This window comes from Pollachius pollachius (genome assembly GCF_949987615.1).
Source record: "Pollachius pollachius genome assembly, chromosome: 6".
NCBI classification, from domain to species: domain Eukaryota; kingdom Metazoa; phylum Chordata; class Actinopteri; order Gadiformes; family Gadidae; genus Pollachius; species Pollachius pollachius.
The window spans coordinates 27,318,493-27,440,178 of NC_136939.1; the positions used below are offsets into that span (position 1 = coordinate 27,318,493).

Sequence of the window (121,686 nt, forward strand, 5' to 3'; positions counted from 1 at the left end):
TTACGAAGACGCCGAGGATTTCCCTGAAGTTGTTGGCGTGAATCATTGCGGAGCTGATTGAGTCGTGTCTCTGTGATCAGGTGACGCCTGTGTTGGAGTTTATTAATGGTGTAGTTCTCTCTCCTGAAGAGTAGTTCAGGGTTTATTGAACATGTGCAGTGCTGTGATTGGGTGAAGACTGTAGTTGCAGTGCTTTGATTGGGGGAAGCCTGGCTTGTAGTTTATTAATGGTGTAGTTCTTTCTCAAAGTGGTCCGAACAGGTGCAGTGCTGTGATTGGGTGAAGCCTGTGTTGTAGTTTATTAAACGGCGGTTGTAGTTCTTTCTCCTGAAGAGTAGCTCAGGGTTTATTGAACAGGGGCAGTGCTGTGATTGGTCGACCTTTAGGAATCGATGGAACAGCTTTTCAAACACAAGAGACTGTTGCTCACCTCATGTCATCACCTCATGTCTTCACCCTGTCCTCACCTCATGTCCTATGCTACGCTGCTAGCTACGATACGAGCTATGCTAAGTGCTACCCTACGAGCTACGCTACAAACACAGCGTATTGGATCCTCTGCGAGCTACGGTACGAGCTACACTCCCGCTATTACCTACGCTACAAGCTACGGTACGAGCTACGCTCCCGCTATTACCTACGCTACGAGCTACAGTACCAGCTACGCTCCCGCTATTACCTACGCTACAAGCTACGGTACGAGCTACGCTCCCGCTATTACCTACGCTACGAGCTACAGTACCAGCTACGCTCCCGCTATTACCTACGCTACGAGCTACGGTACGAGCTACGCTCACGCTATTACCTACGCTACGAGCTACGGTACCAGCTACACTCCCGATATAACCTACGCTACAAGCTACGGTAGGAGCTACGGTACGAGCTACGCTCACGCTATGACCTACGGTACGAGCTACGCTACGAGCTACGGTACGAGCTACGCTCCCACTATGACATACGCTACAAGCTAAGCTACGAGCCACATGCTCCTCTATGAGCTACGTTACGAGCTACGCTCCCGCTATGACCTACACTACGAGCTACGCTACGAGTTATGACCTATGCTACGAGCTACGCTCCCGCTATGACCTACGCTACGAGCTACGCTCTTGCTATGAGCTACGTGCTATGCTACGAGCTAAGCTCCCGTTACGAGCTACATGCTCCTCTACAAGCTACATGCTTCTCTACGAGCTATGCTACAAGCTACGGCAGGAGCTACCGTATGAGCTACGCTCCCGCTACAAGCTACATGCTCCTCTACGAGCTACACTATGAGCTACGGTCCAAACACAGCGTCTTGGATCCTCTACGAGCTACGCTACGAGCTACACTCCCACTATGACCTACAGTACGAGCTACATGCTCCTCTACGAGCTACGCTACGTGCTACGCTATGAGCTACGCTACGAGCTACGCTCCCGCTATGACCTACGCTACGAGCTACGGTACAAGCTACGCCCCCGCTACGAGCTACACTCCTGCTACGAGCTACATGCTCCTCTACGAGCTACACTACAAGCTACGGCAGGAGCTACGGTCCAAACACAGCGTCTTGGATCCTCTACGAGCTACGGTTCAAACACAGCGTCTTGGTTCTTGAGGACCAGCGTCACCGAGGGCTGAACAAAGAGCCATGGTGACGTCTAGACTTCAAAGCACTGCGTGGAGACAATGAGCTGAAGACTCAGGAGAAGATGAGCCTCTCATGGTGCTCCTCAACCATATTCAGATCTCTCTCTCTCTCTCTCTCTCTCACACACTCACACGCACACACACTTTGTTTACGTATACACATAATATATATATGTATAAACAAACATGTATAGCTCGTGATTGTGTGTTGTGCAGGCGGAACAGAGGCATGCAAATACTCTCTCTCTCTCTCTCTCTCTCTCTCTCTCTCTCTCTCTCTCTCTCTCTCTCTCTCTCTCTCTCTCTCTCTCTCTCTCTCTCTCTCTCTCTCTCTCTCTCTCTCTCTCTCTCTCTCTCTCTCTCTCTCTCTCTCTCTCTCTCTCTCTCTCTCTCTCATCAAAGAGCAGAATTAACACTTCAATACCGCTGAAGAGATCCTGTCTCTGTGTTTGTTTATATTGGTTATGTAACAGCGGGCTCCCAGTGCATTTATCCCCACCATAACAGGAGAGAGAGAGAGAGAGAGAGAGAGAGAGAGAGAATGCCTCTGTTCCGCCCACACAACACCCAGCCATTACGACCTATACATCATGTTTGTTGATACATATATATTATGTGTATACGTAAACACAGTGTGTGTGTGTGTGTGTGTGTGTGTTGACACACCATCACTCATGACGCTCCTCTTTAGCCAGTGTTCAAGCTTCAAAACAAGCATCACAAAATTCCCCTCCCCTCTTCAAACTCTCAGCCCAAAACTAAATTAACAAGTTCTATGATGCTGACCTCAGACAAGAGCTTCTCTCACACTTACGTTAAGTTTGATTAACATTCCAACGACAGTCTGTTCAATAAAGACTCTCCCCATGTGATACAACCTCTAACCCCAGAGGAGGATATGAGCTTTTCTGTTCGGTTCACACAGTTCTCCTCTCTCCCTAGAGTTCTACTCTAAAACATCAGGCCAGAGGATCGCAGATCAGCAAATACCAACGATAGTCTTCTGGTTGTGCAGAATCCGACCAATCAAGACGTTACTACCGACCCCGACACCAGCTGACAACAGTTAGCTTATTAGCACCAGAGCCATCGTTAAACAAACTGTCTTCTTGTAAACTGGGCTCGTTTCAACTCTGAACATTTTTACTCTCTTTTACTCTGTTTGCTCTCATAACATTTGAGATGTCTACAAAACAGACACGATGGAAACAACATGCAGTCTGCAGTAATGACAACACAGCAACACACAACCCCCCTCCATTATTCATCCCTAACTATTATCACACTATTGAAGGTTAGGAGTGTCAGGTTGTAGATCACTATTATCAAACTATTGAAGGTTAGGAGTGTCAGGTTGTAGATCATTATTATCACACTATAGGAGGTAAGAGTGTCAGGTTGTGCATCTTGGGGTATTTGAGGAAAGTCTTTCCTCAAGTACTAGGACTAGGCCACACCAACATACGTGGACATAGAGCGGGTTGGGTGCTAACCTGGAGGTTGCTAGTTGGATCCCGGCTCCTCCTAGCTGAGTGTGGAGGTGTCTCTGAGCGAGACGCCTCACCCTGACTGCTCCTGACCAGCTGGCTGTCGTCCAGAAGGGGCTTGACTCCATGTGTGCATGAATGTGGTTGGGAATGTGTGCATGAATGTGTGTATGAATGGGTGAATGTGTGGATGTGTGTGTGAATGTGTGTATGAATGGGTGAATGTGTTTGTGAATGTGTGTGTGAATGTGTGGATGTGTGCGTGTAAATGTGTGTATGAATGGGTGAATGTGTGTCTGAATGTGTGGATGTGTTTGTGAATGTGTGTATGAATGTGTGAATGTGTGTCTGAATGGGGGAATGTGTTCATGAACCACTGTGAGTCACTTTGGATGAAAGTAACTGCTAAACGCCCTGAATGTAAATGTATTGCAGTTTTGGCGTCATTTCTCTCATTTCTTTTTCCACACTTGCCTATCACACAACAACTAGACTATAGTTGTTGTGTGAGGTGGCGCCCCTCTGGGATCTGGGTTCATTCGGAGTCATGGGCGATGGAACCAGTTCCTGTAGATTCACCAACCGCACCTTTAGAATTGAAGGTGCAGCTCCAGTTCTAAATGCGCACGAATTGTATTGCAATGTGGGGACGTATCAGACCATCGAGAAACCAGCCATGATGCTGGAGGCTGAGACTCTGATGTAATACGACCCTGCAAGGAGGGGTCCCCTTGAACCAGTGGATGGACCATGAGGGGAGGGTCATGTACATGGTCTGGGAATATGGTACCAGTCAAGACAAGGCTACATTAGTAAGCCATTATTAACATGAGTGAATGCAGTCAGTGTTATTATCTTGCATTAGCAGAAGGGTTAGGGAACCCTATCAAATGATGTGTAAGGTAATACATTAGTTAACGTGAACACCATTAACTTAGTAAACAGCACCATTAGTAAATTATTACTAGACTATTAGTTGTCTGCAGTGGTCGAGTTGTAAAAAAAAGCCAGGGGGCATGGTGGATTTTAACTTTTAGGGACCGATAATTTGTGCTGATGACAGCGCATATGGTGGGAGACCAACAGTGTGATGATCATTATTATTATTATTATTATTATTATTATTATTATTATTATTATTATTACTACTACTATTATTACTATATATTTTATCCCCAAAAACGCAGCTGTTCGGACGCAATCACACGATTCGGAGGCATGCATCACATTTAAGGATATTAAAAACTGATTCTTATTCTATTTTTTCAAAAATGCATTCGGCAGAGAAGGGAGACTAGCGTTGCTCGAGGGTTGGAATGAAAGGGAGAAAAGGGGACAGAGTTGCCTGCGGAAACGATGTCTGAGATGCAGAGACAGCTTCGCGCTGCCAGTGTCTGTCTCGTACGGTGTGGAATGAGAGCTCGTGAAGGTACTATTGCACAAGTACGCAGGCGCGCAGCAAGCGTGCCTGCATGCTTGCGCAATAGCATACTGCCCGAGAATGCAGTATCACTGTCAAATCTGTCCCTGCGCCGAATTGTAAAAGGAAACCGCTATAATGAAATAGCGGTAATATTTCCACATTAATTGATAACATAACAGGGGATGGGAAGGGGGGATGGCTGTTTCAGAAGGGGGATGATTTTGATCATTTTAATTCCAAAGGGGGGTGACATCCCCCCTCATCCCCCCTCAACTCGAGTGCTGGTTGTCTGTTAATTAACTGCTAGCTAATGTTTATCACTGCATTAACCATCAACAAAGATAGCTAGGGTAAGACGTTACACACTGTTAACTACTACTTCTAAGTGCCAGGACGTGCAAACATACAATAAGTGTGTACATTAAGTACCAGGACATACAACATACATTAAGTATAAACATTAAGTAGCACGACGTACAACGTTCAATGAGTGCGTACCTTAAGAACCACTCATAATACAAAAATAAACCATAAGTAAAACTAGATCAAGTCAAACCAAGATAACGACGACAGGGCAGACCACAGCCTCTGCATGAGGAAACGTAACATGCTGCGGTTGGCTTTGAGCTTAAAACACAGTTTGATGTTAAACGAGATAGCAGAGTGCCACACATGCATGCACCTCATGTTAACCTTTAGCTCAGAAGCCTTCGATTCTGCCGCTTGCCTTTGATTGCGTGGGCTCTTGGTGCAAACATCTGACCAGTTAACATTAAAAACATGTTATATCACAGACAAACTGACCTGGATGAGACGTTATCTACTGTTAACTATCGGGGTCAAGCATCCTACCCTAGCTATCTTTGTTGTATACGGGAAAGGGGTTAACCTAGTGATGGTTAGTGCTTGGCACTTGGTTCTATCAACACTGTACCCACAGAGATATAGTGTTGTTTCTCTTTCTTCTGACAAACTGACTTATTGTAAGTCACTCTGGGTAAGAGTGTCTGCTTAGCGCCCTGAGTGTAGATGTACATTTAAGAGTGCATGGAAATGAGTTTGTTAACTAGCAGTCTGCCATTCTGCTCCTTAAGTAGGGCTATTTCTGACTGGGGTTTGGTTAATGTTTAGTCAACCTGAGTGCAGAAAGCAGCAACAACGACCTGCCCTGATCTGAGCCATCAGACCAGCACAGCGTGCTCCTTTGAGCTGCAGGATCTGCTGCAGAGCGAGAGAGAGAGCAAAATTCTGGAGATGGTCTCTACTACAAAAGGATGGCACGACATCGCTCTCTGGGTTCCATTCCTGAGTCCGAAATAACGCTTTTATCCAAAGCCACTTACAGTAAGTCAATTTGTCAGAAGAAAGAGAAACAACAATACATCTCTGTCGGAACAGTAAGGATGTTCATAGAACCAAGTGCCAAGCACTAACCATCACTAGGTTAACCCATTCCCCGTATACAACACAGATGGTCCCGGCTCCTCCTAGCTGAGTGTGGAGGTGTCTCTGAGCGAGACGCCTCTCCCTGACTGCTCCTGACCAGCTGGCTGTCGTCCTGAAGGGTCAACTCCGCCGTCGGGGTGGGAATGTGTTCATGATTAGCTGAATGTGTTTATGAATGGGTGAATGTGTGCATAAATGGGTGACTATGTGTATGAATGGGTGGCATGTTAGGCAATAATTAAAAATAAAGCGCTTTGAGTGGCCACTGGTTAGAAAAGCGGGGAATAAACGCCGCCCGTATACCATCTACTGCGAATAGAAGAGCAGCATATTTCTGAACTGTTATGATTGGCTGTCCCCTCAGAGAGCTCAGCTGCAGTGTTCTGATTGGCTATCCCCTCAGAGAGCTCAGGTTCTGATTGGCTACTGGTAGGAGCCTCCAGTCCACTGGGTCTACTGGGAGGAGCCTCCAGTCCACTGGGTCTACTGGGAGGAGCCTCCAGTCCAATGGGTCTACTGGGAGGTCAGCCTCCGGTCCCACTGGGTCTACTGGGAGGTCAGCCTCCGGTCCCACTGGGTCTACTTGGAGGTCAGCCTTCTGGTCCAGTGGATCTACTGGGAGCTCAGCTTTCCGGTAGACTGGGAGGGTACACATCTATAGGTCTGAGTAGGTCTGAGTAGGCCTCGTCTATAGGTCTGAGTAGGTCTGAGTAGGCCTCGTCTATAGGTCTGAGTAGGTCTGAGTAGGCCTCGTCTATAGGTCTGAGTAGGTCTGAGTAGGCCTCATCTATAGGTCCGAGTAGGCCTCGTCCATAGGTCCGAGTAGGCCTCGTCCATAGGTCCGAGTAGGCCTCGTCTATAGGTCCGAGTAGGTCTGAGTAGGCCTCATCTATAGGTCTGAGTAGGCCTTGTCTATAGGTCTGAGTAGGCCTCGTCTATAGGTCTGAGTAGGCCTCGTCTATAGGTCTGAGTAGGCCTCCTCTAGAGGTCTGAGTAGGCCTCGTCTATAGGTCCGAGTAGGCCTCGTCTGAGTAGGCCTCGTCTACAGGTCTGAGTAGGCCTCATCTATAGGTCTGAGTAGGCCTCGTCTATAGGTCTGAGTAGGCCTTGTCTATACTTCTGAGTAGGTCTGAGTAGGCCTTGTCTATAGGTCTGAGGAGGCCTTATCTATAGGTTTGAGTAGGCCTCATCTATAGGTCTGAGTAGGCCTCATCTATAGGCCTGAGTAGGCCGCAGTGTTTCCCCCAGCACTGTATGGTCAGGGCGGCCGCCTTAACAACATTAGGGCCCCTCCTTGACTACCAATGTATCAAAAAATAAAAATAAAAAAATAAAAAAAAATATATATATATACACATACATACATACTTTTGTTAATGCATAATAATAATAATAATAATAATAATAAAAAAATATTTTACATATATATTTTAATTTTTTTATTTTTTTATTATTATTATTATGCATTAACAAAAGTACAAAACTCTGTATGGAAAGAAAACATAGTTCCTTCAGGTACAAAAAATAAAGATAAATAATGCATCGGTGATAATGTTCAAAACAATAGTCGGACAAAGACACTCTCTGGTTGTGTCCATCGCGGGTTTTGTCACTCTCTGGTTGTGTTACTCTCGGTTGTGTCACTCTCCGGTTGTGTCACTCTCCGGTTGTGTCACTCTCCGGTTGTGTTACTCTCGGTTGTGTTACTCTCCGGTTGTGTTACTCTCCGGTTATGTTACTCTCCGGTTGTGTTACTCTCCGGTTGTGTTACGGCGTCATGGCAGACTCACCAGTGTCGGGTGGTGGGACTATTAATAACCAGTGTCTCAACATCATGTTATGATGACAGGGTGGTTCACCAGCACACTGCTACCACACACACACACACAAGCATGGATACACACACACACGGCTTGAATCATTTGAAAGACACACACACACACACACAGGAGAGAGAGACACACCAACACGCACACACACACACACACACACACACACACACACACACAGGAGAGAGAGACACAACTCCCCCCCCCACACACACACACCAACACGCACACACACACACACAGGAGAGAGAGACACAACTCCCCCCCCCACACACACACACACACACACCGTGTTTAGATGACATCCAGACTCCAGCAGACACTCTGGGTAAACAGGATCACACCTCCTCTCCTCTCTCCTCTCTCCTCTCTACCCTCTACCCTGAATCGGAGCTCCTCTGCTGGGCTGCTGAACACAGCAGAGGCCTCAAACACCCAGAGACCGGACAGACGCACGGACGCCCAGACAGACTGAGAGGTATCTGAAGAATACTTCACACACTAAAGTTAACATTTAGCTGACGCTTTTGCTTAAAGCGACTTACAATAAGTCCATTTGTCAAAAGAAGGAGCAACAAAAATATATCTCTGTGGGTACAGTAAGGACGTTCATAGAACCAAGTGTCAAGCACTAACCATCACTAGGTTAACCCATTCCCCGTAGACAATAAAGACAGCTAGGATAAGATGCTACTCCATGCTAAGTACTGTTTTTAAATGCCAGGACGTACAAACATACAATAAGTGTGTACATTAAGTGCCAGGAAGTACAAACACACAATAAGTGCGTACATTAAGTGCCAGGACGTACAAACACACAATAAGTGTGTACATTAACTGCCAGGATGTACCACATACAATGAGTGTGTACATTAAGTGCCAAAATACACTGTTGTATCGTTTCTGCTCACGATTCCCTGGTTGGCTCAAACAGCACCGCACTGCGTCGATGGAACTACTGCCATGTCTATATCTATGATTACTGATATAGTAATAGGTATAGATGGATGTTTATATGTGTGTGAATGTGTGTGTGTTAGTCTTTGCAACTCACAGAAACACGCTCAAACAGCTCCGACACAACCAAGTCAGCGCACAACACAACTCTGAGCTACTCAGAACGCACACACACACACACACAAACACACACACACACACACAGACACAAACACACAACTCTGAACTACTCAGAACACACACACAGACACAAACACACAACTCTGAACTACTCAGAACACACTGTACAATATCAACACAACTCTGAACAATACTCGCACACTACACAACTCTGAACTACTCAGAACACACACACACACACACAACGCTGAACTGCTCAGAAAACACACAGACAGACACACAACTCTGACTTACTCAGAACACACACACTAGTCAGAACACACAGAAACACAACACACCTCTGAACATACTCACACTAAACACAACACAACCCAGTACATACTCAGAACACACACACACACACACACACAACACAACTCTGAACATACTCACACTAGGCAGGACCCCAGCAGTAACGCGTGTTTAGTTTCTCTAGTACCGCGGTTACACTCGCTCAAAACGTCAAACACTACACTGGCAGGGGAAAGAAAAAACATTAGAGAGGGAGGAAGAGAGAGAGAGAGAGGGGAGGAGAGAGAGAGAGAGATCGACATAGGGGGTGTGGTTAGAGAGTCAGAGAGAGAGCACGGATATAGAGAGAGAGGGGAGATGGTTAGAGAGAGGGGGAGTAGAGAAAGCACGGAAATAGAGACAGAGAGAGAGAGAGAGATGGGGGTATGGTTTGAGATAGAGGAAAGAGAGAGAGAGGGGAGGGTGAGCGACATAGGGGGTGTGTTATACGAGAGAGCGAGAGGGGAAGAGAGGTAGAGAGAGAAACAGACACAGACCAGTAGGCCAGTGAGAGAGAGAGAGAGAACGAGAGCGAGAGCGAGAGAGAGAGATAGATAGATAGATAGATGCACACACACACACACACCATTTAGAAAGCGGGTTGCAAGAGTAGAAGAGGGATGTGCCACTTTGCCAATCCATTTACTATCGGAAATTAAAGAAGCAATCACACACACACCACACACACACACACACACCACACACACACACCCCACATTGAACGAATCACACAACAGAATAGTGCATCCTCGCTAAATGCATGTGTGCATCGCACAGTTCTCATATTGTGCGTTCGCTGAGCTACCAGGAAACGGAGCGCTTCAGTCGTCACGGTTACATCCTGTGGCTCAGAGTCAAAGGTCGGCTGATGTTACTGACTGCTGCGGGTTGACACAACGGACAGACATCAGACCGCGTAGCTCACACACACACACACACACACACACATACACATACAGAGGAGGGAGAGAGGCCAACATAGGCGGTGTTGTTAAAGAGAGAGGGGAGAGAGAGAGGGGAGAGAGAGAGAGAGAGAGAGAGAGAGAGAGAGAGAGAGAGAGAGAGAGAGAGAGAGAGAGAGAGAGACAGAGGCAGAGACAGACAGAGACAGAGCGAGAGAGACAGAGACAGAGAGAGACAGAGAGAGAGAGAGAGGCAGAGAGAGAGAGAGACAGAGAGAAAGAGACAGACAGACAGAGACAGAGAGAAGGAGAGAGGCAGAGAGACAGAGAGAATCTTAAACTTTCAAATGCACGTTCAGTACTTTTTTTTTTTCAATATAACACCGACACATGCACACAGCCACAGAGATTCCCAACCAGTGGGATAACACCCACTTTGAGCACGTGCCAAACCTTAACCCTTAGAAAGCTGCCTGTGACTCAACGTTACAGTGTTGATTCATGTGTCCATCGCTCACCACTTCACTCAGAGGAGCCCTGGGGCATGAACCCTTGGTTCACTCCGTGATTCGGACAGTACATGAGGAGCTCTTGATTACTGCCATATATCGGTTCATACACATTTTACTTTTGGCGGAATGACTTAATGGCTTAACGACTTCATGACTTAACGACCACTTGATCGAGGAAACCCCTCAAAGGAGAGATTTGGACAGGGGAGGCCTGATCTAAGACTTGTCGGCCGTTAGTACTTCAAAGTACTGTGGCGAGCAGCACGGGAAGGATGAGACGGGAGCCCAAGTTCAACCAATTATGCAGTTCCGTGCCCCATACACCGCACGACTACGGACTGCCTTTATTAACGACCACCGAACATTACAGAACACGGCACACCTGAACAACACACACACAACACTCTCACTAATGGTCGCGATCACACAACAATGCAACTAAACACAACCAATAAAGACCCCAAACCCGTTAACCCAACTTATCCAAACAACTACCAAAAGGACGACAAAGCCCCTTTGGTCAACATGCCATCTGGATACCCAGAATCCCCAATACGACCCCGTAGGAGTCGCCAGTACGAACTTCCCGGAAGAGGGTCCCCCCTCTTCCGAGACCTCCACTGGCTCCCTGTGATAGCTCGCATCAGATTCAAGATGATGGTACTGGCATACAAATCAGTCGATGGAACTGCCCCTGCCTACCTCCAAGCATTAGTAAAGCCACACACCCCAGCTCGATCCCTCCGCTCAACTACCTCAGCTGGACGTCTGGTACCGCCATCGCTAAGAGCAAGCAAAGGTCGATCAACGAAGTCACAACTTTTCTCTGTTTTGGGACCTCAGTGGTGGAACGAGCTCCCTACAGATGTCAGGATCGCAGAGTCGCTCACCAGCTTCCGCAAAAGACTCAAAACTCACCTGTTCAGAGTTCACCTCGACTCTGCATAGAAACCAATGCACAGCCACCATTGAATGTTGTACGTCCTGGCACTTGTACATTGCACTTATTCAAGGTACTTAATTGTGTAGCATCTACAGTAGCTGCTATCGTTGCTTTACACGGGGAATGGGTTAGCCTAGCGATTGTAATACTTGCACTTGGTTCTATGAACATCTTTACTGCACCGACAGCGATATATTGTTTCACTTCTTGTGACAAATGTACTTATTGTAACAAATGCACTTATTGTAAGTCGCTTTGGATAAAAGCGTCTGCTAAATGCCCTAAATGTAAATGTAAATGTAAATGAACTTCGTTCGCTCTCTCTCTCTCTCTCTCTCTCTCATATATATATAGGGGGTAACTATATATAATATAGTTACCCCCTATGAAGTGGATCACCATCAACATGCATTCAGTACACTACGCTTCTGTTACGAGAGTAGCGTGTGTGTGCGAGAATGACTGTGTGTTTGTGAGTTACGCCAGCGACTGAGTGGACGAGCGAGGAGAGCGTGCGGTTGCAGGTGTCAGTTTAATACATGTATGTATATCTCTTTGGTAGTACTTTAAGTCATGCTAAAAAGGGTTCTTGTTTTCTCAGGCTTTAAAGGCCATGGTGAAGGAACGCTACCACCAAGGCAAAAGGGAGGCCAAGGCCCTTGTTCAGCAGGCTACTTCAGTCAGTCTTACATCTGATATGTGGACATCCATGAATATGGAGGCCTACCTTGCAGTCACCTGCCACTTTATTGCAGATGGGGTGCGGAATACCACACTGCTTGGGGTTCAGTATTTCCCACAGAGCCATACAGCCCATAACTTGGCTGAAGCTAAGGGTGCCATTATGAAGGAGTGGGGCATCAGGCACAAGGCGGCTTGTCTTGTTACTGATGCAGCTTCGAACATGCTTGCATGTGGCAGGGAGCTGCATTTAAAACGAGCTGTCTGCATGGCTCATGCCATCAACCTGATGGTAAAGAAATCTTTGGATGACACCCCTGGGCTTGAGCATCTGCGTACAAGTGCCAGAAGAATTGCAACACTCTTTCGGTCTAGTACCACTGCTAAGGTGTTATGGCTTGTGCTGCATATTCTTTGTTTGGAACATCACTTCTCTTTGCTATATCATTATCCTGTTGTGAATGTTTTAGCACTGTCCAACTAATATTTTATGTTATTTTCTGTGTAAAGGAAAGTCTAGCCCAGATGCAGCAACGCATGGGAAGACCGCTGCGTAAGCTGTGGAGGTTTAGACAAGGTGGAACAGCACCTATATAATGTTGGCGAGGCTGCATTCAGAGAGAAGCTGTAAGTGCAGCTATGGCTTCTCTCCTTCTGAAGTCACCATGTTGACTCCAATGGAGTTTACCATAATTAAGATTAATAATTAAAGAGTGCCTTGGTGTGCTTGACCCATTTAATGAGGCTACAATTGAATTGTCAGAGGAAAAGAGGGTGTCAGCCTCTAAGATTCTTCCATTATGGAAAATGGTCTCAATAACCCTCGGTGAACAGCTTGGATCCATCCACACTGACATGGCCAAACAACTCACCAAATCAATACAACTGAAGTTAATGGAGTCCCTTAACCGCTACCAAAAGACCAGTATCCTGACCCTCCCTACTCTCCTGGACCTACGTTTCAAAACTCTCTGCTTCCTCACTCCATCCACGGCTGATGAAGCTGTGAAAAGGCTCACCACTGAGTGTAGTCAAGTGATAAGTGAAATACCGGTACAATCATCTCCACTTGCATCAGCAGCGATCCATGAGGATGAAGTCCCTTCCACCTCCTCTGGTAAATTCATAGAGAAATTTTGATTTTGTTGTGTTTATTTTGTTATGATATTTAATCAATTTTTCTGTCCATTTTCCCAGGGTCAACTGCGGTGTCATTTGGATGCAACTGTGCAGAGGATCAGACAAAGTCCTAGTGCCACAGCCGATGCCAGGTCCATGAGGTCCAGCGCTATTTAAGAGAACCTCACATCAACAGAAATGATGATCCACTCCAATACTGGGAAACACACATACTACTATTTCCACACCTCTACATTTTGTCACTGAAATTTTTGTGTACCCCTGCATCCGCTGTTTTCCAAAGGCAGGAGAGGTTGTCTCAAAAAAGAGAAACTGGCTAAGCCCAAAGGTTTTGGACCAAATCCTGTTTCTAAATAAAATAATTTGCCAAACCCTGTTTCTGAAAAAAATCATTAGTGCCCCCCCCTCCCCTCCAAAGTTACACAAAACACTGTCCATCTCAACCACATTCCCCCTTTTACAAAATCAGTTGTACTATGATGGTGATAAAAAATGTTCAATAACCAAAGCACTTTCACTGTCCTGCTGCCTAAACACATCATTTACAAAAAGAAGACACTACCCAACTTTAATGGCTATTCAATTAATCACACTCATTTTCAGCCATCATGCAGTGTGATACTGCTTTAATCTATCAATCACTTTGAGTATTATTGGGATAACAATATTGCGTTTATAAAAGTTCCTTGCAGCGCCGTCCGGCAGCCTGAGCTGTGCGCCCGCAACCTCTTACTCACTCAACAGACGCAACACTCACAAACTGTCAACATCACAACCAGGTCGATTTTGTCTAGAGGGGAGTAACTGAGCGGCCCCTCCCGAAGTGGTACAGCCCAGGTGGGCCTTGAACTGCGATTGGTCAGAAAGACGTAACAGCTAATGACAACATTGAACTCTCGTGCAGGCTCGAACAGAGTGACACACAAACACACTTTTAAGGAGGTTTTCACCCGCTCCGTATCCATGCTTACCCCAACAATTTTGTGCGGCGTGCTTGTTGTTTTGTTTCCGGTGTAGCTAGATCCGGTATGGTGTTGTCGTTTTTCTAACGTGACTAGTTATTGCTGGACAGCAGGTGAAAAAACTACAACATTTGCCAAAAGAGCGTTAATCGCGTGATAAAATTGGTTTGTGTTAACGCAGTTAATAACATGTTAAACTGACAGCACTACTTTAATCTGATTAAGCTGTGCATGTAAACGTACTGTGTTAGTGTTTTCCTAAGGAGATCCAGTGTGAAACCAGTTACAGTGCGACCCCCAGTCCCTCCCTGGTCTATTTATAGACCCCAGGGTCATCACAGCTCCAGTAAAGAGACAGAATCAACAGAATAGTGTCTGTTCTGTGGCTGACAGCAGAATACCTCACCGCTGTACCGCATAACTGACCACACACACAACCAAACGCACCCACACACACACACACACACAAACTGAATGTACAACTGAGTGCACAACTGAGTGCACAACTGAAGGCACACACAACCAAACACAGACACACACACGCACGCACAACTGAATGCACAACTGAACACACACAGGGTTTATAACCTTGATACATAGCGATGTGAACCCCTGCTGTCATACAGGGTTAGGGAGCGACACACAAACACACAAAATAAAAGACTTACACACAAAAAAAGACACACACAGACACAGATAGAGAGAGAGACACACACATGAGTTATCTCCAAAAGCAAAGACAAAGTTTGCATAGCTCCTGGCATTTCCGTGTCTCTATTCAGGGATTGTGTGTGTGTGTGTGTGTGTGTGTGTGTGTGTGTGTGTGTGTGTGTGTGTGTGTGTGTGTGTGTGAACATTGGATTAAAATTGCAAACCAGCCTGATCCTACATCAACATGATTCGAGAGGCTGTTCTCTGCATCAGTCGTGTTGTAAGTTTTCATCCTGTTTAATTTTTTAAAAACAAACACATATTCGAACGTGCATTTGCCTTTTTAAGGGAAAAATCAGTCAAATTAACGTATCACTTCATCTACGGGTTAAACAGCGGGGCCGTTTTACCGTACGGTGGCGCCATCTTGTGGTCAAAGTCGGTCGTTACATATTTTTTCTAGCAGTAGGATTTAAGAAACTTAAATGAACACTACGAACAAATAATGGACGTATGCAGACCTGAAAATACTGACGTGAACGAGAAAGAAACACCGAGGCCCAGGGATGGACTTTCCGGAGTACTTGAACGCATCACCGACCGACTTACCTCTTGGAGAACAGCGTCAGACCTCCAAAGTTCCTCAACGACCGCGTCCGCCTGTCCTTCCTGTCCCAGACGTAGTAGGACAGGGAGGCGGGCGACGTCAGGTCCGGGGAAGAGCTGTCAGAGCGGGAGGGCGTGGCGTCGGAGCGGGGGGGCGTGGCGTCGGATAGAGTGGAGGCGGAGCTTGTCTCTCCTTCTTCTTCGCACCCATCGTCGCCGCGGGGGACCAGGGTCTCAATGTAGCGGTCGGACTCTGTGTCGACCGAGACCCCCGGACCGGAAGTGGGGTCCGGACCGGAAGTGGGGTCCGGACTGGGGTCCATGATCTGATCCGTGAGTCTCTGGGAAGCGTCACGAGTCACGAAAAGAGCTTAATGTCTCACATTCCTAACGTGTTCCGAACTATTTAACTTTTCCCGAAATATCGAACTTTTTCCGAACAATTTAACTTATTCCAAACAATCTCACATATTCCGAACTATTTAACTCATTCCAAACAATCTAACTTATTCCAAAAAATCGAACAATCACAACAACTTGTGTTTCAGATTGGTCTCTCTTTCGGGTCCAACTAAATATTCCAACGCAAACGGATATTAAACTTGAGGAAATTAGGTCTTAATATCTGTCATAATTCTTCTTACAGACATCATTGTCTGAGTAGACTTTAAGAACTCCTCCTCAGCCCTCTTGCCAATCAGAAACTCACTGAAATCGCCTAATTGGTCAATTCAATTGGACCTTTTTATCAGTAAAAACTATAGCAGGGTGTGCGGTTGCATTACTTTACAACGATAGATGTTGTAGAGGCACAACTGAGGCACCACTGAGAACATCTAGACACACACTAGTTGTGTTACCAGGCCTCAAACTGCAGACATATTCAGACTTATTATGAACCCTGTAACTTCTGACCCGCCCCAAAAAAGGTAATTTCCGGTCTGACGCCTCCACACCCACACACAGATAGGGAGGGACACACACACTACAGCACTAAACTGGTCCCCCTCTGGCCGTCAGACCCAAGTGGGTGTGTGAATAGGGGGGGGGGGGGGGGGGGGGGGGGGGAATTAGGTCTCTTGCTAATCCGGTCCCACCGTGAGTCCACTTCCGGCTGCGGGTCTATGGTCCCTCCTCCACCCTGATGGCTTCCGGTGTCTTCTTGGCGAACTACCCCGACCCAAGGTCCGAAGTCGTGAATCAGAAATCTTCTTATTCCGGCATTCTGGGTCTCTCTGAGTGACAGTCAGGTTCTCTGAGTGACAGGTCGGTCCTTTGAGTGACCGGTCGGCAGTCTCTTGCGTTAACAATTCCGTTTCCGGTATGTAAGTTGATATTCGGTGCCAGAAGACGTTCGAACTCGAATTGGGACCCCGCGCGGACCTATGTGTGCGCTCTTAGGCACGGCACATGCACTGTTACGCACGTCACATGCACTCTTACGCACAGAGCGCCCCTCGAAACCAAGCCGCTTCAACCAGGAAGTGAAGTATCACAACAAGCAGGACCCCGCGGGCAGTTGCCCGGGAAGGTGCCCGCTCCAAACTCCCGGACTGAGCGAATCATACTAGTTTAATAAAGTTTAAGTTGAATAATATGTTTTATGTGGATAAAACTATAAACAACTATGTAAAATATATATATACATTTATTTTTATAAGCATAGTACAGCAAAAGCTAATTTACTTGATCACACTTACAAATCCCACTTAAAAAAACGAATAATTATGATAATAAGTTATATAATATATTAATATTATTCGTATTATTAATGTTTAATATTATAATATTATTAATGTTTATGAATGTTATTAATGTTGCATGTTCAACAATCACACCGTCCCCTGGTGGCTAAACGACCACACCTGCGCCATAAAAATGTAATAAAGTTTAAGTTAAAGAATATTTTTCTTTGTTGGATAAGGGAGTGAAAAATTATATAAATTATATATAAATTTAAAACTAAATATATATACATATATATATATGTATATATATATATATATATATATATATATATATATATATATATATATATATATATATATATATATATATATATATATTTATTTTTTATAAGCATAGTACAGGTTAATCTACCTGTCTCACAAATCACAGAAATTGAACATTACTTATTATTTTTGTTATTAATATGATTAATTAATATTGGGGGGCTAGCAGGGTGTTGAACCGGGCGTTTCAAAGCAGTGGCCAGCCTGTGTTATGGAGCTGTCTGAGAGCCCCGTCACTCACAAGCTGAGTCATTCTGCTCCAGCATGGAGCTAGCCCTCAGATTTTAGAATCTCCACCCAATAAAGAGTGGAAGTAGCCCTCTTAGATCGATCCAGTGCCCACTTAGAGGCTATATATGTGATGTGGAAAAGTTCCAACTTTTTTAACATTATGTAACTAGCGTTTTTAAGTTCTTTTGTCGCTAAGAGCTGAAATATCGTTAACATATTGATATATATGCAATATATAAACACACACATATATATATATATGTAATATGAATTGAGTTTTTGTGCTTTTGTAGCTTTGAACAGAAATATCCAAACACTGTGTGTGTGTGTGTGTGTGTGTGTGTGCGCGTGTGTGTGTGTGTGTGTGTGTGTGTGTGTGTGTGTGTGTGTGCGTGCGTGCGTGCATACACACACACAAACACACACACATGAATACACACACACACACACACACACACACAAAATAACAATAATATTAATCATGGAGACTTAAGTAAAGTTTTCTGCTTGGACATCGTTCTTGCGTTTGGGCAGTGAAGTAAGAGGTTAAAGGTCAGATGGAGGCTTCCTAAATCTATCTGAAGTGGAACTCTATCTAAATACCAAAGAGCAGACCCAGGTTGGAGGAGGAAAGGGTGGATTCATATTATCTCTGGTTGATATCATATCAGTGTTATATTACAGAGAGAGAAAGGGGGGGAGAGGGAGGAGGGGCAGAGAGAGAGAGAGAGAGAGAGAGAGAGAGAGAGAGCGGGAGGAGGGGCAGAGAGAGAGAGAAAGGGGGGGAGAGGGAGGAGGGGAGGAGAGAGAGAGAGAGAGAGAGAGAGAGGGAGGAGGGGCAGAGAGAGAGAGAGAGAGAGAGAGAGAGAGAGAGAGCGGGAGGAGGGGCAGAGAGAGAGAGAAAGGGGGGGAGAGGGAGGAGGGGAGGAGAGAGAGAGAGAGAGAGAGAGAGAGGGAGGAGGGGCAGAGAGAGAGAGACAGAGACAGAGGGACAGAGAGAGGGGGGAGAGAGAGAGAGGGGGAGAGAGAGAGAGAGAGAGAATAACTCTTCACCACAAACACCACCCGTTACACCAGCCGTTACACCACCCACCCACACAACGCACACTCATGCTGTCGCCGTTATATAACTCATGCAGTGAGTCAGGAGAATCGACATCCCTCAGTGTTACCCACACACACCCACACACACACAAACGCACACACACACGCATGCACACACGCACACACACACACATATACACACACACACACACGCACACACACACAATCCAATCTGGGGTGAAATAGAATTAGGATGAGATTACGCAGCTTCCTGTCTACATCTGTGTGTGTGTGTGTGTGTGTGTGTGTGTGTGTGTGTGTGTGGGTGTGTGTGTGTGGGTGTGTGTGTGTGTGTGTGTGTGTGTGTGTGTTAAAGCTGTCCTTGGCACCGTGTGTGTGCGCATGGGTATTGATACTCCCGTTTTCAGATTTGATTTGGTAAACGGTTTTGCGTTGCGTGATGATATATAATAGTTGTGAATGGTAAATGGAATGTGTTTCTACAGCGCTTTTCTAACCAGTGGCCACTCAAAGCACTTTACAAAATGGCCTGACATTCACCCGTTCATGCACACATTCACCCATTCATGCACACATTCAACCAATCTGTATGAAGCAAATTTCATAGCTGATTCCGCACACGACAACAGGAATGATGATTTCACAGGTTAAATAATCTGTAGCTTGAAAATAATATTGATATTAATAGCTTTACTTATGAAGGGATTATTCCACAGGGTGACTAGAATGCAGCCTTAAAAAATATAGATAACAAATATTCATAACTTAATTTCCGTTTTGGCCAGTGTTGCGTACTAGTGCGAGACTCGAGGTGGAGTGTGTGGGTCGTCCCAGTCGGTAGACTGGTCCTAAACCAGTAAGAGGGGTAGCTCAGAGACACCTCAACACTCAGCTGGGAGGAGCCGGGGATCGGACCAGCGGCCTTCAGGTTACCAGCCGACCTGCGCTACCTCCTGAGACACATGCTGCCGAATCGAGTTTGGAGTGTGTGGGTGGGTGGTTCCAGTAGGTAGACTGGTCCTAAACCAGTAAGGGGTGTAGAACAGGCATTGTGGGAGGCAGAAGCAGGAGGAGATATTTATAGTTGTTCTGCATGTTTGTTAAAAGACTTGCAGCCGTTCTGAATAAATGGAGCTTTTGTACCTCAGTGTAAAGAGGATAACTGGAGTCCACCTGAGAGAGGCTGGAGCCTGGTTCAGCCCTGTGTCTTTAGGAGGCGAGGTCCCCCCGCCGTTTTGGTACACTTGTTAATAAGCTGGGACAGACACTACCGTTCAAAAGTCAGGGGTCCCTTAGAAATGTCATTTTTTTCGATAGAAATAACATGACATGAATCAGAAATACATTATGGACATTGTTAATGTGGTGAATGACTATTATAGCTGGAAACGGCAAATTGAACGGCAGACGGCAATAGAGATAGCTAGGGTAAGATGCTAAACCATGCTACACTGTTTTTAAGTGCCAGGTCATACAAACACACAATAAGTGCAAACACACAATACGTGCGTACATTAAGTGCCAGGACATACAACATACAATAAGTGTGTTCATTAAGTGTCAGGACGTACAACATACAATAAGTGTGACATTAAGTGTTAGGATGTACAAACACACAATAAGTGTGTACATCAAGTGCCAGGACGTACAACATACAATAAGTTTGTACATTAAGTGCTAGGAAGTACAACATATGTAAAATAAGTGTGTACATTAAGTGCCAGAACGTACAACATACATAAAATAAGTGTGTACATTAAGTGCCAGGACTTACAACATACAATAAGTTCATACATTAAGTGTTGGGATGTACAAACACACAATAAGTGTGTACATTAAGTGAAAGGACGTACAACATACAATTAAGTGTGTACATTAAGTGCCAGGAAGTACAACATACAATTAAGTGTGTACATTAAGTGCCAGGACTTACAAACATGCAATAAGTGTGTACATTAAGTGCCAGGACGTACAAACACACAATAAGTGTGTACATTAAGTGCCAGGACGTACAACATACAATAAGTGTGTACATTAAGTGCCAGAAAGTACAACATATGTAAAATAAGTGTGTTCATTAAGTGCCAGGACGTACAACATATGTAAAATAAGTGTGTACATTAAGTGCCAGGAGTTACAAAATACAATAAGTGCGTACATTAAGTGCCAGGACGTACAACGTACAATAAGTGTGTACATTAAGTGCAAACCTACAGTAAGTGAGTACATTAAGTGCCAGGACGTTCAACATACAATAAGTGTGTACATTAAGTGCCAGGACGTAAAACACACAATAAGTGCATCAGAAGGGTGGCTATGTACAGGTGAACTCTGACCATCCTGCCCTACTGGAACAACAGGTGATTCTGACTCCATGAACCCACAGGGTCATGGGGTCACTCCCCTCCACTGCTCTGAAGGGATCAGAGGGAAAAGGATTAATGGCTGACGACCGATCACCCTCTGGGCCAAAGATTAAAGCCCTGGTAACGCCGTAACCCTGGTCATCACTTTCTGTCCATACTGTTCATCAGACACTGGACTAGAGACTGGAGCTAGAGCTATAGTTAGAGCTATACTAGAGCTAGACCTGCTAGACCTGACCTAGAGCTAGAACTAGAACTACACCTTGAGCGAGAGCTAAAGCTAGAGCTAGACTAGAGCTAGAGCTACAGAGCTAGAGCTAGAGCTATAGAGCTAGAGCTAGACTAGAGCTAGAGCTATAGAGCTAGAGCTAGACTAGAGCTAGAGCTATAGAGCTAGAGCTAGACCTAGAGCAACACCTAGAGCTGACCTTGTGCTAGACTAGAGATAGACTAGAGATAGACTAGAGATAGACAATTCAACACACAGAGGGTCGGACCCCTTCTAGAGTGGGATTAAAGCCTTTGCGAGTGGGGGAAGTAAAGCTAGGTAGAAGAAGCACTTCCAAATTTCCGGAACAATCTCGCAAAAGAGAACAACAAGCAGAGAGTGGATGGAGGGGCACTGAACCCAACGCAGGCTGTTCTCATGCCAGGATTAGTTTGCCTTCCAGGCGGACAAAACCAAGGATTGACTGACCCACATCGGTCTAGAACCCATTCCAGGATCGGTTAGAAGGCGTTCCCCAGGGAGGAACAGAACACAATGAGAACAAACAGCTCTGCTTTAAAGGGGGCATATTACACCACCAGGTGTGAGTGTGATATGTCGCTACAAGCTGTTTGGAAAATCTGCCTCTTCTGACATCCCAAGTGGGTGTGTCCACCTAGATGTATGACAGATAGATTAGCACGATGGCTACGGTCCACTGGATAGGATGGTAGACTGATCAATCCAGCGTACGTCTATGTGGACATGCCCTATTGTGACGTCAGAAGAGGCTTAACAAACTCACACCAGTTTCTTGGGTTTCTCATAGTCGGATTAAGACCCCTAGATTATTATATTGATAGTTTAATTAATCGTGCATGTATACGTTCAGTTGGATTGGGATCGGATTTCGAGTTCTGCGCATGCTTGAGATTTTTTTCCGGGGCGGTGGGCCGGAAGTAGAAGGAGACGATAGTCGTGCTGTTGTTGCTGTCGAAAATAGCAAACAACGCGATGGAGAGGTCAAGGAGCAAGACGCACCTTTGGTCAGCTGGTGGCTCTATAACCACTAGTTGAAATGGGTACAGCGCCACCTATCGTACCGGGGCATGACATACTTCGGCCAATTAATCAATTTTCTCACCGCCATGTATACTCGGACAATTGCAGTTGTCCAATTAAGGAGCATAGTCCAACTATGGCTGTAATCAGATTAAGCTGTGCATGCAAACGTACTGAGTGTGTCCGTGTGTGTCAACGCTCCTACCTGTAGGAGACTTCTAAGAGTGTGTGTCAACGCTCCTACCTGTAGGACACTTCTAAGAGTGTGTTTCTACACTACTACCTGTAGGACACTTCTAAGAGTGTGTGTCAACGCTCCTACCTGTAGGACACTTCTAAGAGTGTGTTTCTACGCTCCTACCTGTAGGACACTTCTAAGAGTGTGTTTCTACGCTCCTACCTGTAGGACACTTCTAAGAGTGTGTTTCTATACTCCTACCTGTAGGACACTTCTAAGAGTGTGTTTCTACACTCCTACCTGTAGGAGACCTGCTTCCGGATGGTGAGCTGGAGGAACTCTGACTCCATGTGGGAAATGGAGAGATGGGATGGAACCTGGAACTCTGGAACCTGCATCACCTGAACGGACCAATCAGAGAGGGGGATAAAGACACACGAGCTGCATCACCTGAACGGACCAATCAGAGAGGGGGATAAAGACACATGAGCTGCATCACCTGAACGGACCAATCAGAGAGGGGGATAAAGACACAGGCTTTTGAGGTTTAATAAAGATCAGCTTTTGTTATTTTGTTTGTGAAGAAAGATCTTTTGTTTCTGACCAACCGGGTTTAAATGAGGCTAATTTTAAGGGAGATGATCTTGGACTTTAATGTCCTCCACAACACGCTATGATACGGTCAGGTATGATACCACGAGGTCAGGGTGCTGTAGTGATAAAGGTGTTGAACTCTGAACCGGAAGGCCCCTAGCCCTGGAGGGACCATAACCACGTCCTACCTTTATTAATTGTTAGTTTTAAATGACGTGTTTTTAAAACGTTCCTGTCAGTCTCTTTGGATAAAAGCCTCTGTGCTGTAAAACATATTGGCGTAACATTTGACAGCTTTGGAAGAAAATAAGTGTTTAACAGTATTAATCAAATATCTAAATGATGCAGCCAGTTGTAAAGGTCGACTCCAGCAGTAGTCCAATGTGGAAGAGGGGCCGTTTATGCAAAATGGATACTTAAAACGTTAAGATAAGATAAGGCTTTTTTTTATTTTCCCGAAAGGAAATTGGTCTGGGACACATTCAGTCTCTGCTGGTAAAAACCTAACAACAGATTGCATGGATACAGGTCACACAAACACACACATGCACACACACACACACACACACACATACAAACACACACACACACACACACACACACACACATACACACACATACAAACACACACAGTGTCTCTCTAGCTCTCTCTCTCTCTTTCTCTCTCTCTGTCTCTCCCTCACAAACACACACTCACACACACACACACACACAAACACAGTGTCTCTATATCACCCTCTTTCTGTCTCTCTCTCACACACACACACACACGCACGCTGTCTGTCTATCCCTCTCTATCTATCTCTCTCTCTGTCTCTCTCTCTCTCACACACACGCATACACACACACACACACACACACACTCTCTCTCTCTCTCTCTCTCTCTCTCTCTCTCTCTCTCTCTCTCTCTCTCTCTCTCTCTCTCTAAGCCTCTCATAACAAAGTCAACAGCAGGCCTGGCAAGGATCAGGGAGGAGTAATCATTATTAATCTACTGTTGCATTCTGGGGGATGGGTCGGGAGAGAGACAGAGAGAGAGAGAGAGAGAGAGAGAGAGAGAGAGAGAGAGAGATAGAGAGAGGGAGAAAGACAGAGAGAGAGAGAGAAAGAGAGAGAGAGGGAGAGACAGAGAGAGAGAGAAAGAGGGAGAAAGACAGAGAGAGCGAGAGAGGGAGAGACAGAGAGAAAGAGGGAGAAAGACAGAGAGAGAGACAGAGACAGACAGACAGACAGACAGACAGACAGACAGAGAGAGAGAGAGAGAGAGAGAGAGAGAGAGAGAGAGAGACTTCATGGGGATGAACGGAAGTCACATCACGACCGCTAACGGAATCAGCGCGTGATTCCGATCGCATCCCATATCGTTAGCGGGTACTGGATACCTTGTACCGGGAGAGAAACGAACCGGCGAGCCTACCTCACAGCGCCGGGTCAGGGACACCTCCTCCTCCTCCTCCTCCTTCTCCTCGTTCAGATCCCCCAGTCCGGCCGGCTTCAGGTGGTCGGTCATGATGAGGAGTGTGTGTGTGTGTGTGTGTGTGTGTGTGTGTGTGTGTGTGTGTGTGTGTGTGTGTGTGTGCCTGTGGGCGCCAGTGGGCGGGGGGGGTCTCTCCTCCCGCGGTGGTGATGGAGAAAGGAACGTAAAGTTAACCGTAAAGCTTTTGCATCCTGGGTCTGGGGAGCGGGCGCGTTTCCGTGGCCGAGGCGAGGCGCGCTCCCGTCCCCGGAATAGAAGCGAACGATCGATTCCGTGGGAGCGAGTTCGCGAGTGCCTGCGCGTCCAGGCGAAGCGCGTTCCCGTCTCTCTCTCTCTCTCTCTCTCTCTCTCTCTCTCTCTCTCTCTCTCTCTCTCTCTCTCTCTCTCTGTCTGTCTCTTGCTTTCTCTGTCTTAATATGGGATTAAATAAATTGATGTAGGATTAAATAAATCAATGTGTCATTATTAAATAAAAGTCCACTGAAATAAGTAAATGTGGAATTAAATAAATGGATGAGGCATTATGAATTAAATGTATGATTAATGATCCACCTTAGTCCCCGACAATAAAGGCGCGTTCATCGTCCTGGTGATAACGAGACGGCTCGCCAGGGATGACGCTCACGCTTGAGGTGCGTTCACACCAAACGCGACATTTGTCGCCCGTTAGCGTTGTCGCCGAAGTTTTTTCGCGTCACAAATCATAATCTGTCGCTGTGCAAGTTTTGTCAGGCAAATTTGTCGCGCCACAACTTTTGGGTGCCAACTGTGCTTCATTCCAATTCATTGTCAACCATGGCCGAGATAACCGACATTGCATGTCTTTACCTGTTGTGGAAGAGGGAGATACGTCGGAGAATAATAGTCTATTCATAATATTGTAATGACCCCGGAAGAGGCAGGGAATGAATTATTGATTAGACAACGATTTATTAGATAGGCCTACCTAATAAACCGTTGGAACACACGAGACCGGTAACCATAGCAACGCCGGTAAACAAACCCCTCGAAGCCCAATCTCTACGAGAGCTCCACGCACTACGGCCATCCGGAGGCTCACTGAGCTTTAGGCCATGATATTATATATACAATTATATTATATTATATACTATTATATATAGAGCTCCGGGAGTCGCAAACGGCAACAATCACTTTCTCCTCCATGCTGCGGTTCACCCCGGACCGCACTGCTGGGAACGGTTGGCCGGTTGAACGCTGGTTGGCTGTCATCACGCGAAAGTCGAGTCAAAGTTGAAATATTTCGACTTGAGCGAATTTGTCACGCCACAAATCCTCGTGAACGCGCTCGCCTGTGCAGGGCAAAAGTGTGGCGCGACAAATCAAAACTTAGCCGGTTTTCTCTAGCGAATAATTTGACCGGTACGGGTCTCTACGTTCACTTTGTATGGGATCTTGTCGCCCCTTCGCGTTTGGTATGAACGCACTACGCGTGTTCTCGACAGCGACCGTTTATGTGCACTGCGTTGGGAATCTAAATCTAAATCCAATCTTCACAGCAGTATTTTATTATCTGATAAAAAAAAGTCAGAACTTAATAAAACTTAGAAGGATCAGTTTCAAGCTTGCATGCCTTTATTTCCTTGATGCCTATCACCTACTATCCTTTTGCTTTTATTTATGTGTAACCGGGTGGTACAGTCATATAGGATGTACTGTAGTATTTGGGAATGGGATTGCGGTTGGTTTGCAACGGGAAGTGTGGCCGTCTGGTCGCAGGGTGGCAGTATTGAGTCCGACTATATAATGCCGCGGCCGGTGCATTCCTGGCTTTTTCTTCTGGTTGTTAGCGTTCTTGACAGTGTTGGTATTTGCTGAGAAGACGAGGTGTGTCTCCATTGTGGGCTAACGGAGTGGCCTATGGACACATGCTGGCGGTTGCTGCGGTATAGAGCATTTGGCTGGCGATAACAGTGAGTATTTGTGGTGGATGGCCGTGTTTGCGTTCGATGTCTGGGGATTTTCGGCGCCGGTCGCCAACATGGACGTCCGCTTGCATTAAGATGTGTGGCACCGCGCGGTGGGCTTGTGAATCGCAGTGCCGTTGAACAATGTTTAATCTTTTAGGGAAATAAGTCCGCTGGAAACGTCAGGAGGGGTTTGCCTGGGTTCAAGTTTGCTGAAATGTAAGTGTTATAAGTCAATGTGTATATTATGTGTGAAGTCAGTCATTTAATGTTTGCATTGTTGATTGGCCTGTTAATGTCTATAGTGGTGAAATGTGTATGTAACCAGTGTTATTTTGCATTTCCTGTTTAAAGTCAGGCCACTGCCGTATTTTCTGAACTATAGTCTAAGCTGTTATTTAACTATCTTTCTATTAGGCATTTTCTTTTATTTGTTTTATTCCTCTTTATTATTCGAGCTGATGTAGATTGAAGTGCAACTGTTGAGCACAGTAGAAATAATCTGTTCAAAGAGTATATAACACTCTGACTCAAAAAATCGTTGTGTTCCAAAATAAATTAATGCTACAAGAAACCCCGAAAGTCATTGTGTCCTGTGTGGTATCCAATTCCACGGGCTACATATGAGAAGCACATACAGTATTGCCACTGTATGGAAGGCAACACTTGCCCTTATCTAGAGCTGGGTTACCAGTACACAACGTTTAAAACTGAGCAAAGTCGATGCCAACAGACGGTTACAAAGTCAATCAATAGTAAATTATGTGATATGATGGTTGATTCTTTGATATTGAGTAAAACGTTCCACCATGTTCATGCACGTCACTAGCAAACCATATGTCACCAACTGGGCAACTCTGTTATCTAATGGCGCGTTCACGTCACTGGAAATTATGGGGAAAACATTTTCGCGACGTCAGAAAGTTTGCGTGAACGACACCTCATGACGCTGTTATGATTCTACTTCCATTCGGCAACTCAGGACAAATTTTGATAACAGAGTTGCCCAGTTGGTGATGGATGCTTTACTAGTGACGCGCATGAACATATATCATATAATCAGAAGAGTGTCATGAGGGGCCTCTACGAATTCTCTTTTTTGCATAGGAAATTTCCAATCCTATGGAGATTAAGTGCTTGGAGGAAAGGTGGTTTCAATTCTAAAAATGTTTATAGGAAAGGAGCCTTGATGCTTCCTTTAACCCTAATTTAGCATAGGTTACTTCTGAGCAACCTTTGCGAAAGGAAAGGAGATAGTGGAATCCCATAATCCTTTACGGCGGCAATATTTAAAGCAACATGCCACCGACGAAGTTTACCGACTCTACGTGAAGACGCATGAGAGACACATAAAATAGACCATGAGAAAAGAAAATGCCAACTTGACATTTAACTACTATTACTTGGAGCAGTTAATTTCAACATCAACATAAGTTTAGACTCTTTTTTATCACATGTGAATTGGTGGCCTAAAATATTCCCGTTGGCCAAGTCCAACCTAAGTGATTCTCACTGTTGGCGATAACCTGATTGAAATCAATACGACAAGAATGCATAGATCAAAGAGCGCTTGTTGTACTCCATCTTCGGAAAATTGTAGTTTCACACTAAAGACGCTAGAGGTCGGCAATACCCGCCGTCGCGCAATGACGTCGGTTAGGAAAAGTGGAGTCGAATTCATTTTAAACAGTGCTGTCTTTTCCTATGTTCGAAAGGAAGCACCTTTTCATCTCTCCTTGACCCGTTGACGTTTTCCACAAAGATGTCGTTCACGAGAACTTTCCGACGTCGCGAAAAAATGTTCCCCCATCAGAGCAGCGTGGAGCGGGTTGGTTTCTGCATTGTGCGTTTTTTCTTGTAACGTTGACTAAATAGCAGAGGTTACCGAGTTTAAGATCATAGAAGACATACTAAGACTGAAAGAGATAAGTGTTTATATTAGTGACAAGAATAGATACTATAATGACAAAGAATTAGCAGTGCCAATCAACTCCTATTTATAGCGGCCTACTTTTATAAATAACGAGTATATATTTAAAGTTATGACAACTCATATTAAGTAAAAAGTAGTCATCAGATAGTGACTTGAGGAAGAGTAACAAAGTACCGTGAATGAACGTGAATAGCAAAATATTAAATTGTATATGCTTGTCTAACAGACATTAACAACATCAAAAATAGCATGTATCCCTTCAAATAAAAGACACAATAACACATCAAATCTTTACAAAATGACATGAATAAAGTCAAAAACAGCCACAAGAAATCAAGTTTCTTATAGGAAGTATGTTACGTTAAAACTACTCTAACATGTAATTTATTCAAAAAGTTACTGAAGTAAATGAAACATAACGTGTGTGTGTTGTATGGTGTGTGTGGTGTGCTGTGTCTGTGTGCGCACAAGCACGTCCTTCTGTGTGTGTGTTTTTTCTTTCTACAACCGACAGAGACACTGAGTTACCCTCCTCATACACCTCCAACCCACCTTTCAGTCCACCAAGGTGGACTGAAAGGTGTGGAGGTGTGTCAGTGTGTCTGAGGACCCTCCTCCACCTGGGGACACTCTGTAGAAGGACAGAGAGCCAGCAGGCCGGTCCAGATACACTCCTACTCTGGTGGAGCCAGCGGGGGGAGAGGGGGGTATGGCTGTTCTACTACCGTTGTATTGGGCAATGTAACGATCGTCATGACAATAAAGACTTGTTGTTCCCTCCAAGCCAGCTGTCATGACCTCCTCCTCTCCATTTACATTTAGGGCATTTAGCAGACGCTTTTATCCAAAGCGACTTACAATAAGTGCATTTGTTACAATAAGTACATTTGTCATAAGAAGTGAAACAATATATCGCTGTCGGTACAGTAAAGATGTTCATAGAACCAAGTGCAAGCATTACAATCGCTAGGCTAACCAATTCCCCGTGTAAAGCAACGATAGCAGCTACTGTAGATGCTACACAATTAAGTACCTTGAATAAGTGCAATGGGCAAGTGCCAGGACGTACAACATTCAATGGTGGCTGTGCATTGGTTTCCATGCAGATTCGAGGTGAACTCTGAACAGGTGAGTTTTGAGTCTTTTGCGGAAGCTGGTGAGCGACTCTGCGGTCCTGACATCGGTAGGGAGCTCGTTCCACCACTGAGGTCCCCTCTCCTTGTGATTCCTCTGTATTTCACTCCTATATCAACATTTTCTTCCCAATCTACCTCCCAGTACCAGCGGCCAGTCAGAGCCTCTCTACCCAACACCTGGCCCCAGGGCCACAATCTCTCTAGCTGATCCGTATATGACTGGTCCCCTCCAACCGTCACCATTCTGTTGTCCTCAGACAGAGAGTCGTCTGTGCGCTGTGTTTGGGTCCAGTGTGAGTTCACAGGCATCTGACGGACAACAAGACAAGATTAGCTGCTGAACCATTCTTCATCATCATCATCATCATCATCACCAGTACTGCTCTCTTGCTTTCTTATTTTTATTAGTTTTGTTGCTACTGCAAGCAAACTGTTATTCTTAAAGGGGACAAATTATAGCACCAGGTGTGAATGGGATTAGCCATTACAAGCCGTTTTGAAAATGTGAAGCTTCTGGAAATCACAGGTGGACGTGTCCACCTAGATGTGTGCTGGTTAGATCAGTCTACCAGCCTATCCAGTGGACTGTAGAAAACGTTGCTCATCTATCTATCATGCATCTAGGTGGACACGCCAATCTCTAATGTCAGAAGAGGTAGATTTTAAAAACGGCTTGTAATGGCTAATCACACTCAAACCTGGTGGTATAATATGTCCCCTTTAAGTTTTCTTTATTGCCTTTGCCTATTTTCTGTGCAGTTAATTGCTCCTGCATACTTTCAGCTACAGAAACCATCCAACTATCAAAACGTCCATCTCTTTAACGAAATGATGGTTATCTCTCTGCGTTTTTCAACTCTTTCAACTTTTTAAACTTTTTTTTTCCACCATGTAAGTCAATGAGCCTCCTCTGACACTTCAACTACATCGTAACTTGGTCAATTTTCAACGTTATCCTTTGCTCAAACCATTTAACAAATAACACACTTGAATCTTCAATAATCTGGAATCAAATTTCGATTACCTTTATACTTTTTTCAGAATCACAGTTTAATGGAGACATATTATGGTGTTTTCAGACCAAGTATGCATAGTATTTGAGTTCCAGATTCTCTGTTTCAGTCCCATCAGAATGCGCTGTTTCTGGTGTCTGTAGCTTTAATGCAAATGAGCTGCTGCCCATTGACCAATGAGCTGTCAGACTGAATCACAGCATGGAGGAGAAGGGATTGTTGCCGTTTTTTGGACTCCTGGAGCTCTATATCTATACAATATAATAATAATAATATTATTATTACATATGCTTGCCAGTCCGGGAGCTGAACAGCCGCCGAAGCTTTCCGGCTGCTCCAGCGGGTGTGCTCCGGGAGCTGAAAAGTCCGGAGGGGGTAGCTCGGCGGCAGTCCGGCAGCTCAGCTCCAGGAGTACAATCCCTTTCAACTCCATGCCTCCTTCGCCGGACTGCCGCCACTCCGGCGGGAGGAGCTCGGCAGCAGTTCGGCAGAGAACGGATTGTACTCCCGGAGCTGAGCTGCCGCCGAGTTCCCCCCGTCGGAGTTTCTCGTCCACTGGTCCACAAATTCTTAGCTGTGCCCTGATTGGAGGGGAGTGGGGAAGTGGGAGGTAATATTCAACTGTGCCCCCTTCCTAAGTAGGAAGGGGGCACGTTTCGTCCTTAAGACGAAGCGCATTTTACTTCTCTTTCAGACTACTTTATTGGTCGCTCTCCTCTTCCAACAGTAACATAGATAAACAAAAAAACGATCATATGATAGGTGCTAAAGTGAATTCATGTGTTATAAATTTTCTAAGCAAGTGTCTGTCCCAATCAAAACATTGAAATCAAGAAAAATGTATGAAGCACATTTACTCCCTCAATATTTACACTATATACACACATTACACATCAAAATGTTTACATGATGAACTAAATACTCACATGAAATATGCACGTATACATAAGTACACACATATATATATATATATATGTGTATGTATATGTGTGTATGTATATATATATATATAGCGGAGGCTTCTCCACTGAGGAGAGGGAGGAAGATCCTCAACATTTTTGAGAATAAAAAATGCAGATTACTTTATTGAATTAATGCCCTTAAATAGGACTACTTTAATGCCTTTGAATATATGATGTCCGTTTCCCTGGGTAAAGGGACATTAGCGTCCCCTATCGCCTATTGACAATTACTTCAGGGAGGAGGTTCCTCCCTCAGCCTCCGTTGACTCCCATTCATTTCCCCGAAAGTGTAGGCGGCCGGTGAATAACATTGGGTTCAATGGAAGAGAGGAGGAAAGTCCTCTGGGTGGGTGTGACTAGCTAAGGGATCTGGATCCCGCCTACGTCTATTGACGAATAGGCTGAAGCCCTGGTTGCGCTATGAACCAATAAGCAGGAGTTCTGGCTGTGGAGCAGCCAGGAGGGAGGGATTATCTCCTCAAGTCTATGTTACAAGAACCAACAAACCCGCTCACAGACGAATGCCTTGTTTCCACCGAGTGGTGCGCTACTGTTCGTTGCGGTACAGTGCGGCTCTGTTGGCTTATATTGACGTTTCACGCAAGGAGGGTTGACTTGATCGATAAATGAAGTCCCTCAATCTTAATTGGCTTAACACCATGACCAACATTCTGAATTGCCATTAACATCCACATTTGCCTGAAACAATGTTAGGCTTACAGCCCATGTAATAGTTGTGAATTAATGTTCTTGTTCTTTTAATTGTTTGTTACTCTGACCGTTCTGTTTGATATTGTGGAAAGGATGTTAGTGAATGATTCAGAGCATGATGCATTTTAAATGGCATCACTTTTGGTATTGTTTCTTTATTTTTCTTAAAACAATTGTAGCTGAAAATAGCCAAATTACAACGAATAGCTTGTCATTGAGGACAAAAATAGGCCAAACGATAGGCCCAGATTTTTTTATTTGGTTTTGCAAATCAAGGGTAGGCTTGATTTGACTCATTGGCTTTGCATCCTTTCCTTCTGCCGTTGTAGTCCAAGACATGCTGCCCACATGCTTTCAAAGTACAATGCTGCCACTGGTGGATTTTTATCAATTCACATAATTATCCCATCCTGCTATTTTGTAGTTCACCAAAACACCCTATAACAAGTGTGTGCCAAATACTTATGCCACCATAGGCCACTATCAGTGCAAGCAGGCCAATGGCAACCAAGCGCGCAGTCCTTCCTCCCTCACTTTAAAAACCACCAGCCGCCACTGATATATATATATATATATTTGTGTCTTTGTATATGTGTGTGTATGTGTGTATATAATGTTATGAATACGTCAACCACCAACATCTCTTCTTGGATCCAGATCCTGCCAAAGACAAGCAGCTCAGCAGTTTGATTGGCCGTGCCAGCGCTGTTGCTCGCCATGCAGCAGACCGTGTTCATGCTATACCCCACCCCTCTGACGAAGAGGAAGCCCCTCTCCACCCAGGCCCCTGATTGGTCGTCTGTGCCGTCCCTCTCCAGGGGCCTGCCGTTGTGGAGCCACTCTACTGTGGGCTCCGGCGTGGCAGGTATAGCGGGCCGTTTGCATGCAGCATCAGACACTCCCTTCACTCTGTCCTAACCCCTGTCCACTAGAGGGCGACCCAGGGGATTCACCCCCAGTATTCTCACCTGCCTTTTCATACATGAATGAATATCACAGCAGTGTCTACAAAGATTTCCCAGGGAGGACGCAAAACTCTTAATGATCTCACATTAAAACTAGTGCAAACAAACCCAGAAAGGGTTGCCCCTTGTAAAACATGACCTTAGTAGACCACAATAGAGACATGACCTTAGTAGACCACAATAGAAACCTTACCTTAGTAGACCTAAACACATCCAACAACCTTTCAACTCTTAAAGAGTGTATTTACTGTATCTACGGCACAGAGAACAGAAAGGAGGAACCGTTCTCCACTCATGAACACAAACAAAGTCTGCGGACCCTCTTTGTTCAGCTCAGCCTCCAGATGATCCAGGTCTACGCTCTTCTCACAGATCCAGTGGTGCAGTCTGTAACATGGTTCTTCGGACCAGCCGTCCTCCCCTGCCACGACACAGTCTCTTGCTCCGCCGTCATCGCGTGGTTTGACGTGTCTCCAACTGAGAACCACGAGGATGAGACAGAGGAGGTCACTCTGTGACTCTCAGAGAAAAGATGCTGCTGAATAGAGTCTTCAGCCTTACCTTGACGTCATGGGGGTACCATCCACCCACTTGAAGGTCCCCTCTGTCTCTCGATCACTCAGTCCAATCCAGGAAGGAACCAATCAATCTGCTGACAAACCCCTGTTTCCAACAGTAATTGCATCTGTTGTCATGACAACACAGCTGACTGAAAGAAATATGGACCACACACACACACCTGTTCTTCTCTGCTGTTGATAACCGCCAGGTCTGCGTTTCTCTGCAGACAGTCTTCTCTACTGTCCGTCCAGCTTTTCTCAGTAGTAGAAATAAGGTAGAAACTCTGGTCGTAAAACATCCAGCCCTTATGTGTCAATTCATCTGTTGAATGTAAAAGGAAATCCTTAACAAACACAGAACTGCTTATCACACTGTCGTCATTACTGACACAAAACCCTGAGACATGACCTTAGTAGACCACAATAGAAAAATGACCTTAGCAGACCAAAATAGCAACATGACCTCAGTAGACCACAATAGAAACATGACCTTAGTAGACTGCCATAGAAACATGTTAGTAGTCATAATGAAAAGAGGATGTTCAAACATAAATCCCAAAAGCAGAGCGAATCTTTGAAAGAAGGATTGAAAAACGTGATTTATTTAATAACTTTGATAAAACCCTCAACGAGTTCATCCAGTAAGTGCTCTCTCCCCTCCCTCCAAGGTGACGGTGAGTCTAGGACAGGACAGAGGAGTACAGAAGAAATTATCTCTAAAACAGAACGACATCGTCTCTAACCATCACAGGACCGGCAGCCAACCAAACAGCGTCCAACCCCCCTGAATGAAAACATGATATTATTATTAGTATTAATACTAGACTCACTGAAGCGCAGGCAGATGGGGAGAATACTCAGCAGTTCAACGCCCACAGGGACAGTGATGTGAAACCAGAAAGCTGTTCAGGAGTAGGACACACGCACGCACGCACACACACATATAGACAGAGTAATGTACACACATATATTAGCATTCTTGTTATTATTCCCTCATTATTGTCATATACTCACAAACACATTTATTGTTGATTAAATAAACCATTGTCACTCTATAGTCACATTGCACTACCACTAATAATAGGTTAAAGAAAATACTAAACTTGTGTTCCGCTCCCTAAAGCGACTGTGCACTCTGTCTGGCGGTTCACCGTCTTAACAAACATATCATTAAACAACTACTTGAGATGCCTAGCAATAGTCCGTAACTCATGGGCGTAGTCACAGGTCGTTTGGTCTGCAGACGTTAATGTGTGCTGTTTGTAGAACACCCACATGTTCTATTTAGTTATATATATATATATATATATATATATATATATATATATATATGGTATATTTAGGAGAATAAATCTGTCTATGCGGTCGCTGGTTTATCAGGTCAGTCACTATGGATAAAAACATTTGCTAAAGGTCAATCTTAAATGTATGCAGATGAAAACATATTGTTGACTGGATTATTTATTTTAACATCTCTAAAAAGGGCACCTTCCAAATCTTCTCCTCCCGGTCCAAAGACATGTCCTCAGGTTCCTCAGAGAGTCCAGGGTCCGGTTCAGAGATGGTGTTCATGATTCCTCTCTGACAGCTTCAACTCTCAGGGGAACGATGTCACAGGTTTTATTTCTGACCAATCATCAGCTTGCAATCTGATAGCATCAGTGTTTTGTTTGTTTGTCAAGCACGCACACACACAAGATTGTTTTTAATTTCATGTAAAACATATAGAGCTGTTATTGTACTGGACATATAGAGATTCACTAGAGATTTCTGTTTATATTTATACAATTTAAATCATCACAGTATTGGAACAGCAGAATTAGTGTGTTTTGCTGACGTTGTCTATGTGTGTGTGTGTTTGTGTGTGTGTGTGTGTGTGTGTGCATGTTCTAAAAGCAGCATAGGTTGTTCCACTAGTTGATGTCAACTGATGCGTATCATGTCTGTTCAGACTATCTGTTCTTCTAACATGGAATTTACGTCGACACAAACCACTTTTATGTTGAACCTCAATCATTCATCTTTACAATATTTAGATCTTTCTTTTATTGGTTCTCCATACCTGTACTTGTATTTATTTTGCTAAAATAAACCCCCTTTTGTCCAAACTCTGTGCTGCTGTTCTTTGAGGCCGGTGAGGATGCACACCTGTGGTGCATCGACCAATCAGCTCACAGGTTAAACCAGCCGTCACCACACACACTCAGAGAGCTCTGACGAGCTGGTACTGAGTCCGGTGAGTCAGGCGTCAGGAATAGTGTTCCCGTCCAGGACACCGTTTCAGTGCCTCGTTTATTCCTCAGAGGGAATTATTTTTCCACTGCAAAGTTCTCCTTTTTCGTTGAAAGAAAAGCTACGTTACACTTTAATAAAACTCATGAATGAATGATTGTACATCTGAATTCTGCGTTTTGCATTCAAAAACAACATGAAGAATTATTACGATTGTAGAATGACGCATTTTTACTGTGGAAGGTAAATGTACTTATCCGAAGGACAAGGCCGAAAAATGTTAATGTTGAAGACACGTACAGACACACACACACACACACCATTGCTGATGTGCAAGCTGTGATGGACACTTGCAGACCAACACCATTCTCAGTTCAGTCAGACAAATTTTATGTCAAGTCAAATATTCATAAGCCAGGGCAACATGTTTGTGTTTGGCTGTATGGCTCTGATGGGGGAACTGGATTAGATCTCACCGAACCAGATCTATTCAACAAGCTATTTTGTTTTGCAAGATAATGTCTTCAAACTTGTATAATTTCCCGATATAATGAGGCTGATATAGTTATGGAAACGAATAATAAATAATAAAGCTATTGAGAACTCTTCTATTAAAGTGATACTTCACCCATTCAGAAGGCGTTCTATCATAAAATTGCTATTGTATTATAAAAAGTACGTTTTTTTTTTCCCTCAGTCTAACCCAGTCTTCCCTTGGCCCAGCTTTCCTTATGAACTTTGCTTGCCTGCTAGAAGGGCCGAGGACTACAAACCACTGGTTCCGCAAATTTGTGAGCCCACCAATAAGGAATGAGGGGGGGCGGGAGCTCGCGTACGAGATGTAAACACAATGTCCGCCATGTTTCTTCACTGCTTGGCTAGAGAACTCATTTGCAATGTGAAACAGCCGAAGTGGATTTTGAAAATCTATTGTTGGATTTGGACATTCAGGGCTATTAGTACGAGTCAGAATGACGCCAGGAAGAATTCACATAAATAGAGGAGGAGGCTGCTGCGGCTGAACAAGCCTTAGCTGTTGCCGAGGAGCGCGCCGGTTTGCTCTGTTCGCCTAAAGACTAACACAGAGTCCCTGCGCTGCAGCGAATTTCAGCGATGCCAGTTTCTTCTAGAATAAATGGCTGAATCTGGCGAGGACGGGGCCATGTGTGTAACCTCTCACCCAGGCTTTACGCCTCATCTGAACAGTTGGGTATTGGATGCATAATTCCGGACACAGGAAGTGAACTGGAAACGCCGGCCAAAGCTCGCCGGGAGAAACAGACGTCTGAGCATAGAGTAAGTGTTTGTTTTTTTGCTGACACACTGGCTACAATAGTTTTGAGTCCCGGGGAACGTGACAATGTATCCGAAAGTAGCCGATCTTATTGGCAGAGCATAGGCTACGTTACGTTAGCTTGAAGTCCGTGTAATGCTGTATAGGCTACTAAAGGCATAATTTTTCTTGCTTTGCTAATGTTGTTCTCTTTCTTTCTTAGACAGTATCGGCTTCCTGTGTTGTCCAGGCCATCAGAGCTAATTACCCAGCACAAGATGGGCAGTACCGTGGCTACCAGAAGACAGTAGATGCTCAAGATGAGCTGTGACTATTTTGACTCTAGCAAACGCACACTACACGTTTTATTTTTGTAAATAGTTCACATTTTTTCATGAATAAAACGTCAAATTCATGTTGGTTTTTGTGATTTGTTTACTAACCCAAGTGCTGTTATACTAAAGTAGGCCTACTGTATAAGATAAACACTTATTTCAACTGGGGAGAAAAGGTTGAGTACAAATAGGCTACTTGATATGCTGAGCTACTGTAATTAGCTAATGTTCTTATGCTGTACAGTAATGTACAAATGATGCGGTTGAAAAAACGAGGGCAGAAGTCTAAACCAGTCAACGTATCACGGGGATATGTTTACACAAAGTTTGCTCGCGCTAACACTCGCGTTTGGACCATGGGTCCTTCCCCCTCCAAACGGAAACAGGCGGGCGGTGCAGGGAGCGCAACGCACTGTGGGAGTTGGAGGATTTCTTACCTTTGAGCCAGAGAGACACTTTCTGCCTTTTCTCAGGCTAGGATGAACCGATTTCAAAATTGTTTGCACATTTATAATACATAGAATTATTTACTTCATTAAACCTTCATATCTCCACCGGTGAAGTATCCCTTTAAACCTTCATTACCCTTTATAATTAGTCTGATACAGTTATAGGAACAAACAAAGTGATTTATCTTCTGATCGTTTCCTCCTTACCGCTGCGTCTCCAGATAGGTAGAGCTACAGGACACTACACCCTGACTCTGTTATCTGTGGTGTGTGTGTGTGTGTGTGTGTGCGCGCGCGTGTTTAGTTTAGTTCATTTAATTATAGTTGTGTACAGTCCCCTTTGATTAACTGTATAGTAAAAGTAGAAGCTTTAGCCTATTTGGCTAATTTCCAGCTGTAGTCCCGGGCCAGTTGTCAATAGGCAACCTAAAATACAATAAAAATAAAATATATAACATTAGATTTATAATTACAGCAGGCCTAAGCAAAAGGGGAGAAAGACAAACAATTGCACAAACATATTGCACACAATTGGAGCAAGAACAAACAAACACGAACAGATGATGGCAAAGACATCAAGGCATTTCAAGCAACAAAACCAATACACAGGAGACAGGGAAAAGAGGTCACAGAGGTCACCTTGAAAACAGAACATGCAGGCAGGTAGCAGAGATGGAGCGGCGGCAACAATGACTGTCACATCAAACAGGCACATCACCTCTGACAGAGATTCATATGTGCAGTAGTTGACGGACAGCCCTGTTTTAAGGTGTGCTGTTAAAGGGGAGTATGTATGTGTATCTTTGATAGTGGTAGGCAGTGAATTCCCATTTTGTATTGCTCTAACAGAAAATGATTGTTGACCAAATGTGCTTTTCCTAAATGGGATTAGAAGGTGACCTTGTGTGGTGCTTCATGTCTGATTCTGATCTGATTGTTGATGTTTGTTATGTTGTGTGAGTGTGTGTGATATTATTATTAATATTAATACTAGACTCACTGACGCGCAGGCAGATGGGGAGAATACTCAGCAGTCCAACACTCACAGGGACAGTGATGTGAAACCAGAAAGCTGTTCAGGAATAGGACACACACACACAACAGAGAGACAGCAAGTCAGAGAGACAGACGGACAGAGAAATCACGAATAATAATAGAAAAAAACACAAACATTAGTTAATTGTTAGTTACAAAATGTACGATTTCTGTTGCATGCGGAGGTATTAAGGTTTCCTCCCATTGTTTGGTGTTCGACTGCGGAACTAGTCGGGGACTCTTGGGGGACGTTACCGGGGTGGTAAAACAAGCAGTAAACACCTTTAAATCAACCTGTGTCTTCCTTTTATCAAGACACCTCCCATTAATACAACATATATAGCATGCTCATGTGTTTTATTTGCACACACATAACGTGTGTGCGTTTTAAACCTGTTTTAATCCAGTTTTGCGTGCGGTCCCGTCCCTCGCCACTAGACATCGCTGTTCAGTCGATTCACATTTTACATTACACCTACCGTATAGTCACTGTTCATATAAAACATATATTAGCCAATTACAAGCAGTCGCTGACTTCTTGTTAGATCATTCATGTGAATTGTGAGAAACTTCAAAGATACTATAAATACATTCATATTTACGAATGTAATTATAACTAGCCCGGTTTATAACTATACATATAAATACATTTATAGCTATAATTAGTCCTGTTCATAACTATAAATACATTTATAACTATAACTAGCCCTGTTTATAACTACACATACTATAAATACATTTATAGCTATAAATAGCCCTGTTTATAACTATAAATACCTTTTTAACTATAACTAGCCCTGTTCATAACTATAAATACATATATAACTATAACTAGCCCTGTTTATAACTACAAATACTGTAAATGCATGTATAACTAGAACAAGATTTGTATAACTATAAATACAGTTATAACTGGAACTAAGTTTAAAGAATTTAGAGTTATTTATAAAACTATAAATAAAGTTATAATTGGATCCAAGCTGCAGTGCATCAGGCAGCCAGTGCATCAGGCAGCCAGCAGGGGGAGGTGAGAAGCTGCTTCTTGCGCAGCGGTACTTTAAATTAAAAAAGAAGAAGACGCGACGCTGACGCCTTCTTCCGTCCGTATCTGAGCATGTTTATGATGTTTATTGACGTCCTGTCTATCGCCTAACATTTAACAATCGATAATAACGACGGGACCATGGAGATCGCGTTGTATTTGATCGTCGCCGCGGTCCTCTTCGTGCTGATCGTCCTCACGGCCGGAGTGCGCAGACGCGCTGAACCCGGTGAGGAGCGCTTCTTGTGTCTTATTTAACGTGTTGTTTTATTCTTCAAAACGTGTTCATCGTGAGGTTGTCGCGGTTTGTTTGTCGCACTTTATGGTGCGTTCACATCGCTGGAAATTATGTTGAAAACATTTTCGCGACGTCGGAAAGTTCGCGTGAACGCCACCTCATGACGCTGTTATGATTCTACTTCCGTTCGTCAACTCGGGCCAAATTTTGTTAACAGAGTTGCCTAGTTGGTGTATGGTTTACTAGTGACGCGCATGAACATGGCGGAACATGAACGTTTTACTCAAAATAAAAGAACCAACCATCATATCACATACTTTACTATTGATTGACGTTGTAACGTCCTTAGCATGACTAACGTTTAAATGTTTTAAACGTTATGTACTGGTAAACCAGCTCTAGATAAAAGCAAGTGTTGCCTTCCATACAGTGGCAATACTGTATGTGTTTCTCATAAATAAAAGCAAAAGGATAGCAGGTGATAGGCATCAAGGAATTAAAGGCATGCAAACCTAAAACTGATCCTACTAAGTTCTGTTTAGTTCTGACTGTTTTTTATCGGATAAAAAAAACATGCTGTAAAAAACTTTTAGATTCCCAACCGGCTACTTCCCAAGTGCGCATGAACGGTCGCTGTCGGGAACATGCGTAAACGTGAGCGTCATCACTGGTGAGCCGTCTCGTTATCACCAGGAGAGTGAACGCGCCTTCTGGTGCGTACACATTGCTGGAAATAGTGGCGAAGTCACGCCCGTTCCGGTAGAGCCCATGGGACATATGAGATCGAAAAATATGAATGGGTTTCAATGGAGAGAAAGTAATTATTTTCTGGTCCCAGTCTTTATAAGCCCCAGATTACACATATGTTGTCTGTGGATTTAAATGATAATTTTTCATGTCAAGAGTTTGACGGTTTATTGTGCAATTGTGCAGTGAAAGGCTGTGACGTCACGCTCCCTGCGACTGGCGTGGACATGACCGACATTCTCCCCATCGGCATAACTGAAACTCTCCACATGCCCCGACTTATAATGGTTTTCACCTCTTTCGATGCTGTTATCCTCTCTTTGGAAAAAAGCGGTGAAGTGGAGCAGAGAGATCGCCATGTCTGTACCGGAGTTCCAAGTGCGGGAGGTGACGTATATCATTGGCGTTGAGAACAGCGAAGAGCTGTAGTTCACAAAGCGGCCTCACACAAAACCTAACATTATCAAACTTCTTCGCGAATTTTTTTAGTTTTCTTTGCATGAAAAATTATCATTTAAATCCACAAACAACATATGTGTAATTGCTTTCTCTCCATTGAAACCAATTCATATTTTTCGATCTCATATGTCCCATGGGCTCTACCGGAAAGGGCGTGACTTAGCCACTGATGGGAAAAACATTTTCGCGACGTCGGAAAGTTCGCGTGAACGCCACCTCATGACGCTGTTATGATTCTACTTCCGTTCGGCAACTCGGGCCGAATTATGTTAACAGAGTTGCCCAGTTGGTGAAATATGGTTTACTAGTGACGGGCATGAACATGGAGGAACATAATCGTCTTACTAAATATAAAAGAATCAAACATCATATCACATACTTTACTATTAATTGACGTTATAACGTCTGTTGGCATGACTTTGCTCAGTTGTGAACGTTGTGTACTGGTAAACCAGCTCTAGATAAGGGCAAGTGTTGCCTTCGATACAGTGGCAATACTGTATGTGTATGTGAATACTTCTCATGAATATAAGCAAAAGGATAGTAGGGGATGTAGGCATCAAGGAAGGAAATAAAGGCATGCAAACTTGAAACTGATCCTACTAAGTTCTGTTTAGTGCTGACTGTTTTTTATCGGATAAAAAACCCTGCTGTGAAGAACTTTAAGATTCCCATCCGGCTGTTTCCCAAGTGCACATGAACGGTCGCTGTTGGGAACACGCGTAAGCGTCATCACTGGCGATCTGTCTCGTTATCACCAGGAGAGTGAACGCACCTTTCATATGGACTGTCACAATGTGGATGACGACATTGGTGTTCTCGCAATAGATATGTTTACTTAGAGTGGGGGCCTCTACGAATTCCCTTTTTTTGCATAGGAAATCTCCTTTCCTATGGAGATGACCCGGAAGTGCTTGAAGGAAAGGTGGTTTGAATTCTAAAAATGCTTAGTAAAGGAGCCTCGATGCTTCCTTTAACCCTCCTTTAGCATAGGTTACTCCTGAGCTTCCTTTGCAAAGGAAAGGAGATAGTGGAATCCCATAAACCTTTACGGCGGCAATATTTAAAGCAACAAGCCACCGTCGAAGTTTACCGACTCTATGCGAAGACACATGAGAGACGCGGCAAAGCAGAACAATAGAGGAGAAGAAAATACTATTGATAATAATGGATACCAATTCCAGAAACATAATTATTTGAATATATATTAATTCATTTATTGCTGGTAAGTAAGCACATAAAATAGACCATAAGAAAAGAAAATGCTAACTTGACATTTAAGAAAGACTACTAGGGGCAGTTAATTTCAACATCAACATAAATTCAGCCTCTTTTTTTGAACATGTGAATTGGAATTCGAGTGGCCTAAAACATTCCAGTTTGCCAAGTCCGACCTAAGTGATTCTCGCTGTTGGCGATAACCTGATTGAAATCAATACGACAGGAACGCAAAGAGCGCTTGTTGTAGTTAATCTTCGGAAAATTGTAGTTCCACACTAGAGACGCTAGAGGTCGGCAATACCCGCCGTCGCGCAATGACGTCGGTTAGGAAGAGTGGAGTCAAATTCATTTTAAACAGTGATGTCTTTTTCTATGTTCGAAAGGAAGCACCTTTTCATCTCTCCTTGATCCGATGACGTTTTCCACAAAGGTTAAGGAAAGGAGGCATAAAGGTTAGGAGATTTGACTATTGGTAGAGGCCCCAGGGACCTCTTGTTCTCGCTATAGTTACACGTTCATGGGATATGGGAACACGTGTTCTCGCGATAGTTGTACGTTCAGCTGGGATAAATAAGCATAAGAAAGAATAAATGTGATAAAATAGGATAAACTAAATGAGGATAAAATAAACTCATTTAATAATACGTATACAAGTAAAAATATCAAAAATAAAATGATAGAATAGGATCAAATAAAATCATTTAATAAGATAATACAAAACTAAAACGGGTCGTTGTAAAAGTGTAAGGGGGGGGGAGGGCGGTAGCTATGAGGTCAGAGGTCACAGCCATCGCCCTCTGACCCCGTGTGACCCTGTGTGTCTCCCCAGTGGACAGTGATGAGGCCTTAATGTCGGAGGGGGGCGGAGCCAGGGCCCCGCCCCCGCGAGCTGAGGAGCGGGCCGCCGGAGCGCCGCGCCGCCGCCGCCGCGACCTCAACGCCCGCGTGGCGGCACAGCGCCGTGCCCAGAGAGAGCCCTCCGACAACGGTATGTCAGAGGTCAACCCGGAGGTCAGAGGTCAGTCGGGAGGTTGAACGCTCCCCTCAAAGCTAAAGGGCCACACCCCCTCTCTAGGGGGTGGCTGGTGTTTACCTTTACATCCCCTAGTCAGCTGGTTACCCTGTAGTTAGCTGGTTATCCTGTAGTTAGCTGGTTACCCCGTAATTAGCTGGTTATCCTGTAGTTAGCTGGTCACCCCGTAGTAAGCTGGTTATCCTGTAGTTAGCTGGTTACCCCGTAGTTAGCTGGTTACCCTGTAGTTAGCTGGTTACTCCATAGTTGGCTGGTTACCCAGTAGTTGGCTGGTTACCCCGTAGTTAGCTGGTTATCCCATAGTTAGCTGGTTATCCTGTAGTTAGCTGGTTACCCCGTAGTTAGCTGGTTATCCCATAGTTAGCTGGTTATCCTGTAGTTAGCTGGTTACCCTGTAGTTAGCTGGTTACCCCGTAGTTAACTGGTTATCCCGTAGTTAGCTGGTTACCCCATAGTTAGCTGGTTATCCTGTAGTTAGCTGTTTACCCCGTAGTTAGCTGGTTACCCCGTAGTTAGCTGGTTATCCCATAGTTAGCTGGTTAGCCTGTAGTTAACTGGTTACCCCTTAGTTAGGTAGTTATTTTACTTTTTACATTCAGGGCGTTTAGCAGACGCTTTTAACCAAAGCCAAGTCCATTTGTCTTTAGAAAGAGAAACAACAATATATCTCTGAGTACAGTAAGGATGTTCATAGTACCAAGGGCGCAGCACTAACAATCACTAGGTTAACCTATTCCCCGTACACAACAATGATAGCTCGGGTAAGATGCTTGACCATGCTTAGTACTGTGAGTAAGTGCCAGAACGTACAAACACAATAGGCCTCTGGCTCCTTATTTGATGGATTAGCAGGCGTGTGACCTTTGTTTAAGTTGGATCCCTCTTCTGATTGGTCAGAGGAGGACCCTGAAGGAGGGGGAGGAGCCATCGGGGGGGGGGAGAGTGACCTGGAGGAGGAGCAGCAGAACCTCCAAGCCACCGGGAAAGTGGGAGCCAAGAAGCAACGCAAACTGGAGGAGAAGCAAGCAAAGAGAGCCCAGAGAGAGGTGGGCCAATCAGAGACACGCCCAGAGAAAGGTGGGCCAATCAGAGACAGGCCCAGACAGAGGTGGGCCAATCAGAGACAGGCCCAGAGAGAGGTGGGCCAATCATAGACAGGCTCAGAGAGAGCAGGGCCAATCAGAGACAGGCCCAGAGAGAGGTGGGCCAATCAGAGACAGGCTCAGAGAGGTAGGCCAATCAGAGAGAGGCCCAGAGAGAGGTGGGCCAATCACAGACAGGCCCAGAGAGAGGTGGGCCAATCAGAGACAGGCCCAGAGAGAGGTGGGCCAATCACAGACAGGCCCAGAGAGAGGTGGGCCAATCACAGACAGGCCCAGAGAGAGGTGGGCCAATCAGAGAGAGGCCCAGAGAGAGGTGGGCCAATCAGAGAGAGGCCCAGAGAGAGGTGGGCCAATCAGAGAGAGGCCCAGAGAGAGGTGGGCCAATCAGAGACTGGAGGCCAAGAGAGAGGTGGGCCAATCAGAGAGAGGCCCAGAGAATTGTATGCCAATCAGAGACTAGAGGCCAAGAGAGAGGTGGGCCAATCAGAGAGAGGCCCAGAGAGAAGTAGGCCAATCAGAGAGAGGCCCAGAGAGAGGTGGGCCAATCAGAGAGGCCCAAAGAGAGGTAGGCCAATCAGAGAGAGGCCCAGAGAGAGGTAGGCCAATCGGCGACAGGCTCAGAGAGGTGGGCCAATGAGAGAGAGGCTCAGAGAGAGAGGTAGGCCAATCAGAGACTAGAGGCCCAGAGAGAGGTAGGGCAATCAGAGAGAGGTGGGCCAATCAGAGAGAGGCTCAGAGAGAGGTGGGCCAATCAGAGCGCTGATCTCCTCCTCTGGTTCCAGGCCGAGCTGGGGGAGCGGGAGGAGAGGAGGAAGCTGCAGGAGCTGAGAGACCAGGAGCGACGCAAGGAGGAGGAGCGGGAGCGACTGTCGGAGCAGAAGGAGGTAAAGGAGGAGGAGGAGGAGTTAAAGGAGGAGGAGGAGGAGTTAAAGGAGGAGGAGGAGTTAAAGGAGGAGGAGGGGTTAAAGGAGTAGGAGGAGGAGTTAAAGGAGGAGGAGGAGTTAAAGGAGGAGGAGGAGTTAAAGGAGGAGGAGGAGTTAAAGGAGGTGGAGGAGTTAAAGGAGGAGGAGGAGGAGTTAAAGGAGGAGGAGTAGGAGGAGGAGTTAAAGGAGGAGGAGGAGTTAAAGGAGGTGGAGGAGAAGGTAAAGGAGGAGGAGTTAAAGGAGGAGGAGTTAAAGGAGGAGGAGGAGGAGAAGGTAAAGGAGGAGGAGTAGTTAAAGGAGGAGGAGGAGGAGTTAAAGGAGGAGGAGAAGGTAAAGGAGGAGGAGGAGTTAAAGGAGGAGGAGGAGCGACTGTCAGAGCAGAAGGAGGTAAAGGAGGAGGAGGTAGAGGAGGAGGAGAAAGTAAGGGAGGAGTAGAAGGTGGTTAAGGAGGAGGTAAAGGTGGAGGAGGTAGCATAGGAGGAGGAGAAGGAGGTAAAGGAGGAGAAGGAGTGACTGACGGAGCAGAAGGAGGTAAAGGAGGATGAGAAGGAGAAGAAGTGCCACTCAAGTTTGAACTCACCCTTCGTCTTCTCATCAGGAGGAAGAGGAACACCGTCTGAGGGAGGAGGAGCGGAAGAGGGAGGAGGAGGAGTACCTCAAGCTGAAGGCCTCCTTCATCGTGGAGGAGCAAGGGGAGGCGGAGCCTCTCAGCGAGGACCAGGTACGACTCCGGTTCAGAACACAGAATCCACTGAAACTTTAACCAAGCCAAACGTGGTTTGGTCGAACCTGGTTTGTGTAAACCTGGTTTGGCTAAACGTGGTTTGGTCGAACGTTGTTTGGCAGTAGCTCAACGTGGTTTGTTCGAACGTGGTTTGGCTGAACATGGTTTGGCCGAACCACGATTGGTTGAACCACATTTGGTCGAACCTGGTTTTGTTAAAGTGGTTCACACACGTATTGGGGTGTGAACGCGTCGGGGATCAGCATCCACGTGACGATGTTTGGTTTCTCTGTTTCAGTCACGCAACCTGCTGCAAGAGTTCATCCAGTATATAGAGGTGAGCTCACACACACACAAACACACACACACACACACACACACACACACACACACACACACACACACACACACACACACACAGCTTCAAACACCCACAAAAATTGACTTCACTTCAAACACATTTCTACACAGGAAACTATTCAACAGAGCCTGCCAGTCTGCCCCTTCCGCTAGACCCCCATGGGACCTCTGGGTTCGGGAAATTAGAATGGGAGTCAATGGAAAGAAATTCATTATTTTCTGATCCCAGTCATTAAATGCCTTGGATTACACATGTTTGATGTGCATTTAAATTATAATTTTTCATGCAAAGAAAACTACAATTTATCGCGAGGAAGTTTGGTACTGTTAGGTTTTGTGTGAGGCCTCTTTGTGAATTACAGCTCTTCGCTGCTCTTGACGCGAATGATATACGTCCAGGGGCGGTTCTAGACAAATTTTCATGGGGGGGCCAGGCTGGGGCCAGTTGTTTTGTTGGAGGGGCACACTGAACCCGGGACGCAAAATATTTAGTTTAGTACTAAGTAACGGCATTCAAAAACACAATATACAATAATTGGCTTTTTCCCGTTACAGCATTTATTTCAGTAGCATAGTATTAAGTGTTTCCTTCAGTTACAGCCTTTGTCAATATTATACATTTGAAATGTTTCATTAGTTAAAGCAATTGACAATATTACAACCTTTTGGGTTTCCTTCACTGACATCAAACCACTCAGTATCATACATCACCAGCAGCAATAAAGTAAGTATCATATATTATAAATCTCAAGTTCCAGCTTGTGCGTCAGTGCCACACCATTGCAAGCAATCGACCCCCGTCCGGACGGAGGGAAAAAGAAAACGTTTGAAGGAGGGGCCATTGGGGCGTACGAGCTCAGTTTTATGGGGGCACTGGCCCCTGCTGGCCTGCCCCCAGAACTGCCCCTGCATACGTCACCACCACTCTGGTACAGACATGGCAATCGCTCTGCTCCACCTCACCGCTTTTATCCAAGGGGAGGATAACAGCATCGAAAGAGTCGGGGCATGTGGAGAGTTTCAGTTATGCCGATGGGGAGATTGTCGGGGTTTGGACCATAAACGATTGCACCATAAATGGTCAAACTCTTGACATGTTTTGACTTTTATTTGTCTACGATAACAATTCTGTGGGGATGACATCGCTCAGTTTGAGGAGATGATTTAGAAACCGTTTTTTGGATTTAGTTTCTAACGTGAACGTGGTTTGGTCGAACGTGATTTGGTCGAACGTGATTTGGCCTCAGCTCGCTTTTTTCCCGGCAGGACTCCAAGGTGGTTCTCCTTGAAGACCTGGCGTCACACTTCGGGATGCGAACCCAGGACGCCATCGCCAGACTGCAGGACCTCCTCGCTGATGGCTCCCTCACAGGTGTGTTAAAGCTCCGCCTACTTCCTGTGTTTTAGTGACATCACAAGTGGGCGTGTCTGTCTGTCTCTCGATTTTAATTAATTCAAAGGGCTGATATCGTGGCACCAGGTGAGTGAGTGAGGGATTGAAACTAGGGTCCCTACACATAAAAAGATGCACCAACAACTTAGTTTGCAAACCCGGAGTTGATTTAAAAAGACAAGCATGTTTTACAAGCATTACTAGTAGGTCCGTGTTTACAGGAAGTCCACTCAAGTCGATTACCGAATGCGCCGGAGTTCAGTTCAAGGAGGAAAGTTCTGGAATTTATAATTTATATTTATAAATAATATATAAAGTGTTGACACTTAAATTCAAGGACTTGCATATGTAAGTTACAGTTGCAAAATATTTGTTCGCTACAATCGAGCATGGCACGTTGTTGACAGAAGACGCACTGCACACTTGATGAAGGACAGTTCAAGCACTGGAGAAGACGACCTATCTACAGCTTCAAGTCAAGAGAGAGAGATGGTTCGTGTTTGTGTTTTCCCCGGCTGCGGAAAAAAAATGAAAAGTTACACCCCAGAAACTTCCCATAGACTGCCATCGCGGTACAATGACCGATCTCTGGTAGACCAGTGGCTTATTGTTTTGAATATGGACATTGAGACTATATGACCACAATTGTTAAACGTTTGGATAACTCTTTATTCTACACGGTTTACACAGAAAACGATTGAAGTGGTCCGAAAATTCCCCCCACAACTCCTTATACACAATACATCGAGGTTAGCCTACATGGACAACTCACAAGATCCTCTTTCACTTTCTCGAATGAAGTTAGGGCTTCAAGGACTTATTACTTTGTTTCGTGATGCATCCTTCCCTACACCAATTGTGAACAATCACATATAACACAGCAAATAAGCAAACAACTTTACCTAAAGTCTATCTGTAGCCGCTTGCTGCACTCGTGGAATAGCATCTTTCCTCAATGGCACTTTCTTTAGGTTCTTTGGGTCAGCAGCTCTTTTAGGAATGATGAAGTTATCGAAATGAGGTGATCCTTCTGCATCAGCATCTCGATTGGCGTCTCAATGTCCATATTCAAACAATAAGCCACTGGTCTACCAGAGATCGGTCATTGTACCGCGATGGCAGTCTATGGGAAGCTTCTGGGGTGTAACTTTTCATTTTTTTTCCGCAGCCGGGGAAAACACAAACACGAACCATCTCTCTCTCCTGACTTGAAGCTGTAGATAGGTCGTCTTCTCTGGTGCTTGAGCCGTCCTTCACTCTATGAGTCAATCACGTGTGCTGTCAACAACGTGCCATGCTTGATTGTAGCGAACAAATGTTTTGTAACTGTATGTATGTAACATATGCAAGTCCTTTAATTTACGTGTAAAAACTTGCTATATATTATATATATATCAGTGGAGGCTTCTCCATTGAGGAGAGGGAGGAAGATCCTCCCTAACATTGTTGAGAATAAAAAATGTAGATTGCCCAGACTACTGTAATGAATTAATGCCCTTAAATAGGACAACTTTAATGCCTTTGTATATATTATGTTTGTTTCCCTTGGTAAAGGGACAGTAGCACCCCCATCGCCTATTGACAATTACTTCAGGGAGGAAGGTCCTCCCTCAGCCTCCGTTGACTCCCATTAATTTCCCCGAAAGTACTGGCGGCCGGTGAATAACATGGGGTTCAATGGGAGAGAGGAGGAAAGTCCTCCTCTGAGTGGGTGTGACCTTAAGGCGTCTGATTCGCGCAAAAATCTATTCGCGCTGCGCTATGAACCAATAAGCAGGATCCCTGGCTGGTGAGCAGTGTTGCCAGATTGGGCAGATTTCCCACCCAATTGGGCTACTTTTAACCACGTTAGGCTGGGAAAATTATCATTGGGCGGGAAATCTGCCCAATCTGGCAACACTGTCGATAACAAACCCGCTCTGCCTGCATTGCCGCTCAGTCTAAGAGACGCAAAGCAGGTGAAATCATCTGAAGGATAACGAGATTCTAACATTTGCGAATAAAGTGTACAATAGAAACAGAGGACATTGTTCATGTTTAATTACACAAAGCATTCCATTCATTGAGTTACAGTGCTAAGTTAGCGACCAAACAAAAAGGTAGACCACTTCGCAAAATCAAGATCACCAAAAGTAATGGCAACGTCAGTGTTGTGGGCGCTACATGGTTTGCTAGGTACTCATGGCTTACTGGTAACATTACTTGCAATCGACTGTATTGCTGGCCCTGTTTGCTAATGAATAATGGCAAAGCTCCAATGTGGGCTGTTCATGGTTTCACTGATGTGAAAAATCTTGATAGGGCAACCAAACGCCACGACAAGTGTCAAGTTCGCGTTGGTGCTGCTATCCGACTTTCCTTGCTAGGCACCATGCCTATAGATCAGGTTGTTTGAAATAATGTTCTCGTTCTTTTACTAGTTTGTTACTCTGACCGTTCTGTTTGATATTGTGGAAAGGGTGAATGATTCAGAGCATGATGCATTTTAAATGGCATCACTTTTGATCTGAGTCTTTTCTTAAAACAATAACTGAAAATAAACATAGCTAAATTACAACCAATAACTTCAGTCATTGAGGGCAAAAATAGGTCCAGATTTTTTTATTTACTTTTACAAATCAAGAGTAGGCCTGATTTGACTAATGGGCTTTGCATCCTTTCCTTCTGCCCTTACAGTACATTTCAAAGACATGCTGCCCACCAGCTTTCAAATTACAGTGATGCCACTGGTGGCTTTGTATCAATTTTATTCACATAATTATCCCTCCCTACTATTTTGTAGTTCACCAAATTGTAAATTCCAAAACTTTGATCCTTGAACTGAACTCCGGCGCATTCGGCAATCGGCTTTTGTGGTCTTCCTGTAAAAACGGACCTACCGGTAATGCTGGGTTTGCAAACTAAGTTGTTGGTGCTTAGTTTTATGTGCAGGGACCCTAGTCATCCGAGTCTTGGTGCTATTTTTAGCGATATCAGTGGTTCAAAAATGACGATTTGGAAGAGAAACTCACTGCCCCAAGCCAATAACATGGAAGCCAAACATTGCGCCGGGCAAACTCTAATGCTAGAATTTCAATGAAAAATAGAAAGTATCTGGAGGGCTTATTTGATGGGTTCGCATGCCAAAACAAAATGTCCCTGCCCCCCAGGTGTGATTGACGACCGGGGGAAGTTCATCTCCATCAGCCCGGAGGAGCTGAGTGCAGTGGCGCGCTTCATCCAGCAGAGGGGGCGCGTCTCCATCGCCGAGCTTGCCCAGGCCAGCAACTCCCTCATCAACCTCACGCCCGTGCTCCGCCACCAGGCCTGACCGCCGTGGTCACAATATGGCCGCCGGCCATCGGTCGCTAATTCGCAAGATAGAGGCGACTGCTTCGTCACTCTTGTGATTAAGGGCTAGGAGGAAACGGCCATTTTGTGAGGAAGTGGCCATCTTGTGTGGTCGCTTCCTGACTCACAAGATGGCCGCCTCATAGCTCGCTGACAAGATGTCCGTCTCCTCACAAAATGGCCACCTCCTAGCTTACTCACAAAATGGCCGCCTCATCGCTCGCTGACGAGATGTCCGTCTCCTCACAAAATGGCTGCGGTTGCCTCCTCCACAGGTGATAGAGGCTAGGCCGAGGGCCGCCGTTCACTGTTGGAACTCATCCAGTATCCGAGCTGTAAATAATTAGACCACCGGACCTGCCAAGCTGTTTGTACGTTTTATTTGATTTGTTGACAACACTTTTCGATAACCAACTGGAGTTCTGCCGTTAATTGGATTTGTCATTTTAAAACAAATGATTGAGTTAACAAATGAAACGGCGTCCGATGTGTGAAGATGATGAAATCAATAAACACGATTGCAAATTAAATAAAGAGTTCTGTGTAACAAGGTTTCATTTCTCAGCAGGGTTGGAAGTTTAGTGACTGACCATCAACAGATACATTGGTCTGACTTCCATGAAGACCCCAACATGGATTTGACACTAACTTAGCATTTTACCTAAAAACACAAATTCTCCTGTGTTACGTTGATTTCAGTCCCGTCTAATCAATTCTTTTGATCATTTTCATCGATCCTTCCACATTTTAAAGTGCCTCTGGGTCGAGTCAAGAGCAGAAATGTCCGTCAGATATTAACGAGTTTATAAGACTTTGTCTTCAATGAACCTCGTCCAATCGATGGTCAGCAAACGTACCCCGATAAAACACGCTGGGAGGGGGGAGCGGACCAGGACGTGGACCACTAGGACTGGTCCTGGTCCTGGTCCTAGTCCTGGTCCTAGAGCTGGTCCTAGTCCTAGTCCTGGTCCTAGTCCAGGTCCTGGTCCTAGTCCAGGTCCTGGTCCTGGTCCTAGAGCTGGTCCTGGTCCTGGTCCTAGTCCTGCTCCTTATCCGGGGCCGTCCTCCTGGTCAGCTCCCAGGTGGAGGTCACCCCTCGGTCCTGAGAGAGGAGAACATCAACATCAGGGGTCGACAACAGGAGATCTGTATCTCATCATCTCCATGATGAGATACAGAGAGAGGAGGGATGGCCGTCAAGGCAAAAGGAACGAGAACCGGTTCACTTGAAGAACCGGGTTCACTTGAGGACCAGGTCCCACTTGGAACCGGGTTTTCAAAGGTGACATACCACCAGGTGTGAATGTGGTTAGCCCTTTCAAAATCTCCCTCTTCTGACATCACAAGTGGGCGTGCCCACCTAGACGTATGACGCACCAGTGCATTTGTAGAACCAGGTCGCTTGTAGAATCGGTTAACTCGAAGATGACAGAACCGGTTAGCTTGTAGAATCGGTTCACCTGGAGATGACAGAACCGGTTCCCTTGTAGAACCGGTTCATTCGGCGATGACAAACGGTTCCCTTGACCTTTGGTAAGCCCCTCCCCTCACCTTGATCAGCACGCCCACGGGGGCCAGGTCCTTCCTGAGGGCGTCGCAGGCCTCCAGGAGGGGGATCCGGTCTGGGCGGGTCCGGGGTCTAGCGGAGGTGGAGCCAGGGCCCTGGGGGGGCGGGGCCTCACACGGGGCCAGGGCGAAGCTCCGCACACGGCTCCGAAACTGACACAGCTGCTCCACCACAGTATCCACGGCGACGGGGGAGGAGCCGGAGAGCCCTTCCTCCTGATGGGCGACGACAAGATGGGTCAGGCTTAATTAACAGGTGAGCTTAATAAACTAAAGGCTTAATTAACAGGTGAGGCTTAATAAACTAACGACTTAATTAACAGGAGAGGCTTAATTTACAGGTGAGGATTAATAGACTAAAGCCTTAAACATGTGAAGATTAATTAACAGGTGAGGATTAATGAACTAAGGTTTAATTAACAGGTGAGGCTTAGTAAACTAAAGAATTAACAGGAGAGGCTTAGTAAACTAAAGGCTTAATTAACAGGTGAGGCTTAATAAACTAACGACTTAATTAACAGGAGAGGCTTAATTTACAGGTGAGGATTAATAGACTAAAGCCTTAAACATGTGAAGATTAATTAACAGGTGAGGATTAATGAACTAAGGTTTAATTAACAGGTGAGGCTTAGTAAACTAAAGAATTAACAGGAGAGGCTTAGTAAACTAAAGGCTTAATTAACAGGTGAGGCTTAATAAATGAAAGGCTTAATTAACAGCTGAGGCTTCATTAACATAAATTTGAGTCTAAGCCTTCATTTATATTAATTAAACAGGTAATGAAGCAACAGAAAGTTCTGTTATAAACTAGGGCTGGACAATTAATCAACTTTCGATTTTTTTTCGATTCTTTTCGAACAGCTGGATACATATCTGTACATTATTTTAGATTTGAACATTTTCTTTTTGACCATTTTGTGCATTTTCTTTAAGGCGAAATTTCAAAGTTCTCAGTTACAAAGTGTTTTTTGGGAGAGACATGCTGAATAAGTACATCATGTTTTCAAACTCAAAAATAATTGTTTGAATAATCGTGATTTCAACATTGCCGATAACAATCGCGATTATGATTTTTTCCATAATCGAGCAGCCCTATTTTAAACTTAATTAATTAACCTCAAAACTTCTGAGGGGAATCAAGAGTGATGTGTGAGTCTGTCTCTCCAGGTGAGTGGTTACCTGTCTGTCCAGCAGGTCGACGCCTAGCAGACCGAACAGCTCCCTGACGTAGGTGAGCACCGCCCCCACTACCGCTGGGCTTCGGGCTGCTCCGTCAGCCTGGGGGGCCACACCGGGATTGGGGTGTTAGGGACTCAAACCCTACCCCAGGGACTGGAACCCTAACCCTACCCCAGGGACTGGAACCCTAACCCTACCCCAGGGACTGGAACCCTAACCCTACCCCAGGGACTGGAACCCTAACCCTACCCCAGGGACTGGAACCCTAACCCAGGGACTGGAACCCTAACCCTACCCCAGGGACTGGAACCCTAACCCTACCCCAGGGACTGGAACCCTAACCCTACCCCAGGGACTGGAACCCTAACCCAGGGACTGGAACCCTAACCCTACCCCAGGGACTGGAACCCTAACCCTACCCCAGGGACTGGAACCCTAACCCTACCCCAGGGACTGGAACCCTAACCCTACCCCAGGGACTGGAACCCTAACCCTACCCCAGGGACTGGAACCCAAACCCTACCCCAGGGACTGGAACCCTAACCCTACCCCAGGGACTGGAACCCTAACCCTACCCCAGGGACTGGAACCCTAACCCTACCCCAGGGACTGGAACCCTAACCCTACCCCAGGGACTGGAACCCTACCCCAGGGACTGGAACCCTAACCCTACCCCAGGGACTGGAACCCTAACCCTACCCCAGGGACTGGAACCCTAACCCAGGGACTGGAACCCTAACCCTACCCCAGGGACTGGAACCCTAACCCTACCCCAGGGACTGGAACCCTAACCCTACCCCAGGGACTGGAACCCTAACCCTACCCCAGGGACTGGAACCCTAACCCTACCCCAGGGACTGGAACCCTAACCCTACCCCAGGGACTGGAACCCTAACCCTACCCCAGGGACTGGAACCCTAACCCTACCCCAGGGACTGGAACCCTAACCCTACCCCAGGGACTGGAACCCTAACCCTACCCCAGGGACTGGAACCCTAACCCTACCCCAGGGACTGGAACCCAAACCCTAACCCAGGGACTGGAACCCTAACCCTAACCCAGGGACTGGAACCCTAACCCTAACCCAGGGACTGGAACCCAAACCCTAACCCAGGGACTGGAACCCTACCCCAGGGACTGGAACCCTAACCCTAACCCAGGGACTGGAACCCTAACCCTAACCCAGGGACTGGAACCCAAACCCTAACCCAGGGACTGGAACCCTACCCCAGGGACTGGAACCCTAACCCTAACCCAGGGACTGGAACCCTAACCCTACCCCAGGGACTGGAACCCTAACCCTAACCCAGGGACTGGAACCCTAACCCTACCCCAGGGACTGGAACCCTAACCCTACCCCAGGGACTGGAACCCTAACCCAGGGACTGGAACCCTAACCCAGGGACTGGAACCCTAACCCTACCCCAGGGACTGGAACCCTAACCCAGAGACTAGAACCCTAACCCTAACCCTAACCCAGGGACTGGAACCCTAACCCTACCCCAGGGACTGGAACCCTAACCCAGAGACTAGAACCCTAACCCTAACCCAGGGACTGGAACCCTAACCCAGAGACTAGAACCCTAACCCTAACCCAGGGACTGGAACCCTAACCCTAACCCAGGGACTGGAACCCTAACCCAGAGACTAGAACCCTAACCCTAACCCAGGGACTGGAACCCTAACCCTAACCCAGGGACTGGAACCCTAACCCAGAGACTAGAACCCTAACCCTAACCCAGGGCTAGGGACTGGAACCCTAACCCTAACCCAGGGACTGGAACCCTAACCCTACCCCAGGGACTGGAACCCTAACCCAGGGACGGGAACCCTAACCCTAACCCAGGGACTGGAACCCTAACCCAGGGACAGCAACCCAGGGACGGGAACCCTACCCCAGGCACGGGAACCATAACCCAGGGACTGGAACCCTAACCCATGGACTGGAACCCTAACCATAACCCAGGGACTGGAACCCTAACCCAGGGTTAACTCTGAAGGTTCTTACACTTTAAAAACATTTAAAACGACAACTAAAACGATCCTGCTGCATTAGGTGAACAGATTTGTTTTAAATAAAGGAATGTACATACATATATATAAAGAGTATTTGAAGCCCAGTGACGATTCTTAACATCATTTCTTATTTTAGATTCATCATTGCTCACGGCCTGCTCCGAGTCAGGCGGCCCCTCCTCCAATGGAATGCCACCCCACCCACCTCAGCGACGGGCTGCAGCTGGCGGTTGCCATGGGAAACAAGGTCCATGACGGCGTGCACTGCTCGGGGCGTGTCGAAGTCGTCGGCCAGGGCATCCAGCACCTGACCTTTGACCTCCGCCAGCCTGGGCGCACAAAGAGATTTAATAATTATATGAGATGTAAGTCTATTTTAAGGTCAATCAGACGTTAGTCCATTTTTAGGTCTATGAGACTTAAGTCAATTTTTAAGTCATTCATACTGAGGTCAATATTTAAGTCAATGTTTAAGTCAATGAGAGTTAAGTCATTTAAGTTAATGAGACTTAAGTCATTATTTAGGTCAATATTTAGGTTATATATAGGTAGAGTTTGATGTATCTACTGCAAGTTGCTGTTAAGCACCAATTTCCCATGTGGGAACATTCTTTCTTTTCCTATAATTTATGCGTTGGTGGTTGGCGATGGTTGTTTTCACGTTATTAGTTCCGGTTAGCGCAACGTAGTTAGAGGACCCGGCAGACTTACCTACATTTTATTTCTGATAGTTTGTTCCCCCAGAGTTAGGTTTAGTTAGGGTTTCCTTTCTGTTTTGTTCTATTTCCTTTCGTTGATTTAATAACCATCCCGCCATGTGTCTAAAGCAATGCTTAAATAAATTCATTGTTTCCAAAGCAGCCCAATGTCTTCAGCCTACATCTCCGACCATCATCTCATGGTCGGAGAGGATATTTGTTATCCGCTCCGACCATGTGATGGTGCCGTTACAGTGACTGAAGTAAATGTTTAAGTCAATGACTTAAGTCAATGTTTAGGTCAATGAGACTTAATAAAAGTCTCATTTGGATTTAAAACCTCTTTTCCGAGAGAGATCTGGCTAAGAGGGCAGCACACAACAAACACATACATTTTGGTTTTGTTCAAACAAAAACACACAATTATCATATCGATTAAAAGACAGTTTTCTTGATTTCATAGTGAATGATTTAGACACAATTTCCAATCCTACCACATTCTAGGTCCTTTACTAATGAGCTGAAGCCATCAAATTAAATCCATTCTGACCGTTTAGGCCTTAACTACCTGATAATTAAACGGGTAATGAAGCAACAGAAAGTGAAACATGTTTTTCATTGACTTCTTCTTGTCTGTCATCACTCGAGATATGAATTAACCAAAGACTTTGGAGTCTAGAGTCTGATTGGACGAATACATTTAGGTTTTGTATAAACAAAACCACAACATTTTAACACTTTTAAAAGTTATGATGAGTTACGACGAGATTTTATCCATTTTGATCAGTATTCATCAGTTAAAGATTAATTCCGGTGTAAAATGGATTTGGGATATGTTTTGTAATATAACGAGTTGAAACGTTCGTTTTGGAGCACAAAAACCGTATATAGGCGCTTTCTTCAGTTGGCTGTTTTTAGCCGATTCTATAAACTATAAAGTAGATTGGTGAACACAGAGCTTGCGTGTTCCTGATGGATGTCACAAATTTTGTGTTCGTCAATCTACCTATCGAGTCTTAAAAACAAAATGGCGTCGACGGGTGATCTACTGATGGTATTGTGTGTATAAAATGTCCTTTTTAATAAACATTCTGTAAAATTAAAAAGTTCTCAATGCCTTGTTTTATATGTTAAGACCCTTATTGTACTACCAAAGAAGTGTCGGGCTACTTTTAGCCTTTTAAGTGGTTTAAAATAGCGATTTAGTTTTTACCATAACCAGTGCCCCCATCGTTCCAAGTTTATAGCGTTTTGATAGAATCGGCTAAAAACAGCCAACTGAAGAATGCGTCTATATGCGGTTTTTGTGCTCCAAAACGAACGTTTCAACTCGTTATCATACAAAACATATCCCAAATCCATTTTACACCGGAATTACCCTTTAAGCGAACACACATCAGAGATCATTCAATGTAATCCGGAATTCAAAATGGAAGTCATGGACCATCCATCAAAGTCAAACATTCAAATCCCTACGGACTCTAAACAACGCCAGAATATTTAGGAAACAGGGTCAGAGGTCAAGGAGGCCCTACTTGTCCCAGAGCCGGTCGGGGTCCAGTGGGGGGCAGAGCAGCTGGCCCCTCATGTAGGCCTGGGCCCCGTGGTCAAAGGTCACCAGCGCCTCCAGCTGGCTGCGGGCCGCAAGCATGCTGCCCTCGCTGAAGTCGATCGCTGCAGGGGGGGAGACCGATAGGTCAGGACAGACAGACAGGTCTGAGGACAGACACAGGTCTGTGTTCTGCTATACATGGGGACAGACAGACAGGTCTGTGTTCTGCTGAGGGGACAGACAGACAGGTCAGAGGACAGACAGACTGATCTGAGAACAGACAGACTGGTCTGTGTTCTGCTATACATGGGGATAGATAGACAGGTCTGAGGACGGACAGACAGGTCTGTGTTCTGCTGAGGGGACAGACTGACAGGTCAGAGGACAGACAGACTGATCTGAGGACAGACAGACTGATCTGTGTTCTGCTATACACGGAGACAGATAAACAGGTCTGAGGACAGACAGACAGGTCTGTGTTCTGCTATACATGGGGACAGATAGACAGGTCTGAGGACGGACAGACAGGTCTGTGTTCTGCTGAGGGGACAGACTGACAGGTCAGAGGACAGACAGACTGATCTGAGGACAGACAGACTGATCTGTGTTCTGCTATACACGGAGACCGATAAACAGGTCTGAGGACAGACAGACAGGTCTGTGTTCTGCTATACATGGGGACAGACAGACAAGTCTTAGGACAGACAGACAGGTCTGTGTTCTGCTAAGAGGACAGACAGACAGGTCTGAGGACAGACAGGTCTGAGGACAGACAGGTCTGAGGACAGACTGGTCTGAGGACAGACTGGTCAGAGGACAGACAGACAGGTCTGTGTTCTGTAAGAGTTTGTACCTGATCTGTATTTCGTCAGCAGGCAGAACATCCTGAACTCATCGGCAGAGTACGACCGCAGGAACTCCTGGAGATAAAAATCACAACCTGACTCAGAATTAGTGAAATAACCTTTTCGCAATTCCCGTAAAATCGCAGTTTGAAAACATGTTGTGCGATCGCAACGCAGCGAGGTGTGAGTTCTGAGTTATTCGTTGTGTTGTCGCGTTATAAGAAACAGTTGACCTTTATCGTGATGAAGTTCTTCAAGGATTTGGACATTTTCTCGGCACTCCCTTTGAGATGCAAGTGACCTGAAGAACAAAGCAGATTATTTGGGTTACAAGTGTGTGTGTGTGTGTGTGTGTGTGTGTGTGTGTGTGTGTGTGTGTGTGTGTGTGTTGCATGAATGTGTGTGTGTTTGTGTTGCATTAATGTCTCTGTGTGTGTGTGTGTTGCATTAGTGTGTGTGTGTTTGTGTGTTTGTGTGTGATTGAGTGAGTGTGTGTTTTGCATTAGTGTGTGTGTGTGTGTGTGTGTGTGTGTGTGATTGAGTGAGTGTGTGTGTTGCATTAGTGTGTGTGTGTGTGTGTGTTGCATTAGTGTGTGTGTGTTTGTGTGTGATTGAGTGAGTGTGTGTGTGTGTGTGTGTGTGTGTGTGTGTGATTGAGTGAGTGTGTGTGTTGCATTAGTGTGTGTGTGTGTGTGTGTGTGTGTGTGTGATTGAGTGAGTGTGTGTGTTGCACTAGTGTGTGTGTTTGTGTTGCATTAATGTCTGTGTGTGTGTGTGTGTTGCATTAGTGTGTGTGTGTGTGTTTGTGTGTGATTGAGTGAGTGAGTGTTGCATTAGTGTGTGTGTGTGTGTGTGTTTGTGTGTGATTGAGTGAGTGTGTGTGTTGCATTAGTGTGTGTGTGTGTGTGTGTGTGTGTGTGTGTGTGTGTGTGTGTGTGTGTGGGTGTGTGTGTGTGTGTGATGAGTGAGTGTGTGAGAGTGAGTGAGAAGTGTTTCCTAATATGGGCGCCCTCCACCTGAGTGCAGGAAGTAGTTCCCCCACTGGGGGCAGCGGTGGTAGGCCTCGCTCTGGGCGACCTCATTCTCGTGGTGGGGGAAGGCCAGGTCCACCCCCCCAGAGTGGATGTCCAGCTGGCTGCCAAATACTGAGCTGGGGAGAGAGAGAAGCGGGTCAGACACACAGCTGGGTGCCAAATACTGAGCTGGGGAGAGAGAGAAGCGGGTCAGACACACAGCTGGGTGCCAAATACTGAGCTGGAGAGAGAGACGTCCTGACACTTAATGTACACACTTATTATATGTTGTCCATATTTGTTGTATATGGCCTGCCTCTCTCTCTCTCTCTCTCTCTCTCCCCCTCGCCCCCATCCTCTCCTCCCCCTAACCCTCTACCCTCTCTCCCTCTCCTCCCCCTAACCCTCCCCCTCTCCCCCTCTCCTCTCCCCTAACCCTCTACCCTCTCTCCCTCTCCTCCCCCTAACCCTCTACCCTCTCTCCCTCTCCTCCCCCTAACCCTCCCCCTCTCCTCTCCCCTAACCCTCTACCCTCTCTCCCTCTCCTCCCCCTAACCCTCCCCCTCTCCTCTCCCCTAACCCTCTACCCTCTCTCCCTCTCCTCCCCCTAACCCTCTACCCTCTCTCCCTCCCCCTAACCCTCTACCCTCTCTCCCTCTCCTCCCCCCTAACCCTCCCCCTCTCCCCCTCTCCTCTCCCCTAACCCTCTACCCTCTCTCCCTCTCCTCCCCCTAACCCTCCCCCTCTCCTCTCCCCTAACCCTCTACCCTCTCTCCCTCTCCTCCCCCTAACCCTCTACCCTCTCCCCCTCTCCTCCCCCCTAACCCTCTACCCTCTCTCCCTCTCCTCCCCCCTAACCCTCTCTCCCTCTCCCTCCCCCCTAACCCTCTACCCTCTACCCCTCTCCTCCCCCCTAACCCTCTACCCTCTCTCCCTCTCCTCCCCCTAACCCTCCCCCTCTCCTCTCCCCTAACCCTCTACCCTCTCTCCCTCTCCTCCCCCCTAACCCTCTACCCTCTCCCCCTCTCCTCCCCCTAACCCTCTACCCTCTCTCCCTCTCCTCCCCCTAACCCTCTACCCTCTCTCCCTCTCCTCCCCCTAACCCTCTACCCTCTCTCCCTCTCCTCCCCCCCACCTCTCCCTCTCTCCCTCTCCTCCCCCTAACCCTCTACCCTCTCCCCCTCTCCTCCCCCCTAACCCTCCCCCTCTCTCCCTCTCCTCCCCCTAACCCTCTACCCTCTCTCCCTCTCCTCCCCCTAACCCTCCCCTCTCCCCCTCTCCTCCCCCCTAACCCTCTACCCTCTCTCCCTCTCCTCCCCCTAACCCTCCCCCTCTCCTCTCCCCTAACCCTCTACCCTCTCTCCCTCTCCTCCCCCTAACCCTCTACCCTCTCTCCCTCTCCTCCCCCTAACCCTCTACCCTCTCTCCCTCTCCTCCCCCCTAACCCTCCCCCTCTCCCCCTCTCCTCTCCCCTAACCCTCTACCCTCTCTCCCTCTCCTCCCCCTAACCCTCTACCCTCTCTCCCTCTCCTCCCCCCTAACCCTCTACCCTCTCTCCCTCTCCTCCCCCTAACCCTCCCCCTCTCCTCTCCCCTAACCCTCTACCCTCTCTCCCTCTCCTCCCCCTAACCCTCTACCCTCTCCCCCTCTCCTCCCCCCTAACCCTCTACCCTCTCTCCCTCTCCTCCCCCTAACCCTCTACCCTCTCTCCCTCTCCTCCCCCTAACCCTCTACCCTCTCTCCCTCTCCTCCCCCCCACCTCTCCCTCTCTCCCTCTCCCTCCCCCCTAACCCTCTACCCTCTCTCCCTCTCCTCCCCCCTAACCCTCTACCCTCTCTCCCTCTCCTCCCCCTAACCCTCTACCCTCTCTCCCTCTCCTCCCCCTAACCCTCTACCCTCTCTCCCTCTCCTCCCCCCCACCTCTCCCTCTCTCCCTCTCCCTCCCCCCTAACCCTCTACCCTCTCTCCCTCTCCTCCCCCTAACCCTCTACCCTCTCTCCCTCTCCTCCCCCCTAACCCTCTACCCTCTCTCCCTCTCCTCCCCCTAACCCTCTACCCTCTCTCCCTCTCCTCCCCCCTAACCCTCTACCCTCTCTCCTTCTCCTCCCCCTAACCCTCTACCCTCTCTCCCTCTCCTCCCCCCTAACCCTCTACCCTCTCTCCCTCTCCTCCCCCCTAACCCTCTACCCTCTCTCCCTCTCCTCCCCCTAACCCTCTACCCTCTCTCCCTCTCCTCCCCCTAACCCTCTACCCTCTCTCCCTCTCCTCCCCCTAACCCTCTACCCTCTCTCCCTCTCCTCCCCCTAACCCTCTACCCTCTCTCCTCCCCCCTAACCCTCTACCCTCTACCCTCTCCCTCCCCCCTAACCCTCTACCCTCCCCCTCTCCTCCCCCCTAACCCTCTACCCTCCCCCTCTCTCCCTCTCCCTCCCCCCTAACCCTCTACCCTCTCTCCCTCTCCCTCCCCCCTAACCCTCTCTCCCTCTCCTCCCCCCTAACCCTCTACCCTCTCTCCCTCTCCTCCCCCTAACCCTCTACCCTCCCCCTCTCTCCCTCTCCTCCCCCTAACCCTCTACCCTCTCTCCCTCTCCCCTAACCCTCTACCCTCTCTCCCTCTCCTCCCCCTAACCCTCTACCCTCTCTCCCTCTCCCCTAACCCTCTACCCTCTCCTCCCCCTAACCCTCTACCCTCCCCCTCTCTCCCTCTCCTCCCCCCTAACCCTCTACCCTCTCTCCCTCTCCTCCCCCTAACCCTCTACCCTCTCTCCCTCTCCCTCCCCCCTAACCCTCTACCCTCTCTCCCTCTCCCTCCCCCCTAACCCTCTCTCCCTCTCCTCCCCCCTAACCCTCTACCCTCTCTCCCTCTCCTCCCCCCTCCTCACCTGGCGATGGTGGAGCACTCGATGTGCCAGCCCGGTCTCCCCCCCCCCCAGGGGGAGTCCCAGGACGGCTCCCCAGGCTTGGCGGTCTTCCAGAGGGCGAAGTCCCGCGCGTCACGTTTATCGGAGTTCGCTGTCCAAAAAGATCGGACAAAACAAACCAGGCTGCAGTGAGGTGGGAGTGAAGGATTGTGGGAAAATGAAGGTCTGCTTTTGGTTTGAAACGTAGAACCGACCGGATTCGCTGGGTAGCTCGACGGAACAGGAGAACTTCCCGTAGCGCTGGCCGATACTTCGGATGTCGAAGTACACGTCACCTACGGACACGCAGATTACGAAAAGAAACGACAGAAAAGCGTTGGGGATGGAACGAGACAAACTACGGCAGAATTGCAAAACTTGTGTGGCTAGAGAAATTTGGTGGAGAAAATCTTACAGTTCACAGAATAAAGTTATTTGAGAGTAATTCCTGTCCAGTTAATGTTTGTTACATGGATGTACTTTATCAGAGGGATGCTTATGCATTCAATTAAAAAATAATGCTTAGCACTGAATACTATATTCTAACTTGCTGAAGGAGTGTGGTTTAACTTTCAATACCTGCACGGCTATGATGTAGTCTTACAGCCGAATATCAGTTGTATACGGGGAATGGGTTAACCTAGTGATAGTTAGTGCTTGGCACTTGGTTCTATGAACTTCCTTACTGTACCCACAGAGATATATTGTTGTTGTTTTTTCTTTTCGAAGACAAACTGACTTATTGTAAGTCGCTTTGGATGTAGGCGTATGCTAAACGCCCTGAATGTTAACGTAAATGTTATCATCCTTTAATTGAATCCAATTATACAAAAGGAGATATAAGAGCGAATGACTCCTAAACATAAATAACAAAGAAAGATATGATTCTTTAATTGAGCCTGGTATAATGAGGTTATTCCACTCTGAGGGTCGGGGGCTATTCGATGAAACACACTAACTTGTGTACGATATTAAATAACGGTTGTTTACCTTTCTGTGTGGGGTAAGCGTGGCCGTTAGCCACGATGCGCTCGATAAACGCCACGATCTGAGGCACGTTTTCAGTCACTCTCAAGTACACCGCAGGAGGCAGGACCTAGAACAAACCATTTAGAATATACAAACCAGGTACGGACACTTATTTAGAGGAAACACATTTTATATTTTTAACAGCTTTTATATAACGGGTGCTGCAACCAAATAGGTATTAGGGAATGTCCTTTAAACGGATAAATAATGAAAGGAACTATCACTATTTATCCCTAATTCAGATAAATGATAGCTTAGCACAGAACTGATTTGTAATGCAAGTTTAATTATAGAGAAAGCACATTTTCTCAACGGCAATCCTGCTTTTATATAATGGGTACTTCAACCTATTAGGTATCAGAATATGTCCTCTAAACTTAAATCTGATTTCAAATAAAGGGTAAAACTATCTGATCCATAACTCAGACAAACAATTTCTTAGCACAGAACAGATTCTTCACACAAGTTTACAATGAGTTAAAACACCTATGAATGTAATGTTAGCACAGCAGTCAGTGCAATGAACTCTGTATATTTTTAATGCATGTTGAAATAGTTTGACATTCTGAATGATATTTTTAAACATAATAAAAAAGTGTCTTCACACACCTTCAATGACAGCATGTCCTTCTTGAATTCTTCTTCGTATATCCTGGCCAGGATCGTGTGAGACATGTTTTCCTACAAAGTAAAAGGTTTTATCAGACGTGTAAACAAATACAGAACACAATTATCTCTATAATTATTTAATAATAAGTGTGCATTTATGTATGTTGTACGTCCTGGCACTTAATGAGCACACTTATTGTGTGTCGTACGTCCTGGCACTTAATGTACGCACTTATTGTGTGTGTACGTCCTTGGACATAAAAACAGTCCTTAGCGTGGTGTAGCATCTTACCCTAGCTATCTGTGTTGGCTACGGGGAATGGGTTAACCTAGTGATGGTTAGTGCTTGGCACTTGGTTCTATGAACATCCTTACTGTACCCACAGAGATATATTGTTGTTTCTCTTTCTAAAGACTAATGGACTTATTGTAAGTCGCTCTGGATAAAAGCGTCTGCCAAACGCCCTGAATGTAAACGTGTTTTATTGATCAATGCATTGACGTCTGGAGTGATGTCGCGGCGTCACCTCCTGGCTCCTCTTGATGATCTTGTCGTCGATGTCGGTGATGACCAGCGCGTGGACGACACTGACCCCGAACACCCTGGACAGAATCCTCTGGAGGATGTCGAACCGGACGTACGAGCTACAGCGAGAGACGGAGAGCGGAACAAGTTCATGTCTGAAGCATTCACTGGACGGGGGGCTAGGTTGAATGGATCTAATGAGGACTGATTTGGTCGTCGTTGGTTACCATGCATGGCCGAGGTGGGCGTGGTCGTAGACGGTGGGGCCGCAGCTGTACCTGAAGACAAACACGACATTGGACCCGTTTACGATGACATTTCAGTGTTTCCCCCAGGAAATGTCTTAGTCGGGGAGGGGGGAAAGCCCCCCGGGGCTGTAAGATATCTCTGCGGTATCTCTCTCCATGCGTGTTAAATACAATTCCCTCCTTTTGCTTCATAGTTACCTTACTGAAATACTTTAACAAATAAAGTGAGTTAAAAGTGACACGGATTGAACTACTTTCTTCAAGAACACGACAGTAACAAATAAATTGTAAAAAGACACACCATGTGAAGTTACTTTTTTGTTTGGTAAGTAGCCGTGTAATAAGCGGGATAATGTATAGAACGTCACCGGTCATTATCGAAAATAAGCCCCTTCAGGGCGAAGCAAGACGCCGGTGTCCTGTTCGCCCTGTCGGGGCTTATTTTCCCAATAATGACCGGTGTGGGTACCAGATCGACTCGGCTGCCAGATCGACTCGGGGTCCTGCGCTTACAGATGACGTATCGACACAAGCCAACGGACAAAACCCGGAAGTGTTAAAACGGGGCTCAATCATGGACGTAAAAATAAGGCGGGGTGTGGGGTATTCCACGAACAGAGGTTTAACAAAAACAGAGTTACCTCTGAACTCTAGGTTGATTGACCCTGTGCCAACTAAACCAGAGTTGTCGGTTCCATCACACGGGTTATGCATTAGTTCAATCAACACGGGGTTGGTTAACACAGGGTTGTGCGCGTCCACGCCAAACCTATAAAGACGTGATGTATGGATCATGGAAACCCTGAACGAAATGGCGAAACGGGCCGCTTATTTCAATGAAATGGAACTCCAGGTTCTCCTGGAGAGCTATGACGAGGAGAAGGACATCATCACAAGAAAAGGGAACGCTAAAGCCTCTGCAACCCAGAGAACCAAAGCCTGGTAGCGGATCGCTGACCGCGTAAAATGTCAAAAGCATGATCCTTAATATTTGAGCCATGAATCTATTAATATCCAAGTTAAGCATTCTTAACGTTCCTACCACATAACCATTCTCTTCTAAAAAAATATGTACTCCGATGGCTCCCAAGCGGTCAGCAGATGAAGTAAAATTGAAGTATAAAAACATACAAACTGGTAAGCTTTTCCCACCATCATATTGGTATATTTTGTCAGTCCAGCATTTAGATTGGCATACCATATTTGTCAATCCTGCATTTAAATAAGCCCTTTTTTTTCAGCAAACTGGATCTGGCCCTCAAATTGTCTTGACCCCGGTGGAGGAGCTGGTAATAGACACATTCAGGGCGCCCTGGCATGGAGGGGGTACCTGGCGGTACCTCCTCAGAGAGTCAGGGGCCATGTGAGGGTACCCCACTGGTTGAATTTTTCTGTTTTTCTGTTTTTCTTATATTTTTGATTTTGTTTGTCTTCGAAGTAACACATGCAAACCGTGTGCGTGCCACAGTGAAAATGTTCCAAATGTTTTTTTTGGTAAACCTAAAAGTGACTATTCATCAACTTCACAGATCAAGATGGATTAGTGCTTGTAATGGAGCCGCCAGCTACGATCGAACATTCTCCAGTGGATGCAAGTCCGACTATTTTATACTTTCTGTAGGTGCCTCTCAGCATAGTACTCAGCCAATATTGCTCTTTGTATGATAGGAGGCCGATGGAAATCTTGGTCCGGACGTGGATGGGTCATCTGAAAGGACTGAGATGTGCTCAGCATCTCCAACATTATAGATAAAACGACCATTTGCAAAAAACAGAGCGCTAGGCAAATAGTCTGGAGCGAACTCAGGCCAGGTCCTGGATTGGTAGTGTTGGCTATGTAAGTCTGGAGAAGGCTATTTAAATATATCAAAGATTTCCTCGAGAATCTATATCTCTCCAGCAAAAAGTAATCTGGATATGCCAAGATGTCGAGCCGTGGTCTTATTATTTGCTCCCGGTGGATTGCACGAATAATTTGCGCTCCGATATCAACAGGCCTCTCATCAAAAGGGCATGCCATGAACACATGAAATCTGCGGTGAACACAGGTTTAAATTCCCAAAACCGGGTTATGTTCCAAACTTAACCTGCGCAAAACCTGCTCCGACCAGATTTGATTCAGAGCATATGTTTCTAGTAACTAATATACCGTGTTCATTTTGGAACGGAAAACCTAGGGTTACCGCAATTCCTGGGTTAATTTACCCGGTTATGTGATAAAACCGGCTTTGTGGAATACCTCTCTGGAAATAAAGTGGATCGCCCCGTTCAATGAATGGAGTTAACGATTCTTCTTTTATATATTACCCAAGTATAAGCAACAATAAAACGCTCGGTTACACGTATATTTTTGTTTTCACATGTGTTAAAGAAATGATCACCTACAAAACTAATCCTATATTGATGAAAGCCCCCCCCCCCCCCTTCTAACGTTTATTAGCTCACGTTAGCCATCAATCTAAAGCCACAAATATTATCTGATCAATCTTTGTACATTAGATTATTATTCATAGATTAGAAAACAAAGGGAGATCGTTAATACTTGGGAATAATGGGAATGAATGAAACGCGCATGCGCATTTAAAAGACAGGGTTTACAGGAAGTGCGTCATTATTGCGCATCTAGAACCCCGAGTCGATCTGGTACCCACACCGGCGTTCTATACATTGTACCTTACATATTTTTTGTACCTGATGGAAGTGTGTTTAATCAAAAAAATAAAAATAATTATATATATATATATATATATACCAGATCACTACTTCATACATTCACCCATTCATACACCAGATCACCCATTCACACACATTTACACATATTCACTCATTCAAACACATTCACCAGATCACACATTAATCCCTTTCATACACACAGTCCATGTGTGTATGAATGGGTCCATGCACACGTACCCTCCTAGCTCACAGGAGCTAGGAGGAGCTGGGGATTGAACTGACTTCTAACCTGAGGGTCGCTGGTTCGATCCCGGAAGGTCGCTCGTGAGTTAAGCCAAAATGACAACATCATAACTTATTATCATATTACATATAATATCGCAGCCCTACCAGGTGGCAACCCGGTCCCGCGTCAGAATGAGGGGCTCCTTCTGTCGGGTCAGACTGTTATAGGTCTTCACCCCGGTGTCGAACCCCACGGGTCGGATCCACGAACCCCCAGCATGGGTGCAGGTAGATCTAGTCCACGCCCCCCAAGTAGGGGTGCAGCACGGTCTAGACCCGGTCAACGACCCCCCATTAGGTGTGAATGCAGGTCTGGATGAGACTGACAGACACGTGACCCACAAGCGACGGTCGACTGCCTGTTTAAACCACGTGGTCTGCATGGCAGTGCAGCCTTTACGGGTGATAGATGATCATTAGGTGTGATTATTGATCCCGGACTGAATCGGGACTGGTTCTCTGACCCGTGGATGTCAGGTTCATAACAGAAGGCGTTTCCTGGTTTCTTCTTTGGTGGTTTTAAACCCGAATCGTAGGTCCGACAGCACAGCGCTTCCTGTTGGACGGAGGTGGTGCAGCCACGGCCATCCCGTATTGAACCGTTAATGTGTTTTTAAATGTATACACGTCTAATTCAGTTTATTGCCACTTTCCTGGGCTTAATTTTAGATTTTCATATTGCATAAAAGAGCATTACTTGCTTCTGAGTGTGTATAAATCCATATTATATCTCCAAGACAGCATTAAGTGCTTCTCCGTTTTGGTCTCTCTGGCGCTTTCTTGGGCCGTATGTCGCAATGCAGTTTTATTACTTTTTAATTTGGATTTACACCCCTCACTAGTTTACATTAAATTATCCTATAACGTCCACAAGAGACAAATAAATACATTTTTCTAAATGTTTGATTTATAAAGAGGATTTAAACATGTTTACTAACCATGGACGTCAGCCTCCTAATAGTAGTAGTTCCTGTCGGATTTTAGATCCGACAGCGTCGCCTATTGGACGGGTGGTGTATAACTTTATAATTTAACAATACACATAAATTAATTAGACGATATCAATTAACCCGAGCTGTTTACAGAGTGTCTGTATAGTGGACATAATATCATGCATTTACTGCATTTACATGGTTTCTGACTCTCAACCAAATCTTTCCTTGAGGGACATTAACTACGACAAAAAAACAAGATTAAAGGACAGAACATGAACATTTAATTATACCCAGGTGACAAAGTTCACTTACAAAACAAATAGGGCTTATCAATTATTAACACAAAGACTGTCATTTGAGTGAAAAAGACGAGTATAAAATGACATTGTTTTAAGCACCGCATGGAATTTAAAACGAGCAAATAAAAAATGGTTTTCTTTGGTTGAGGAATCTCTTAAGTTCTTAAGTTCCCCTCAGATCCGAAGCAAAGACGTCCAGAAACTTAAGTGACTTTAGGCAAATTTTTAAGTAATTTGAAACTGCACAGGACTTTTAAGTACTGAAGTTCCTTTAAAGTACTTTAAACTCCAACAGGACGCTCAAGTACTTTTCAAACGCGTCTTAAAGTCGGCGTTTGAAAAACCAACTTCCCCTCAATACTGCAAACGATCGTGTCCGATAAAAAAACGTGCGAAAGAACCGACGTATTCCTCAGAGCGTCTGAAGCCAGTTCATCTCCTCAGAGTCGGGTGAGGGAATCGAACCTGTGACGTCCCCTACGCCAAAGGTTGCTGCCGTGTCCCGGCGACGCCAATGTCCTCGGCCGTGTCCCCGTAGCCATGGTGATGTCCGTAGAGCAGGAGATCGCCCAGGTCAAAGGTCACAGCCCCCAGGTCATAGGTCATGGGGGCGGGGCTCCCAGAGCGATGCAGCGAGCCGCACATGTCAGAGGCGTGTCGAGTCTCTCCTGGGGACTCCTGATTGGACGACGCGAAGGAGGAGCAGTGCTTTTGATTGGACGGTTCGGCGGTGGTCTTGAGGGGGCCGGGGGGCGGGAGGAGGACCTCAGTGGGGCCGGTGCAGGAGCTGGGCCTTAGGAAGCCTTTGAAGAGGCCTCTGGTGTCGTCTTGTGACGTTAAACAAAATGGAGGAAAGACAAACGCATGGACACTTAAAAACAGTACTCAGCATGGTGGAGCATCTTAGCATGGTGGAGCATCTTAGCATAGTGTAGCATCTTATCCTAGAATGGTAGAGCATCTTATCCTAGCATGGTGTAGCATCTTACCCTAGCATGGTGTAGCATCTAACCCTAGCATGGTGTAGCATCTAACCCAAGCATGGTGTAGCATCCTACCCTCGCTATCTGTGTTGCAAACGGGGAATGGGTTAACCTAGTGATGGTTAGTGCTTGGCACTTGGGTCTATGAACATCCTTCTTAGAACCTTGCGGACCCTCCTTGAGTCCACCCCAAGGGCCTGACGTGCGCCTCTCTAAAATATTAACCTTCCGTTGAGGCGACGCAGCAACAAGGGCTGTGATTGGTCCGCTCACTAAGCCTACTCCCTGTCTGTCCTTCTGGAGCCTACTCACTGTCCGTCCTAAAGACCTTCTTTAGCCTACTCACTGTCCGTCATAAAGACCTTCTGGAGCCTACTCACTGTCCGTCCTAAAGACTTTCTGTAGCCTACTCACTGTCCGTCCTAAAGACCTTCTGTAGCCTACTCACTGTCTGTCCTTCTGGAGCCTACTCACTGGCCGTCCTAAAGACCTTCTTTTGCCTACTCACTGTCCGTCCTAAAGACTTTCTGGAGCCTACTCACTGTCCTTCCTAAAGACCTTCTGGAGCCTACTCACTGTTCGTCCTAAAGACCTTCTGGAGCCTACTCACTGTCCGTCCTAAAGACCTTCTGGAGCCTACTCACTGTCCGTCCTGGCCTTCTTGTTGACCATGTTCTCCCAATGGTCCAGGAGACGCTTCCGGCCGCCGTCCATTGGCCCCTGAGTTCACATCATAAATATAAATATAGTGAGGCTACATCATAAATATATATATATAAATATAGTGAGGCTACATCATAAATATATATATATAAATATAGTGAGGCTACATCATAAATATATACATAAATATAGTAAGGCTACATCATAAATATATATATAAATATAGTGAGGCTACATCATAAATATATATATAAATATAGTGAGGCTACATCATAAATATATATATAAATATAGTGAGGCTACATCATAAATATACATATAAATATAGTGAGGCTACATCATAACAAGAGGGCAAACTAGTTCGTATTGAGTATATAGTGAGTTTACATTATAACAATTTAAAAGATGAGTTTATATTATAATAATATAAAAGATGAGTTTATATTATAACAATTAAAAAATAAGTTTACATAGAACAATATTAAAGATGAGTTTACATTATAACAATATAAAAGACGAGTTAACATTATAACAATACAAAAGATGAGTTAAGATTATTATTGTGTGAGTAGTACCATCATAATTTAAAAGAAGATTTACCTGAGACACCCTAACCCTACCACTCTGTATTAAGCAAATATATAACATATAATTAAAAATCAAAGAAAATAAAATTAGAAAAGAATATATATAGGCCTCTGCATATATCATTGTTTTATCTGTTCAATGGACATGGAGTTTTTGCTAATTATAGATTATTTATAATGAATGAATATCGATTTACCACTGCAGCATCACTATAATATCCACGTTTTGATTCTAGCCTCAGGCGTGACGTCACCGGCGGAAGGCGGGGCTTGCGACCAATCAGCGGAGTCACACTGAGTTTAAATCCATAAATTCACCAATGCTAGGAAACCCGAGAGAGAGAGAAAGGGAGAGAGCAAAAGAATGAGGGAGAGAGCAAGAGAGGGAACAACCGAGAGAGAGGGAGAGAGCACGAGAGAGAGACGCTTGCAGAGTATACACAGACCCGGATGTTCATCAATCACGTAGTTATTATCTGCACTAATCTGCCTAATTAATCCCTTCATTTATGAGTTAAAAAGTTATACTCTCGCCCGACCTGATCTCGCGTGAACTTCCACCTCCTGTCCCGCTCTCACCCCTAATCCCCAAAGAGGGTTAAGAGTCTAAAAACCAACCCGTCCGTCTGTCCCTCACTCTCAATCCCCGACTTCGCGTGCCCGCGTACCTTCCCAAAGCGTGCGGCCCAGTGCATGGGGGTCCACCCGCAGCGGGGGTCCTGCGCGCCGAGGTCCGAGGGGTCGGCGGTGCGGTGGACCAGCGCGCACAGAGCGCCCAGCTCCGCGTCTCTACAGCCACAGTGGAGCGGGAACCCGGACGATAGTTCATCCGCCTCCTCGATCTCCATCTCGGATATCATGGTCGATAGATCGATAAAGGTTCCGTTAGTGGAGTTGGACCGGGTCTGGAGGGAGCATGGTCCTCCTTCTCCAAACAAAAGAGAGGTAGAGGAGGAGGTGTGTGTGTGATTTCGGCGTCCGGCAAATCCCGGTCTGGATTCCCCGGGTCCGGAGAGGTGGAGTGGGCGGGACGTCCGGTTCAGTTTCCCCAGAGGAGTTTATTTATATATATATATATATATTTTTTTTTTTTACGTTTTATTGAAATGCAGATGTTAAAAAATACAAATTAAATCAACAAAAAACATTCCGAAATTGTTGGCCCCTACCTGCTCGTTAATGACCTGTCTGTACTGTCTGTTCTTTTTGTTTATTTAAAAGGGACAATGCACATCAATTGACATTTTTAGTTTACACTAAAAATGTAAATGTGCCAGAGTTAGCACAAAAGCAAATTTTCATCTGTAGTCCTTTGGCAGGTCAACACATCATCACATTACATTAATAAGGATAGAGAAGGATAGAAAGCATTAAAGGAAGAGAGAGAAAAGACATTAAAATTAAAAAAAAATGTGCAGTACAAAGAAGTGCAGTACTTAGTAACCTGGCTGATCCCTAATGACCTGTCTCTGTACTGTCTAACCCCTACCTGCTCCTTAATGACCTGTCTCTGTACTGTCTAACCCCTACCTGCTCCTTAATGACCTGTCTCTGCACTGTCTAACCCCTACTTGCTCCTTAATGACCTGTCTCTGTACTGTCTAACCCCTACCTGCTCCTTAATGACCTGTCTCTGTACTGTCTAACCCCTACCTGCTCCTTAATGACCCGTCTCTGTACTGTCTAACCCCTACCTGCTCCTTAATGACCCGTCTCTGTACTGTCTAACCCCTACCTGCTCCTTAATGACCCGTCTCTGTACTGTCTAACCCCTACCTGCTCCTTAATGACCCGTCTCTGTACTGTCTAACCCCTACCTGCTCCTTAACGACCCGTCTCTGTACTGTCTAACCCCTACCTGCTCCTTAACGACCCGTCTCTGTACTGTCTAACCCCTACCTGCTCCTTAACGACCCGTCTCTGTACTGTCTAAGCCCGACCTGCTCCTTAACGACCCGTCTCTGTACTGTCTAACCCCTACCTGCTCCTTAACGACCCGTCTCTGTACTGTCTAACCCCTACCTGCTCCTTAACGACCCGTCTCTGTACTGTCTAACCCCTACCTGCTCCTTAACGACCCGTCTCTGTACTGTCTAACCCCTACCTGCTCCTTAACGACCCGTCTCTGTACTGTCTAACCCCTACCTGCTCCTTAACGACCCGTCTCTGTACTGTCTAACCCCTACCTGCTCCTTAACGACCCGTCTCTGTACTGTCTAACCCCGACCTGCTCCTTAACGACCTGTCTCTGTACTGTCTAACCCCTACCTGCTCCTTGATGACCTGTCTCTGTACTGTCTAACCCCTTCTTGCTATTTATCCATGCCCCAGTTATTAAAATGTGTTCAATAGCCTCAGAATAAAAGACAACATTTGAAATTTGCAGTTTATTGTACGTTTTGTAGTCGTAAAGTAACGGTCTTTAATTTAAAGGCGGTGTTTGTATTTTACACAACTTGAGAACCCACCACAAAAGAGGGCGTGATTAGGCCCCTCCCATCCCCGCTGTCGGGGGCGTGTCTGTAAAGTAAAGAACCGTACTTTAAAGAACCAATCTTCAAAGAGCCAATCCTTATAGAAGCGACCTTCAAAGAAACACTCTTTTAAGTACCGATCTTCAAAGAACCGATCTTTATAGAAGCGATCTTCAAAGAACCAATCTTTAAGAGCGGTTCTTTGAAGATCGCTTCTATAAAGAACCAAACTTCAAAGAACCGATCTACAAAGAACACATTGTGCCTCCAAACAGAAGGAGAACACCTAGCTACCGCGGGCTACCAGCGACAGAACACTTGCCCCCCCCCTCCCCACAAACAAAAACAAGCAGTTTTACAAAACGTCTGAACAACTCCATATAAGGAGTGACGATGTTCACCACTTCATCTAAACAAACGTGTCATGAGATTAAATCATCGAGCAAAAGATTAAATCAATCAGACACGAAAAACAATAAAACCAAAAAGGCACCCTTAACTACTGTTTGGTCGGGTTAATGAGTCTAGAGCGACTTCGGCCAAATGCGACCGAATAATACGAAATATAAACAATGACAGGAAGTCATTACAGTACGGAAAGAGAAATGGCAAGAAGAAATACACAAGCGGCCATTTTCCACTGGGTCTCCGATGTCGCTGCTAAGCTAGTTTCCGCTAAGCTAGCTCCGCTACAATAAGCAGAAACAGGTCAAACATTACTTTTAATCTCATCGGTTGTGCTCTGAAAACAGAAATCCTCTCAAAGAAAAAAAATCGAACACTAGTTAATCAAACAAAGTTTCATATTTTCAGTTAGAGAACCAATCTTAAACGCAAACTCAAAACAAAGTTCGGAATCTTGAAACTCTTTCTGGGGTCTGGATTAGTGTCAGTCTCTGACCACCCGTGTTGACCCTTGGTTCTGTGAGTGGGCCAATCAGCTCTCAGCGTGAGTTCTGGCGCTACATGCTATCGTGCTAACCCTAAAACAATGTCACGAAAAGGAGTCACAGAAAAAAACAAACCAACGATTGAGAACTACGTCTTCTGCAAACCTTTTTAAAAAGAACCACTGAAGGAACGATACAGCTGTTTCTCTCTTCTCCATGAATAGAACGGCCGCGTGAATAACGTGAGTGAGTCGATGGCGTCATTGAAGTTAAAAGTTACTGTGCAGGTGATGGGGGGGGGGAGGAAGGAGAGGGAGGAGGAGATGGAGGAAAGGGAGAAGGGCAGGGAGGAGGAGGAGGCGGAGAGGGGTGGAGGAAGAGAATGAGAGGGAGGAAGATGAGGAGGAGGGAGGAGGAAGAGAACGAGAGGGAGGAGGTGGAGAAGAGAGGGAGGGCGAGGAGAGGGCTACGAGGCGGGCTTCTTGAGGTCGCGGATCTGTTTGACCAGGTAGGTCTTCTCGTCGTTGAACTGCTCATCGTCGCTGCGCTCCTTCTGGAAGTGGCTGAGGAACTCGATCAGCTTGGTCTGGTTCTTCAGCAGGATGTCCACGATGGGCTGCGTCTTGTTGGGGTTGGCCACGAACACCTGGACGGAGAACAGGCACAGCTCAGTCACGCTCACACTTTCACCTCCGTATTCCTCCTCCACCACCCAGAGTTTCCGTCGTCCGGTAATTACCGGTCATTGACCGGAAAAAAATGAGGAGGACCGAATGGAAATGATTCTCTCTGCACAATTTGAATTGTGTTTAAATATGCTACAGTGGTCATTTGTTCAGCAAATTCATGTTTTGTCAATCAAAGGGTTTTGGTTGACCCGGCCGATATTTGCCCCCACTATCCTCGAGCCGGGACGGGCCGGGCCTTTGATCGAGCGTTTGTGGGTTTTTTTTAATCATTGCTTTATTGGCCTAATCTGAGGTGAAATCTATGCCATAAACAGAAATATTATAGGCCTTTATTACACGGGTCTTCTCAACGCCGTGGAACGCTCCGTTCACTTGCATGGGTAGTAGTCCGGTAACTTGTCAACCCCAACCTCTTCGGTTGCTAAGCGACGTCAACGTCTTTGGCGGACTATTTCTCTGCTGATCAACACTACGAATGCTGGTAACCAGTGGCGGACTAGTGGATGAAAAAGTGCCCTCTAGAGTGGTGAATACGAGAGAAAGTGCCTTATTGGCTGCCCTTTACATGTGAAAAACATTATTGGGTACCCTCTGGTGCTCCTTCATACAATAAATTCATACAATAAATTATGACCATGTGCCCTCTAGAGCAGGAATGCGCCCTTTTTATTTTTTCACCCCTGCCCTCCAAACACTCCGCCACTGCACCACAACAACGCAACACAACACAACAACACAACCAGTGTTGCCACAGTTACCTTGAAAAAGTAATCAGATTACTGATTACTACTTACTCCTTAAAATAGTAACCTAGTTACTTTACTGACTAGTTGATTTTAAAAGTAACTAAGTTCGATTACAAGTTACTTCATTAGTTACGACAACACCCCCTGCCGCCTCAAAATAAAAAATTACAACCGGTTTTGCCAATACTAACTTTTACAACAATTGTTCTCACCCCCGGTCAACATCTGGTCTTCCCCCTACCAGCGCAGGGGGCTGGTAGGGGGAATTCGCAGGAGCCCATCAGTGCCTCTTGTATACAGGGCCCAGAATTTGGTGCTACGGCCCATGGTGCACACACTGACACACGGCTTTCAACCACTTCCGTGTAGACAAAATATCACCGCGCGCTTTACAGGGCGATCACTGGACGCAGCTCCGCAGACACACACAGCCACGCAGCACAGCGGGACTAATTCCGCCGCTAATAACAACTGGTGGCGCGGACTCTGGAGAGTCAAGGTCAACACTCGCCTCTGATAGATCTGTAATCTGATTACTGGTTTGGAAATAGTAACGGGTTAATATTACTCGTTACTGAAAAAAGTGGTCCAAGCCTAACACAACACAAGGTAAGCGTCTGCCAAACGCCCTGAAGGTAAACGTAGTCCCTCGGAAGGTACGCACCTTAAAGACGTGGAAGGCCTCAAACTGGATGTTGGGGCTCTTGTCCCTCAGCAGATTCATCATCAGCTTGAGGTTCTCCGGTTTGCTGATGTAGCGCGTCATCACCGTGAAGTTGTGTCGGTCCAGTAGCAGCTCACCCAGTAGCTTGGGAGGGAAGAGCAACACAAGCACCCTCATTAGGATCATCTGCACCTCATTAGGATCATCTGCACCTCATTCAGGATCATCTGCACCTCATTCAGGATCATCTGCACCTCATTCAGGATCATCTGCACCTCATTCAGGATCATCTGCACCTCATTCAGGATCATCTGCACCTCATTCAGGATCATCTGCACCTCATTCAGGATCATCTGCACCTCATTCAGGATCATCTGCACCCTCATTAGGATCATCTGCACCTCATTCAGGATCATCTGCACCTCATTCAGGACCATCTGCACCTCATTCAGGATCATCTGCACCTCATTCAGGATCATCTGCACCTCATTCAGGATCATCTGCACCTCATTCAGGACCATCTGCACCTCATTCAGGACCATCTGCACCTCATTCAGGATCATCTGCACCTCATTCAGGACCATCTGCACCTCATTCAGGATCGTCTGCACCTCATTAGGATCATCTGCACCTCATTCAGGATCATCTGCACCTCATTCAGGATCATCTGCACCTCATTCAGGATCATCTGCACCTCATTCAGGATCATCTGCACCTCATTCAGGATCATCTGCACCTCATTCAGGATCATCTGCACCTCATTCAGGATCATCTGCACCTCATTCAGGATCATCTGCACCCTCATTAGGATCATCTGCACCTCATTCAGGATCATCTGCACCTCATTCAGGATCATCTGCACCTCATTCAGGATCATCTGCACCTCATTCAGGATCATCTGCACCTCATTCAGGACCATCTGCACCTCATTCAGGACCATCTGCACCTCATTCAGGATCATCTGCACCTCATTCAGGACCATCTGCACCTCATTCAGGATCGTCTGCACCTCATTAGGATCATCTGCACCTCATTCAGGATCATCTGCACCTCATTCAGGATCATCTGCACCTCATTCAGGATCATCTGCACCTCATTCAGGATCATCTGCACCTCATTCAGGATCATCTGCACCTCATTCAGGATCATCTGCACCTCATTCAGGATCATCTTCACCTCATTCAGGATCATCTGCACCTCATTCAGGATCATCTGCACCCTCATTAGGATCATCTGCACCTCATTCAGGATCATCTGCACCTCATTCAGGACCATCTGCACCTCATTCAGGATCATCTGCACCTCATTCAGGATCATCTGCACCTCATTCAGGATCATCTGCACCTCATTCAGGACCATCTGCACCTCATTCAGGACCATCTGCACCTCATTCAGGATCATCTGCACCTCATTCAGGACCATCTGCACCTCATTCAGGATCATCTGCACCTCATTCAGGACCATCTGCACCTCATTCAGGACCATCTGCACCTCATTCAGGATCATCTGCACCTCATTCAGGACCATCTGCACCTCATTCAGGACCATCTGCACCTCATTCAGGATCATCTGCACCTCATTCAGGATCATCTGCACCTCATCAGGACCAGTCACCCTCTAATTACACCCGGCTACGTCACCGACAGTGAACATTCATTTCCATCGATCTGGGGTTCCAGGTGGGGTGAGGGCTAGGTGGAGGACTGACCTTCAGAGACTGCCTCTTGGTGACGTAGTTCTCAGAGTGAAGCAGCTTCTCATATTCTGTGAAGACCTGAGGGGGAAGAGGAGACGTAGGGGTGAGTGAGTCTCACTGTGTATTAATGAGTGAGTGACTGGGGGAGTGAGTGAGTGAGTCTCAATGTGTATTAATGAGTGAGTGAGTAAGTGAGTCTCACTGCGAGTCAGTGAGTGACTGAGTCTCAATGTGTATTAATGAGTGAGTGAGTGAGTCTCACTGTGTATTAATGAGTGAGTGAGTGAGTAAGTGAGTCTCACTGTGAGTCAGTGAGTGAGTGAGTCTCAATGTGTATTAATGAGTGAGGGAGTGAGTGAGTGAGTCTCACTGTGAGTCAGTGAGTGAGTGAGTCTCAATGTGTATTAATGAGTGAGTAAGTGAGTCTCACTGTGTATTAATGAGTGAGTGAGTGAGTAAGTGAGTCTCACTGTGAGTCAGTGAGTGAGTGAGTCTTAATGTGTATTAATGAGTGAGTGAGTAAGTGAGTCAGTGAGTGAATGAGTCTCACTGTGTATTGGTGAGTGAGTGAGTTGGTGGGTGATTGCGTACATTGGTGAGTGGGTCTCACTGTATTGGTGAGTGACTGAGTGAGTCTCCCTGTGTATTGGTGAGTGACTGATTGACTGGGTGAGTGACTGACTGGGTGACTGAGTGAGTCTCACTGTGTATTGGTGAGTGAGTGAGTGAGTGGGTGACTGGTTGAGTGACTGAGTGAGTGAGTGACTGGGTGAGTAAGTGAGTGACTGGGTGAGTGACTGAGTGAGTCTCCCTGTGTATTGGTGAGTGACTCAGTGACTGGGTGGGTGAGTGAGTGAGTGAGTGAGTGAGTGAGTGAGTCTCACTGTGTATTGGTGAGTGAGTGAGTGAGTGAGTGAGTGAGTCTCACTGCGTCATAGTTCTGTTCCAGGTACTCGGCAACCAGGACTTTGTGTCGCGTCAGAAGATCCTGAGGAGAACCGAAGAAGAAAGACGTCAGAACCACTGAATACAGATCACACTAGAACGACGTCAGAACCACTGAATACAGATCACACTAGAACGACGTCAGAACCACTAAATACAGATCACACTAGAACGACGTCAGAACCACTGAATACAGATCACACTAGAACGACGTCAGAACCACTAAATACAGATCACACTAGAACGACGCCAGAACCACTGAATACAGATCACACTAGAACAACGTCAGAACCACTGAATACAGATCACACTAGAACGACGTCAGAACCACTGAATACAGATCACACTAGAACGACGCCAGAACCACTGAATACAGATCACACTAGAACGACGTCAGAACCACTGAATACAGATCACACTAGAACGACGTCAGAACCACTGAATACAGATCACACTAGAACGATGTCAGAACCACTGAATACAGATCACACTAGAACGACGTCAGAACCACTGAATACAGATCACACTAGAACGATGTCAGAACCACTGAATACAGATCACACTAGAACGTCAGAACCACTGAATACAGATCACACTAGAACGTCAGAACCACTGAATACAGATCACACTAGAACGACGTCAGAACCACTGAATACAGATCACACTAGAACGTCAGAACCACTAAATACAGATCACACTAGAACGACGTCAGAACCACTGAATACAGATCACACTAGAACGACGTCAGAACCACTAAACAGATCACACTAGAACGACGTCAGAACCACTAAACACAGATCACACTAGAACGACGCCAGAACCACTAAATACAGATCACACTAGAACGATGTCAGAACCACTGAATACAGATCACACTAGAACGACGTCAGAACCACTGAATACAGATCACACTAGAACGACGTCAGAACCACTAAACACAGATCACACTAGAACGACGCCAGAACCACTAAATACAGATCACACTAGAACGATGTCAGAACCACTGAATACAGATCACACTAGAACGACGTCAGAACCACTGAATACAGATCACACTAGAACGACGTCAGAACCACTGAATACAGATCACACTAGAACGACGTCAGAACCACTGAATACAGATCACACTAGAACGACGTCAGAACCACTGAATACAGATCACACTAGAACGACGTCAGAACCACTGAATACAGATCACACTAGAACGACGCCAGAACCACTAAACACAGATCACACTAGAACAACGTCAGAACCACTAAATCCAGATCACACTAGAACGACGTCAGAACCACTGAATACAGATCACACTAGAACGACGCCAGAACCACTAAATACAGATCACACTAGAACGATGTCAGAACCACTGAATACAGATCACACTAGAACGACGTCAGAACCACTGAATACAGATCACACTAGAATGACGTCAGAACCACTGAATACAGATCACACTAGAACGTCAGAACCACTGAATACAGATCACACTAGAACGTCAGAACCACTGAATACAGATCACACTAGAACGACGTCAGAACCACTGAATACAGATCACACTAGAATGACGTCAGAACGACTAAATACAGATCACACTAGAACGTCAGAACCACTGAATACAGATCACACTAGAACGACGTCAGAACCACTGAATACAGATCACACTAGAATGACGTCAGAACGACAGATCCACTAAACAGATCACAATAGAATGACATCAGAACCACTAAATACAGATCACACTAGAACGACGCCAGAACCACTAAATACAGATCACACTAGAACAATGTCAGAACCACTGAATACAGATCACACTAGAACGATGTCAGAACCACTAAATACAGATCACACTAGAACGACGCCAGAACCACTAAATACAGATCACACTAGAACAATGTCAGAACCACTGAATACAGATCACACTAGAACGACGTCAGAACCACTGAATACAGATCACACTAGAACGTCAGAACCACTAAACAGATCACACTAGAACGACGTCAGAACCACTAAATACAGATCACACTAGAACGACCTCAGAACCACTAAACACAGATCACACTAGCACGACGTCAGAACCACTAAATACAGATCACACTAGAACGACGTCAGAACCACTGAATACAGATCACACTAGAACAACGTCAGAAGGACTAAATACAGATCACACTAGAACGATGTCAGAAGGACTAAATACAGATCACACTAGAACGATGTCAGAACCACTAAATACAGATCACACTAGAACGATGTCAGAACCACTGAATACAGATCACACTAGAACGCCAGAACCACTAAACAGATCACACTAGAACGACGTCAGAACCACTAAATCCAGATCACACTAGAACGACGTCAGAACCACTGAATACAGATCACACTAGAACGACGCCAGAACCACTAAATACAGATCACACTAGAACGATGTCAGAACCACTAAATACAGATCACACTAGAACGACGTCAGAGCCACTGAATACAGATCACACTAGAACAACGTCAGAACCACTAAACACAGATCACACTAGAATGTCAGAACCACTAAACAGATCACACTAATACAAGGAACCAAGGGGAAGCAGATAGTGGGTGGAGCTAGGAGCAGGGGGAAGCAGATAGTGGGTGGAGCTAGGAGCAGGGGGAAGCAGAGAGTGGGCGGAGCTAGGAGCAAGGGGAAGCAGATAGTGGGCGGAGCTAGGAGCAAGGGGAAGCAAAAAGTGGGCAGAGCTAAGAGCAGGGGAAGACAATAATGGGCGGAGCTAGCATATAATAGGTGGAGCGAGCAGAGAATGGGCTAAGATAGCAGCAGGAGCTAGCATATGATGGGCGGAGCTAGCAGATTGCGGCCTTACCTTGAAGGTGGCGAAGGCGTCGGAGGCGATGTCGAAGGTGCTCATCTCCACGTAGGTGAAGAAGCGGGGGAAGTGGGCCGAGTACAGCAGCACCTTGGCCAGGGGCTCGTGGCGGATACACTCCCTCAGCATGATGCCACAGTTCAGGGCCACGGGGGGGGTCTCATAGCTGGGGGGAGAGAGAGAGAGCATGATGCCACAGTTCAGGGCCACGGGGGGGGTCTCATAGCTGGGGGGAGAGAGAGAGAGCATGATGCCACAGTTCAGGGCCACGGGGGGGGTCTCATAGCTGGGGGGAGAGAGAGAGAGCATGATGCCACAGTTCAGGGCCACGGGGGGGGTCTCATAGCTGGGGGGAGAGAGAGAGAGCATGATGCCACAGTTCAGGGCCACGGGGGGGGTCTCATAGCTGAGGGGGAGAGAGAGTGAGCATGATGCCACAGTTCAGGGCCACAGGGGGGGGTCTCATAGCTGGGGGGAGAGAGAGAGAGCATGATGCCACAGTTCAGGGCCACGGGGGGGGTCTCATAGCTGGGGGGAGAGAGAGAGAGCATGATGCCACAGTTCAGGGCCACGGGGGGGGTCTCATAGCTGGGGGAAGAGAGAGAGAGCATGATGCCACAGTTCAGGGCCACGGGGGGGGTCTCATAGCTGGGGGGAGAGAGAGAGAGCATGATGCCACAGTTCAGGGCCACAGGGGGGTCTCATAGCTGGGGGGGAGAGAGAGAGAGCATGATGCCACAGTTCAGGGCCACGGGGGGGGTCTCATAGCTGAGGGGGAGAGAGAGAGAGAGCATGATGCCACAGTTCAGGGCCACGGGGGGGGTCTCATAGCTGGGGGGGAGAGAGAGAGAGCATGATGCCACAGTTCAGGGCCACAGGGGGGTCTCATAGCTGGGGGGGAGAGAGAGAGAGCATGATGCCACAGTTCAGGGCCACGGGGGGGGTCTCATAGCTGAGGGGGAGAGAGAGAGAGAGCATGATGCCACAGTTCAGGGCCACGGGGGGGGTCTCATAGCTGGGGAGAGAGAGAGAGCATGATGCCACAGTTCAGGGCCACGGGGGGGGTCTCATAGCTGGGGGGAGAGAGAGAGAGCATGATGCCACAGTTCAGGGCCACGGGGGGGGTCTCATAGCTGGGGGGAGAGAGAGAGAGCATGATGCCACAGTTCAGGGCCACGGGGGGGGTCTCATAGCTGGGGGGAGAGAGAGAGCATGATGCCACAGTTCAGGGCCACGGGGGGGGTCTCATAGCTGGGGGGAGAGAGAGAGAGCATGATGCCACAGTTCAGGGCCACGGGGGGGGTCTCATAGCTGGGGGGAGAGAGAGAGAGCATGATGCCACAGTTCAGGGCCACGGGGGGGGTCTCATAGCTGAGGGGGAGAGAGAGAGAGCATGATGCCACAGTTCAGGGCCACGGGGGGGGTCTCATAGCTGGGGGGAGAGAGAGAGAGCATGATGCCACAGTTCAGGGCCACGGGGGGGGTCTCATAGCTGGGGGGAGAGAGAGAGAGCATGATGCCACAGTTCAGGGCCACGGGGGGGGTCTCATAGCTGGGGGGAGAGAGAGAGAGCATGATGCCACAGTTCAGGGCCACGGGGGGGGTCTCATAGCTGAGGGGGAGAGAGAGAGAGCATGATGCCACAGTTCAGGGCCACGGGGGGGGTCTCATAGCTGAGGGGGAGAGAGAGAGAGCATGATGCCACAGTTCAGGGCCACAGGGGGGGGTCTCATAGCTGGGGGGAGAGAGAGAGAGAGAGAGAAAAGAGACAGAGGAGGAGGCACGCTGACCCTTTGAGCAGGAGGAACAGCACCTCCTGGTGGGAGCAGAAGTACTCCACCGTGGGGCTCCGGGTGCCGATCTGACGCCGCAGGATGTTGTTGAAGATCTGACAGACGTCCTTCTTACCCTGATAAAACACACAGACACATGGTTAACACAGACACACACACACACACACACACACACACACACACACACACACACACACACACACATTTACATTCTAAAAATAAGGCAGGAGCTGCTGAACTGCCAGCTGCCATGGTCAATGTTTCTAACTGGTTGACCACTTCATGTTTACATCTCAATTAGGGCTTCTCGATTATGGAAAAAATCATAATCACGATTATTTTGGTCAATATTGAAATCGAGATTATTCTAACGATTATTTTATTCGTGATGTATTTATTCAGTATCTCTCCCAAAACCCTTTGTAAATAAGAACTTTGAAATTTTGCATTAAAAAAAATACACAAAATGGACAAAAAGAAAATGTTCAAATCTACAATAATGTACAGATATGTATCCAGCTGTCTATAAAACATAAATCACTTTCTCTAAAACGTAAAAAAAAAATTAAAAAGAATTTGAAAAATCGATTATATTAGTTTTTTGATCGTTTGACACTAAAATCGAAATTCGATTAATCGCCCAGCCCTAATCTCAATATAAGTCTGTATGTTTCTTTCAAAGTCTGCTAATAAAGATCCCGAGCCTGCTGTGTTAGTTGCAGGGAGAAAGTTATTAGTTATGAATGAATATAAGTATCTTAGTATAGTAATTGACTCAAAACTCACTTTTAAAACTCAAGTGAAAAAGGTTGTGAACAGAATCAAATTAATTTTAAACAATTTTAGATATAAAAGGAATAATTTAACAACTGAAGCATCTAAATTGTACATGCACGCCATGATCCTCTCACACATAGATTACTGCCTCACCAGCTGGACACAGACATCAAGAACCATTTTGCAATATATATACTAACCTATATACTATACTAACCTCCTTGTCTATGATTGTGAGCCTACTAAATGTTTAAGATTTCCATGTTTAACCATTTTATGTTTTTGGTTCGTTATTCTCTTAATTTTTAATCCTTTTATTCCGTTATGTTACATTACGTCTTTGTCATCTTAGTTTGTATCCTTGTCCATGTAATATCGATGTCAATCACCTGTCTAACTATATGTTGTGTTGCTTTTGTATGTTCTATCTAACATCAACCTGCCAGGGACTACAGATGAAAAATAGTTTGCATAACTAAATCTGGTACATTTACATGTCCTATGCAATGCACATGTAAGTCCTTCTTACCCTAAGAGCACACACGGACAGTTTAACACACACACACACACACACACACACACACACACACACAAAGCTCCTGGTCCACCAGAGACCCCCCCAGGAGGTGGACCCCTAGAGACCACCAGGCTCCCCCCTCACCTCAAAGTCCACCACGGCCAGGTGGTCCACCAGGGCCAGCAGCAGCCCGCTGTTGTACAGCTCCTGGGCCAGCAGGGCCACGGTCTCTGTGTGAGGCTCCTTCTCCCCGCTGCCGTACAGGATCTCCTTCATGGACACCAGGCACTTGGACACCTCCTCCGACGCCTGGGGGGACGTCGTTACGCTACGTTACCATGACGTCGTTACGCTACCATGACGTCGTCACGTTACCACGACGTTGTCGCGTCACGTTACTCAGACGTCGTGACGTCACCGTGACGTTGTTCCACTGCAATGGCGTTGTTACGTTACATTACCATGCCGTTGTTACTTTACGTTACCATGACGTCGTGATGCTACCATGAGGTTGTTATGTTACGCTACCATGACTCTGTTACACGATGACGTTGTTACGCTACGTTCCCATGACGTCGTTACGTTACCATGACGTCGTTACATTACCATGACGTTGTCGCGTCACGTTACTCGGACATCGTTACGTTACCATGATGTTGTTACGTTACCATGAAGTTGTTGTTGCAAGTGAAGGTGCATAGAATAATACACGGAGCCGGGCTGTGCCTCGTAGTAACATGTATTAACGAGCTGGCACATAACAGGACTGACACGTGTCGACTACCTGAGTCCATACACACACACGGGACCACCAGAGGGAGCTGTCGGCTTGCATAACACAACCCTACAACATCTCCCTTCCTTTAGTATAATGCAATACCAAACAACAGCATGGATAGTATCAGTCATTAGAACATAAGTGCTCATAGCCACATATCAAAATAGTGCAATAGAAATAGTGTATCAAGACGAGACTGTAAGTCAATATCAGCCAGGACCTTTGCAGAACTATAACCACAAAATAGCAGTATCAAAGCATGCACAAAACAACCGAATAAGAACATTCGAAGTGAACATCTTTTTTTTTTTCGGAACAATAATCCACTGTCCACGGTCCTGTCACCCGGGAGTGGTTTCATCCTGATGGGCTGGCCGACGTTCAGCTCCGGCAGATCCCTTGCAGCTTCGCTGCCCGACGCTCCACCCTCAGCTAGTCTGTAACCCCAGTGGTGACCTGAGGCTCTAGCAGCTGGTCGGCCACAGGGAGAAGACTTCTCAGCCTCCGTGACATCAGTTGTGTGCTGGGCTGCAGTACATGCCCTCAGTGGGCGTGTTCCTCCAGTGCAGAGAGGCCTTCCAGGGGTCCTCGTCGGCACGGCCTGCTTTTCTGCATAGGCTCTTCCATTCTTCACTGCACTCTGCCTTGCCGTTAGCCTTTGGGTGTCTCGGGGAGGACATGACATGTTCGAAGCCCCACTCCCTCGCAAACGCCCGAAACTCTCCACAGTCAAACTGACCTCCACAGTCTGAAATGACCCGGTCAGGGATGCCGTACCTTGCAAACTGCGCCTTGCACCTTCTGATGGCCGTACCTGCTGACAGGTCTGGAAGTAGATCAATCTCCCAGAAGTCAGAATAGTAATCCACCATGAGCAGGACATCCTGCCGTGCGTAGCTAACAGGTCCATGCTCACCAGCTGCCAGGGACGTGTGGGGAGTGGGTGTGACATCATAGCCTCCTTCTGTTGCTCGTGTGCATACTCATTACACACTGAACACCGTTGCACATAGTCTTTGATTTCTCCCTGCATGTTTGGCCAGTAGAGAGCATCGCGGGCCTGTCTGAAACAAGCCTCACCCTCCACGTGGTTGTAGTGGATCCGTCTCAGCAGCTCGGGGCGCATAGATTTCGGAATGATGACTCGCTGGCTCCTAAAAAGCACACCGTCCTGTGCGCTTATTGCATCTCTGATGTCCCAGTAATCTCTGACGGCCATGGGGCTCTCCTCTCTGTGTTCTGGCCATCCCCTCAGCACGACCGACTTGAGTGTCTGAAGACACACATCCTCCTCCGCGTGTTTCCGTATCTGTGCGAGGCGTTGGCTAGTGACGTTGAGGTAGTCTGCTTGCTGAATGGCTGCTGCGTCACACTGCTCCTGCTGCATGCTGCAGACCATTTCACGTCTGTACTGAATGTCCATCCTCTGTGGTGGGGTGGGGGCCCTGCTGAGCGTGTCACTTATGTACATTTCAGGGCCTGGCTTATACACCACTGTGAGGCGGTAGTTCTGCAGTGTAAGGAGCATGCTCTGCAGGCGCTTTGGTGCACTGAGAAGGGGCTTAGAGAAGATTGACACTAGCGGGCGGTGGTCGGTCTCTGCAGTCACATCGCCCCTCCCATATAGGTAGTAGTGGAAGCGTTGACAAGCGAATACGATGCTCAGGCACTCCATCTCGATCTGTGCATAGTTTTGCTCCGTCTGGTTTAGTGCTCAGGAGGCGAACGCAACCGGCTGCCCCCCCTGAAGCAGGAAGCAGCCCAACCCGGTCCGACTGGAGTCACTCTGTATGGTGACTGGCTTGCTGACATCATAATAACGTAGTTCTGGCACCGCCGTGACCAGCGTCTTGATCTCCTTCATAGCAGCATCATGTATGGGCAACCAGTGCCACGGCACCTCTTTGTCCAGCAACCTTCTCAGCGGTTCACACACCTCTGACAAGCCGGGCAGGAACCTCGATAAGTAGTTAATGAAGCCGACACACCGCTGAACGCCTTTTGCATCCGTGGGGTTTGGCATGTCGAGGACGGCCCTGACCTTCTCGGGCTCAGCTTTGAGGCCCGCCGCCGACAGCACGTGGTCGTGGAAGCGGACCTCCCTCACACGAAACTGCAGCTTTTTTATGCTCAGCCTCAGCTTCACTTCCCTGCATCTGTCCATCAGAGCAATGAGGTTTGCGTCGTGGTCTTGTACAGCCTCCTCCTCCGTGTCCCCACAGCCGACCACAAGGATGTCATCCGCTATAGGCTCAATCCCTTTCAAACAGGCCAGCAGCTCATGTTGTTTGCTCTGGTATAGCTCCGGTGTGACTGATACACCGAAAGGGAGCTGCAGCCATCGCTTTCTACCACACGGCGTCCAGAACGTTGTCAACAGGCTGCTCTCCTCATCCAGGCGACACTGCAGGAATGCGTCGCTCGCATCCACCAGGGGGAAGACACGTGCCTTTGGCAGCTTGTACAGCACGTCATCCAAAGTGGGCATGAGGTAATGAGACCTCTTCAGGGCTTGGTTAAGGGGCTTAGGGTCGATGCAAAGCCTCAATTTGTCTGGCTTCTTCACTATGACTACATTGCTTATCCAGTCCGGGGGCTGAGTGACTGTGGTTAAGTGTCCATCCTTTTCATATTGGTCCAGCTGCGCCTTAACAGCCGCCTTGAGGGCCACCGGGACATTCCTTGGTGTGCACTGTACGGGCACAGCATTGGTGTCCAACACAAAGTGAATATCTAACGGCAGTGACTCGACTGGGCTGGTGAACACGTCATTGTAAGCGTTAATAAGACAGTCTCTGGTCAGCTCCCCTGCCTTGCAGTGCTCCACTTTGTTCAGCTCTTCGGGAATGGTGAAACACATCAGGCCAAGTCTCTCACATGTCTCCCCTGAAAGCAAGGGCTGGTGCACATGACCACAAAATCCAGTCTGTGTGTCTTGCCCGATGACACACTGTGTGCTGTACACGCCAATTGAGCTGATCCACTCACTGTTGTAAAGCCTCAGTCTGGTGAGACTTTTCTGAAGAGGAGCTCTAGGTGCCAGCAGTGGTGGCAGACTCGGATGGCCTGCTGGTAGGTCTCCGTCCTGGTCGCTGTTCATATGCTACATTGATGCTCTCCCCAGGCCCAGAGCTGCTAATTGACATGGATTTTAACTTATTGTGCAACACCTCCACTGCACGGCCAATGTCAAAAGCCCCCTCCAACTTAAGGTCCTTTTCTCTTAGCATGCGTCGTCTGGTGCCCTCATCAGTTATTCCCAGAACAAGCCTTTCCCTTCCCTATATGTCTCTTAACGCTCCATTTTCACATGTGGCATCTTTCCCTCTCAGTCTTGTGACAAAAGCATCCATTTACTCGCCGTCCTCTCGGTTTTCAAAAACATACCTCTCAAAGATCACATTTTTGCTGGGTGTGAAGCATTGCCCCTGTTGTCAAGTATCGCACCTGCGTCTTTCTGCTCTTCCTCCGCGAGTCCCAGGTTGTGCTTGTAAACATGGTGGCAATCCTTCCCCATTAGCCTCCTGAGTGTTGCTGCCTGCAACGGCTTCTCTGCCTTGTCGATCCCGGTCGCAAGCAGATAATCCTCAAACTCTGAACGAAAGCTAGCCCAGTGGCAGTGAAGATCCCCAGTCATCTTCATGGGCTCCGGTGGCGGAATGTTGGAAGCCATCTTCTCCGCGCGGCGCTAATGCTAAACAGGCAAACTGAAACTTCTAACTACGTCTAGCAAAACAAATAAACGTACACTGTTCCATTGACAGGCAACGTAGGACTGACCCTGGGTTCCAAAACAACTTCTGACACCATGTTGCAAGTGAAGGTGCATAGAATAATACACGGAGTCGGGCTGTGTCTCTTAGTAACATGTATTAACGAGCTGGCACATAACAGGACTGACACGTGTTGACTACCCGAGTCCATACACACACAAGCCCACCAGAGGGAGCTGTCGGCTTCCTTGACGTCGTTACGTTACCATGACGTCATTACGTTATGACGACATTGTTACGTTACGATGACATAGCTACGTTACTATGATGTCGTCACTTTACCATGACGTTGCTACGTTACGATGAGGAAGACGTCATTACAATGCCTTCATTAGGTTAAGTTAAGGCTTTAGTGGGGTTAAGGCTTTGCTCGTTTCTTTAAGGAGTTGCTTTAATGTTCGTGTATACTTATGTTAAAAGAAATATATTTTGACATTAACAGTAATATTATATGTGAGATAGTGAAGCGCAGTTTACGCACACTGGTCGGACAGAGAGCATTTGCGTGTTGTCTGAGGAAAGCGCGACGGTCAAGCCGCTATTGGAACCGTCTCTGGGATAACATTAGACTGGGTGGCCCCGCCCATTCTGCCGGCGGTTTGAGTCCACCCTGCACAAGGGTCTGGAGAAGAGCAATACATTTCTTTCTGCTTCCGATACGTTTCTGCGGGAGCCAGTCACCAAGCTGTCTTTTCCCCTTGGAGCGCTATTGGCTGGTTTAACACAATGACGACAGGAAAGCGACGGCAAGCAGCCAATCGCGTACAGAGTCAGTTGAACTAGGCCCGTTGATCACGCCTCTTGTGCTGAAGAAAATGACGGCAGCTTCCCCAGACCAACGTGCACTCTACGATGGAGCATGGTCTGGCAATAGCCAGGCTAGAGTAACATTGCTGTGTACCTAAAGTTTGTAGATTTATTATTAATAAAAACAAGGGCTATTTATAATAAATAAATATACAAAATGTAGGTACACAGCCATGTTATTCCAAAGAAAGTGTCAAAACTGGCATTTATCAAAATGGTATATCAAATATTTTAGTTATTTGATTAGGGAGTATTAATTATTGTGTCAGCCTTGCACTCGGCAGTAATCATCCAATACACCTTAATACATTCATTTAATTAGATTAAATAAAAACAAGCCATAAATAACATAAAACAAACAAATAAAACATTTGCATTTTGATCCCAGGATTATCACGTCACTTGAAGATCCGGCCATGCGTGCCATCCCATAAAAACATCATAAACGCCCATCCCAGTCCATCCCTGACCCACGTGATTCGGACATGTTATGACCTCGCACCTTGTACTGTTACTAAGGTAACACGGGGCAGCACTCTTACCGGATAAGTGTGGGTGGGTGGCACTGGGCTTAATGTGTCTGTGTCTGTGTGTATATATCTGCATCTGTGTGTTGACGGCAAGGTGTGAGTGTGTCTCAGGCTCTGTTCTCCTTCACATGGACCTGTCAGAGTTCTGCTTCACCCAGTGGCCTCTCTCTCTCTCTCTCTCTCTCTCTCTCTCTCTCTCTCTCTCTCTCTCTCTCTCTCTCTCTCTCTCTCTCTCTCTCTCTAATTTTATGTTATAGTCCTATTGTGTTCAACAATAGACACCAGGATGCTAACACAGATAAAGAATAAACTCTTATTTTGAAAAGCCCACCTTGTCAGACTTCTTGTCCTGCTTCACCAGCAGGGCGAGGTTCTCCTTCAGCGTCCTCACGATGTCCACCGGGCTCTTGTGGGACTTCCCGAACAACGGCATGGCGGAGGCTAGCCTGGAACGCTAGCCCGGAACTCTAGGCCTGGAATGCTGTCCTGGAACGCTAAGCCTGGAGCGCTAGGCCTGGAACACTTGCCTGGAGCGCTAGCCTGGAAGACTAACGCTAGTCTTGGAACCCTAGCCTGGAGCGCTAGCGCTATTCCTTGAGCGCTAGTCCTGGAACCTGCGGAGACAAACAAGACATGCTGGGTTAGCATCTATTTAACACAGGTTTGCATCTATTAGCACCTATTAAACAGGTTTTTGCATTTATTGAGCCCAGAATAGCATCAATCGGACCAGAACGCCATCTAACCCCAGAGGGTATGGGGGTCGGCTCCGCAGACGCCAGATGCCACAGGGAATTCCTCTCTCTGGAGTCAGGAATCCAGTCGGACCAGCACTACGAGCTAGCTAGGAGGCGTTAGCTGTGGAGACGGAGCCTAGCTCGTGTTTCATCAGTGATGACAGCTCTAGACTCAGGGCGTTACACAGACGCTTTGATCCAGAGAGACTTACAATAAGTTCATTAGTCAAAAGAAAGAGAAACAACAATATATCTCTGTGGGAACAGTAAGGATGTTCATAGAACCAAGTGCCACGCACTAACCATTCCCCGTATCCAATGAGATAGCTAGGATACGACGCTACAACACGCTAAGGACTGTTTTTATCACACACTTACACACACACAGTAACAAGGAGTAGCAATAAACATGTATTACAACATTGTTTTGTTGATGATGGTTCAACTCCCTTCCCAGCGTGAAGACATCTTACAAAAACACAGAGGCACAAACAAGAAAGACAGACAGACGGACGGACAGATTGCATTTCGCGAGCGCCCCATGCAGGGTCAATGTGATCCGTCGACGGACGGAGGTAGTGTACACGCCCTTACGTGAAGCAGACGTTGGGAGACTGACTTTGGCCCTAGACATTTATTGTTTCTGTCAAGTGTTAGAAAAAGAAAACCGTTTTGGTAATCAGCCCTTAACACATGCATAACAAAAAGAATATATACATGTATTTATACGGCGGAGTGCAGGACGCAACATGGCTAATGCCATCGCAGATACACATGGAAAGTTAGCATGTTAACTTACTAACTTTTTTTAAAACACTAACGAAATAATTAACGAAAATACACAAAATAATATGTGGCAGTCCAACTACCAAAAAGCCACATTCACACAGCTAACCTGTCTAAACACTTAAATGTACACTTACTTTCAAGATCTCGCACTACAGAGTACGTACCGCGCTCAATCAGATTCAAAGTCATCTGACAAGAGCCGAAAAAAACACTAAACGTACTTACACAAAACGACCAGCAGATTGCGCAAATAAACAAAAATGAATAAAAAGTAAATTAGGGATATTTGGTGGAATACATCATTTTCCCATACCTGCTACATGTGATTGTGTGTTCAGAATGTGGGTGTGGCCAGAAGCAGCTAATGTACAATCTCTCTCTCTCTCTCTCTCTCTCTCTCTCTCTCTCTCTCTCTCTCTCTCTCTCTCTCTCTCTCTCTCTCTCTCTCTCTCTCTCTCTCTCTCTCTCTCTCTCTCTCTCTCTCTCTCTCTCTCTCTCTCTCTCTCTCTCTCTCTCTCTCTCTCTCCAGACCCTCAAGTCACCAAACAGACCCTCAAGTCACCAAACAGACCCTCAAGTCACCAAACAGACCCTTATGTCTCCAAACACCACTATTTCAAATGGTACATTCCCACCATCACAGCAGGTGAAACATGTCTCCTCCCCTCACAGATTAAGTCCGAACTATCCCCAACGAAGCAAGGGGAATATCCCCCTTAGCCTAACATTCCTGGAATATTTGTGCTTCATTATCGTTTACCAACAGCTGACCTGAATAAGTCCCGGGGTCGAAGGGAAAGCCGGCAGCTCCTGCTCGGAGTTACATCAGATATGAAACGCTGCTGAACTCCTGAAGGACTCATTCAGCATTCCTTACTGAACCGAACCGATGGAGGCTCTGGGTGATCCATCAAACGAACCCAGAACCACATGCTACTGTGTCACCTCTGAGAGAGAGAGAGAGAATGTATCTCTGTGTGAATGGGTGAGTGAGTGAGTCTGCATGTGTATGATTGTGTATCTTGGTGCCTGGGTGTATCTGAGTGTGTGTCCGTCTGTGTGTCTATGCAAGTGAGTGAGTGAGTGAGTGAGTGAGTGAGTGAGTGAGTGAGTATCCAGCAACAGTCTTCTGCACAGAGACCGAATCAGTGACAGAAGTGATCTACATGAAATCGGCTATGCAGAGTCCAGGTGAACTCTGAACAGTGTGGTAGGCTGGAGATCGGGTTTCTCGAAGAGAAGCTGGACTCTGGAGGAAGTGGAACGAGACACTCTGACGCTTGTCATCAAACTGTCAAGAGAGACCGCTGTTGACCTATCAGAGGAGATGAGAGGGTGAGGAGGACGTGGGAGTGAGCACACAGAGAGACAGACTGACAGACAGACAGAGAGAGTGTGTGTGTCTGTGTCTTAATGAGTAAGTGAGTCAGTGATTAAGTGACACACAGACAGAGAGAGAGACAGAGACAGAGAGAGCTCTTGACATCACTGCCTGTGATCGACTCCTCTGACTCTAAGCTGCCCAGGCCTTTCTAACCGAACAGAGTCAACATTCAGACCAGCAGAGACACACAACCAAGAGTCCAACGTCACCGATGACTTCAGAATACCGCTGCAAACATTCTCACTGACGGGCATTACGTTACAGTATATTCAAATATATATGACATCGGAAGTATAAAACATGCTATTGGAAATATAAAGTATTCTATCGAAAATGTTAAGTGTTGTATCGGACATAAACTAGTTTTTCGTTTTCTCCAACGTTTCAAACCTCATGTTTTGATCCTCTTAAGGGGTTATATTCTTATCGTAAACCAGTTGATGATAAAACTAGGTATTGCGATAAATCACAAAGATCTGATTGGTTGAAAGTGGTGCCAGCGAAACACACACAGTTCCACTCTGGGGAACACCCCTCAACCAATCAGCCAGAGCGCGTGTTTGACGGCGAACCTTGTGCGATTGTCCTGTTTGATTCTCAGTGTTTGCTCGGTCAGTAATCGAGGCTCCGTGCAGTGTGTAGTGCGTCGTTCGTCTTAAAGGCTCGGGTGACTCGCCTTAACTCGCCTCAGATTGTGAGTGAATGTTTGCACTGACCGCGGTTAACACCAGTCATACGACGAGGCAACAACCAGGCCTCTTAATCACGCATGTAGAGATATGTGAGGAGGGGTTGGGATTATTGATTACTGATTATGATGACGACGTTTGTTTACATTTGGTTCTACATGGATTGGTAAAAAAAGGACGAATTTGTTGAAATTGTAGTCAGTGTCTTAAGTGAAGTTACTCATGCATACTAGACACACACAGAGAAACACAGAAACCAGAATACCACTGTCAACACTGCTCATATAGCTGGTAACACACACACACACACACACACACACACACACACACACACACACACACACACACACACACACACACACACACACACACACACACACCTTACTAGGGCGTCTTTGAGTATGCAACACATTCAGTAGCCCTCTGAGACATCAAGGCCTTGTTGTTTTGGTTCAGTCAGACGTTGGTTCCCGTACGGATGATCACAACCAGTCCGACCAGACCTCTCAGATCCGTCCGACCTGACCCCCCACAGCCGCGAAACATAGCTCACCTCCGGCGACTGCAGATCGAGCATCACGATAGATTGATATCTTGAGATTGGGCGAAGTTCTACCCGATGTGTCAAGGGCACCACAACCATGGCGCACCACAAACACACAAAACACACAACAACCAGGAAGATGGTGCATACTCACAGTGGGATCGGCTGTCCTCCGCAGTGTGCGTGTATTTGTGCGTATGTTTCCTTTTGTCCCGGCTGTCTACTGTTCCTGATAGATACCCACGACAACGGATGTCTTCCGATCGCAGACGAGGTGTGTAAGCGTTAAACGTGTGCGCTCTTCTGCAGAGCGACATCTGGTGCGCTTCCAGCTGCGGCCAAGGGGCTGCGTTCCAACACTCCCAGGAGGAGGCCCTCCCCGCTGCGCAGCCGCAGATCGAGGGGCACCGTGCGTCAGAAACGACGGTAAATGTATCACGGATGTGCCTGAGGACTATCCGGATGTTTTAGGCATCGGAGAAGAGGGGAGATGGGAAGGGAGAGTGAAGGGTGAGTGGCTGCGCTGTGGGTTGGAACGGCGCCCGGGCAAACGTAGAACTATCGCGAGAACACCCTCTGGAAGATAACACAGCCGAACTAGGAACTATCGGGAAAACGCCCTCCAGAAGATAATCATAGCTGTACGTAGAACTATCGCGAGAACACGTGCACCCACATCTCTAGAACGGGGGACAGGCATGACCTATTAAAGGGAAGAGGAGGACGCCCGGATGCGTTACGGGGTGCAGGTTGCGTGTCAAAATGGGCTCGTGGGAAACACATTCTTGGGTGTAATCATCTTTCGGGTTGAATTTAATTTAATTGTTAAATTGTACTAAATTAAATTAAATTAACATTATTTTTTATGTATTTATTGTGACATAATTTATTTTAAATGTAATTAACAATAAATTGTTTTGTATGGCATACATTTTGTTGTTTATAGTTGTGTTAAGTTATGGCTAATAGCCGTAATATAGGCTAATGTGTAATTTCTCTTTCAATTAATTCATTAATTAGACAAATGGACTAACCAATTAAAGAGGAGACATCTCATTTATTAAAGCTGCTTTTCGTTTAAGATACAATCCAGAATTACATATGTACACAAATATATACAGTGATATGTATGAACGTTTTATAATAGATATTTATATTTATATAGAGAGAGAGATCTCATCACAATACTCGATAGTCACAAGAAAAATAAAGACAGTGGGTTTGCCGCAATGTGCTGCATAACGAACGAGTTACCAGTCTCCAGTTAAAAAAATATAAATAATGTATCGGAAAATGTTTTTTTTTGGAAAAGTTTCATTTTTCAAAATGTTTGTTTTCATTTCTCCGAATGAAAATGTTGATAAATGGATCGGTTTGAGGTGTTTCGATGCTGATAGTTTTCGACACGTAAACATGTCCTATAAAATTCACTTTGAGACACAAGGCCTGCACCGTCATTGAATAAAACAGCAACAGACGTTAGAAAATTTGTTTAAATATAGCAAGGTATTCTCTTTCTTTGCTGTACACACGTTGATGTGAAAGCCACTCCCACCACCACCACCGCCACTCCCAGGTACAGCCAGGTTAACACACACATCACTCACAGGTGGAAAAGCACAAATTGTGTGCGTGTCTGACTGTCTGATTGTGTGTGTGTGTGTGTGTGTGTGTGTGTGTGTGTGTGTGTGTGTGTGTGTGTGTGTGTGGGGGGGGGGGGTCTGTGTGTGTTTCTCTGTGTGTCTCTGTGTGTGTGTCTGTCAGTGTGCCTGTGTGTGTAGCTGTGTGTGTTTGTGTCTCTGTGTGTGTATTTTTATCTGTGTGTGTTTGTGTGTGTCTATCTGTGTATGTGTGTGTGTGTGTATCTATCCGTGTATGTGTGTGTCTGTTTGTGTGTGTGTGTGGGTCTATCTGTGTGTGTGTGTGTGTGTGTGTGTGTGTGTCTCTCTGTGTATGTGTGTATCTGTGTGTGCGTGTGTGTGTGGTTGTGTGTGAGGTGTGTCAGAACCGGTTCTCTGGCTCATGTGTGAGGGCGGACAGCACTGAGCACACACTCCAACACACAGCGCTTTGTTCCTCTGTCCTGTCCTTCTGTCCTTCTGTCCTTCTGTCTCCACCATTGTTCACCTCAGTCCTCCACTGGCGGCCATCTTGGGCCTGGATGGGTGGAGGAACTGAATGCTGGTGTTTCCAGGAAGGTGTTTCCAGGATGATGTTCCAGGATAGTGTTTCCAGGATGGTGTTTCCATGCTGATTTTCCAGGATGGTGCTTCCAGGATGGTGTTTCCATGATGATGTTTTCGTGCTGATTTTCCAGGATTGTGTTTCCAGGATGGAGTTTCCATTACGATGTTACCAGGATGATGTTTCCAGGATGGTGTTTTCATGATGATGTTTCCAGGATGGTGTTCCGGGTGCTTCCATGACGATGTTTCCAGGATGTTGTTTCTAGGATGGTGTTTCCAGGATAGTGTTTCCATGACGATGTTTCTAGTATGGTGTTACCAGGATGGTGTTTCCAGGAAGATGCCTTGAATTCAAAGAATCTGATTTTTAATTCCAGAACACTGGAAAACATGTTGCCTGGAGCCTGGAGCCAGGGGCCTGAGGCCGAACTTAGGTGGAGCTAGCCTGGAGCCTGGCTCAGGTGGGGCTGACCTGGGGCCTAGAGCCATGGGGCCTAACTTAGGTGGGGCTAGCCTGGAGCCTGAAGCCTGGGGCCTGGGGCTGACCTGGGTCCTTGGGCCTGGAGCCTGGCACGGGTGGGGCCTTGAGCCTGGCTCAGGTGGGGCCGACCTGGGGCCTAGAGCCATGGGCCTGGAGCGTGGAGGGAGGAGGAGGAGGGTGAAGGAGGGAGGAGGGTGGAGGAGGATGGAGGAGGGAGGAAGAGGAGGGAGGAGGAGGAGGAGGGTGGAGGAGGGAGGAGGAGGGTGGAGGAGGATGGAGGAGGGAGGAAGAGGAGGGAGGAGGAGGAGGGTGGAGGAGGGAGGAGGAGGGAGGAGGGAGGAGGAGGAGGGTGGAGGAGGGAGGAGGAGGGAGGAGTAGGAGGGAGGAGGATGGAGGAGGAGGAGGAGGATGGAGAAGGAAGGAGGAGGTAGGAGGGAGGAGGAGGGAGGAGGAAGGAGGAGGGAGAAGGAAGGAGGAGGGAGGAGGAGGAGGGTGGAGAAGGAAGGAGGAGGTAGGAGGGAGGAGGAGGGAGGAGGAGGGTAGATGAGGTTGGAGGAGGGAGGAGGAGGAGGGAGGAGGTTGGAGGAGGAGGAGGAGGGAGGAGGAGGTTGGAGGAAGGAGGAGGAGGAGGGAGGAGGAGGTAGGAGGGAGGAGGAGGAGGAGGTTGGAGGAGGAGGAGGAGGAGGTTGGAGGAGGGAGGAGGAAGAGGGAGGAGGAAGGAGGAGGGTGGAGGCTCTGAGCCTCAGGGTCGGATGTCGGAGTAGCTGGTGTAGCTCTCGCTGTAGCTGGTGGAGGTGCTGAGGTTCCCCGACACACTGCCATCTGGAGGAGGAAGCAGGAAGCACACACCCAGACCATGTTAAAAGATGGGCTACAAAATAAGAGCGTTGAAAGCATGGCAGAAACAGATTTATTTAGATGGGTTAATAAATATTATTCTATAAATGTAATAAATAAAATGAAATAAAATGAAAATAAAAATAGTACTTTTTTATAAGCAGACCTGACCCCCTAATAAAAACCCTTTCAGGGCCAGGGATGTTTCGACGGACAGGAGCAGGCTAAGTTCTGTTATTAACCGACTCAAAGCTGGTTTGTTTTAACACATTGGGGCGCTCAGCCATTTTGCTTTGCTTTGACGCCCACGAGGTGGCGAGGCATTCCTCCCCTGTGACGTAAGACCAGAGCACCCAAGAGCACAGAGTGGTCCGACCAGTAAGACCAGTAAGGCTCTGTCCACAGCTCAACGCAGGCTGACTGGGTTTCATGGCTTCCCCCCTTAAGCCTCCCCCATACCCCTTACAGAGTTTGAAGTAATATTACTAATATGATAATAATATAGTAATAATGTAATATTGAACGTTTCAAGTCAGGATTTGTGGATTACCACACAGTTAAGGAATGCTTCCTGTCTGGGCAGCTGGTTCCCAGTGAGCTCCCAATGGGCTCCCAGTGAGCTCCCAGTGAGCTCCCAATGGGCTCCCAGTGAGCTCCCAGTGAGCTCCCAATGGGCTCCCAGTGAGCTCCCAATGGGCTCCCAGTGAGCTCCCAGTGAGTTCCCAGTGAGCTCCCAGTGGGTTCCCAGTGAGCTTCCAGTGAGTTCCCAGTGGGCTCCCAGTGATCTCCCAGTGAGCTCCCAATGGGCTCCCAATGAGCTCCCAGTGAGTTCCCAGTGAGCTCCCAATGGGCTCCCAGTGAGCTCCCATTGAGTTCCCAGTGAGCTCCCAATGGGCTCCCAATGGGCTCCCAGTGAGCTCCCAGTGAGTTCCCAGTGAGCTCCCAATGGGCTCCCAGTGAGCTCCCAGTGAGTTCCCAGTGAGCTCCCAGTGGGTTCCCAGTGAGCTTCCAGTGAGTTCCCAGTGGGTTCCCAGTGAGCTTCCAGTGAGTTCCCAGTGAGCTCCCAGTGGGTTCCCAGTGAGCTTCCAGTGAGTTCCCAGTGGGCTCCCAGTAGGCTCCCAATGGGCTCCCAGTGATCTCCCAGTGAGCTCCCAATGGGCTCCCAGTGAGCTCCCAATGGGCTCCCAGTGAGCTCCCAGTGAGTTCCCAGTGAGCTCTCAATGGGCTCCAAATGAGCTCCCAGTGAGTTCCCAGTGAGCTCCCAGTGGGTTCCCAGTGAGCTCCCAGTGGGTTCCCAGTGAGCTTCCAGTGAGTTCCCAGTGGGCTCCCAGTGATCTCCCAGTGAGCTCCCAATGGGCTCCCAATGAGCTCCCAGTGAGTTCCCAGTGAGCTCCCAATGGGCTCCCAGTGAGTTCCCAGTGAGCTCTCAATGGGCTCCAAATGAGCTCCCAGTGAGTTCCCAGTGAGCTCCCAGTGGGTTCCCAGTGAGCTCCCAGTGGGTTCCCAGTGAGCTTCCAGTGAGTTCCCAGTGGGCTCCCAGTGATCTCCCAGTGAGCTCCCAATGGGCTCCCAATGAGCTCCCAGTGAGTTCCCAGTGAGCTCCCAATGGGCTCCCAGTGAGCTCCCAGTGAGTTCCCAGTGAGCTCCCAATGGGCTCCCAATGGGCTCCCAGTGAGCTCCCAGTGAGTTCCCAGTGAGCTCCCAATGGGCTCCCAGTGAGCTCCCAGTGAGTTCCCAGTGAGCTCCCAGTGGGTTCCCAGTGAGCTTCCAGTGAGTTCCCAGTGGGTTCCCAGTGAGCTTCCAGTGAGTTCCCAGTGAGCTCCCAGTGGGTTCCCAGTGAGCTTCCAGTGAGTTCCCAGTGGGCTCCCAGTAGGCTCCCAATGGGCTCCCAGTGATCTCCCAGTGAGCTCCCAATGGGCTCCCAGTGAGCTCCCAATGGGCTCCCAGTGAGCTCCCAGTGAGTTCCCAGTGAGCTCTCAATGGGCTCCAAATGAGCTCCCAGTGAGTTCCCAGTGAGCTCCCAGTGGGTTCCCAGTGAGCTCCCAGTGGGTTCCCAGTGAGCTCCCAGTGAGTTCCCAGTGAGCTCCCAATGGGCTCCCAGTGAGCCCCCAGTGAGTTCCCAGTGAGCTCCCAGTGGGTTCCCAGTGAGCTCCCAGTGGGTTCCCAGTGAGCTCCCAGTGGGTTCCCAGTGAGCTCCCAGTGAGTTCCCAGTGAGCTCCCAATGGGCTCCCAGTGAGCCCCCAGTGAGTTCCCAGTGGGCTCCCAGTAGGCTCCCAATGGGCTCCCAGTGTTCTCCCAGTGAGCTCCCAATGGGCTCCCAGTGAGCCCCCAGTGAGTTCCCAGTGAGCTCCCAGTGGGCTTCCAGTGAGCCCCCAGTGAGTTCCCAGTGAGCTCCCAATGGGCTCCCAGTGAGCCCCCAGTGAGTTCCCAGTGAGCTCCCAGTGGGTTCCCAGTGAGCCCCCAGTGAGTGTGTGAGTGGGGGTGCTGGGTGGTTTAACCAGTAGAACCAGTGACTGACCTGAGCTGGTGAGGGACTGGGAGGACTTGGACTGGGAGGGCAGGGCCTGGAGGATGGCTGAAGACACCCACCCCTCCCTCGCACTGCGGAGGTCCTTCACAAACCTACCAAGTATACATTAGTATGTATATATACATGATATATACATATATAATCCATACACAAGGTATAGATTTACAACGGGTACACCTCATTATAATCTCTCTCTCTCTCTCTCTCTCTCTCTCTCTCTCTCTCTCTCTCTCTCTCTCTCTCTCTCTCTCTCTCTCTCTCTCTCTCTCGTCCCCAGTAGGTAGGACAATGTTATGCTCTCAAGACACGACTAACTTCACAATCCTTTAGAATCACAGAAGACAAAAATGAAGCTTTAATAGTGCAGCTTTAAATTCAATTAATAATTAGAAACCTATATAATACTAACACACATAAATATAATATATAATCCTAATAATTATTATAATTTGATAATACAATTATAAGAATAATATAATAACAATGTGCTAATACATATAATATAATATTAAATAAATGAATAACAATAATTGTACCATTGTCCAGCCTCCCCTTCTCTGATTAGCTGAACCAGGTCTCCAGCCTTGACGGACAGCTCTTGTGGGCCCGTCCTCTCACAGTCTGTCGTCACCGTGTATGTCCCGGGGCTCTGTGGGGGCGTGTCAATCAACCAGCACTTAAAGGGACGGTACACGAGTGTGTGTCACGCGTAGTACAGCTTGAACGGAACCATGGATACATTATCCATGGTTACGTTAAAGCTAGTTAAATGTAGTTATAGCTACAGTTAAAGCTACATTATTAGCTACAGTTATAGGTTCAGGCTACTTTATATGTACCCGTAGGTAAGCTTGTTTTCTAGTTTAAAAGTGGGCTTCCGTAACACAGTTTCAGACATCAAATACACACAAATACAAATGGCAGTCACATAGATAAAACAATTACGGTGCTCCAGTGCTAATCCCAATTAGGACACTTGAAACTAACCAGCATAAATAATCTATAGCAGAAACCAGATAAAATGTTTTAAAAATCAACTAATTAAAAGATAAAACATTAAAATATATGCTTCAGATATATTTTGTGCAATTTTGGCAGTTTCTACAGCTTGTTCATCAGCGTGATTGCAGCTAAAAGCTGTTTTTAAATGCTTGGTTTTAGACCTTGGAACTAAAAACCTTTTGCCAGAAGGGAGAAGCTGAAACTCATTGTGCAAAGGATGCAGACTCGCATTTAAAATGTAGTTGGTTAGTTATAGCTACAGTTTTACCTATCGTTTTCACATTAGCAGCCTCTAGTGCATTGGTTCTCAAAGTGCAGCCCGCGGGCCAATGGCGGCCCGCAGAAACATTCCTGGTGGCCCGCAATGACATACAGATGTAAGTTATAAAAAAAATAACAATATTCTTTTTACAATTAATATATCAATATTAATTTAAACAAAAATAAATAAATTTAAAGAGAAAAGTCGACTCTAGCTTTCAATTAAATCTAGGGGTGCAACGGCTCACAAAACTCAAAGTTCGGATCGTGTCACGGTTTTTGAATCACAGGTCGGATCATTTACGGATCAACAACAACAAAAAAGATAACAAGACAAATGTGACTTTAAAATAAAATCTTCAAATGTGTAAAAACAAAATAAAGTGAAGAAATAATAAAATGAAGTAATAATCCTGCTTCCTTTAAGCATAGTCAATATTTTAAAAAATTGCAAACTGAGGCATTATTCCTTCTTCTTTTTAACATGGATAGTAAATAATCCCTAACCCTGGATTTACAACTTTACATTCAGGATGTCTGCATTGCCTGGAGAGGGTTTAGAGTCTCCTCTCATTCCCCAGGCAATGCAGACATCCTCATCTTCTATTTTTTCATCAAGTATGGTAGCGAAATACAGTTTCTGTCGTGTTTTATTTCGCATTTTGTAAATCCATTGATTTCTGTTGGAAGACTCATTGCCCATTGCAAGGGGGGCTGGTTGTAGTCTTTTCGCTCGGTTCTAGCCCTACTGTTGATACGGCGAACCGAGCGAAAAGACTACAACCAAACATAAACATTTCCGGTTGAGGTTCAGGTTTCCGTTTCAATGGGATTTACGGAACGCCAAATAAAACACGACAGAAACTGTATTTCTTTACGGTACTTGATGATGTTGTAAATACCGGAATTGTCCTTTAAACATGCGCTGATCACGTGAACGCACAACTTTTTTTTTTATCAGTCGATTCGCGGATCACTTGCGTCCCAAACCGTGAGGGTTGATCCGTGTGGATCACGGGTAACCCGTGAACCGTTGCACCACTAATTAAATCCTTTTACATTTGTTAGTTTTAATCCGACTATACATTACTTTGAAAGGATGAACCTCAGTTTCGTGATTTAGACCTCACTTGACCTCCAGGGGGTCCACGGTGCAATGTTTTTCACCACTGGGATGCTGACGGCATTTCCCGTCAATTTCTTTTTCCTTTGGCGGCCCTCAGTCAAATTTTGGGTTCCTAAATTGGCCCTCAGCTGTCAAAACTTTGAGAACCCCTGCTCTAGTGGCTGGGGTTATAGCTACAGTTTTACCTATCGTCTTCATATTAGAAACCTAGTTAGTTAGCATCGGTTTCCTCAGTACACTCCTAAAACCAGACCTGATATTTAAGAAACGGGCTGCGTACTATGCGTAAGGGGGTTGCATTCCAAACCTAAGGGGTTGCGTTCCAAACGTCAGGGAGCTGCATTCCAAACATCCCTTACGTTCAAAATGTAAGGGAGCTGCGTTCCAAACGTAAGGGGGCTGCATTCCAAATGTAAGGGGGCTGCGTTCCAAACCTAAGGGGGCTGCGTTCCAAACCTAAGGGGGCTGCGTTCCAAACCTAAGGGGGCTGCGTTCCAAACGACAGGGAGCTGCGTTCAAAACGTAAGGGGGCTGCATTCCAAACGTAAGGGGGCTGCAATCCAAATGTAAGGGGGCTGCGTCCCAAACCTAAGGGGGCTGCGTTCCAAACCTAAGGGGGCTGCGTTCCAAACCTAAGGGGGCTGCGTTCCAAACGACAGGGAGTTGCGTTCAAAACGTAAGGGGGCTGCATTCCAAACGTAAGGGGGCTGCATTCCAATCATAAGGGGGCTGCGTTCAAAACGTAAGGGGACTGCGCGCCAAACCTCAGGGGGCTGCGTTCCAACCGCGCAGCCCAGACCCACCTGCTTTTTCCCGCCCTCGTCCTCTGGGTCAGAGGTCACGGGCTCCTCCCCGCTAGAGAACTCCTCCTCCTGCTCCTCCGAGGCGTCCACCGAGAGGGAGGCCTTGGCCCACCCTAGAGGAGGTGACGGAGGAGAGAGGAGAGGAGAGAGGAGAGAGGAGGGGAGAGGAGAGAGAGGCTTTTAGGAAGTTGGTGGTAAGGGGGGGGCGGGGGTGAGGTGGGATGGAGCGAGGGTGGAGAGTGAGAATGCACAGTTACACACATTAACACGCACACACACGTACCAACCCCACAAAGGTGTAAACCGCTTCAAACCACTTCAAACCGCTTCAAACCAGTTTAAACCACTTCAAACCACTTCAAACCACTTCAAACCGCTTAAAACAAGTTAAAACCACCTAAAAGCACTTAAAACCAGTTAAACCACTTCAAACAAGTTAAAACCAATTCAAACCAGTTCAAACCACTTGAATCCACCTCAAACCACTCGGGGTCGGAGGTCACCGATACAAGATGTTTCAGGATCCGCCCCCTTTTGTACCCCTCCCCGGCCCCAGCACTCCCCCGGCCGCGTACCTCTCCTCTTGCTCTGCAGCAGGCTGGACGTGCTCACCCATCGGACCCGGCCCAGGGGGAGGGGGGGTCCCAGGTCTGGAGGGGGGGAGGAGGGGGAGACCAACTTTATGGAAAGCCAAGAAGGCCACAATCCAGCCCTAGAATGGCGCGGTCAAAGGGCTAAACCGGCCGGACGCCGGCCAGCTTAAACGCTCTGAGCCGCGGCTTAGACGCATTTAGCCGCCGCTCAGCCACGGACAATTAGCCGCTTTTGCATACCTAATAGCCGCGGCTAATAGGCCCCTCCCTCTATTTTACTTGACCACTACGTTTGAAAGCTTTCTAACCAATCAGTGAAGAGAAATGCCAGACTAAAGTAATGCATTGTCGAGAGCTGCAGTGCCTGCCATGTTACGCCGTAACATAAATCTGTGTTGACTTTACTAGTTTCTCTACAGTATAATACACTACAGTGTATTGACCACTAGCTAGTGGAAAATACATTTGTGTCTAGAACAGTGTTATATTTTTATATGTTAGGCTATATATTGAGAAGGCAGTGTGCGAAATACCCGTCAATATTAAGGATGTCCTCATCCCCAGATTGTTTCGCAACACCGAACTAAATGTTCTCAATATGCAGTAGCCTAGGCCATAACATTACAATATTTCAAGGATGCAAGCCAGCATGATAGCCTACATGACCACACACACACACACACACACACACACACACACACACACACGCACACACTTAAAACACACTGGTAAAGCAACACTGACATAGCAGCCTGCATTGGCTAAAGTTGTTGAAATGCACGTTATTTTATAACAGGGAGAGGCAAAGTTGTGCGTTACAATGCAAACACGACAATAATTGGCACCATTCTTGCGCACTCAGAAGAACAATGAACTGAATAAATGCCAGGTATGTAGCATATCAGAGACAGGCACACAGTCAGTGCACTTACAAATGAGAGCCTGCAGTATGACCGATCTTGTGACATTATTTAACCATCCATCTACAACTTCTTCTCCAACTCCAAGGCCAGACTGTTTCACTAAGACCACTTAACCAGGGAGTCCTCCTTAACCAGGGGGACCACCTTAACCAGGGGGGACCACCTTAACCAGAGGAGACCACCTTAACAAGGGGAGACCACCTTAACCAGGGGAGACCACCTTAACCAGAGGAGACCACCTTAACAAGGGGAGACCACCTTAACCAGGGGAGACCACCTTAACCAGAGGAGACCACCTTAACCAGAGGAGACCACCTTAACCAGGGGAGACCACATTAACCAGAGGAGACCACCTTAACAAGGGGAGACCACCTTAACCAGGGGAGACCACATTAACCAGAACAGACCACCTTAACAAGGGGAGACCACCTTAACAAGGGGAGACCACCTTAACCAGGGGAGACCCCCTTAACCAGAGGAGACCACCTTAACCAGGGGAGACCACCTTAACCAGGGGAGACCACCTTAACCAGGGGAGACCACATTAACCAGGGGAGACCACCTTAACCAGAGGAGACCACCTTAACAAGGGGAGACCACCTTAACCAGGGGAGACCACCTTAACCAGAGGAGACCACCTTAACCAGAGGAGACCACCTTAACAAGGGGAGACCACCTTAACCAGAGAGTCCCTCTCTCCCTCTCCCTAATAGGTATATAAGTATATAATTGGACACACCCAGTGTCTTGCCTTCATTTTCCAAACGTAGAGAAACAATCCAAAGTACACAAAATCCTGCACAAAATAAAACGCCACACACACAGACACACACACCCACACAGCTGGTCAGATCGTGTGTTGTGTCATGGCGGTGGTCCTCTTCGTGAGGGGTCTGGGTGTGTGGGGGGTCGTGATCTACGAGTGGACCCAGGCAGGGAAGGTGGTGGTGGAGGTGGTACTGATCGAGGTGGTGGTGGTGGTGATGGTGGCGGTGGTGGTGGAGGTGGAGGTGATGGTGGAGGTGGTGGAGGTGATGGTGGAGCTGGTACTGATCGAGGTGGTGGTGGTGGTGATGGTGGTCGCGGTGGTGGAGGTGGAGGTGATGGTGGAGGTGGTGGAGGTGGAGGTGATGGTGGAGGTGGTGGAGGTGATGGTGGAGGTGATGGTGGAGCTGGTACTGATCGAGGTGGTGGTGGTGGTGATGGTGGTGGTGGTGGCGGTGATGGTGGTGGCGGTGGTGGAGGTGGAGGTGGAGGTGATGGTGGAGGTGGTACTGATCGAGGTGGTGGTGGTGGTGGTGGTGGTGGCGGTGGAGGTGATGGTGGAGGTGATGGTGGAGGCGGTACTGATCGAGGTGGTGGTGGAGGTGATGGTGGTGGCGGTGGAGGTGATACTGATCGAGGTGGTGGTGGTGGTGATGGTGGCGGTGGTGGTGGAGGTGGAGGGGACGTTGCCGATGGAGGTACTGATTGAGGTGAAATTGCTGATGGTGATGGAGGTGATGGAAGTGTTGACGCGGTTGAGGTGACGGAGGTGGCGGAGGGGATGGAGGTGTTGACGGGGTTGAGGTGACGAAGGTGGCGGAGGGGATGGAGGTGTTGACGGGGTTGAGGTGACGTGTTGATGGAGGTGTTCTTGCGGTTGAGGTGACGGAGGAGGTGGAGGCGGTGGAGGTGTTCTTGCGGTTGAGGTGACGGAGGAGGTGGAGGTGGTGGAGGTGACTGAGGTGTTGACGGGGTTGAGGTGACAGAGGGGGTGGAGGTGGGGGAGGTATTCTTGCGGTTGAGGTGACAGAGGTGGTGGAGGCGGTGGAGGTGTTCTTGCGGTTGAGGTGACGGAGGAGGCCTCTGTACCTCTGAACCCAAAGGGTGAGGCTTCTGTCTTCAGAGACTGGCTCCTGGTCCGGTCTGGACTCACTGGGGCTCCTGTGGACCACAACGCCTTTATTTGTGTGTTTGTGTGTGTGTTTGTGTGTGCGTTTGTGTGTGTGTTTGTGCGTGTGTTTGTGCGTGGTATTGTGCATGGGTTTGTGCGTTGGTTTGTGCGTGGGTTTAAAGGTCCCATGGCATGCTACTTTATGGATGCTTTAATATAGATATTAGTGGGCCCCCAACACAGTATTTGAAGACGTTCCCAAAATTCAGCCGTGGTGAAGAGTTACAGCCACTACGAGCCAGTCGCACATTGAGCTTTCCCCAAACGCGCCGTTTCGGTGTCTGTAGCTTTAATGCAAATGAGGAGAGAGGCGGGTCAAGGAGGAGGGTGGGCAGCTTGCGACCACGGTACCATGCGCTCTGTTTACAGTGGATGTATCGCAATGGCGAGGCGCACACAGCCTTTGGCCGTGTTCTGTAAATATTCTAGAACACTAGAATATAGAATAGATAACACTGGGGAGTCTCTTTCTCCTCCATGTCGCAGTTCATGTCCTTCAGGGAGTCAAAGCCAAAGTTCCTTTCCCCCAATCCCTTCTCAACCATGGCTGAGATAACCTCAACTACAGTCTCGTTGTGGAAATACCAGAGACGTCAAAGAACCGAAGTGTTATGCGCCATAAAACAAACAGCAGAATGGTTATCCAAATAACAAAGAAGTGTACAACATTTGCGTTACAGTGTGTGTAATCACACACACACACACACACATGTGGCGCTCGCACGGTCGTAGCTCATTGTCTCATTGGCGAGCCAAATTCTCTGGGCTGGCAAGGCAGAGAAAGGGGAGGTGGCATCTCCCCTTATGACGACATACGGGGAAAATTCCAAGACGACCTGTCTGAGCTTCGTTTTTTCAAAGGTGGACTAGAATGCCTAGTGATCGTTTTACTCCCAACAGAATTTCTAGCTACTGGGGGAGCATAGGTAGGCTAGGGGAACACATGTTAATGTTAGAAAACCTCAGAAAGTGAATTTCTCATGCCATGGGATCTTTAAGTGTGTGTTCATGCTTGTGTTTCGATTGTCTCTGTGCGTGTGTTTCTGTGAGTGTTTGTGCATGTGTTTGTGCATGCGTTTGTGCATGCATTCATATGTGTGTTTTTGTGTCTGTGTTTTTGTGATGTGTTTACATGCGCTTGTGCAAACATCTATGTATGTGTTTGTGTGAGCGTTAATGTATGTATTTATGCGTGCGTTTGTGTGTGCGTTTAAGTTTGTGAGTTTGTGTGTGTAAGTGTGGTTGTGCGTGCGTTTGCATGTATCTTTCGGTGAGAACGTGGCACAGGATGTCATCATCACAAGCCCCGCCCCGAACAGGAAGTCCCGCCTCCTCTCGTACCTTTGGTGGTCTTCCCGAAGCCCTGAAGACTGAACCTCTTCCTGCAGCTTGAGGAGGGGGTGGAGGAGGGGGACACCAGCTCTACTGGGGAGGGGGCGGAGGTGATGGAGGAGGGAGGAGCGGAGAGCGACGCGATCGGCCAAGAGGCAGGGAATGGGAGGAGAGAAAGAAAGGGGAGCAGCAAGGCCGCGCATGAGGAGGAGGTGGGGGAAGTGGAGGAGGAGAAGAGAGTCAGCAAGGGGTAGAGGAGACACACAGGAGCAAGTGTGGAGGTCCGCGCAGAAGTCCTCTTTGCAGGAGGGTTTGGTTTCTTGCGAGTATTTCACAGTTTCCTCTGTCTGTGTGCTATCTCCATAAGTCAGAGTCCAGCAGGTCTGGTCTCCTCCAATCTGGGATCCAGCGGCCCTTCTAGGTTCTAGTATAACTTCAGGTGATCCAGCAGACCTTCTAGGTTCTATTATAACTTCAGGTGATCCAGCAGACCTTCTAGGTTCCAGCAGAACTTCAGGTGATCCAGCAGACCTTCTAGGTTCTAGTATAACTTCAGGTGATCCAGCAGACCTTCTAGGTTCTAGTATAACTTCAGGTGATCCAGCAGACCTTCTAGGTTCCAGCAGAACTTCAGGGGACCCAGCAGACCTTCTAGGTTCTAGTATAACTTCAGGTGATCCAGCAGACCTTCTAGGTTCTAGTATAACTTCAGGTGATCCAGCAGACCTTCTAGGTTCCAGCAGAACTTCAGGGGACCCAGCAGACCTTCTAGGTTCTAGTATAACTTCAGGTGATCCAGCGGCCCTTCTAGGTTCTAGTATAACTTCAGGGGACCCAGCAGACCTTCTAGGTTCTAATATAACTTCAGGTGATCCAGCAGACCTTCTAGGTTCTAGTATAACTTCAGGTGATCCAGCAGACCTTCTAGGTTCTAGTATAACTTCAGGTGATCCAGCGGCCCTTCTAGGTTCTAGTATAACTTCAGGTGATCCAGCAGACCTTCTAGGTTCTAGTATAACTTCAGGGGACCCAGCAGACCTTCTAGGTTCTAGTATAACTTCAGGTGATCCAGCAGACCTTCTAGGTTCTAGTATAACTTCAGGTGACCCAGCAGACCTTCTAGGTTCTAGTATAACTTCAGGGGACCCAGCAGACCTTCTAGGTTCTAATATAACTTCAGGTGATCCAGCAGACCTTCTAGGTTCTAGTATAACTTCAGGTGATCCAGCAGACCTTATAGGTTCTAGTATAACTTCAGGGGACCCAGCAGACCTTCTAGGCTCTAGTATAACTTCAGGTGATCCAGCAGACCTTCTAGGTTCTAGTATAACTTCAGGGGACCCAGCAGACCTTCTAGGTTCTAGTATAACTTCAGGGGACCCAGCAGACCTTCTAGGTTCTAGTATAACTTCAGGTGATCCAGCGGCCCTTCTAGGTTCTAGTTTAACTTCAGGTGATCCAGCGGCCCTTCTAGGTTCTAGTATAACTTCAGGTGATCCAGCAGACCTTCTAGGTTCCAGCAGAACTTGAAGGGGAACTGGAGGGGACGGGGTTAAAGCTGGAGTCCTGTTTGGTGGCGGAGATGTGCCACGAGTTTGTGATTCTTCCACGAGGGCTTTGAATACGTGTTGATATTCCAGCTTTAATTTGACTCTACTAGTCCACCTTTAATCTGACACTACTAGTCCACCTTTAATCTGACACTAATAGTCCACCTTTAACCTGACTCTACTAGTCCACGTTTAATCTGACACTAATAGTCCGCCTTTAATCTGACACTAATAGTCCACCTTTAATCTGACACTAATAGGCCAACTTTAATCTGACACTAATAGTCCACTTTTAATCAGACTCTACTAGGGCTGCAACTAACGATTATTTTAATAATCGATTCATCGGTCGATTATGTTTTTGATTAATCGATGAATCTGATAAAAAAAGAAACATTTGTAATTGCCGCATCTTTATTCAAAAACTGAACATTACTTCAAATTCACAGTGCAGACTAAAGTGTAAAAACACCAGGTTATTGCTCCAACGTCCCGGAACTATTAAAAGTAATATTAAATGATAAAAAAATATAAAAATATAACACAAAAAAAACATACAATGTATGATATACATTTATATATATACAGTATATAAGGGATGTTCATGGTTAACCGGTCAACCGATAAGACCTTGAACCGGTAAATACTAACGGTTAAAAAGAAATTAAATCATCTTAATTTCTCTCAGATGACAGGAGATCATTAATTTTTATTGATATTGATACTCCTTGAAATGTAACTTGTATTATTGCTTTAATTGCTGATAAAATGATCATAGTTCAAGATAGGACGTTAAACAAGTCATAATTCCATCTTTACTATCTATTTTATATTGCTGGGAAAACAAGTTTTCGCCAAAATCTCAAATTTCTTTTCTTTTTGTGTTGCATTTGAACACATCAATCATAATACTGAGCCGACCTGAACACATCACATTTGACACTGGTTGCGACTTTTTTTTAAGATAACTAGCTCTATATCCTGCCTATTTTAACATGGATTTAAAAACTGGATTACTATTTTTAACTGACGGGACTTTCTACACCGTCCGGTTGTGTCATTACTACCGCTGCTTTGAATGACGATAATGGTTGATGTACGCGGTGCAGACTCCGAGCCCGTCTGCACACCGTCTGCAGCAGCAGCAGCTGACAGAGCTTTTGGTTGGACTAGACGGATACTGAGTTGAAGGAGTTTTTTAACCCAAAGACAGTGAAGGTACAACACTTTTATATAGGCCTACAGTCCAGTGTTAAGATATGACCAAAATACAAGCTGTGGTCGCTCACACTAAAGCTCGCTGTGCATGAACTGTGCTGTGCATGAACCATGAACCAATCTGTCGGCGGCTGGCTGTAAACAGTGCCGCGCCTACGAGTGACGTATTGATCGTGCGACTCAATGAATCGATGACCAAATTCGTTGCCAATGCTTTTAGTAATCGATTTTTATCGATTTGTTGTTGCAGCCCTAGACTCTACTAGTCCACCTTTAATCTGACATTAATAGTCCACCTTTAATCTGACACTAATAGTTCACCTTTAATCTGAAACTAATAGTCCACTTTTTATCAGACTCTACTAGTTCACTTTTAATCTGACACTAATGGTCCACCGATAATCTGACACTAATAGTCCACCTTTAATCTGACACTAATAGTCCATCTTTAATCGGTAACTAATAGTACACTTTTTTTCAGACTCTACTAGTCCACATTTAATCTGACACTGATGGTCCACCGATAATCTGACACTAATCGTCCACCTATAATCTGACACTAATAGTCCATTTATAATCTGACACTAATAGTCCATCTTTAATCTGTAACTAATAGTACACTTTTTTTCAGACTCTACTAGTCCACATTTAATCTGACACTGATGGTCCACCGATAATCGGACACTAATCGTCCACCTATAATCTGACACTAATAGTCCATTTATAATCTGACACTAATAGTCTGCCTTTAATCTGACACTCACCTCTGGGTTTGGGGGAGGAGCCAGACGAGGGGGGGGTGGGGTCGGAGGTTGGAATAGGCTCCGCCTTCTTCTCTTCCGGCTTTTTCTGGCTCCTCGGGTTGCAACTTCGGAAAGGACTGGAGACGGAGAAGAGGGGGAGAGGATTCAACGTTAGGAAAGTCGGACGCCTGCATGTGTGTGTGTGCGTTCTGCAATACACACCTGCTGCTGTTGTTGCTGGTGGGACTGGGGCAGTCAAAGCTCTTCTGTTGGCTGGCATCTGAAACAGATGTTACACACAGTTACAAACAGATGTTGCACACAGTTACAAACAGATGTTGGACACAGTTACACACCCTTACACCGTTCAAAGTGAGAGACAAACAGAAGTGTGTGTGTTGTTTACATGGCTGTGCATGCTTGGTGTGTGTACATGCTTGGTGTGTGTACATGCTTTTTGTGTGTGCGCGTGTGTTTGTGTCTGTGTGTGTGTGTGTGCACGCTCAGTGTGTGTGTGTGTGTGTGTGTGTGTGTGTGTGCTTGGTGTGTGCTTGGTGTGTGTGTGTGTGTGTGCTCGGTGTGTCTGTGTGTGTGTGTGTGTGTCTGTTTGTGTGTGTGTTTGCATGCTTGGTGTGTGTTTGTGTATATGCTCAATGTGTGAGTGTGTGTGTGTCTGTGCATGCTCGGTGTATGTGTGTGTGTGTATGCTAGGTGTGTGTCATTGTGTGTGCGTGTGTCTGCTTGTGTGTGTGTTTGCCTGCTCGGTGTGTCTGTGTGTATGCTCAATGTGTATGTGTGTACAGTATGTGTGTGTGTGTGTGTGTGTCCGCGCTGTGTGTGCGTGTACCTCGGCAGGCCTTGAGTTGCTCCGTGAGGACCTTGCGTATCTCGTTCACCCAGCAGGTCTTGATCTCCGGGGACGGAGCCTGGACCGGAACACACAGTGTTAAACAACCACCACAGACTACAACTCCCATGATCCCGCGCTGCATGACGACGTCATCAAATTGAAATCAAACGTTTGCTGTTTTAGTTGTTTTTTTTTGTAATAGTTGGTTCATGAATCGTTATTGTTATAGTAATAGTTGGTTCATGAATCATTATAAAATTAAGCTAGCCCTGTTCGACACATGAAGTACCAGCCCTGACCACAAGGGCTCATCAAAACACAAGGAAACGAATCCCTTCATTCAATCTGCCCTCTGGGGGCAAGGGTGGGGGGGGAGGTCATAAATACAAAGCCCTTTGAGACTGTACCTTTACGAATAAAGTTGTATCGAATTCAAAAAATGTCAAATAGCACAATAGCCTTTCAATGTATTCAACTGTGTAAAGCAAATCTTTATGGATGCAGAAACAACAGTTTGGCTCCAGCTGTCAGACACAAAGAGCAGAGTTTCAGGAGCTCTGTGGACCCTGACCTGGACGATGAAGACCTCCTCTCTGGAGTTGCACCAGATCTCAAACTTCTTGTGGTCTCCTTTGGCGTTCTCCGTGATCCCCACCGCGCTCATCTTAGAAACGGGACGGAGGGAAGGGTTCAGGAGCTATCTAGATATAACATTTTGGTATATTACATTTCCACCATATTTCAACCCATACTCCACCCGATTTCCACCACATTTCCCAGTTCTTACTCGCCACATTACCACCATAACTCCACCCCTTTCCCAACCAATCTCCCCACCCTACCCCCCCTAAGACAACCCCGGGCCTCACATCGAGGGCGTGCTTGAAGCTGTAGGCCAGGGCCTAACCCCACCCCCCAAGGCTCTTGAAGCTGTAGGCGGGGCCTTGTCGTAGCTTCATCTTAACCCCACCCCCCTAAGGCCACCCCGGGCCTCACATCCAGGGCGTGCTTGAAGCTGTAGGACGGGGCCTTGTCGTAGCTCTAACCCCACCCCCCTAAGGCCACCCCGGGCCTCACATCCAGGGCGTGCTTGAAGCTGTAGGACGGGGCCTTGTCGTAGCTCTAACCCCACCCCCCTAAGGCCACCCCGGGCCTCACATCCAGGGCGTGCTTGAAGCTGTAGGACGGGGCCTTGTCGTAGCTCTAACCCCACCCCCCTAAGGCGACCCCGGGCCTCACATCCAGGGTGCTCCTGAAGCTGTAGGACGGGGTCTTGTCGTAGCTCTAACCCCACCCCCCTAAGGCCACCCCGGGCCTCACATCCAGGGCGTGCTTGAAGCTGTAGGACGGGGCCTTGTCGTAGCTCTAACCCCACCCCCCTAAGGCCACCCCGGGCCTCACATCCAGGGCGTGCTTGAAGCTGTAGGACGGGGCCTTGTCGTAGCTCTAACCCCACCCCCCTAAGGCCACCCCGGGCCTCACATCCAGGGCGTGCTTGAAGCTGTAGGACGGGGCCTTGTCGTAGCCCTCTCCGGCCTCCTCCCTCCTCTTGCAGAAGAGCAGGGCCCGCGGGTGGAGGAAGAGGTGGCGCTGCATGGGCTTGAAGCGGGCCAGGTCCTTGACCTTGGCGTGGCCCTTCTTGTGCTCCGTCCAGACGCTGAAGGAGCCCTGCATCAGGAGACGGCCCAGCTCAGAGAGGTTGCCCTATAGGAGGAGGAGCAGGAGGTTAGTGAGGAGGGCCAGAACCAGGTCTAGAGGCTCTATAGGGTCCAGGGGGTCTAGGGGGTCTAGGGGGTCTAGTGGGTCCAGAGGGTCTATAGAGGGTCTATGAGGTCCAGGGGGTCTATAGGAGGTCTATGAGGTCCAGGGGGTCTAAAGGGGGTCTATAGGGGGTCTAGGGGGTCTATAGGGGGTCTATAGGGGGTCTAGTGGGTCCAGAGGGTCTATAGAGGGGTCCAGGGGGTCTATAGGGGGTCTATAGGGGGTCTATAGGGGGTCCAGGGGGTTTATAGGGGGTCTAGGGGGTCTATAGGGGGTATATAGGGTCCAGGGGGTCTAGGGGGTTTAGGGGGTCTATAGGGTCTATAGGGGGTCTATAGGGTCTATAGGGGGTCTAGGGGGTCCAGTGGGTCTATAGGGGTCTATAGGGTCCAGGGGGTCTATAGGGGGTCTATAGGGGGTCTAGGGGGTCTATAGGGGGTCTATAGGGTCCAGGGGGTCTATAGGAGGTCTATAGGAGGTCTATAGGGTCTATAGTGGGTCTAGGGGGTCTAAAGGGGGTCTATAGGGTCTATAGGGGGTCTAGGGGGTCTATAGGGGGTCTAAGGGGTCCAGTGGGTCTATAGGGGGACTATAGGGTCCAGGGGGTCTACAGGGGGTCTATAGGGGGTCTAGGGGGTCTATAGGGTCTATGAGGTCCAGAGGGTCTATAGAGGGTCTATGAGGTCCAGGAGGTCTGTAGGGGGTCTATAGGGGGTCTAAAGGGGGCCTATAGGGTCTATAGGGGGTCTATAGGGGGTCTAGGGGGTCTATAGGGGGTCAAGGGGGTCTATAGGGTCCAGGGGGTCTATAGGGGGTCCAGAGGGTCTATAGAGGGTCTATAGGGTCCAGGGGGTCTAAAGGGGGTCTAGGGGGTCTATAGGGTCATAGGGTCCTAACCTCGTATCCGGTGATGGCGATGAGGTGCATGGAGTCGTTGACGTCCTTCAGGATGCCCAGGATGGAGCTGAGGGCCTCCTGTAGGTCCTCACCGCCGCCGGACCCCCGGCTCACCTTCAGCAGCTCCTGGGGGGGGGGGGGGGAGGGGGTTAGGAGGGGAGAAGGGGGGTCGCCCTGCACACATGAGGCACGCACAAGCACACACAAACTCTTTTTCTTAGACAAACACACACACACAGACACACACACAGTCTTTATTTTACGCAAACACACAGTCTTTCTCTAAGACACACACACACACACACACACACACCTACACAAACATACAGACACACAAACACACACACACACGCACACTCCCAAACACACACATACAGACAAACACACACACACACACACACCCACCTTGAGCAGCAGCTGGTACTTGGTGATCCTCTGAACCGGTTTCAGCAGGTAGGAGTCCAGACCCAGCTTGTGTTCCAACCGCCGCTGGCACGCCTGGAGACAGAGGGGTCAAAGGTCAGACACCAGGAGGGAGGAGGGAGGGGGGGAAGGGTCCAGGGAGGAGGGAGGTGAGGAGGTGAGAGAGATGATGAGAGGGTGATTGGGTGAGAGGGTGATTGGGTGAGAGGGTGATTGGTGAGGGTGATTGGGTGAGAGGGTGATTGGTTGAGAGGGTGATTGAGTGAGAGGGTGATTGAGTGAGAGGGTGATTGGGTGAGAGGGTGATTGGGTGAGAGGGTCATTGGGTGAGAGGGTGAGGCCCAGACCTGGAAGAAGGCGCAGTCGGACCACTGCCTCCAGAGACTCTCTGAGCGTGGCTTGTTCTGACAGTACGCCTCGTAGATCCTCAGCTCTCCCATCTGAGGAGGGGGGGCGAGGAGAGAAGAGATATTCTCTGTTGGTCACAACAAGTCTGCTATTCCTGGCTGTGAATAGGAATACATCACTAGCAAACACCAACGTGGAAAGAGGCCTACATTTACATTTAGTGGAATTTGCTGATGCTTTTACCCCTAAAGCGACTTACAACCATTCATTCACCCATTCATACACACATTCACCCATTCCTACACACATCCACCCATTCATACACACATTCACCCATTCATACACACATCCACCCATTCAAACACACATTCACCCATTCATACACACATTCACCCATTCATACACACATTCACCCACCGATGACGGAGTCTACACCTGTGATGGAAATATTTATATGGTGCTACCTTTTAGTCACATAGTCTTTGTTTTCCATTCTGTGTACTGTCTTGCCACCCTGCTTTTCCTCAGTGTCGTCTACGTATTGACCTTTGTGCTTGGTTCAGTCACCTCACCGCTGGAGTGAGTGATGTTGTCAAAATGTTAACCTTTGTGCTCTGGTCAGCAGTCCTACATTCCTCAGAGTCAATCAAAATGTTAACCCTTATGCTCTGGTCACCTTCCTCAGAATCAATCGTGATGTTAACCTTCGTACTTGGGTAGAACGGTCACAGGGGATGGGACATCATCTTGTTTACTCTTCTGCTCGATGAGAACACAGGCAACTCTGTGTCTTAAACATTAACTGATTTGATTATTAACATCTGCAATATGGGGAGGATCTGAAACTGTTTAAATAACTCAGTCAAAGTGTATTCTGGACTCACTCTGCTGGAGAGGAGTATAATGTATGCATGCATTAAACCTGGGTTATATTTGTTCTACAAGTGTTGGGTGCGATTTGAATTTAGAAATCTCATCTGTCCTAGACGCAATATCTGTTAAAGGAAATTGGCACGACAGTCTTGGTGAGGTGTCGCGCTCAGGGACACCTCCACACTCAGCTAGGAGGAGCCGGGGATCGAACTAGTAACCTTCAGGTTACCAGTCGACCTGCTCTACCTGCTGAGCTACTGTTCCCCTGTCGTCATAGTGATAGTAAGTAAGCAGCACTTCCTACCCGCTCTAGAAAACAGCGTCCTACAAGCTCAGGGCAGTCAGTGTAGGCCTCCAACTCCTTGAGAAACGTTCTGTGAAGGAACAGAGAGATAATTCAGTTATTAGACGTCTTCAGTACAGAATCCTCGTTTGTCTGAGATTTTTGTTAGCGAGAAATTTCAGTCCCCGCTCAAAAGGGTGATGTCACTCCACCAGGTGTGAGTGTGATTGGTCGTTACAAGCGTTTTGAAACTCACAAGTGGGCGTGTCCACCAGTGTTTCCGCTAGAAAAAATTGGTGCCGGTCATGTGACCTGGAAGGTTTCATTTTAACGTTTTTAGATCGGGCCCAGAAAATCAAGCCCGACCCGACCCGAGCCCGTGCACGTTCTGTCCGAGCCCTGCCCGGCCTGACACATTAACTGTAATGATGAGCCCGCGCCCGATTTCAACCCGACGTTTTTTTTAATACGTGTGTAACTTTGTACACATTTGTTACTTAGGCCTGCTCTGCTAAATATATATGTAAGGAATAATGTATAGAACGGCGGTCATTATTGGGAAAATAAGCCCCGACAGGGCGAACAGGACACAGACGTCAGATTAGGCCAATAAAGCAATGATTAAAAAAAACACAAACGCTCGATCAAAGGCCCGGCTCGAGGATAGTGGTTGGAAATATCGGGTCAATAAAACCCCTCATTGTTTTACATGAATTGGCTAAACAAATGACCACTGTAGCATATTTAAACACAATTCCAATTGTGCAGAGAAATTATTTCCATTGGTCATTCTGACTGGAGACATTTAGAATTTTCGGTCCTCCTGATTTTTTTTTGCCACCAGTGATTACCGGACGACGGAAACTCTGGTGTCCACCTTGATGTCAACTCACCTGGTGGCGTAATATCACCCCCCTTAACCAATCCTCTTACGTGCTCCAGCACGGCCAAAATAACCACAAACCGGCCTGAGAATAGTCTGATGGACACATTTTATATTCTAGAGTCCAGATTCAGGAGAGGCCTGGTTCTGATTGGTCCACAGCCTTTCCAAGGGTGTGTCTTATTTTGCAACGTTGTGGTTTAACTCTTACTCAATAATTTGTGTCCATCTTAAAAGGCAGAGGGGCTGAACCCCAACCAGCAGGTCATATTTCTGTTGGACTGGGTACCGGGTTTGTAAGCACTTATCCTGTCTCTCTCGCCCTGAACTCGGATGTGTTACCAGAGCTCAGGTCGCGGTTCGAGGAGGAGGCGAGGGAGGAGGAGGAGGAGGAGGAGGAGAAGGAGGAGGAGGAGGAGGAGGAGAAGCACCCTTTGTGGAAGCTGTAGATCTGGGGCATGTTCCCGAAGAGGACATCCTTCTTGTGCAGCAGGCCCCCTGGGCAGGAGGTGGGCCATGGCCGGGTTTCTCCATCTCCGCCGCGTAGCCCCTGGGGGGGGGAGGGGGTCAAAGGTCAGGGGTCAGAGGTCGGGGGGGGGGGGGCGTGGTCAGGGCGTGGTCAGGGCGTGGTCAGGGGTAGGGCCTCTCACCTCCAGCACACAAAGCAGCTCCTCCACGTAGGCACGCTCCGTCTCCAGGAGCTCGTTCATCACGTGGCTGAGGAGACACCAGTCAGAAACCAGTCAGTAACCAGTCAGAAACCAGTCAGTAACCAGTCAGAGACCAGTCAGTAACCAGTCAGAAACCAGTCAGAAACCAGTCAGAAACCAGTCGAAACCAGTCAGTAACCAGTCAGAGACCAGTCAGTAACTAGTCAGGAAACCAGTCAGGAACCAGTCAGAAACCTTGTGAGTAAACAGCCAGTAACCAGTCAGAAACCAGTCAGTTGGTATTAACGTAGTAGTGGATAAACAGTCAGCAAACGACAGCAAACTGTCAGAAACAGTCAGCCACCAGTGAGTAAACATTCAGTAACCAATCAGTAACCAGTGAGTAAAGAGTCGGTAAACAGTCAGTAAGTATTAACTGAGGAGTCAGTAAACAGTCAGTTAGGATTAACTAAGGAGTTGATAAATATTCAGTAAACAGCCATTAAGCAGCAAGTGTACAGTTAGTAAGTATTAATGAGGAGTGGATAAACACTCAGTGTACAGTGTGTTGACCTTCGTCTGACGGCCAGGTTCTAAGGAG

At 47.0% G+C, this 121,686-nt stretch overlaps 7 protein-coding genes across 7 annotated transcripts in view; 1 reads left to right on the plus strand and 6 right to left on the minus strand.

The window, feature by feature from the left end:
• LOC307076972 (diacylglycerol kinase zeta-like) overlaps positions 1-46 on the minus strand; it is a gene marked incomplete at its 5' end in the record, with an annotated part of 78,481 nt that extends 78,435 nt beyond the window's left edge. The window contains 1 exon segment of the mRNA XM_079738204.1: positions 1-46. This exon segment is cut by the window's left edge and continues 5 nt beyond it. Coding sequence (XP_079594330.1) covers positions 1-46 — 46 coding nt within the window.
• Positions 47-40,425: 40,379 nt separating this feature from the next.
• ddrgk1 (DDRGK domain containing 1) lies at positions 40,426-52,854 on the plus strand. The gene is made up of 8 exons (XM_079738362.1): positions 40,426-40,617; positions 43,883-44,041; positions 44,984-45,132; positions 45,972-46,073; positions 46,711-46,833; positions 47,135-47,173; positions 48,463-48,568; positions 51,739-52,854. Exons 1-8 carry the CDS (start codon positions 40,530-40,532, stop codon positions 51,897-51,899), a joined length of 927 nt encoding a protein of 308 aa, XP_079594488.1. The 5' UTR covers positions 40,426-40,529; the 3' UTR covers positions 51,900-52,854.
• Positions 52,855-52,905: 51 nt separating this feature from the next.
• On the minus strand, positions 52,906-69,531 carry cars2 (cysteinyl-tRNA synthetase 2, mitochondrial). The gene is made up of 15 exons (XM_079738361.1): positions 69,164-69,531; positions 66,080-66,130; positions 65,854-65,971; positions 65,327-65,398; positions 64,679-64,784; positions 63,904-63,984; positions 63,671-63,800; positions 60,792-60,925; positions 60,009-60,076; positions 59,784-59,850; positions 58,914-59,052; positions 56,886-57,009; positions 54,665-54,763; positions 53,471-53,701; positions 52,906-53,021 (listed from the first exon to the last, which is right to left on the minus strand). The coding sequence occupies exons 1-15, from the start codon at positions 69,439-69,441 to the stop codon at positions 52,956-52,958; spliced, it is 1,764 nt and encodes a 587-aa protein (XP_079594487.1). The 5' UTR covers positions 69,442-69,531; the 3' UTR covers positions 52,906-52,955.
• Positions 69,532-70,251: 720 nt separating this feature from the next.
• LOC307077408 (uncharacterized protein) lies at positions 70,252-73,446 on the minus strand. Its single transcript, XM_079738824.1, has 3 exons — positions 73,194-73,446; positions 71,920-71,995; positions 70,252-71,119 (listed from the first exon to the last, which is right to left on the minus strand). The coding sequence occupies exons 1-3, from the start codon at positions 73,383-73,385 to the stop codon at positions 70,770-70,772; spliced, it is 618 nt and encodes a 205-aa protein (XP_079594950.1). The 5' UTR covers positions 73,386-73,446; the 3' UTR covers positions 70,252-70,769.
• A 1,458-nt stretch (positions 73,447-74,904) lies between these two features.
• Positions 74,905-96,942, minus strand: cab39l (calcium binding protein 39-like). The gene is made up of 9 exons (XM_079737538.1): positions 96,751-96,942; positions 92,785-93,067; positions 86,710-86,874; positions 85,269-85,387; positions 83,476-83,644; positions 80,613-80,672; positions 79,697-79,762; positions 77,989-78,132; positions 74,905-76,535 (listed from the first exon to the last, which is right to left on the minus strand). The coding sequence occupies exons 2-9, from the start codon at positions 92,884-92,886 to the stop codon at positions 76,356-76,358; spliced, it is 1,005 nt and encodes a 334-aa protein (XP_079593664.1). The 5' UTR covers positions 92,887-93,067; positions 96,751-96,942; the 3' UTR covers positions 74,905-76,355.
• LOC307077529 (uncharacterized protein) lies at positions 78,584-79,686 on the minus strand (the record flags this gene model as incomplete). The annotated part of the gene is made up of 3 exons (XM_079738957.1): positions 79,228-79,686; positions 78,851-78,934; positions 78,584-78,613 (listed from the first exon to the last, which is right to left on the minus strand). The coding sequence occupies exons 1-3, from the start codon at positions 79,576-79,578 to the stop codon at positions 78,584-78,586; spliced, it is 465 nt and encodes a 154-aa protein (XP_079595083.1). The 5' UTR covers positions 79,579-79,686.
• A 3,029-nt stretch (positions 96,943-99,971) lies between the features above and the next one.
• Positions 99,972-121,686, minus strand: part of LOC307076973 (guanine nucleotide exchange factor DBS-like) — a gene marked incomplete at its 5' end in the record, with an annotated part of 59,366 nt that continues 37,651 nt past the window's right edge. The window contains 20 exon segments of the mRNA XM_079738205.1: positions 99,972-100,085; positions 102,619-102,722; positions 103,167-103,279; positions 105,823-105,935; positions 109,193-109,264; positions 110,616-110,699; positions 114,139-114,254; positions 114,340-114,397; positions 114,965-115,043; positions 115,539-115,631; positions 116,450-116,671; positions 117,626-117,751; positions 118,031-118,123; positions 118,396-118,488; positions 119,574-119,643; positions 120,867-120,931; positions 120,933-120,962; positions 120,964-120,984; positions 121,086-121,152; positions 121,659-121,678. Coding sequence (XP_079594331.1) covers positions 100,006-100,085; positions 102,619-102,722; positions 103,167-103,279; positions 105,823-105,935; positions 109,193-109,264; positions 110,616-110,699; positions 114,139-114,254; positions 114,340-114,397; positions 114,965-115,043; positions 115,539-115,631; positions 116,450-116,671; positions 117,626-117,751; positions 118,031-118,123; positions 118,396-118,488; positions 119,574-119,643; positions 120,867-120,931; positions 120,933-120,962; positions 120,964-120,984; positions 121,086-121,152; positions 121,659-121,678 — 1,719 coding nt within the window. The 3' untranslated portion in view covers positions 99,972-100,005.

Coding starts and splice junctions, on each gene's coding strand:
- LOC307077408 (XM_079738824.1), bottom strand. CDS start 73,385: ATGATATCCGAGATGGAGATCGAGGAGGCGGATGAACTATCGTCCGGG. Junction 71,996..73,193: donor GGGCCGCACGCTTTGGGAAG/GTACGCGGGCAC, acceptor ATGTGAACTCAG/GGGCCAATGGACGGCGGCCG. Junction 71,120..71,919: donor CAAGAAGGCCAGGACGGACA/GTGAGTAGGCTC, acceptor TAACGTCACAAG/ACGACACCAGAGGCCTCTTC.
- ddrgk1 (XM_079738362.1), top strand. CDS start 40,530: ATGGAGATCGCGTTGTATTTGATCGTCGCCGCGGTCCTCTTCGTGCTG. Junction 40,618..43,882: donor GCGCAGACGCGCTGAACCCG/GTGAGGAGCGCT, acceptor GTGTCTCCCCAG/TGGACAGTGATGAGGCCTTA. Junction 48,569..51,738: donor CGCTGATGGCTCCCTCACAG/GTGTGTTAAAGC, acceptor CCTGCCCCCCAG/GTGTGATTGACGACCGGGGG.
- cab39l (XM_079737538.1), bottom strand. CDS start 92,886: ATGCCGTTGTTCGGGAAGTCCCACAAGAGCCCGGTGGACATCGTGAGG. Junction 85,388..86,709: donor TGGCCGTGGTGGACTTTGAG/GTGAGGGGGGAG, acceptor GTGTTTTATCAG/GGTAAGAAGGACGTCTGTCA. Junction 79,763..80,612: donor TGGAACAGAACTATGACGCA/GTGAGACTCACT, acceptor CTTCCCCCTCAG/GTCTTCACAGAATATGAGAA.
- cars2 (XM_079738361.1), bottom strand. CDS start 69,441: ATGCAGACCACGTGGTTTAAACAGGCAGTCGACCGTCGCTTGTGGGTC. Junction 64,785..65,326: donor AGGACATGCTGTCATTGAAG/GTGTGTGAAGAC, acceptor GGTTTGTTCTAG/GTCCTGCCTCCTGCGGTGTA. Junction 63,985..64,678: donor CGCTTACCCCACACAGAAAG/GTAAACAACCGT, acceptor GCGTGTCCGTAG/GTGACGTGTACTTCGACATC.